The sequence below is a fragment of the Martes martes genome (assembly GCF_963455335.1).
Source record: "Martes martes genome assembly, chromosome: X".
Classification (NCBI taxonomy): domain Eukaryota; kingdom Metazoa; phylum Chordata; class Mammalia; order Carnivora; family Mustelidae; genus Martes; species Martes martes.
In genome coordinates, this window is record NC_137897.1 from 18919064 (window position 1) to 19063242 (window position 144179).

The following is a 144179-nucleotide window of genomic DNA, read 5'->3' on the forward strand; positions in this document are numbered from 1 at the left end:
TGTTAGCCCCGCCACACACAAGCTCCCTGTAAGGCTTGAAGAAAGGAAGGAAGGGGTGGAAAAATCCTATCACATTCTTCCCTTCACAGGTCTTTTTCAAAAGTAAAGGCTTCTTTCAGTGTTTCCAGGACTTCATTGGTAGTCCTTTCACTAATGGACTCTGTGGCTCACTCCTACCCAGCTGGCCCCAGGAGTCTTGGCGTTCCTGTCTGCTTTCTGCATTAAGAGTTGAACTCCGCTCCCAGAGCAACTGTAAGAAGAGTTGCGGGAACATCTTGTGTTCTCACAGCTTCGTGGCCCGCGTATTTGTTTCTTCTCTTGTTGCCTGTATGTGCTTCTCCGAACCCAGGTGCGTCTCTCTGGCTGTTTACTCGGGTTGTGGAAACAAATGGTCAAATTACTACGTAGAGGTGGTAAAATAAATAGACATCGACCCTTTTTCAGCTAAATTCAATCAGTTCTCCCATTTCCATTGTGTTTCCCTCTCATTTACTCAATTTTTAGTATTAGGGGACTGCAGCAACTATTTGGACTAGTTCCTGGCACATAGTAGAGGCTTAATAAATAGTAGTTGAATCAAGAAATGAAAACTGACATTTACCTTGGGCGGGGGGGCTGTGTTTCCACGTTCTTCAAGTATTTTTCCAAAGTAGAAACATTTCAAGTCAGGAGCTGTGGAAATACTGAATCTCCTGTTAACAGGGCTGAGAAATGACTTCAAGATGTAGCGAAGGGAAAGGAAAGAAGTAAGGATGGACCCACAGGAACTGTCTGGTTTTTTTGTTTTGTTTTTGGGTCTCTGAGCATCTGATTTTGGTTCTTTAGTACACTGGGTTCTTTCCATCCAATCAAGTGAGATGATTTTACAGCCTCGCTTAGAGGTTCCAAAGAGCCTTCACAGAAAGCCTCCTGTCTGATCCTCGGTGCCGTGAGGCGGGCCATGCGAGTGTGGCCTCCGACCCTCACATGCATTCCAAAGCAGTTCTTCGCTTTGCTGGGGTGAATGGAAGGACCCAAGTGAGTAGTTGGGTCATCTTGTTCCTAGACCTGTGCTCTCAGTGGTGCAGCAGGTAACCAGCGTCATTACTTTTGAGGAATTTCTTGGGTATATTAACCCTCAAGGGTAAGATATAAGCCAAAATGTGTCTATAGTGCAAGAGAATTGCATTCAGGAGAGGTTTTCTTTTGTGTGTTTTCATTTTGGCATAGTTAGAGGAGATAATCAAATGGATTTGGCAGCTTTTACCTAGAAAGACAGGCAACTTAGAGGGTATAGCTGTAGGTAATTACTAGAGTTATTTAGACTTAATTCTATGTTTCATTTAACTCCATGTTCACTACCAGCCCTTTCCTACAAAGACTCCACATTCAGTCCCTGCTTTTATCCTTCAGTGGCCCGGATTACAGCTCCGGTTGGATTTTCTTCCATATTTACAAACACGCTACTCTTGCCATTCCTTATGAACAGTATCTGGGCTGCTTCTCAAGATTCTTGTCTCACATCCTTTTCCCCTCGATCCCATGGATGCCTTGCTTTATTGTCTTCTAGCGTCTTGTGGTCCTGAGAAGCCTCAGTCCGGACAGATTGTTCTTCACCGTTTGTAGATGACCTGCTTATTTGTACTGCGTACTTGGGGTCTCTTGTTTATCCTCAAAGTTCATGACTTTGTTCGAGTCTGTGTCAGGACTGACAGTTGTCTGTTGGCTTTTTCTGGCCCACGATGAGCGGTGCGCATTGACGTTCGGGCCTCACTGCGGGTCCGGTCAGTTTGTTCTCTTCTTCAGAACTTTGTCCCTGTCTTGGTTCTGTGTCAACTGGCCTTCACATTCTCTTCCCCTTGGTTTCTTTCATCCCCTTGTCTTTCTTGTTGCTGTGAATTTTTTTCCATCGGGTCTGACCCTCCTGTGTCACTAACTCAGTGCTCGGAAGTGTGGGTGGTAGGCCTAGCTGTTCATAGTGTGAGTTAAACTTCTGTTACAGTTTTATTTTTGATCTCTTTCTTTTCTTAGCTCTGCCAGCTTTTTTCTTTAATTATGTTGTCCTCTCTGACTCTTTGTTTCATTTCTTGGAAGGCTGAACTGTGTTGTCTACAATTTTGCCGGTTTCTGAAATCGTTGTTTCTAGAGCCTGCTTAGTTTGTCTTAGGCTTCCTTCCTTCCTTTCCTCTTGATGGTTTTGCTCTTCTGTTGTTGTGCAAGTATCATGATGGGTTTTTCTGCTTATTATTTGTCTTTGCATGGAACCAGTCCTAGCTGCCCAAGAAGAGTGCGGGGAAACTCCTCGACTCCTCTTTAAGTGAGAAGCGTTTGAATGGTCGCCTTAGGACTTAAGCGGTATTGCTGGGTTGTAAGGGTGAAGGCTGTTGTGTTTCAGTTGGGTAGCTGGGTATAGGGGCATGAGGAGTGAAACAAAGCCTCCTTGGGATATTTTGTCTTCCGAGTGCCTTCCGTGGGTGCTGCCGAGTCCTCTGCCCTGGGGCGGCCGGGTCTCACTGCTGGGGGGAAAGGGAATCCCGCTTGAGTTTCCCCACTTCCACTAGGTGTCGCCCTAGCAGGAGTCTGGAGGCTTTGTATCTGGATTTGTGTGGTTGCCCCCACCCCACCCCCCAGGTTCTCTTTATCTCCTGCACGCACAGATGCAGCAGCCAATGTCTCACCCTCCCCTCCCAGGTGTGGTTGTGGAAATGAGCCTGCACAGCGTGCACAGGGCTTCTCTGGACTGCCGCCGGTCCTTGTTTCTCCAGGTTAACAAATGATTGGTCCAGTCCTTTGGCAACCTCTCCTGAACTGCCCAGCAACTGTGGTCAAATGCGAGAATGCTCCTCTGATTAGTCTCCCACTTCGTTGTATCTGTCAGACACTCCCCCTGGAGTCCTTGGTATGGGGTGGTGGTTTTTATTAGTTTCATAATGGACCGCTTCTTTTTCAGTTTTTGGATGTGTGTGTTGAAGGGCAGGAGCACTTATATAAACATGCATTTATTCTGCCATCTTTCCCTGGGGTCCAGGTGCATAAACATTGACTTTGAAGATAATGTCCTTCATGGTCATAATCTGTATGAAAGTAAACAGAAGAAACCAGTGTCGCTAGCAGGAAAGAACCATTAATAACTTAATCGATACAGGTTTTTTGTTTGTTGTTCTGTGTGGAAAGATAACTTTTAACTCAGGTTCCTGTTCCATTGATTAGCGGTATCAGTACCTTCTGCTTTGAAAAGAGGACGTCGTAATGAACTTAAGAAGTTATCAGCCCCTGACAATTATTAATTAGTTAATTAAATATGATAGAGTATTTCAAACTAGCGCCTAATCAGAGTTATCAACAGAAGTAGAAGCTATTTTCAATTAACAGGTTGCTAGTCCAGCTGTCTTACGGAGGGCATTGACCCCGGTGAGAGCTTGGTTGTGACGCAGGTTTTCTTACCCGTCTTTTCATTTCAGCCCATTTGAAAATTTGGTTCATTGAGAAAGAGAGGAATGCAGTCCTCATCAGGATTATTTCTGTTATTCACGAATATACTGTGAGATGGTGCATAGGTCTGGGGCCTACTCTAGAGGCACACGAATTAATATTTCCAAAGTGCATTTACAGGTGGACGTTGGGGTGGGAGTTTAGTGGGGCCGTTTGTAGGATTGAAGTGTCCTTTCCTCAGCAGCCAGCATATTCCACCAGGCGGACTTTCCTCACCTTCAGAGGCCAGCGTAACAATCAAGGAGCACGAGTGACAACCTTGCTCTAGGTACCACACTCCACCACCCAGCGCCTTCCTTCCCCAGAAGTCAGGGTGCAAAATGGAGAACTGCATGCGCGTCCACATGTCAGGGATGAATGAAATGAAAGCGGTAGACGGAGGAGTCATGGAATAGGAAGCTGTGTTCATTCCTCCATTTAAATAACGAGTGTCTGTGGTGCACTAGCAACTGTGTGGAATGCTGGGCATGGGGCAGGGATCAAGCAAACAGAAATCCCTGCCTCGCGACCCGTTCTTATAGGGGAAACTGACAAGACACAAAACGACGAATGTTTCCGGTGCAGTGGAGAGAGAAGTCAAGTGAAGCAGATCAGTACAATGGAGAAAATAAAGCCAGGAAGGGGATACATGGGGTGAGCTGGGGGGCCCCAGGCCCTATAAATGTTGTTTTCGTTGTGGATAGATGTGTTTCTTAGATGAGGAAGTGTTGGTGATTCCGGAGTTCTTTCCATTTTTGTATTTACCCCTGGGCATCGGGAGAGTCCGTCTCGTGTGCTTGGCTCTGTGCGCGGCTCTGCAGGGGATCCTGCCTGGGTGGGGGGCGCATGTGCCTTAGGTACGCGGAGCCCCAGAGCCTGTTGCCTCTCCTCATGGGGGGGGGACCCTGGTCAGGTGAGAGGAGCCCACTCTTACTGTCCACTTTCATGTAATGGTGGGCGCTGCTGCTGCCTCATATCTAAAGCGCAGGGATAGCAGGTTCCAGGGGTCTTTTTAGGACCTAAGAAATCATTATTTAGATACACTTACAACAGGGGGATGAGGCTGCTGGAGTTAAAACAGAAACTTGTCAAGAGGAGAGACCCTCTTTAGCACTTGGACACTGGTTTTAGAGGAGGAGGAAGGGATTGCCCAAGAAGGCTTCCCTCTCAAGCCCTCAGGTTGGCATTAGCCGTGGTCACCCCCAAAAATGCAGAGAAGAAAAATGACAGCAGTATCGTGGTCATGGACACCTTAGAAACCTATTCCACTTTCTCGTCGGTCTCTAAAACAGGGACCCGAATTGCCCGATGCCGACGATGGGGTCTGTGTGGCGTCTGTGTGGCATCCGTGTGGCCGGGACAAGGGCTGCTCTTTGTGTCATGACACAGTGGCCCTCTGCGGTTTGAAAGGGAGCAGCAGAGCCGCACCGGGCACTCTCAGTTGTTGGCATCCACTGTGGCCCGTGGCCCCACTGTGGAGGGAGAGTAGAGCCGAGGGACCGGGACAGGAGCAGGAACTGAGGTGCATTTCATTGTTCCTCTGGGCAGCCAATTTGTCACCCTCTAAACTGTCTTATTTACATGTAAATAAAAGCAGCTTAGGGCCTCACTGCCAAAAGCACCCAACAAATGTCTGCTATGGTTTCTGGCCTGCATGGCAGCATGGGTGTCCTCGCAGCTCTTTAAGCCAGAAGCCCATGCCACGCGGGGACTCCCTGGCTCTCCTGTCACCTCTATGGGGCAGTCGCCTCCCGCCTCCAGGCTGCAAGTGACACCCGCCCTTGCTGGAGCCTGTGTAGCTCTCCAGAGCACTGGAGCTTCGTGCCTGGAGTCCCGTGGCCCAGTTTAGACTCTTGGGCATGGTTTTTGTGGGGTGTTGGGACATGTTAGAGAATGGAAGAGTAGATTGGCAGTGTTACTGGGTCCAGGAAGCTCACAGTGAGGAGTGTGAACTTAACCTGCAAAATATTTCTCTGTTCTATAAATCTTTCAGTGACATTTGGATTAATCAAGCATAATTAAATGTAGTTAGATTTTTGTCAGATTGTAGTTCAAAATAATACTCATCTATGGAGAGGGTAATATATTCTGTAGAAATTTTATTAAGCACTTTAGTTAAGCAAACACTAAGGAGAACAAAATCAGTCTCAGGAAGGTTAATTACTACAAAAACAGTATAGTAGATTATGTAAATCATTTTGATTTTGAATACCGTGGCTTGAGCTTTAATTTACATAGAGAGGTATTTTGGATTTGTTTTTCATACTTTCCAAAAGTACAGAATTGCAATTGCATTCTTTAAAAGTTCTAATCACTTTAGGTTTCCATTATGTTTGCCTAACTTTTTCATGTTAGAGTTTCCAAATGGGAAGAATTGGAACCACATTCTTTAAAATGCAGTTAATGATTTCAGTATTCCACGAAGTTTGTTTCAGCCGCAAGAACTGTGTTTTTATTTCTGTACCTTTAAAGAAGTGATCTTTTGAAGGGAAGTCTGAGGGGACAGAATGGTTGTGAAAGCCCCCTGCTGTGCCTGGCCTTTCAATAAATGAAAAGAAATTTTTTTAGAAAGGTAAAACATAAAGAGCTTAGACTATTAAGATAAATCTTTTTATTTTAATAATTTCTTTAAAGGGAAGAAGTAGAGAAACCAAAATGATTTTAAATGTTATATTTTTTTGTACTCTGAGAATTACATTTTCACTACGCTTGCATGTCTCAGGGAATAGCCTTTCATAAGAATCCCCGTGCAGATCTCTGAAACTGTATCACAATGTATTCTGATTTGATAGTTCTTGTCTAAATTTCTAGAAATAGAATTTCAAAAGTATTGTCATCTCAGGAACACAAGATTACCCTAGAAACTTGAACCTCACCCTTATCACCACTCAGATTCTATGTGCTTTAGGCCTTTTCAGAGTAAATGACACCTAAATGTCCTTTGGTTCGTGGCTATACGGAGGTGTCCATTCTACTTTTCTGAGGTATTCATAGAAAACCCCTGCAATTTGATTTTGCTTGCTAAGTTTGCTTCTTGACTTTCCAGTTTTCTACTGGATTCTGTTTTCTATTGGAATCAAATCCTTTGGAGATAATAAAGTATTATTTAAAAGGACATTCCATTAACTATTTCTAACTTTTGCCAGCCTACAAGTGGCCTGCCAATGTGAATTCTGTGCATACCTTTTCCGAATGGGCCAAAATCGCACAAATGTCATGGAGCATGTATACTGCAAGCAGTGTGTTGCCCCACGGTTAGCAAAGTATTAAGGAACATCCAGCTCCTGCTTGGGGCTGTTTCCCCAGCTCTCCAGTTCCTCTTTGCCTTCCAGTCTGGTCAAAAATAGCAAGCTAAGAATGGAATGCCTGTTACTGACAGAACTACTTAATGTTTTAAGATACTCTTACCTTGAGATTCTTTTGGAGAGAAAGGAAAAAGAATCCTAACATTCAATTCTGACTCTCTTTTGGCTCTTCATATATGCCAGACGTTAAAAAGACAATTATGAACGTTCGCCTGATTGGAAGTCAAAGGCATTCACCATTTAGCCGCGCTAACGTAGTGTCACCAGAAGCGTTTGTGAAAACAAGTAGGATGAGTAGAAGATTTCATCCTATTGTTTATAATAACATCCTGGTACCCCCTTTCTTCTAAATTCCATTTTATTACTGTCCTTTGAACTGTTAAAACCACGGGAAACCTCAGTCAGTATTTTAAAGGGCACTAATATTTATATGAAGAACTGGTGTGTGCCTTTATCTCAAAAATTGTTGAGGTTACTCTCCGATGTGTTTCATTAGAAGAAATGCTTGAGAATAATTACAGCTAAAGCCTGTAACCGTGGGGATCTGAAAACGCTGGAGACGGCCTGCTGCTGAAGAGGGATCGGGCTGAATGGGGGTCCTCACCGCCTTGCTCGCCAAGCGCTGTCAGGACCCAGAGTTGGCCCGGCTGGCGTAGCCACGACACAATGGAAAATAGAAGGGGCTGGGCCAAGATCGCGTATCTGCTCCCTCTCGCCTCGCCGCCTCTAGAATTGTTCTTGGGGAGAGCACGGCCTCAAGTCCCTTGGTATCTTGCCTTTCACTTTTCAAAGTTCCTCCTAGTGCTACCATGTGACTGTGACCCAGTAATTGTGCATATGCCTCAGATGATTCCTAAACCAAACCTAAATGTGACCTAAATGTGTCTTGACTCTGAGTAGACAGCCAGGGCAAGGTCGACCTAGAAAATAGAAAGTAGTGAGTATTTTAAAAATTGAAGTGGACTTCAGGGTTGGGGGCGTCGCTTTCTAGTGTCCCCTCGGCTTCCGTGATGCTCCTCGTTAGAGCGATCAGTCTCTTACGCTGCCGTGCGCTAGAGGCGAAAGCCACCCTCGGACCCAGACCCGGCCTTGTGCTTCAGCCCGTCCCCGGCAGCATAACCTGCGCTTAACAGAGCGGAGCCCCCGGCTTGAGCGTTCTGGCCAACCAGCATCGGCGTCTCTGCCGGGTTCCCTGGAGGTCAAGTCATTTGAGGTGGTAACGGCTGCTTCATCTGTCGCTCTAAGTTCACGCCCGCACAGAAGTACACAGGTGCTTGTAACCTAAATATTTTCCAGATTTAGCACCCAAGTTGCAACTACTTAAGATACGCTTGAACCAAATAAAAGAAGTTATTGCAGGGTCCAGTATAGCATCATGAACATACCTAACGCTGCATTTAAATGTAAAGTTACTCGCTTGGCCGGTTTTTCATCATAACTCTTTGATGCACAAAAGTGGTGTCTACGCTGGGAATCATAGCTGATGTGACAAGAGAAGAATATTAAATGAAATAAAAGTTCATTACAGTTTTTGTACTTGTAAGTCCAAACCTGACCTGGTTCACTTTGTGCATCTGTCCCCCTTTGTCACAGTGGTAAATGTACGCGTGTGTCCAGTGTTCACGAGCTGCCTTGTGATTCATAGAGTAAAATCCAGCCCCCTCGTGTTCTGTGCTATCCTGTGGCCTGGCTAGTACACCCTGCCGTGAGTGAGGGATGCCTTTGGTTTGAGGTCATTTGCAGGCTCACATTCTGTGGAGAAACGTGTTCTGTTGTTGCGGTTGTTGGAAAAACACAGCCAGAGAAGCGTATGGCTCGGCTAATGTTCCCCGTGAATTGCAGAGCCATGCGTGGTGTGTGTCATAGCCACACTAGTCCTGGAGCACGTGGACAATTCTGTACCAACATCATCGAACAATAAAATGGTAGTTGTGATTCACTGTGTGTCCGCGTGGTCCTTTCCTGCGCTCTGGTCTGTAGTCTCACCCCTCACATCTCTGAGCCTCGTCTTCTACTCACTTTTTGAAATTCATTAAGTGAGCAGCACCAGGCACCATTCTAAGTTGCTGGGCATGGACAAGGATATTACTTAAGATCTTACGATCCATTGGAGTTATAGGTTATTTGGATTCTCGGTAGAGGGGAACATCCGGTTGACAAAACAAAGGCGCTGTTTAACAGTAAATAGTTTTAATGATATTTTTCAAAATATGATCCATGGATCAGAGGAAGGGGACCATATATTGTCCACACCGGGACAGTTTTGACCTGAAAAGAGGATTGTTACTAATTATACTGCGAAGCGTGTAAACAGGTGTAAACCAGGGCTGTGCTGGGCAAATTGGGCCTCACTGGCCATGGACCGCCTACACCAGAATGACCAGTGCTGGTTAAATGCAGATTCCTGGGCTCTCCCTCCACTCCATTCAGATCCTCTGGGCTGGGGGCTTCAGAATCTATATTTTAACAAATGCCATGGGAGAATTCTTCAAGAAATGTAAGTTGGGAACGGTTGCCATATGGAATACGCAGAAGATAAACAACTTGAAATTTGCAACTAAAGGGCTGCTGGTTCCATGGTGTCTTTTGAGGAACTGGGGGAGCACTGACACCAGGACCCAGGGCCTCCATAAAGACACGTGGCTGCACTTCTGGACTTGCTGAAGAACTAAGAGGTGTGGTGTTCGTGTTATTTACCAGTGCGTCATTCTCTTAAGCAACATTCAATGGTGAATGGTCTTTTTAAAACTTGAGAGCAACATACCTGCTATCTTGTGTATTTATCGCTAAAAAACAGACCTAGAAAATTCGATGCAAGAAACTTGGGTTTGAATGGTTCCTGGGGCATGCTGATTTCAGGACATCAGCACATCGGCCCTGACTCTGCTGTGACTTGGTTTCCGTGTCTATAAAATTAGGGAGTTGGACTCTATGGTTCCAAAGTTCCTTCAGGTCTGCTGTTTTATGGCACTCTTTAAAACAAAATAGGAAGCAGGTACTGATCACCGGCTCTCATGTTGTGATCTATTTTGCCCAAAGCATACAACAGAAGTGGCTCTTGAAAGTAACCGTAGCTTTTGTATTTTTCAAGAAACTCTCTGAATTTTACCAAAAGTCAGCCACCGTACTAACACATCCTTCACAACTAGGAAATAGCGTTCTTGTCATAGCCACTCTGGCCCTGTTTTGAAATCATATGGCACGTATGGATTAGACTTACCAAGAGACTCTCCAACTGAAATGTCTGTGGTTCTGGGAAGCCACTGCAGTGCACTGCCCCCAGTGGACGTTTTGACTTCCTTCTCACTCTCTTCGAGGTTTTCCAGTGATGTAATGGATGTTTGCAAATGATTATCTGCTATTTTCAGATGTTCCCTTCGTGCTAACACATCAATGGACTCTTGATAACATGAATAAATCATAAGGCATCATGTAGGAGGGGTTGCCTCTGGGAAGGGTTCCTGTAGACCACTGTCCACCACGAGAATGCTGCGATGATGGGACTGTTCTTTGTCTGTGCTGTCCTGTACGGTTGCCACTAGCCACCTGAGCACTAAAAATGTGGTTGGTTCCACTGAGAAACTGAATTTTCAAGTTAAATTGTGTTCTTATAAATTTTTATTTTTTTTAAGATTTTATTTATTCAGAGAGAGCATGTGTGTGAGTGGGGGGAGGAGCAGAGGAAGAGGGAGAGAGAGAAAAACTAACCGACTCTGCGTTGAGCCCAGAGCCCGAGGTAGGGCTGGATCTCAGGATCCTGAGATCAGAACCTGAGCTGAAATCAAGTGTTAGACGCTCAACCGACTGAGCCACCCAGGCACCCTGTATTAACCTAAATTTAAAAAGCCACATGTAGCTAGTGGCTACTGTGTTGGACAGTGCAGCTATAAATAGCCATTACATGCTGTTGAATTTTGGGGTTAACATTGGGCACCCATTTTCACCAGTCATTGGGCTGGGTGCTTAACAGTACCTTTGGCATTTCTAAATGTTGGTCTTAAAATGAGTCCTTTGTCCATTGCCCGTTTCTGACACTTTATCACCTTAGAAGTCTCTCTTCGGATAAGCAAATGATACTTAGACCTTTTCCTGTCATTTCTGTATGGTGGATCAGTTCCCGTCTTTGTCGTACAAGCCATTGATCATCAACCTCTCAATCCAGTTACTCTCCGAGACTCGCTTTGTTCCCCGAGTTGAAGTTTTAAGTACAGCCCAGAGGATTTCGACTTGGTCTTACTGGAATCTGTAAGTTCTGGACCCCACTTCAGAGCCATTCCATCAGATGGTCTCTGGGAAATACTGGGAGTCCCTAGGAGATTCCACCATGTGACCGGGTTGAAAACTGCCGATGAGATCCGAACTACAGGCCCACCTTTGAGATCAGTAGAATGCTGGCAGCAGCAAGTCCTGTCTTCCTCACACAGAGTGGGGCCCAGGGTCCTTGCAGCTTTACTGATGTCCTGTTTCACAGGTAGCTGAAAAATACTTAGAAGAGATCAGCCTTGTTGATTTGAATTTGGGGCAGCTGAGCAGCCTTGCTGTTTGTGTGGTTTTTGTTTTTTTTTTTACTGTACAAGAAACTCTAAGCTAATGGTACTCTTACTGTCCTCTGATATTCTTGTCCAAACAGAATTTGTCAGTCCATAAACAAAATAAACATGTTAATGATTTTTAATAACAGTGATGGATGCAGAAGCTTCCACAGTTCCTTAGTAACCGCTTCATATAATAGTGTAATTATTTCTAAAGTTAGAGATGATTATTGTCACCTTGCACAGTAATTGGAACAGAACTTCCTATATGAAAGCTGCTCTTTTCCTAGGGCTTCAACTGGTAACAAAATAGCAAGTTTATGAGGGCAGATATTGCCCCATTATCCAGGTGAGAGAGGCCCGTCAATCACACAGCAATCGAGGAATTTAGGGTGAGACCTCGGAGGGTCGTGTCATTCATCAAACAGCTCTGCCCACATAGAGTTCTGGCCCAGGCTGCACACATGCTGTGAAGGCCTTGAAGGAAAGTGTGTGCCGATGCCTTGGGACTTCGGCAGCTCGCCTAGAGCCTTACTGTTGATGGGTCTAGCTAAGGGACGGACATCATCAGCCTCCTTCATTCAGCATCCTCCAAGACTGGTTTCTAAGAAGCTGAAAATCTACTTAAAATCTCCTTATTTTCCCCCACTCTGAGTAAGAGTTGGTAGTCCTTGCTCTCGGCGAAAGTTTGAGCACCCGCACCCAAAGAAATGAGTAAAATAATGCGAAATCATTGTAGAACTCTATTTGGCAGAATCTGAAACTTGGACTGTTTATCAAGAGCTCGGGAAAGTCAGAAGTAGGGCCAGTCAGGAGAGGCCAGGGTTGAGAGTCAAGCTACTGAGCTGAAACTGCGGTGGGGGACAGGATTGTGTCCTCTTTAATCCCTGCATTCCCAGGACCGTGTACTGAATGCTCCAGACAGGAATGTAGGGTAGGCTTTAAGTCAAAAGGCTACAAGAGGAAAACAAGTTACTCTAGAAAGGAGCACGGGGTACTGTGATACTGGATGGCTGGAAGTGAGCTCTAGATTCAAGGGGCTGAGGTCAACGTCCAAGGACCAGAATGACCAAAAACCAGGCAGAGCATAGGCAGGAAACAGATTCTGCCTGATAGTCAAAAACTGTATTCCTGGGCTTGTTTCAGCAGGACTGTATCTGATGATCGAAGGCTTTGGTTAGCTGCCCTTTTGCTTCTTGTCTTCTTGAGATAGCCAAGTATAAATTGGAGGATAGGTACAGAGAACAGAGCAGGGGGACTCTTATTAAACTTCCTTCTCTACCAGCCATGGTTCTGTGTTTGTGAGTTGAGGATCCAACACTTCTCTCCTCATGGACCAATTGGCATGTGCATTTGAGTCAGACATCTTCCATTATACTTACTCTGTGCTCTTATAGACGTCAAGACTTGGGAGAAACATTTTAAGCAAGTTCATCATGAGTAGACACAGGAATGTTAAAAAGAGAAATATGAATATCTGCATGAGGGTTACAGTTTCTCAACTCAGGAACTGGGAGAATGTTCAAGGGTTTCTGATGATTATCTTCAGTCACCTTGTGGTAGACAGCATAATGGCTCCCCAAAGCTGTCCATGTCGTAATCCCCAGAATTTGGGAATATGTTATACTACATGGCAAGAAGAATTAAAGTTGTTGATGAACTTAAGGTAGAGAGATTTTCTTGCGTTATCCACATTGGACAAATATAAACACAAGAGCCCTTCTAAGTAGAAGAGAAAGGCGGAAGTCATGTTGAAGTCATGTTATGTGAGAAAGACGGCACTGGCCATTTTTGGCTTTGAAGGTGGAAGGGGGCCATGAGCCGAGGAAAACAGGCAGCTTCTAGAAGCTGGAAAATGTAAGAAACATTCTCCCCTAGAGCATCCAGCCCTGCCGACACCTTAATTTTAGCCTGGTAAGACCCACTTTGGACTTCTGACCTCCAGAGCTGAAAAAAAGTAAACCCGTGTTGTTTTAAGCCACCGAGTTGGTGACAGAAGTAGGAAACTAATATACGCCTCTCCAGCTTTTTTCTACTCATGTTAATTCCTGGGTACCAGTTATGGGGAAAAAAAAAAAAAAGAATCACTGACTCAGGTGTGTTCATGTTGATTTGTGGACAGACTAGTGAATGGCATCTTATCAATGTCTGTCCAGTGGAATGTGAAGACCAGGCGAGAAAGACGGGTTCCCTCCTCTAGCTATGTAATCAGTCATGTCCTGCCACGTGCATGACAGAAGATGACAGGTTTTCTTCGAACTTGGAAATTTTCAAGTGACAAGTTCATTTGCGAGTATAATTAGCTGAAAAGGTCCCTGTGGAAAGGGTAAAGTATCCCAACTCTTTCAGGTATAGATTCATTAATTCTTTTAAAATGGAAGGTTACATATCAAATATTTTAGTTATGTCTAATCCCTCCATCAGAGCTCCACTTTTGTGAATACAGTACAGTAACCTGGCACATTAGTTCCTTTCCCTGCCCCCTAAGAGAGACAGTGAAGGTAAGGAGAGCAAAAATTGCTTGTAGGAGACAAGCCGACCCTGCACTAAAGCGCTCTCCTCAAGTTTCCCACATTTGGTCAGCAGCTGCTGGGATTCAGCTAATAAGGTATTTTTTTAAATATAAGTTATGGCAGTGCAGCTGGGCCTAAACAAGATCAATTAGCGCTGACACGTATTTATGCTCTTAATGGTTTTTTCAGATTTTACTGGTGGTGTATTGGTTTTTACTTGAGGATTTCTTAAAGGATTCCATCACTGGGTATGTATTTCGGGGCTGATGAACTGTCATGCTTTATCCGAATGGCACCCGAGTTCTTCAATATGAATTTTATTATGCTTTAGAACGGATTTTTTCCTTGAGAACCTTTCTGAGGTATCACGAAGTGAAGAAGAAACCTGTGGCTGTTACTGTAATTACGACCCGTCAAGAACGTGTCTGATCTGGGTGGCAAAGCCGAGTAATATGGTCTATGAATAATAGGTATTCTGTTTTTAAATGGATTCCCTGGCTGGATACAGGCCTGGCTGTTTCTTCTAGAGTCCCAGCTGATGTTAGAATTGTTGCCGCGTCACGGCTCGAGCTCACCAGCTGGAGTTCATAGAACTTCCCCAGTCCGGCCGGCGGAGGGCCGCTCCCAGTTCCTGGCACCGTAACCTCGGCCCTCATTGCTGGCATTTGGGATCCCGATTTAGTGCCTCTACCCCCATCTCTCTGCTTCCCTCTAATCAAAGGCGCTTTCTTTTTTATTTAATTTTTTATTTGACAGAGAGAGAAATCACAGGTAGGCAGAGAGGCAGGCAGATAGGAAGGGAGAAGCAGGCTCCCTGCTGAGCAGAGAGCCCGATGTGGGGCTCGATCCCAGGACCCCGGGATCACGACCTAAGCCGAAGGCAGAGGCCCAACCCACTGAGCCACCCAGGCGCCCCTCAAAGGCGCTTTCGCCCAAAGCCCGGCATGTGCTGGAAACGGCCCCGCCCCGCCGCTCGGGGACAGGTGCGAAGCTGCCCGCAGGTGGACCCATCAGGGAGGGGGCGGAGCCCGCGCGCCCGTGGAGGCTGAGGCGGGGACGCGGATGCCGGCAGTCGCGGAGGTCCCAGGCGCCTGGCGGGCCGCGTCCCCAGTTTTCCGCCGCGTGAGAGGTAAGCCCGTTCTCACGGTCGCGTAGCGGCCGCCGTCCAGGGGGAGAAGCGTAGGGACTGCGCAGGCTGCGTCCGAGGTTCAGAGGCCTTACCAGGCAAAGACCTCGGCGGCCATTTCCATGAACCCCCTCATTTGACAAAAGCCGAGCCTGAGGCCACGGAAGTGAAGTGGTTTGGCCGGGGTCAGGGAGCCGGTCAGCCGTGGAACCTCCAGCTCCAGGTCCCGCCTGGGCTCCCCAGTGTGACCTCCCTTCCCGGCCGGTCTGTTCCCAGCGAGCTACAGTACGGGAACGGGAACACCGTAGCACGCTTTTAAAGAAGCACGCCAAGCCCAAGTGCAATGATGCGTCCCTTTATTTATAAACAAGGTGGGAATGCTGTGTTCTGTTGGGGAGCGGGAGCGGGCGGGGGAGGGACGAGGGGCTGGGGGTGGAGGGCTGATTCCAGTAGTTCGCGTAATTCAGCACCAGAGCAAATGCTTGGGCATAAGGTCGTACTTGAACCCAGACGAGTCTTCGTCTTCTTGTATGTACAGCAGAGTCTTAAGTATGTATGCTCTTCTTATGGCTTTGTCCCAGGACACATCGCAGTGACAAAACAAAAAAGTCTGCAAATGCCACATGAGCTGATTCTTTAAAAAGGGGACGAAAAAAGTCTGGTGGCCTAGACTAGTGCTGAATGGATGCCTGAGGAGCAGGAACGTCGCTGCTCCAAAACCGGCTCATCTGATTCAGCTGTGTCACGCCATCCCGTCTCTCTCTGGGGTATGCTTGGGTGCTAAAATAAGTCCTGAAGATGGAGAGAAAACAAATGCACAGTCTTCCTGTCCCCCCTCAAGGGATGGACTCACAGTGACTACAGCCCGAGGCCTGGAGCAAGACTGCACGCCCACAGAGCAGGTCAGAAGGCAGTCTTGGGTCTCAGGGTCGCTCCTCTTGACGTTGGTTTCCTTTACTTTTCTGAGGTCCTGGCACACAGGAGCTGGCTTGCCAGAAACAGGGCATTCAGTGTGACTAGGTTATTAGAGTTTCCCCTGTGTGTTGTAGCTGGTGAAAGGGTGAACGTTTGATTTCAGGGCCCTGGGAAGAGGATGTGGCAGCAAATGGAGAAGTGGTGGGACGGGGGAGCTCGGGGACTTGGCACCCCACCCCGCATGGATAGTCCTTGGGTGTCTGTGAAAGGAAGCCTCCCTTCTTCACCTGTTAAGGGGTGAGTGACACTTTGAAAGGGAGCAGAAAGTCCCTGCTCCTCCACTCCCCCACTTCCAGCCGGATTTTGCCCACCCTTCTTCTAACCTGCTCCCTCCTTCTACAACACTCTGTACAGTTTTGCAGTCCTCAGTCTAAAGCTTCCTTCCCTTTCTAGGGCAGAAGGGACATTTCCTTGCTTTCTGTCATTTCTGCTTGCCTCTTCAAGCCTGCACATGATTTGTACATCTCTCACTCCAGCCCTGACTCACTTGCGGCCGTGACCGTTGACCCAAAAGAAGGGCACCCACATCTTCTCCTGGGAAGAATGGCCAGGAGTGTTACAGGTTGGGTTGTAGAATTCCCGCCCCCATTCCTTCCCAGTCTCATGGCCTTAGGACAGCGGGGAGGGATTACTAGAGGACAGCATGGGGACATGAGGTGAGATTTAGAACGGTTGGTGGGTGGTTTCAGCCCATCTCTGGAATAAGCCAGGTGTTGGTGATGTCCCATCATTGGCACTGTGACGGCACTGAGTCTGAGTCACATAAGGGGCACCTGTCAGCATGGTGTGGAAGGCCTGCAAACACAGAGTCGGGCTGGTGGAGCCCCCATGATTTGCTTCAGAGCACAATTAAAGTAAGAGTGGGTCTGTCTGCCCTGGGTGATGGAATAAGCCCATAAAAGGCCTTCCCAAAATAGTTGCCCCTACACAGTGAGATCCAGAAATGGGTTGAGAGCACAGATTTTCTATAATGGCCTTCCCTCTCTCCAGGTCCCTCTTTGCTCCCTTTTTCTGCCCTTGTTCTCCCCACCTCGCCCTGCCTGGCTGTGCTCATCCTTGCACTATCCCAAGTGTCAACCAGCTGGAATGAGCAGAGAGGCACAGTGGAAAACTGGGGCCTCGCTCCTTCTGCAGAGCAGTGCTCTAGGTCCTGGCTACAGAGAGCTTCCTTCTCACATGCCACGTTCCCGCCAGCTCTTTGTCCCACGTGAGTGTTCAACAGAACCCTGGGGAGCGAGCCAGGACAAGGGGGTTCCAAGCCAGCTCAGCCGCATGGTTTTGCTTCCCAGCAAACACCACTTATCTCCAGGTGGGCAGGGAGGTAGTTCAACCCCGACAAAAGGGGGAAAGACATGCCACCTTCCTTCATTGGTTGCCCCATGTGTCACCCAGAAAGGCTCGTTCCCAAGGCCTCTGAAAAGGGAAGTTTCTGTCACAGGAGATACTGAGCTCTGCCCACAAGTTGCTGGTTTGGGCCTCTGCTCAGTTAGGCCCCAGCTCTCCCTTTGGCTTTGCTGGCACAGACAGGCAATGCTTCGTCTACCTAGGGGCGCGATTCTACACCCTGACTCTGCCTGCTCCTTTCCTCCCTGTCATTAGTGGACAGTAACTTCAAACGACTCAGCAGTGCTTAGACTCTTCGTCCCATTTGGCAAACCTAGGGCTGGGGATAACCGTATAACCATGTAGTCCGTTTCAATGCTGAGATCACACCGAGGTTCCCGTAGTGCTCTGGGAAGCTCTTCAGAGCCTCCCTCCAGCCACAAACACAATGAGAGGCCATGAGAACAACATACTCGTTTCCTGGTTGGGACAAGACATTTCTACAGGAATCCAGGATGATTTTTGACAAAGTGCCCAAGTCACAGGGGAACCAGGTAGTCCTTTAGACCAAGGATTTCAGCGGGGGATTAGGGTGAGAGCAGGAGCATATATTGTAGAAGGCTACCACCATACATTCATATTGCATATGGTATACACCCTGGATAGCATATGTGGAGCATACGGAGAACAGATACGTGCAGGTAGCACCCCCTATTGGTATACTATGTGGTTTGGTACATCAAACTGTTACTTGAGGCCTATGAAATTGTTAACTGGTCAGAAATGGGAAAAGCCATTCCAGAGTTAGCATCCGTTAAGGAGAAGCTCCAGGAGACATTTACCATCTGCTAAACTTGGAGCCAAAGCAAAGCAGCTCCTCTTCATTCATACACACACACACACACACACACACACACACACACACACACATAGTGTTTTTCTTTCTTGCATTTTCCACAGATTCAGGTCATTTCTGGAAACCATGAAGTCAAACCAAAGATGAAAAGTACAACCAGGACCATATTAGGCCTTCTGTGGCGTTCTCCTCAACAGAACTGTCCTTTGAATAAGAAGTTAAGGTTCATGCTAGATGACCTTTTAGATATCTGACCTAAAGCATGTCTTTGTCTATGCACCACATTCCTAGAACTGCGAAGAATCGATGTGTTGCAACATCAGGTCTCAGTAGCTAATCTGAGAAGATTGGAATTGGTCTTTCACTTGACTATTTCAGAAGCACTTTGCCACCTCTATCGGAAACAACTTTATTCTGACAGAGCTTGGGTGGTAGGAGGCAACGTGCAGGGCCCTTATGAGCTGGAAGTAGCAGATTGAGGGAACAGCCGCTTCCATGGGTGGTGGACTTGGTAGGGGTGGGTGTAAGGACCAAAGCAGAAGACACCCGACTCAGTGCAAGTCTCCTGGGGGTGCTCTGCATCTTTCTTTAGCAAGGTTAAAGTAGCGATTCTAGATGCTGCTAAGAAGGTTTGTAAAGGTTGTCGGGCTTGAAACCTCCATGCAGAGCCCAAGTCTTGTGCTGAGTGGAGACTGAGGGAGAGCTGGTCCCCAGGCCTTCGCTGAGCTGAGCTGCAGCTCCTGCAACCGTCACCCTTCCAGCCCCACCCAGGCACACCCGGTGACCCCACCCTCGCTCCAGCCTGTGCGGTGTGGCCCTTGCTGTCTGCCGGCAGCCTTTACTTCTCATCCTCATCCCCCTCACTCATGCTGCTGATGGAGGCTGAGGCTGCTTTGGGTGAGGAGGGGGGTGAGGTTTTGTTCGGGAGCCATGAGAAGGTGGGCGACGGGGAGCGGGAGGGGGACCGGCTCCTGGTGGGGCTGCTCACAGGGCTCTGCTTCGGGGACAAGGCCTGCAGCATCCGGCTACTCCTCTCCTGGAACATCTGCTTCTAGAGAGAAATTTGAGAGAAGGTATCTGTTAAGTTAGTCACCTGAGGTAGCAGGGAAACAAAAAGGAAAAGCAGGAAGGAGAGCCACCACCCCACAACATTGGTCCCCACAGACTGGTCCTACAGTTGATGTCATCCAGGACTATATATGGGGAACAGCTAAGCGAAATTCGGGGGCAGTGAGATGTGGCCATGGAGATGACCATCTCTGCTGGTTCTTAGGACTCTTGCCTTCTTTTTTTTTTTTTTTTTTTAGGACTCTTGCCTTCTTGCTTGCCTTTCCTACAACTACAAAATTTGAGTGTCTATTCTCTCTCAGGCAAACAGTCATGTGCAAGGTACAGAAGGGCAGTGGGAGATAAAACAGAAATCCCTGTCCTCCTCGACATGAGAACGAATCACACAATAAACAAAATGAACAAAATATGTGGATGTCAGAAGGAAGTACAGTCTGTGAGCAAAAATAAACACAAAACGATAGCAAATGGGGGTGTGAGGTGGCTGGGCACCTTGGCAGCAGTTGTAACGTGGGTGCTCAGGGAAGGCCTCTAGAAGACCTGAAAGATGAGGGAGGGGTCCATGTGGATGGAAATTGGGGGCAAATGCATTCCAGACAGAGCACCTCAAAAAGAGAGCAGGCAGTGCATGTCCAAGGAGGAAAAAGAAGGCCATCCATGGTGGCAGGAGTGGAGTCACGGGGAGGGGGGAGGGTATGGGGGGAGGGGTTAAGAGGAAGACACCAGAGGGTTGACAGAAAACTGTGTCACATAGGGTCTTGGTGGCCATGTGAGAACTTCAGGCTTTACTGTGAGAAGAGAAACCTTGGGAGAGTTCCTTTACCTCAGAAGTTCTGGATCCCAGACTGAGGAATTCTGGCTTTGGTTTTAAAAGGACCCACCCCGGCCGCAGGGAAGCCAGAGCAGGAGCTCGGGTAATGGTGAAGAGCCCACTGTAGTGAGAATCCAAGAAATTAGAATCATGGTGGCCTGGACCACACCCATTGTCACGAGGGTGAGATGAGGTGAGAAATGGCTGGAGGCCTGGTTTTAGTAAGGTATGATGGTCTTAAAGTGAAAGTCAGCCTTTTAAGTCTCAGTTCCGTGAGTTTTGACAAATGCCTGCAGCTGTGTGACTGCCACCATGGTCAGAGTATTAGGAGAGTTCCATCATCCACCCAGTCTCCACGAGATCCTTTGTCACTCCCTCCCCTAGCCTCTGGGAACAGATCTTTTTCTGTCCCTCCAGTTTTGCCTTTTCCAGAATGTCCTCTAAATGGAATCGTGCAATGTCATAGTCCGGCTACATGTGGAAGGTGGAGCCCACAGGAACAGCTAACAGATGGGATGTGGGGTGTGGGAGGAAGAGGAGACAAGTGACTCCAGTTTCTGGCCTATGAAACAGGAAAGACAGCAGTGTCATGTGCTGGTGTAGGAGATTCTGGGGGTAAAAGGGATTACAGTTGTCAGACACGCTTTCCCACTGGAGATCTCCAGTGACTACTGCCCTGTGTTTTCAGAACTGAGCTCTTCCCTGGCACCGTCCTTCAGCTTTATGGGGACGTCCATCCTGGCCTAGCAGTGGTGCCCACTGATCTGCCCTTCTGCTCTCTGCGGCAGCTCAGCCCCCACCTGTGCCCATGTCCCGTTCTACTCACCTCCAAGCACCCTGCCCGTGCTGCCTGGGCTCTGTGCCCTCAGTTCTCTCCCTTACTTGTGACAGAACCTCTGCCCCCAGCACCTCAGTCCAATGTTGTGATCCTAAACTGGCCCTGGGGGCCACTTCTCCATTTGTTGGCCATTTTAGACTTTTCGTGTCATTTGAGTTACTCACTTTACCAAGCACTACAGAGCCCCCTGCAGACCAGGTGCTACACAGGAAATGCTCATACTCCAGCTGGGGCTTCAGCGATGCATCAGGAAGAGGGGGTGAGGAGGGAAGGAGCATGTGCAGCTGGTGGAGGGGTGACTTTCCAAGCAGAGAGCGCTAAGGAGAGAGTACTGCGTACAATTCTTGGCATGACCGTAAGCTGAGTGCCTATGGGGCTGCCCATAGGCTGGGGTGGTGCACCAGGAGGAGCTGGAATTTTTCTTCCCCAAGAGCCCCTGGAAGATTTTAATTAAGGGAAGGCTATGATCAGATTTGTGTTTTAGAACTACCTTTGGGTGGGAGCATAAAAGCAAAGAGAAACCATAAAGGAGAAGTTTGGTGTTCAACTATACGAAAGTGTAAAACTTATGTATCCCCCCGCCAAAAAACCCACCATGAGATAAGGTAAAAGGCAAAGGAAACACAAGGGGTAAATTCTTGCAATATTTAACCATAAATAATGGATCTTAGTATATAAATGGAGCCTACAAATTAAGAAGAATGTAAAAATGTTCTATAGAAAAATGAGCATATGACTTGTTAAGACAAAGCACAAAAGACTGACAAAGGACCTGTAAAAATGTTCAGCATCACTAGTAAACAAATGCAAAATGACTGAAGTGAGACACCTTTTTGATATATCAGATTGTTACAGGCTGTGTTTGTTTGTTTGTTTGATCTTCCCAGCATGTTAAAAAAAAAAGATTTCCAGTTTTATTGAGATGTAATTGACACACAGCAGAGTTTAAGGTGTAGAGTGTGACGATTTTACTTAGACATTAACCACAGTAAGTTAACATCTGTCATAAATAAAAGAAATTTATATTTTCCCTTGTGATGAGAACTCTTGCGATCTATTCTCTTAACTTTCATATATACCACACAGCAATGTTAACAATAGTCTTCATGCTGTGCATTATATCCCTGGTACTTATTTATATTATAAATGGAAGTTTGTACTTTTTGACCACCTGCATCTGATTTTCCCTCTTTCACTCCTTTCTCTGCCTTGGTAACCACAAATCTGATTGCTTTTTCCCTGAGTTGTTGACCCCCTGGCCCCAACGACCTGTGAGATCATGTATTTGTTTTTCTCTTATTTGTTTCACTTAGCATAATGTCCTCAAGGTCCAACTATGTTATCACAAAGGACAGGATTTCCTCCTTTTTAATGGTTGACTAATATTCCATTGTTGACACATTCATTCATCCTCTGATAGACACTTAGGTTGCTTCCATGTCTTCACCATTGCAAATAATGCTGCTGTGAATGTGGAGATGCAGATAACATTTTGACCTAGTGTTTTTGTTTCCTTTGGACGTATTCCCTGAAGTGAAATTACTGGATCATATATATGATGGTTTCAGTTTCAAATTTTTTGAGGAACCTCCATACTGTTTTCCACCTTGGCCACACCAATTTAAAATTCCACCACCAACACACAAGTGTTCCTTTTAATCCATGTCCTCATAATTGGCGTGAAGTGAAAAGTCCTTGTGGTTTTTTTTTTAATTTTTTATTTTTTTATAAACATATAATGTATTATTAGCCCCAGGGGTACAGGTCTGTGAATCGCCAGGTTTACACATTCACAGCACTCACCATAGCACCTACCCTCCCCAATGTCCATAACCCCACCCCCCTCTCCCGACCCCCCTCCCCCCAGCAACCCTCAGTCTGTTTTGTGATATTAAGAGTCTCTTATGCTTTGTTTCCCTCCTGATCCTATCTTGTTTCATTTATTCTTTACCTACCCCCCTAACCCCCCACATTGCATCTCCACTTCCTCATATCAGGGAGATCATATGATAGTTGTCTTTCTCCGATTGACTTATTTCACTAAGCATAATACCCTCTAGTTCCATCCACGTTGTTGCAAATGGCAGGATTTCATTTCTTTTGATGGCTGCATTGTATTCCATTGTGTATGTGTGTATGTATATATATATATATATATATATATACCACATCTTCTTTATCCATTCATCTGTTGATGGACATCTAGGTTCTTTCCATAGTTTGGCTATTGTGGACATTGCTGCTATAAACATTCGGGTGCACGTGCCCCTTTAGATCACTACGTTTGTATCTTTAGGGTAAATACCCAGTAGTGCAATTGCTGGGTCATAGGGTAGCTCTATTTTCAACTTTTTGAGGAACCTCCACGCTGTTTTCCAGAGTGGTTGCACCAGCTTGCATTCCCACCAACAGTGTAGGAGGGTTCCCCTTTCTCCACATCCTTGCCAGCATCTGACATTTCCTGACTTGTTAATTTTAGCCATTCTGACTGGTGTGAGGTGGTATCTCATTGTGGTTTTGATTTGTATTTCCCTGATGCCAAGTGATGTGGAGCATTTTTTCATGTGTCTGTTGGCCATCTGGAAGTCTTCTTTGCAGAAAAGTCTGTTCATGTCCTCTGCCGATCTCTTGATTGGATTATTTGTTCTTTGGGTGTTGAGTTTGCTAAGCTCTTTATAGATTTTGGATACTAGCCCTTTATCTGATATGTCGTTTGCAAATATCTTCTCCCATTCTGTCAGTTGTCTTTTGGTTTTGTTAACGGTTTCCTTTGCTGTGCAAAAGCTTTTGATCTTGATGAAGTCCCAGTAGTTCATTTTTGCCCTTGCTTCCCTTGCCTTTGGTGATGTTCTTAGGAAGAAGTTGCTGCAGCTGAGGTCGAAGAGGTCGAAGAGGTTGAAGAGGTTGCTGCCTGTGTTCTTTTCTCACATTGAGGTCCTTCATCCATTTTGAGTCTATTTTCATGTGTGGTGTAAGGAAATGGTCCAATTTCATTTTTCTGCATGTGGCTGTCCAATTTTCCCAACACCATTTGTTGAAGAGGCTGTCTTTTTTCCATTGGACATTCTTTCCTGCTTTGTCGAAGATTAGTTGACCATAGAGTTGAGAGTCCTTGTGGTTTTGATTTGCATTTCCCTCCTGATTAGTGATGTTGAGCATCTTCTCATATACCTGTTGGTCCTTTGTATATCTTTCATGGAAAAATGTCTGTTCAGGTAATCACCCATTTTTAAATTGGATTATTTTGAGGTTTTTGCTGCTGAGTTGTGGGAGTTCTTTATATATTTTGAATATTCACTTAACTTATACATGGTTAGCGCATATATTTCCCATTCTGTAGACTGTCTTTTGCTGATGGTTCCTTTGGCTGTGCAGACATTTTTAGTTTAATGTAGTCCCACTTGTTTTTGATTTTGTGACTTGTGCTTTCGGTGTCCTACCCAAAAAAATCTCTGCCATGACCCACGTAAAGGAGCTTTTTTCTTATGTTTTCTTCTGGGATTTTTATGGTTTATGGTCTTACATGGACATCTTTAATCCTTTTCAAGGTAACTTTGGTGAATGGTGTAATTTAGGGATCTAGTTTTATTCTTTCATGTGTAAATATACAGTTTCTCCCAGCACCATGAGTTGAAGAGACAGTCCTTACTCCACTGAGTATTCCTGGCTCCCGTGCGTGGGTTTATTTCTGAGCTCTCAGTTCTGTCCCATTGGTCTATATGTCTTTTTTTATGCCAGTACTATACTGTTTGGATTACTATACCTTTCTAATATCGCTTGAAATAAGAAGTGTGATGCCTCCCGCTTTGTTCTTTCTCAGGATTGCTTTGGGTATTTGGGGTCTTTTAAGGTTCCATATAAATTTTAGGATTTTTTATTTCCATTTATTTCTGTCTAAAATTTTTTCATCACTATTATATACTTTTCAGTGTACAGATTTCTCACCTCCTTGGTTAAATTTATTCATAAGTATTTTATTGCTTTCAATCCTATTATACATGGGATCAGTTTATTTCTCCTTCAGATAATTCATTGTTAGTATATAAAGATGCTACTTATTTGGTATGTTAATTTTGTATCCTGCAACTTCACTGAATTTGTAGATTAGATATAACAGGTCTTTGGTGGGAGTCTGTCAGATTTCCTGTATATAAAATCATGCTATCTGCAAATAGACGATCTCACTTCTTCATTCCAATTCTGATGTGCTTTCATATTTTCTTGTCTGATTGCTCTGGCTAGGATTTCAGTAATATCTTAAATGGGAGGAGTGAGAATGGGCACCCTTGTCTTATTCCCGATTTTAAAGGAAAGGCTTTCAACCTTTTGTCATTAAGTACCATGTTAGCTGTGGGTTTGTCATCTACAGCTTTTATTATGTTGAGGTATATTTGTTCTATACCTAATTTGTTAAAAGGTTTTATCATGAATGTTTATTGCATTTTGCCCAGTGACTTTTCTGTGTCCACTGAGATGATCATAAGTTTTTTTTTCTTCTATCAATGTGATGTATTATAGTGATAGATTTATATCTGTTTAACCATGCTTGTATCTCAAAAATAAATACCATTTGATATGGTGAAAGGTCTTTTTATTTTTATTTTATTTTATTTTATTTTTTTAGTGGCTTAAAACAGCCAACTTATTTTTTTTTAAGATTTTATTTATTTATTTGATAGATCACAAGTAGGCATAGAGGCAGGCAGAGAGAGAAGGGAGGAAGCAGGCTCCCTGCTGAGCAGAGAGCCTGATGCGGGGCTCGATCCCAGGATGCCAGGATCCTGACCTGAGCCGAAGGCAGCGGCCTTAACCCACTGAGCCACCCAGGCGCCCCTGAAAGGTCTTTTTAATGTGCTGCTGAATTCTGTTTACTAGCATTTTAAAAAAAGATTTATTTATTCTAGAGACGGGGGAGGGGCAGAGGAAGAAGGGAAGCAGACTCTGCTGAGCACGGAGCCTTGTGTGGGGCTTGATCCCACAACCCTGAGATCATGACCCCAGCCAAAACCAAGAGTTGGACACTCAGTGGACTGAGCCACCCAGACACCCCCTGTTTACTAGTATTTTACTGATAATTTTTGCCTCTATATTCATTAGAGATAGTGGCCTGTAGTTTTCTTTTAGTGTTCTTTTCTGGCTTTGGTAATGCTGGCCTTATAAAATACATTTGGGAGTGTTTTATTAACTGTTTTATTACTATTTTAATAGAACCATTATTCTTTGTTCTGTGTCCTTCTTTCTTTTTTTGTGTTTCAGTGTCTTCTGATATCTGTATGGTTTGACTTCTTTATCATATACTTTTGCGTAATTACTACAGGTTTTATCCTTGTGGTTACAAGGTTTACATAAAATATTTTAAAATTATAATGCCTTATTTTAAACTGGTAACAACTTCAACAGAACTTCTAAACTTCTAAACTTTATGCTTTCATCTCCCCCTCCCCACTCACATTTTAGGTTATTGATGTTATAGTTAACATATTTTTAAAAAAGATTTTTTTAATTTATTTGACAGAGAGATCATAAGTAGGCAGGTGGGGGGGGGGGGAGCAGGTTCCCTGCTGAGCAGAGAAGGGATCGATCCCAGGACCCTGAGATCATGACCTGAGCCTAAGGTAGAGGCTCAACCCATTGAGCCACCCAGGTGCCCCCAGTTAACATACTTTTTATATTGCATAACCAGTAACAGATTATTGTTGTTGTAGTTATTTTTACAATATTTTCTAACATTTTTAAAAGATTTTATTTTGCAGAGCACAAGCAGGGGGAACTGCAGAGGGAGAAGGAGAAGTAGTCTCCCCACAGAACAGGGAATCCGACATGGGGCTTGATCCCAGGACCCTGGGATCATGACCTAAGCTGAAGGCAGACACTCAACTGACAGCCACCCCAGTGCCCCAATGTTTTCTAACTTCTAAAATAGAGTTGTAAGTGAATTACCCACCACCATTACCACATTACAGATTCTAATTTTGACTATATATTTAACATTACCAGTAAGTTTCACTGGTACCTTATGTTTTATGATGTTCATTAGTGTCCTTTTACTCAAAGACCTCCCTTTAGCATTTCTTAAAAGGCAGGTCTGGTGGTGGTGAACTTAGCTTTGTTTTGGTGGGAAGTCTTCTACATTTCTGAAAGACAGCTTTTCCAGGTACAGAGTTCTTGGTTGACATTTTTTTCCTTTAAATATTTTGGACATGCCATCCCATTCTCTCTTGGCACAAACCAGATTTGTTGGGAAGTCCACTGATAGTCTCATGATTTTTCCCTCATATGTAATTTACCTCTCTTGTTGTTTTCCAGATTTTTTCTTTGACTTTTGACAATTTAATTATAATCTGTATCAGTGTAGCTGTTTGGGGGTTCATCTTATTTGAGATCCTTTGTACCTTATGGATTAGGATGTTTTAAGCCCTTACTGCTTTAAATTTACTTTCTGTACCCATTCTCTTCTCTTTTCCTTCTGGAATTTCCTTAATGCAAATATTGTTTGTCTTTATTGTGTCTTTACATCCTGTATGTTTTGTTCACTTTTTTTAATTCTTTTTTTTTTTGTTCCTCTAACTGGATTATTTCAAATGTCCTCTTGTCTAGGTCACTGTTTTTCCTGCATAGCTGAGTCTTTTAAGATATTTCTAAGTAATCTCTATACCCAACATGGGGCTCAGACTCACAACCCCATGATCAAGAGTTGCACCCTCTACTGACAAGCCAGCCAGGAGCCTTGAGTCTCATTTTGAAGCTCTGTAGAATTTTTTAGTTCAATTATTGTATTTTTCAGCTCTATAATTTTTTTGATGGTTTCTATATATCTTTATTGAACTTCTTGTTTTGTTTATATATCATTTTCCTAATTTTTAGTTTTCTATGTGTTATTGCAGTTGTCTAAACTTTAAAAGGATTATTCTGAAATCTGTTCTATTAAAGAAATAGATAGCCATTTCTTTAACGTCAGTTATTAAAGCTTTGGTAGTTTCCTTTTTTGGTGTCATGTTTACTAGATTGTTTTCATGATCCTTGATTCTTTACATTGGTCTCTGTACATTTGAGTAAGCAGTCTCCTCTTCCAGAATTTATGGGTTTGCTTTGGCAGAGATAGCTCTTTGCCGGTCCTCTCAGTGTGGGTTTCTGGATGTTTCAGTTGGTAATGCCCTTGGGCAGGTGGAGTTTTGCTATCAGGGTCAATTTCTGGGTAAGGCCCCTCATTGAACTCTGAGGTCGGGGTTAGGATTGCCACTTTCTAAGAATGGTTGGATAAGACTCCTGGTTTGGTTCCTTAACAAGTGAGACTGTACAAGTTGCCTGGGTTTTCTGTTCAGGCTTACTGGACTGGCAGGACTCTATACTATACTTAGCAGCAGGTAGAGCTATGAATTAGCTTCTCTGCCTCCTTGGGGCAGGACAATGAGCCTACAAGGTTCATTGTTTCAGGACATAAATCAGGCGAAGCTTGTACTGAATTCCCTGGCTAGAATGGGTCAACTTGTTTTGTTCTGCAGATGAAGAGCATCATGGACAGTGATCTCTGTCCAAGGGCCACTATAAGTAGGTCTATTGGTTGGGATACATAGTTTTCTGTGTGTTCTAGTTAGGTTCCCTGGTCAGGCAGGCCAAAAATTGTATTCAGTAGGCAGGGCTATGAATTAGTTTATGTATCCAGGCATAGCAAGAGAAGTAGCTCCAAGGCCAGAAAGGCTTTCATTTTATGGTGTTGACTCAAGCTGACCTATGTCATAAGTTCCCTGCCCAAATGGAGCCACTGGCTTTGCTCTGCAGACTCTCTGTTGGACTCTGTGCTTGACTGTTGCTGGGCTTTGCAGCTTTCCCGGTCTTACAGGCAAGCTTTCTGTCTGGGTGGTGCTGGGAGCTTCACTCAGCAGTGGATGGGGCTGTGACTCAGCTCCCTTGCCTGGGTGGGACAGGAGGGCCAGCTCCAAATAGGCTCCCAGTTTTTCCAGATCAGGCCTTCTGGTCGGGTTGGGGGTGGTGGTGGTCAGAAGCTGCGCTCAGTAGTGGGTAGGCTATCAGTTAGTTCCGGTGTCTGGGTAGAGTCAGTGAACCCTCACAACCTAGCCGTGGCTTTGAGGCAGTCAGCTCTTCCTGCCATACGCTTGGCTCAAGTGCTGCTGGACTATGCTGCTTCCCACGTGTTCTTGCCAGCCTCTCCGGTTGGGCAGCAGGGGACGGAGGGCTACGACTCAGCTCCCCTTCCTGTGCAGAGGAAGAGCAGGCTCCAGGGTCAGAAGAATCTCTTTGTCTGAGGGCCAGAATCGGCTACACTTGTGCCCTGCTGAGTTCCCTGGGTCAATTGTGCTACTGTCTTTGCTCTGCAGATAGACAAAACCACTAGCCTGGACTACCATCGCTTAGCTCGCTGCAGGTAGGAACTCAGTCTGCCAGTATCCGCACTGGTTGTTGGAAGCCCCTCCCCTTCAGATTCTCAGTGGCCAATGCCCACAGATTGCCTTGCAATTCGTATAGAATAAGACCAGAATGGGGGCTCTCAAGAAGTGATCTGGAGGAACTGGATGTCCACACTGGACTCTTTTCCCACTATAAACACTGGAGGCTCAGCAGAGACCGCTTTGTGTAACGCTGGGCTGGCTTGGGTTAGAGGCAATGTGGGCAGCACACAGCCCCACCCCCATGTTCTAGGATTCTCTCAGCGGTGTCTTGTCTACGAATAGTTGTTCGTTCTTCTTGTGAGATGGAGCGAAGTCAGCAATGACTTATGTCACCATCTTTATAAGCTTAACCTCCCAAGACTTTTTTTTTTTTTTATTTGTAATGGCCAGTGCTGGTGGGGGCTCAGGAAAAAGACCACACTCCTGTTACTGCTGGTGTCTTTCTGAGGAGTAACTGGGCAATAGGTGTAAAAACTTTTGTTTCCTGAGGAGATAACCTGAGCTGCAATTAAATACTTATTGGGTACGTGGATGGTAATTGCAGGGTCATCACAGACAAAACTGCAAACCCCTGAAATAGGGGAGAAAAATCTTACACAACTCTGAGGTGAAAGGTGGCTGATGAAAATCCAGTCCTTAAAGAATACTTAATAGTGTGAGAATGTTCATGAGCTACTGCACAGTAAAAATGATTTGGGAGCCATATGTTCTGCTTGATCCCATTTTCTAAAAGGAAACACACACATGCAGATGGAGAAAAGATGGGGCCAGATCCCAGTGGTTAGTCCACGCAGCTGGACTGCAGGTGATTTTTAGTCTCTTCTCGTTTTTTCTTTTCTTTCTTTCTTTCCTTAAAAGATTTATTTATTGGGGTGCCTGGGTGGCTCAGTGGGTTGGGGCTCTGCCTTCAGCTCAGGTCATGATCTCGGCATCCTGGGATCGAGCCCTGCATCGGGCTCTCTGCTCAGCGGGGAGCCTGCTTCCTCCTCTCTCTCTCTGCCTGCCTCTCTGCCTACTTATGATCTCTGTCAGATAAATAAATAAAATCTTTTTTAAAAAAGATTTATTTATTTGTCAGAGAATGGGAGAGCACACGCACAAGCAGGGGGGAATGGCAGGCAGAGGGAGAAGCAGACTCCCCGCAGAGCAAGGAGCCTAATATGGGGCTCAGTCCCAGGACCCCGGGATCATGACCTGAGCCAAAGGCAGATGCTTAACCGACGGAGCCACCCAGGCATCCTGTTTTCCTTACTTCCAAACAATTCTGTAATGAACACACGTTACTTTTACCACCATAAGGAAGACCAATGACTGAGGCAAGGAGAGGAGGCCACCGGGCCCTGGATTAATAACACAAAATGGTAGAGCCTCAGGCACTTCATCAGTCCCTCCCCCCACCTTTATAAGCTCTAGCCCAGTACTTTTTAGGATCTCAAGTTTTCTCTAGCAAATATAATTAAGATGACTTGCTGATCACTAAGAACATTTGTAGATTTAAAACTCCATAATTCAAAGAACCTACCAATTATTCACCTTCCATTAAAGGCATTGATAATTCTGCCAAAAGACATCCAACCCCCTCAAAATCAAACGGAAAAAAAAGTGCAGTAGTACAACATCATTACCTTAGAGGAAGCCCATTTATGAGACAAAATCAAATGCCAAAAGGATAGGGTAGCCTATTATTAATAGCAACATTAAAAGAATCCTTGAACTTCTAGACGTCATTTGAAAATAAGTATTTTTATTACTATAATCTTTAAGTATATTTATAGTGGCAGCCACTAGCTCTCTTGCTGTTAATGGATTGTCAGCATTTCCATTAGAAGCTCACTTTGCAAGTAATCTATAGCTTGTCTCCCATGGTTGGCTCAAGCTCATAACTGAGAATATTATGCCTAAGATAATGCGATAATTTGAATCCTTAATGATAAACAAGGGTGTCGCACTTCATATAGTGTGATATCCATGCAAAACAACTCTAGGTCTCAGTTTGGAAGCTCTGTGATCTGTTTCCGCTGCATTATGAAGAATGATTCTTCTGCAAAGGAGTTAAATTGGATCAGGTCAGCAGACAGTTTGTAATGAGCTTCCTGGTAAGAAAAGCACTTTAGGAATACAAAAATAAGACCATGGCATGGCATTTTCATATAGAAAAGGTATTTAAATTATACCTGTAACTATTAAGATACTTCAATTTATAAAGTTTTCTCCCAAGAAAATAATCCCATTTACTCTTGTCCCAGTAAAACTAATTTTCTGTTTCTCTTCCTACAAACTTCTCCTTTTTAAGAAGTTCTTCACATCTACTGAGACAGTAAATGTCCTGACAAATGCCTTCCAAGGCTTCAGGATTTCAGAGAGATTCCAACTTAACTGCCACAAAAAGAAATGAAAAATATCTTAGTTATATCTGGTTTGGACTTCTGGTAAGCACTGTGGAATTCAAAGAGAACATGTGGTTCAGCCAAATCAATAAACAACAAAAACTAACCCTTAACAAACAATGCCCGACCTATGCCTAGGTGCTGTTAAAGGGCTTTAGAGTGTGACAATTTCATCCATCTAACAACCCTACAAGCTAGCTGAGGCAGAGGAACTTAGCCAAGACACCTAGCTAGGAGGTGAACCCTGTTCCTGACCATCTCTCTGTAATTAGCTGCTTTAATAGTAAGAAGCTTTTCTGTTGACCCATTTACTTGTGCATTTGTTGGAAGACAAATTTTTGGAACCAACTGTTAAAAAGCTGCAAGTAGGAAATTCAGATCCACAAACTGAATTTTATGTTTTATAAAATCAAAACAATCTTAAACATCAGCATGCTATTAGAATGATTATATATATTACATATATAATATATAAATATTCTCTTTACACACACACATATGCATGGTGTAATAAGCACTGGGGAGAATGTGGAGAAGTCTTGAGCCTTGTGTACTGCACTGGAATGTAAAATGGTGTAGTCAGTGTGGAAAACAGTATGCAAGTCTCTAAAAACATTTAAAATATTATGCTAAGTGAAATAAGTCAATCAGAGAAAGACAATTATCATATGACCTCTCTGATATGAAAAATTCGAGAGGCAGGGCGGGGTTTATGGGGGTTGGGAAGGGGGAATGAAACAAGATGGGACCGGGAGGGAGACAAACCATGAGACTCTTAATCTCAGGAAACAAACTGAGGATTGCTGGGGGTGGGGGGGAGATATGGGATGGCTGGGTGATGGACACTGGGGAGGCTATGTACTATGGTAAGTGCTGTGAAATGTGTAAGACTGATGATTCACAGACGTGTACCCCTGGGGCAAATAATACATTATATGTTAATAAAAATAAAAAAGAATTACCATATTGTTTAGAAATTCTACTTCTGGGTATATAACCAAAAGAAATGAAAGCAGGAAATTAAGCATATTTGTATAGTGATGTTCATAGCAGCATTACTCATAACAGCCAAAAGATGGGAACAATCCAAATGTTCATTAATGCATGAATCAATAAAATGTGGTATATATAAATAATATCCCATTATATATACACACATATGTGTGTATACATGTATATATGTATATGTTTATGTATACACACAATCTGATGTAGATTTTTTTCAACTTGGATGGAGTAGAGTATTTCCAAGATGGATGTTTAAAAAAAAACCATTTTGTGTATCATAAAATATTATGGAGGGTTTTCTTGGCATGAAGAATCTGAAAGTTAACCACTCATTCCTTCAACAAACATTTACTGACAGCACACTATTTATGGTTCAGGCATAAATCTAAGCCCTGAGGATATAGCAGTAAATAAGGGGGGGAGGGAGTATCTATGCTTATAGTTATTTTTTTATTGAGGTATAACAGACATATAACATTAGTTTCAGGGGTACAACAGCATTATTCACTATTTGTACATATTGTGAGATGATCACCACAATTTGTCTACTTAGCATCCATCACCATATAGAGTTACATTTTTTTTCTTGTGATGAGAACGTTTAAGAGCTACTCCCTTAGCAACTTTCCAGTACTCAATAGAGGATTATTAATCATAGTCACCATGCTGTACATTATATCCCCATGCTGTATTGTGTAATTGTAAGTTTGTACCTTTTTTGGGGGGGGGGGTGGGAAGCAAAGAAAGGTTTGTTGAGTAATAATACAAAGCTCCCAAACAGAGAGGGGACCCCAGATGGTTACCCAAGTTTGTAGCTTTTGACCCTCTTCACCCATTTTGCCTGCACCCAACCCCTGCCTCTGACAACCACCAATCTGTTCTCTGTACTGACGAGCGCAGATTTTTTTTTTTTTGCTTGTTTTAGATTCCACAAATAAATGAGATCACACAGTATTTGTCTTTCTGTAACTAATTAGCATAATGCCCTCATGGTCCAAAAATTTGTTGCAAATGGCAAGCTTTCCTTCTTTTCTGAATAATATTCCATGGTGTATAGGTACATTTATACATTGATGGATAGTTAGGTTGCCTCCATGGTTTGGATATTGTAAATAATGCTGCAATAAATATGGAGGTATATAGATCTTTTCAAACTATCGTTTTCATATCCTTCAGATAAATATCCAGAAGAATTGCTGGACCATATGGTAGTTCTATTTTTAACTTTCAGAGGAGCCTCCATAGTGGCTGTACCAATTTACATTCCCACCAGCAATGTACAAGTGTTCCCCTTTCTCCATATCCTGATCAACACTTGCTAATTTGTTGCTTTGACGATAGCCATTCTAACAGGTGTGAGGTGCTAGCTGCTTATGGTCTTAATTAGCATTTCCCTAGTAATTAGTGATGTTGAACAGATTTTCAGGTCCTGCTAGCCATCTATATGTCGTCTTTGGAAATATGTTTATTCAGATCCTGTGCCCATTTTTAAATCAGATTGGTATTTTTTGTACTATTGAGTTGTATGACATCTTTTTTTTTGTATGACATCTTATTTTGATTTATTAACCCTTTATCACATATGATTTGCAAATATTTGCTCCCATTCAGTAGCATATCTTTTCATTTTGTTAATGGTTTCCTATGTGTAGAAGCTTTGTAGTTTGATGTGGTCCCACTTATTTTTGCATTTGATGCCTTTCTTTAGGTGTCAAACTAAAAAAACCAACCTGTAAGACAGATGTCAAGGAACTTATAGGAGCTCCTTGGAGTTTTGTTTTCTCCTAGGAGTTTTATGGTTTTGAGTCTTATATTCAAGTAAGATAGTGGTCCACTTTCATTCCTTCTGCATGTGGCTACCCAGTTTTCCCAGCACCATTTATTAAACAGACTGTACTTTTCCCCATTGTAATAGTATACTCTCGGCTCCTTTGTAGTAATTGAATTAACCATGTATGTGTGGGTTTATTTCTGGACTCTTTACTCTGTTCCATTGATTTTTTTCTGTAATAACAATGCCATACTCTTTTGGTTACTATAGCTTCGTAATACAGTTGAAGTCAGGGAGAATGATGCCTTCAGCCTTGTTCTTCTTTCTCAAGATCGTTTTGGTCATTTGGGTTCTTTTGTGGTTCAAAAGAAGTTTTAGGATTATTGGTTCTCTTTCTGTAAAAAAAAAAATGCCTTGGAATTTTGATAAGGATTGTACTGAATCTATAGATTGCTTTGGGAAGTATGGATATTTTAACAATATTCTTCTGATCCATGAGCAAGAAGTATCTCCATTTATTTGTCTTCAGTTTCTTAAATATAGTTGACATACAATATTTATACTTAATATCTTTAGTTGACATGACAACCCAGTGATTCACCAGTTACATGCATTAGGAAATGCTCACCATCATAAGTGTAGTCACCATCTGTCACCATGCAAAGTTATTCCAATATTATTGACTATATATACTGTACTTTTTATCCCTGTCACCTAATTCATAACTGGAAGTTTGTACCTCTTTATCTCCTTCACATAATTCATCCACTCCACTCCCAGGAACCACCAGTTTCTTCTCTGTATTTACAAGTTTTTTTTTTTAATTTTGATTTTTAGATTCCATATAAAAGGGAAATCATATGGTATTTGTCTTTTTTTATTTGTCTGACTTATTTCACTTAATGTAATACCCTCTAGGTCCATCCATGTTGATGCAAAAGGCAAGATTCCGTTCTTTATGGCTGAGTAATATTCCAATGTGTATGTGTACTTTACACACACCACATAGTTATCCATTCGTGTATCAATGGGCACTTAGGTTGGATCCATTTCTTGACTATAAATAATACTGCGATAAACATAGGAGTACATAACATATTACATGAATGTATTTGTTTTCTTTGGTTAAATACTCAGATGTGCAGTTATTGGGTTGTATACTAGTACTGCTGTTTTTAATTTTTTGAGGAACCTCCACACTGTTTTCCATAGTGGCTCTACCATTTACATTCCCAGCAATAATGCACGAGTGTTTCCTTTTCTCCACATCCTAGTCAACATTTGTTATTTTTTGTGGTTTTGATAACTGCCATTCTGGCTGTGAGGTGATGATAGGTCATTGTAGCTCTGATTTGCAGTTTCTTGATGATGAGTGAGGTTGAATGTTTTTTCACGTGTCTGTTGGCCACGTGTATTTTTCTTTGGAAAAATGTCTGTTCAGGTCCTCTGCTCATTTTTTTTTTTATTAGATTGGGTTGTTTTGGTAGTAAGTTGTATACATTTTTTACATATCCTTTCCAAATATCTAATTCAGTAAGTTGCCCTTTTGTTTTGTTGATGGTCTCCTTTTCCATGCAAAAGCTTTTAATTTTGATATTGTCTCATGATGTTATGACTGATGTCAAAGAAATGACAGCTTATGTTCTCTTCAAGGATTTGTATGGTTTCAAGTCTCACACTGAAGTCTTTCATCCATTTTGAGTTCATTTTTATATATGGTGTATTACAAGGTTTCATTCTTTTGCATGTAGCTGTCCAGTTTGTCCAGGACATTTGATACTAGATTATATTTTCTCTTCCTTCAAGTTCTTACTGTGTTCATCCATTCTTCTCCCAAGTTCAGTGAGTATCTTTATTAAGTAAATCAGTTATATTTGTCTCATTAAGGACTTTCTCTAAAGTTTTCTTTTCTTTTCCAGTTTTGAGCATATTCCTCGATTTTCCTTGATACTGTGTTGCTTTCTGTGTATTAGATACAACAGCCACCTCCTCCCGTGCAGAAGGAATAACCTCATGGCAGAGATGAAACTTACCATTCAACCCTCTCACAGCTCTTGGGTTGTCTCTCAAACCTTTGTGATTGTCCAAGTGGTGTATGCTATTTTTAGTGGATCCCAGTACTGGAGGGTGTAGCAAGGCCTATCAGTGTCCCCAAAGGGAGGACCTCAGTGAGCGCCTAGATTCAGCTGATTGGAAGCCAGACCCTCAGGTGACAGCATTTAAAATATGCAAATATAGGCATATTTCAGAGATACTGTGGGTTTGGTTCCAGATCACCACACTAAAGTGAACAATTAAGCTAGCCAAGATAATTTTTTGGTTTCCTCGTGTATATAAAAAATTATGTTTATACTATACTGTAGTTTATTAAATTTAAAATTACATGCCATCTAAAAAAACAATATAGAAATCTTAATTTAAAAATACTTTGTTGTAAAAACAGGCTCTCCATTTTCTGACCTTTCAGGGAGTCATCTTCTTGGTGGAGGGTCTTGCCTCAGTGTGGATGGCTGCTAGCGGATCAGGGCGGTGGTGGAGCGCTGGGGTGGCTGTGGCGATTTAGGACAACAACGATGCCCCATCTCTTGACTGTCCTTTCAGCGACCATTTTTCTATAGCACGCAGTGCTGTCTGACAGCATTTTATCCACAGTAGAACTTCTTCCCAATTTGGAACCAATCCTCTCAAACCCCGCTACTGTTGTCTTGACTAAGTTTATGTAATATTCTCAATGGTTTGTCATCACTGCAACAGTCTTCACAGCATTTTCACCAGGAGTAGATTCCATCTCAAGAAACTGCTTTGCTCATCCATAAAAGATGAGGAGCTGCTGCTTAAAGTTTTGTTGGGAGATTGTAGCAGTTCATTCCCGTCTCTGGGCTCTATTTCTAATTCTCCTCTTCTTCCTTCCACCACATCTGCAGTCCCTTCCTCCCCTTCCACTCTTCAAGATCATCTGTGATGGTTAGAATCCACTTTTTCCTGTGGATTTTCCTTTTCTCCTGTGACCGCTGATATTTTTACTTCTTCTAATGAATCATAAATGTCCCTAATGGCAACTGAGATGGTAAATCCTTTCCAGAAGGTTTTCATTTGACTTTTCCTGGCTCCAGCAGGAGAAGCACTAGCTCTGGCAGCTAAAGCCTTACAAAAAGTGTTTCTTAAATCATAAGGCTCGAAAGTCAAAGTGATTTCTTGATCCATGGGCTGAAGAAGGGATGTTGTGTGAGAAGGCATGAAAGGAACGTTAATCTCATTACATATCTCCACCAGAGCCCTTGGGTGACCAGGTACAGTGTCAATGTGCAGTAGTATTTTAAGTGATCTTTTTTTTGGGTGGGCTTACAGTATTCAGTAAACTATGTAGTAAACAGATGGGCTGTCATCCATGCTTTGTTCCCTTTATAGAGCACAGGCAGAGTCGATGTAGCATAATTCTTAAGGGTTCTAGGAGTTTTGAAATGGAAAATGAGCAGTGGTTTTAACTTAAACTCCCCAGCTAGGTTAGCCCCTGACCAGAGACTTGGCCTCTATTTTAAAGCGTTGGAGTCAGAATTTCAACTCCCCTCTCTAGCTATGAAAGTTATAGGTAACATCTTCTAATAACTGGCTGTTTCGCCTACACTGAGTATCTGCTGAGTGCAGCCGCCCTCACACATTTCCGTAGCTAGAGCTTCAAGAGAACTGGCTGCAGCTTCTACCTCAGCACTTGGTGCCTCGCCTTAGACTTTTATGATCGTCTCTTTCCCTAAGCCTCATGAACCAAACTGTGACGGCCTCAGATTTTCTCTTGTGCAGCTCCTCACTGCTCTTAGCCCTCACAGAAGTGAAGACAGTTAGGCCTTGCTCTGGATTAAGCTTTGGCTTAAGGGGATGTGGTGACTGGTCTGATCTCCTATTCAGATGGCTAAACTTTCTCCGTGTCCACAAGAAAGCTGTTCTGCTTCCTTTATTGTTTCTGTGTTCAAGTTTCTGTGTTCACTTGAGTAGCACTTTCAATTTCCTTCAAGAATTTTTTGTATTCACAACTTGGAAAACTGGTACAAGAGGCCAAGATTTCAACACACCTTCCTCACTAAACTTAAGCATTTCTAGCCTTAGATTTAAAGTGAGAGACCTCTGACTCTTCCTTTCACTAGAAAACTTAGAGGCCACTGTAAGGTTATCAGCTGGCCTCATTTTAGTATTGTTGTTGTCTCAGAGAATAAGTAGCCCAAGGAAGGGGAGAGAGATGAGGAAAAAATTGGTCACTGGAGCAGTCAGAACACAGACATTTAAGTTCACCATATTATCTGGGCATGATTCATGGTGTCCCAACACAATTACAATGGTAACATCAAAGACCACTGGTCACTGTAACAAATATAAGAATAATGAACACGTTTGAAATATTGCATGAATTACCAACAAGTGACACCCAAAATAAGCAAATGCTGTTGGAAAATGGGTGCCAGTAAAGGAATTCAGTGCATGGTTACCACAATCCTTCACTTTGTAGAAAACACTATATCTGCAAATAATACAAAGTAAAGCACCATAGTATGAGGCACCCCTCTGTATACCCTCCTGCAGGACTGCGAGCTAAGTCCTGTTGAGCACCAGAATTTGGTCATCTAGAGATGCTTCTTCATGGCAGTTATTAAAACTCAGGACACTTGACCAGTGTACAAGTTCCTTTCTAGGAGATGCAACACAGGGTGAATACAAAGTTGATGTCCAACGGCCCCGGTCCTTAGCGTGCACCTCATTAGGTCCCTAGAACTGTGCCAAACCAAACGCCTTGCTTAGGCCCCAGCCCCTGGGTAAATGAAGAACCTCTTTGATAGAAAGACTGGGGGTTTATTTCAGCCTACTGTATGGGCAGTGCCCTGGGATTGGCTAGCCACCAGAGGTAGGAGATCAAGGAGCATCCCTGGGGTGGCAGCCCCCAAAGACCAGGACCCAGACACATGTACAATCTCCTCTCCAGGAGCTACTGGTGCTCTGGTGGGTAGAAGAAAGAGTGTGAAGTTAGCACCTGCCCTCCAAGGTCTCTGGAGAGGATTATGGTCAGCCCTTAGCTGGATGTTTAATTAGAAGTGTGCCACTCTGGCCACAGCTATGAAGATAAGCTAAAAGGTTTATTTAACAGAAGCAGGGGTCTCTAACCTCTTGCTATGGCCCTGGGGGTGGTAGATGGTTGCTCAGTTGGTTAGTCTTCTGGGACTCTGGAGTGCAAGTTGCACTGGCCACCAGATCCAGGAGTTCTCGAGGTGTCCCCTCGGTGGCTACAAGATGGGGGTACCAAAGGAGGGTACAAGGTCCTTTCTGGGACATGCCTATAAGCTGGAGTGAGGTAAAGGGAAACTCAAAGATAGCATCTACCAGCCTCTGTCCCTAGAGACTAACCCAAGCAGGCTCCTAAGCTGTGTGTTAATTTAGATGTCTGCCTCTCAGGCCAATGATTTAACATAAGCAAATAAAGTTCTTTCACAAAAGGAAATTATTCAGCTTTCAAGAGGAAGGAAATTCTGATACATGCTCAACATTGGTTCAACCTTGAAGACATTATGTTAAATGAAATTAGCCAGATACAAGGACAAACACTGTATGACCCCACTAGACTAGTGAAGCTCATAGAGACATTAAGAGGGGGGATTCCCAGGGATTGGGTGGGGTGAAGACAGATTATATCATAAGTACAGAGTTGCAATACGGGAGGATGCGAAAGTTCTGGAAATGGATAGTGGTGGTGGTTGCACAGCTATGAATGTTTAACGCCACTGAATGGTATACTTAAAATGGTTAAAATGCTAATTTTGTTAGGTACATTTTATCACAGTTTGAAAAAATCAGGAGTGCACCTCACATCATGTAAATTTGTTCTTTCTGAAAAACTAACACATCATCAAGGTTTTTAAAAAATATCTCTTATGTTAGATGCAAATGCCTGTTTGGTTCATATACGGATCCACCCAACTGATTGCATTGGGGCCGAGGGTGTTTGTGGTCCGGGATGAACTAAAAACTTGGAACTGACCTAGGGTTATTCTCTCTTGGTACTCCAGGAAAAGGTCTATGTTCATGTTGTAAAACAGAATAGATGCATTTTCACTTCAATGAGGAAATGAGTCCATGGTTCAAAGTCAATTAAGGACTATGGTGGCAGATCATTCAAAATGATACTAAATGTTTTTTAAAATGTAGCCTATGTAGCTAAGGCACAATGTTTAAATGGAATGTGTCTGACACTTTCAAAAAAAATTAATCAAGTTTCACTAGGAAGGCCCTACCCCAAAAGCTGATTGAGCATCCGCTGATCCTGGCTCCATGAACCTGAATCCCTTGGAAAAGAACAGCATTGCCTCCAACATGGCAACAGAGCTTCAGAATTCAGCTCCTTTGAAGCCCCTCCCTTTGAGGATCGTCTGGAGGGTATGTCTCTGAAAGACAGAGGTAACACCAAGTCTCTGTGGGGAAGGGGTCCCTTGGCCACTGTCTTCTGTGTGTGAGTCAAGACTAGTTACAAGAATCAAGCATCAAGCAAAAAAAAAAATGGATCAAGTAGTTAAAGAGCTGTAGGTGGGAAGATTGAAAAACAACCTTTTGAGCTCTGATAATCCCCCCATCAGACTGAATAAATGGGAATACATCCTCTGTTATAGCAACGATGGCCCCCCAAGGTCCCACATCCTTGTGTGGTATCCTCCCACAGTATACCCCAATTGTCTGTGTGACCACTGCAATATGGCATAAAGTGATTGTCACTTCAGAGATTAGTCTTAAAAGACTAGGTTTTCTCTTGAATACTCTATCACTCATTCAAGGGGAAGCCAGCTTTTCTGTCATGAAGACACTCGAACAGCCTGTACAAAGGTCCACATGGGGAGAAACTGAGGTACCTTGTTCTGGGTCACAAGATGAGGAAGAGGATCCTCCAGCCCCAGCTGGCCTCTCGACTGCAACGTCATGGCAGACCCTGAATGACAACCACCCAGCTCAGCTGCTTCCTGACTTGCAGAAACTATGTGAAATAATATTTGTTGTTTTTAAGTCACTAATTTGGGGGCAATTTGTTACTCACCACGAGATAATCTCACCAGGGACACCATGATTTCTGCTTGCTTAAGAGGAAGGCTGACACTACCTCTCCTGAATCTAGCCTAGCTGGCCTGAAGTGGCATTGTGGCAAGGGGCTTTGTCACAGAGCCTTAGAGCACTTTTGGCACATGTGTTTCTCCAGATGCCATACCCTAACCCAAGGCGGGAGGGGGAGGGAAAGTGACTGCCTCCGGGGGACAGTCCTATGGGGGATGATACAGTGCTGGTCAGGAGAGAGAGGCTTGGCCCCAGGCTCCATCCCAGTACCTCCAAACACCTGGGAGACCATAGAAAAGCATCATAGTTTTCCCAGGCCTTTGTTACTTTATCTAGAACAAAGCTACAATACTCCTTTTATTGTGTGGTTAAAATGGGTAGAGTAGATATTAAAAGGCCTTGGAAAAGGTTTAACCTGCTATACAACTTCTAAACTGTAACAACATGGTCCTTACCACCTCTGCTGGAATGGAAGGATGTGGATTTTTGATCACAGTTCTTCATATCAAGCATCAGGTCCCTCAGGGAGAAGCTAAGACTCTCCTGTACGGAGCAAACACAAATACCGCCACATCCGGGTGGGCAGCAGAAAAGTCAGGTTGAAGGAGGTGGCAGGGAGTAACAATGGGTAGTGGTGTGCACATGGCTAACTAGAGGTCATGCCTTTCCGGAAGGAAATGAAGGCCCAGCAAACCCCTTCCGCCAACTGAATTTGATTAAACCCCATGTTGTACCAACTCCTGTACCAAGCACCAAAACAATAAAAGGCTAAGGGTATATATCTCTAGCAACCTGTATATATGATAGTGATCTCTGTATAGATCTAAATACAGAGGATTAAACCTCATCATTGCAGACGCTAGAAGGTTCTGGGAATAGGTCTCTGTCAAGCACCCATGCATCTATGCAATCCAGACACATTTATGGAATACCTACTATAAAAAGCTACGTACAGAGCTGCATACCAGTTCTGTCATACCAAGTTCTGTACTTTAAATCCTTCTATTTTGTACTTCTCCAAGTTGGGGTTATTTGTAACAGTACTGTATTTGCAGGTAATGCAGATCCTCTATTTTAAGAAATGAGTTCTAGTCCCAAATCCACAAATAAAGAATTATTATAATAATAGCATATTCATGAAAAGCAAATTACTTATCTTGGCGTTTAACATCCTTGTAACTATTCCTGTACTTTTAATGTCAACAGAAAAAAAGCAATGTCTAAGTCTGGCTGATATGGTAAATTAATGTTAATAACAGTTTTGACACTAATAGCAAGTTTTAAAAAGAAAAACCTCCAGACTCGAAGCTGGGTTTCATTTCTTAAAAATCACTGCAGCTAGCTGTCACCAGACTCCTCTAGAACAATTTCAGCTACTATTTCACCTTCACTGGGAGCCCGAAACAACTAAAATCTATAACGTTACTATGAAATTCTATTCCTTCCCTGCCTATGCTCGCTCCAAGTGGAGAAAACATCCATCCTCTTTAGTTACAATACCAGAGACATATTTCTCTGCAGAGACACATTTCTGAATCCCTATAAGGAAGTGAATACCCACATGGTTCCATTTTTAAAAAACCACTAGCTGTTTGTCCATCCCCTGAACATAGGTTGTGAAAATGTGAACTATTAAAATACACCTTAAACTAATGGGAAATTCTACACTTTGTTATAGATGTCATGGAATCCCAGAGACTAGGTTCTGCACCTTGTCTGCATGTTCTTCCTAGCACCATGCATATATAAGCACATGACTAAATGGCCCATGAATTAAACTGATTTGAGCCAAGAACTTGAACAGGCCCATGGAGAGTGAAAAGGAGCCCAGCACTTGGCTCCTCCAGTATCGCTAGCTCTTTCTAGAAGTCATTGAAAGCTCGAGCAGCCCCTTGCAAACCCTCTACACCTCTCAGACTCAGGCAATAGGACCTGATTGGCCTATATCACCCACCTCTATAATCATTTAGAGGCCACTAGACTTGAAGCAAAGCATCTCTTCCAACTTCTCAAACATTGTTCTTTTTCTATTACTAATTGAGTGTTTTACTTTTAGAAAATCCTATAATGAACCAGCTCAAATGAGCAGAGGCAGCAGTGACAACCCATCAATAAAATAATTAAGCCAAAGTGGATTTTGTTAGAGACTTCTCATGTCATAATAGGAAGTCTAGGCTACTTAAAAACAAGGAAATCAAATGGAATCATTTCGTTTGGTTTTAAAAAGGAAGGCTAGCTTTAGAAGATCTTTCATAGACCCTCAATGCTGCTGACAATACTGGTTCTTTACTCTTTAAGTACATGCACAATAGAAATACCAGTGGAGTACAAGGTGGTTTCCAGAATTTTCTCTTTCCATAGCTTCCACTCAGAATTGTTTGTAGAATTTAGATGAGACCCTCTGTACTTTCTCGAAGATTTAGATGATGGTCTCAGTCCCCTAAGACTTGCATACTTTATCCCAACACATATATGCCATGGAAAACAGGAAATTCAGGGCATGACAGGCATAGATGCAGGGCAGAATCATGCCTCTTCTCTCCCTTTTACATGCAATGGAAGAAGAAGTTTCCTGACAAAAAAAGCTGACCAACACAGCTGGGTTTCTTTTGCCCCCTTCTTCCTTCGTGGATCCAAGAGCCCATTAGCTTTATCTCACAACACAAATGCCATGACACCACTGACCCACTTGCATCTCATCCCCAAGATTTGCCTCATGTCCAGCTGAAAGACTACAGTGAGCTACAGAACCAACCTCTGTAGTAACAGACCTTCAACAATTACCAAATGGCTTCAAGGTCTGGACAAGAAATAGAAACAGAGACCAGAAATGGCTTTGGGTGCCATATTGAGGGATAAAGCCAAAACTAAATAAATGACACACACTTGAAGCTACTCAAGCAGATGCCCATATTGGACGGAGATAAGGGACACCCTTGAGTATCTTCATCCATGAAGATGAAGATAAACCAAAAATGCCCATCACCACAGGGCCAAGTGAAGTCATTACATACCCATGCACCGTCAGGCCCAAACAGCTCTAGGAAGTTGCCAATGAATTCCCTTGACTTCTCTTCCCACTTCTGAATTAGATCATGACTCTTTTCTTCCACTCTGTTGACAAATTCCTTTGATCTTTCCTCTACATTCTTGACCTTTTCCTTCATCTTGTCTACTTGGTTCTGGAAGCGGTACTTCTTCTCCTGGTCAAGAATGAAAAGAGGAAAAAGATTTATCCCAGAGGGCATGAGAGAGACCAGTCATTCACACTAATGGTCATTTTATTTCAACTTGTGTTTGTTCTTAACCTGAAGAGTCAGGATGTTGCTATTTCCAAGGGCTAGATTGACGGGAAGGCACATCTCTTGTAAGAAAAGTCATTTGTCATTAGTCTACTTGGATATGTAAAGTGAAATACAAGTGATTTTAATATTCTTTTTCTTGTAAACATCAGAGTTGAAGTCACTTATATAAGAACAAAAAATACATATTTGCTATTTATTACAGGTAGCTATTAGGCAACCCCCACCCACCAATTCTCCTGGGATTTAGACAAAAGTATGAGTTGTCCATAGAATGGTCACTCAGAGGCTGCCCGCGTTCTGTTTTACTGGGACATTGTTAAAACCAGTACTGGTTGAAATCGGCCACTGGCTAAGCCGTAAAAGTCACGTGTGACACTATAATTTTCATTGTAATGATATTTTCCTTTAAGCTAATTGAACTGCATCTATTTCCTTGGTGATGAAGACAGCTTTCATCCTGATAGCTTCTCTGGACTGAGATTTTTGTCCTTCTTATAGCCGCTATGCAGCAATGCTGTTCTGGTGTGCCCAGAAGGCCCTGTATGTTGGGCAAGTCACACAGGCCACCTCTAAACCTGTTTCTTCCTCAAATGGGGATAATTATCATCCCTACCCCATCAAGTTCCTGTAACTATTAGGTCAGATCACACACGTGAAGGGCTTGGCACAAAGCCTGGCATTTAAAAGTAAAAACACAGTGTGCGTTGGCTGTTTGATTACGATGAAGCAGCATAAGTAAGCCTCTCCTCGTGTCACCTGAGGAGCGTGCGAGCAAAGCATGAGATAACATGAGATGAACGGCCTTCCCCTCCAGAAGTCATGATCTAGTCTCTCCTCACAGGAAGGTTTTTCTCTTCACTACATGGGACTCAAGTTCCTATCTCAGAATTTTTTGACACCTGAAATATTGCAAAACTGGGTCAGGATTCCCTGATTCAGCCCTTCCAAACTTGACTGCGGCCTCAGTGGGGCGTGAGCTGCCTGTAATGTGCGGCGCTGGGGGGGGGGGGGTCAGCGCAGGCTGGAGGTGCGGGAAGCATCCATGCGGCGGGAAGCGCTGCCGCCGCCCCCTCTGCTCTGCTGGAGGGACCTCGGCCAGGTCCCCTCTGAGCACAGCATTACTCATATCTAAGTTGAGGGACCTGGACTAGGCGACGGCCGCTGGCAGGTTCCTGCCTCCTCTGAGGTTCTGTGCTTCATCGACGCGCCCATCTGACATTCGATTCTCTGAGCTGCAGCCAGCCTCGTCGCAGAAAGGCCGCGAGCCGTCCATGCTCACTACATGGTTCCTTGAGCTAAGCGGCTTAGCTAAAGGCCGTTAGAAGAGAACGAGCAATAACTTTTGGAAACGGTTTCACATGCTTGAATGGCTGGCTGGATTCAATTTAAAAGAACAGACAGGGGCGCCTGGGTGGCTCAGAAGGTTAAAGCCTCTGCCTTCGGCTCAGGTCATGATCCCAGGGACCTGGGATCGAGCCCCACATCGGGCTCTCTGCTCAGCGGGGAGCCTGCTTCCTCCTCTCTCTCTGCCTGCCTCTCTGCCTACTTGTGATCTCTCTCTGTTGAATAAATAAATAAAATCTTTAAAAAAAAATAAAAATAAAAGAACAGACAGTTTAATTTATTGAAATAACCAGGGCTTTATTTTCTATAGGATACCAAATAATCACTTTGATGGGATTCTTTTCAGCCACTTGTTCTGGTGCTGGTTGAACCCAACATGTTCTGTTTTGTTGCCTGACTTGTGTGAAGCCACTGAGCCTAGACTCCCAAGCTCCCTGCCTCTTGAGGACAAAGAACCACTGGTGGACAGTTAACCACTCCCCACCTAGAAGGCACCAACGATCGAGGTGTGTAAGCTGCCGGATAGTGAGGGTTATATGTGATCATAACCATCCAGTTTGGCAGAAAAATCACTCTTAAAAAAAAATCTCTTGGGGGGGGGAGTGTTGAAATCCCATATGGATGAAGGGTTTCTGTTTTAATAAACTTTGTCCCCTCTTCAGATTCCAGGCAAATACAGTTGTCCAGACGCACTAACATCACCTCTAGCAACTGGACTGCCCTCTTAGCTTTGTAACAGCCTGTTTTGCTTGTTTTAAAGATTGTTTTAACAGTTGCTCTATTATTAAACTAACAGCAGCTCTGTGGGAACAATACAGCACAAATACAAAAGGAAGCCAAGGACTTTAGGCTTTATTTAAGCAGCTGTAATTTCTCTGGACAATAAAAAAAAATAGCTGTTAAGGTTTCTAATGAGCATCTGTAAGGCCTTAATAAAATGAAAATTTAAAACTCATTTTCTCTGAGTTTAGCTTTTCATTGCCTCTGCCTTCCTTCCTTCCCTTTGAGCAGAAGACAATGCTTGCCTTTCACGAGGGCAGATCTCCCAGGCCCCCTTCAGTTAAGTCTGAGAACTCTCAAAGCGGGAGGTTGGAGGAGGAGAAGGGAGACAGCCCCTTTATAAAACGTGGAGCTTGGGCGCCTGGGAGGCTCAGTGGGTTAAAGCCTCTGCTTTTGGCTCAGGTCATGATCTCAGGGTCCTGGGAATGAGTCCCACATCGGGCTCTCTGCTCAGTGGGGAGCCTGCTTCCCTCTCTCTCTCCCTCTGTCTGCCTCTCTGCCTACTTGTGATCTCTGTCAAATAAATAAAATCTTAAAAAAAAAAAAACGTGGAGCTCACTACTGTGGGCTTTGATTGACTTAAGTTAGCCCTTTGGACACTGTTTTCTCCCTCTGTAAAATGGGGAGAATACACGGGTGCCTGGGTGGCTCAGTGGGTTAAGCCTCTGCCTTTGACTCAGGTCATGATCTTAGGGTCCTGGGATCGAGCCCCGCATCAGGCTCTCTGCTCAGTGGGGAGCCTTCTTCCCCGCCCCCTCCGCCTGCCTCTCTGCCTACTTGTGATCTCTCTCTGTCAAAAAAACAAATAAAATCTTTAAAAAAATTTTTTAAATGGGGAGAATACATCCCTGCACCGTTATGCGGACTGAATATAATATAATATAATGCGGACAATAAATATACAAGATCAAGAGCACTGTGGTGCTGGAATTTAAAACAGAAATGCTGCGAGGGATACAACAAGCACTCAGCAAATGGCAGCAGTGCCGGTGTGCGTGGTGTCTGTCGGAGGACATGGGGGCGGGGGGCGGCACGCTTACATTTATGAAGCTGACATTGAGCTCCTTGGCTGTGTACCCTCTTTGCAGGTTGCGTCGGGCATAAACATCGTAGTCACGGACGATTCTGGTGATGATGTCTGACGTTGAGATGCCTTCCGTTCTCTGAGTTGGAACAAACATTCCTGTTCAAAGAATAAAGAGGAAAACAAGAGTGGGATGCTCTCTGTTGCCCCCTTTTCCGTAAACACTCGTTTCCAGGACAGAGCGGTGGCTCCTGGGTGCGTGAGTGAGGCTTTTGCACGTGGCGCCAGCTGGCTGGTCCGGGCTCAGCTCCGTGCACTTCCGGCCGGCCCGGCACCCTGGCCCTGGGCCCTGGGCACTCCTGGCATTCATTCGTGCCACGTCCTGCTTCTCTGCCCCAGGTCCCCCCTCCCTGCCTACACCAGCTGCAGCCTTCCTCCTCCTCCGGCAGGGCCCAGCTTCGAGGTGTCGTCTCTGCCAAGTCTTTCCTGATAGCACCAAGCAGAAGCCACAACCTCCAGGATACAAACATGTCTTCCATTAACAAACACACTTTAAATACCTGTCTCCTTGTCAAAAGGGAACATTTTCAAAGTAGAGATCACGTCTCGATGGCCGACCCCCTGCACGGTGCCCTTTTCTGGCACATGGAAGGTGCTCGATAAATGCAAATTAAATAAGTGACTAGAGAGTCACAAGCATGACAGGCAAGTCCCCTGCTTCCCTAAGGAAGTCTGCAACGCATTCGGCTGAGGAAAAGACCCAAAGGCACTATTTTGTCATCTCTGATTTGAAGACATGTCCTTAGGATGCTGGATGATTTTATCTCTCTCACAATAGTCTACTCTGGATGGTGGCTTCACCACTCAGGACCCTGTCGTCTAGAACACTTGGGACTGAGTAAAAATAAGCTCAAAGGATGCCAAGTTCTAATAGACCCTCCTTACCGTCTTCAAGGCTGAATTTGGGTGCACCGATACAGGGCTATATAGAGGTCGCTAGTGTTACCGAGGCAAGAATGTGGTTGTTGCTTACACTTCTGTCGTCAGCTGAAATGACATGTTGGCAGTTGAGGTATTTCTACCCAGTCTGATTATGGCCACTCAGAGACATCAGGGATGGGATGGCATGATGGACGGGTTCTAGGGACAAGGGCGCTGGGTTCTCAGGAGACTTGGGCAAGACTCATGCCTCAGAAGTCAAGTTTCTTAACCTCAGTGTCCAAAACTGAGAAATGAGGTGACCAGACAAGATGACCTTGGGCTCATCTGTGCCACCTCCCTCTCCCTCACTCCCCATGTCCAGTCACTCTCCTTCCACTCACTAGTCTGCTCCCTAAGAGGCTCCCCAACTCACCCACTTTTCTCCATCCTCTGTCTAAAGCCATCTAACACCATCTGGCTCAAGGATTATAGCAAGAGCCTCAAAACCAGTCTCCGGTGATACTGATTTTTGTTCCCTCAACCCTGTCTACACATAGCAAGAGCCACAGAGCAGTCTTTCAAAATAGAAGTCAGAGGGCTGCCCAACATCTTTCACTGGCTTTCTACGGTCCTCAGTATTCAGACCCAAATCTGTACCTTGGCTCTGCAGTGGCTTGCTTGACCCCTTCCCTGCACGCTCTCATGAGTCTCATCGAAGACCCACTCCCCAAGCTCACTGCCTAAGCCAAGGCCCCCGGGCTCCACCACCGTAAGCGGCCCCATTGTCCTTGGATTCTCCAGAGGTGGGCAGCAAGCTAAGCCTGCCTGAGCCCCCCACCCTGGACTTGAGCGTCCTGACAGGGCGGGCCCCCTCCCCTCACTCTGCCACCAACATCCTCTCTACCTGGCTAACTCCCAGTCATCCACTGGGCTTCACCTTCAGCGTCACTTCCTCAAAGAAATCGCTCAACCCCTGGGCTGGCTCTTCTGGCTTTTATTCCCTCTCATGCTCCACGGCTCTCTTCCTTCAAATATTCCAAGGTCTTTATAGAAGAGCTTCTTCAGCAACTGCCTTCCCCACTTGACAATAAGCTACATGAGGGAAGGGACTGCTCCTGTCTTATTCTCCTCGAGATTCTCAGCATCGGGCCGCAAGCAGGCGCTGGGAGAAAATATGCTGCCCGACTGACTAGAGGACTACTGACCTCTAAGGGCCTTTCCAAAGCCAGTTCTGTTTCTCTCGTCCCCCGTGACCTTGTCAGCCTTCTGGCCCCTGCTAGGGCGGCCCACGGAATTCACGGCCGGTGTCAGCTGCACACGCGTGGTAGACGCAGCAGGCAGCTACTCCTGCTATGGGAGACAAAGCACCCACTTTCTAATACTCTGGGGCTCAGAGCACGGAGTTGGGGTTTACAGCTAGGTCAAAAACTTCGCCTCCCACCTTTTGAGAATACACTCGAACACAGAAAACCAAAGGGAAGGCAGAGGGTGTGACCACCCCAACATCTGTAGCTGAACAGCCCCCAACCGACTCAGCTGTGCAGGGAGGGGGCCCTGGGGGCTGGGGGTCCCAAGCTGAGCGGTCCCAAACTTGGGGACTGAGACAACATCCTCACCTCGGTGGGAGCAGCAGGGACCTTCCCAGTGAGCACTGTGTCCCATCTTTCAGCAGGCAGATCCTTTTCCCACCCCCTGCCGCCTGGTGAACCATTTGGAAGATCCTCCGGCCACTAGCAGATTTCAGCAAGTCACTTAGGCCCCGGTGACATGAGCTCCCCCTTTCTGTGAGCCACAGAGTGAGGGCTCCCTGGCTGAGTAACGGAAGTTGGGGGCGTGGACAGGCTTGCTTTGGTGGGGAGGGAGGTCTGTGAAAGAAGCCAAGCCCTCTGCTGACATAATGAGGCACCCGGCTTCCTCCAAATCCTAATTAGTGCTCTGCTAAAAATATTCAGTAATGAGCATGATCAGAGAACCTTTTTTATCATGCTTTTCCGAATTGCAGTGTTTGGTTATGGAGCTATTTTAAGCAGCAGCCAAGCACATGATAATGAAGGAACCTTTCGAAGGTAGTAGGGCCACAGTAGCAGGAGGACGAGGACCACAGACCTGACAGTCTGCCTCATTTGCACACCATCCTTCCATCCAGCGTTGCCGGAGGGTTTTGACGTTTAGCTCTGACAAGCAAAGCAGAGCGCTGCAAAGTTTAATCTGTACCCTCGATAGCTCTGGCTTCATTTAAAGTGACTGGTGACTTTCAAAGTAGATCTGAATTAGAGTGCAAGAGCCCGGTGTGGACGCTGAGGCCATTTCTGAGCATCTTCCTCTCACGATGAATGCCATGACCTTCTCTGCCTTGGCTCTCCCCCGGCGAGCCAGCAGCAGAGCAGACCAAGGGGCCTGTGGGAGGAAGGGTCACAGGTGGTCTCTGCCTGTGCACCGGGGGCAGGTAGGACACCATCTGACTGTTCAATCTGAAGACAGGAAGTGGGGTCGATAGAGGATGGGCGCCATCCCCGTCCCCTGGGATTACCTGCCCCCGACAAAAAGAAGGTGGTGGTAGTGACACCAGCGCACGTCCATGGCTGGGGCCCAAGAGGCCCTGAGGCTTCTGTCACGATTGCTGACTCTCGGAATGCCTACCCGCTAGGACACACACCCTCGCAGGCAGCCCCGCACTTTCCAAAGCCCACGCACCACGCCGAGGGGCCACGGGCAGACGCTGCGGCGTCCACCCCGGCTGAGCTCCCTGTGAACCACCAGCACCCACTGCCAGCCAGACAAGGGCACCGTCTGGGACCCCCGGGCCACCTGGGGCTTCGGATGACCACAGTCCCAGGCAACAGCTGAGTATAGCCATGGGAGAGACCCCAAGCAAGAACCACCCCACCAAGCCTTACAAAAGCACAAGCCAAAGGAAGTGGCTCTTTTACACCACCGACTGTGGGAGTAATTTGTTATGCAACAATAGGGTGCTGGATCGCTTTTGAGTGAGGAGAATGTTGGACCTGTTCCTATATCCTAAAATCAGGAAAGCAACTTTTTCTTAGCTCACTAGGGGCTACTCACCTAGAAATAAAACCACCACCGAGTGCATGTTTTTACTCTACAAGGCAGCTGGGAACTGTCCCCCCAGGAAACGCGGATTCCATTCACCCCGGGTGAACCGTACCTGGTCTAGATTCTTGCTACTCTGAGTGACGTCTATGGACTTGCAGGACCTACCAACCCAGCAGCTCCTTAGAAATGGGGATCTGAGGTCCCACCAGACCTAATGAACCCGAATCTGCATTTAAAGAGATCCTGCAGTATGTCTCCTGAGGCGAGGGAAACAAAAGCAAAAATAAACTGTTGGGACTAAATCAAAATAAAAAGCTTCTGCACAATGACGGAAACAAACCAACAATACAAAAAGACGGACAACCTACCAAATGGGAGCAGATAGGTGCACATGACATAGCCCATAAGGGGTTAGTATCCAAAATACATAAAGAACTTATACAACTCAACACCAAAAAATCCAATTACAAGTGGGCAGAAGACATGAAGATGACATACAGATGACCAACGGACACATGAAAAGGTGTTCAACATCACTCGTCGTCAGGGAAATGCAAACCCAAACTACACTGAGTTACCAGCTCACCCCTGTCAGAATAGCTACAATCGAAGACAGAAGAAACAGCACGTGTTGGTGAGGATGTGGTGGAAAAGGAGCCCTCGTATACTGTTAGTAGGAATGCACACTGGTAGAGCCACGGTAGAAAAGACTATGGAGGTTCCTCGAAAACTTAGAAATATAGAATTACCATAGGGTCTGGTAATAGTACTACTGGGTGTTTACCCAAAGAATACAAAAACTGTAATTCAGAAAGATACACGCGCCCCTATGTTTACTGCAGCATGATTTACAACAGCCAAGATAGAGAAGAAGCCCAAGAGCCCGCCGACAGATGAATGGGTAAAGATGTGGCACATATGTACCATGGAATATTACTCAGCTATACAAATGAATGAGCTCTTGCCATTTGCAACAACATGGATGGACCTAGAGGGTATTATGCCAGGTGAAATAAGTCAGAGAAAGACAAATACCATATGACTTCATTCATATGTGGAACTTAAGAAACCAAATACATGAACAAAGAAAAAAAGACAAACCAAGAAGTAGACTTAACTATAGAGAACAGTCAGTTACCAGAGGGGAGGTGGGGAGGGATGGGGGAAATAAGCAAAGGGGATTAAGAGTGCACTTATGACGATGAGCACTGAGTAATGTACAGAATTGCTGACTACTATACTGTACACCTGCAACTAATACAGCACTGCATGTTAAGTGTACGGTGGGGAGGGGGAGGGGGGGAGGGGTGGGGAGGGGAGAGGAGGGAAAGAGAAGAAAAGCAAGATCCTGTAGGGATCTATAGTCACATTCACATTCGACAAGCGCTGGTCTATACCAGGTCCTTCATGGTGATGGTAAGGAAGGACCAGCCGGCTCACAGCCCAGATCTTTTTTTTTTTTTTTTTTAAGATTTTATTTATTTATTTGACAGACAGAGATCACAAGTAGGCAGAGAGTCAGGCAGAGAGAGAGGAAAGGAAGCAGGCTCCCTGCTGGGCAGAGAGCCCGATGTGGGGCTCGATCCCAGGACCCTGGGATCATGACCTGAGCCAAAGGCAGAGACTTTAACCCACTGAGCCACCCAGGCGCCCCTCACAGCCCAGATCTTACAGAGACTTAGAAAGGTAACCATCGCTCCATGCCATAAGCCATCTCCACGTAACTGATTCCTCAGCCAGTTTCTCCCCTCCTTCTCCCCTCCTACCCCTGCCATGTTCCTCAGCAGCCCTCCAGGTCTAAAGGCTACGGTGGTTTGGAGCAATTTAGAGCAGGTGGTCAGCTTCTCCCTTTAATAAAGGGGTGAAGGACTCAGGGGCCATGATACCAATGCAAAGCAAACAGATTAGATGCAAAGGTTGATATAATTACCCCTAGACTGCCCCGTCATCTAAGTAATTTGGAAAAACTCTGTAAGACAGTGTGCGTGCCCAAATTATCTGGGTAAACAGCTCTACTCCATGCAGAGTGGGCAGGGTGCCTGCAGACAGAAGGCCTCCATCCTAAGCCGAGCCCCCATCAGACTGCATTAAAAGCACCCTCGTGCTTAGCCAGCACTGAATGAGCACCACACACGTGCCAGGGGCTCTGCCGGGGATGGGAAGATGGAGGAGACATGGCAGAGACCACACCATCTCATTCTAGCTAGACACACACACACACACACACACACACACACGCATGCACGCCTGCCCACGCACTATCAGGATGCCATCGGAAGGGAGCTGAAAAAAAGATCCATTTGCAAAGAGTATCTCAGCAGGGATGGGGGAGGGTGGTGCTGCGGAATTACGCCCCCAGGAGGGAGGCATGTCAAGGGCTGGCTCCTCAGCTGGGCACAGAATAGGCGTGGAAGCCCAGAGGCAGGGCATGCCGAGCCCACAGAAGAGCCAGAGCCAAGGCGCTAAGTGGGGGTGCTTCTGGGCACGAGGATGGACTCCACTGGCCTGGAGTTTAGGACCTGAGCAAGGCGGTGCAGAGCCCAGGCTAGCAAGATGGAGAGGCTGGGCAGGGCCAAGGGACAAAGACCCAATCACAAAACCTAGGAGCGGTGAGAGAGACTAAAGGGAAAGAGAAGGTCCCAGAAGTAGAGGACAAGAGAGCACCTTGGAGAGGAGCGTGGTAAGCAGGGTTGTTACATCCAGAGGAGGACAGCAAAGAAGCCACTAGACCGGGTGGTCCGAAGGGCATCAGGGAACAGAGGGAGGATGGGACAGAAGTCAGAGCACAGGCAGCTGAGGAATGACGGGGGGTACACCTGCGAGGTGCCGGCGAGGCATGACGCAACAAGGGTGGGACTGGAGAAGGGAGAGGGAGGGCAGAAGAGGGATTTTGTCATTTTGTTTTTGTAGACTCTCAAACAATAGTAAACTGAGAAGAAACTGCTGGAGAGTGAGAACCCTGCACACCCAAGAGGGGAGGCCTAAAGCAGACAGGCTTCAAGGAAGGGAGGAGTGGATTCAGGTAGAGAAGTCAGCCTGGGACAGAAAAGCTACCCCTCTTCCGCAGGATGTAGGAGAGGAGGCAAGGGTGCAAGCAGTTACAGGCACATCAGGTCAGGAAAGTAAATGTTATCAAGGAACATCAAGAATCCCGCTGAGGCTGGAAACCACAGATCTGTTACGATGCCCAACAGTGATTTCCCTCAAGTCCTCAGCAGCAAAGGAATAGGGACAGAGAACTTGGCAAAGCAATGAACCCCAGGGAGTCTCCAATGGAAGGAAACCTGCCTCTCTCCAGCCCCCCAATAACTCCCTGGGATAGACTAGTCTCTGACCTTCAAAGAAATGTTTGGTGACAGCTGGGACAGTTTCCAAAGCTCAGGCACCACGCCTGCCCTCCACGACAGCGCTTAACAGTTTGGTGAAGGAAGTATTTTACCTGATTTCCCAAACATTTACCCATTCTTTTTTTGCTTCTGCGTGTGGTACCTGAGGACATTACTATCATGTGACAGAATGACAGGTGAGAGGACTGACTTTGGAGACAAGGAGTCTAGATTGTTAATGACCCAGTTATCTGTCTTCTGGAAGGAACTTTCTTGGAAATATAAAATAATTTCATTCTGAATTCTAAATGTGAATGAGGGAAATGATTGCCCTTTAAATAATAAGGTCCTATGATTTTTGTCTGATGAGCCCTAGAATTGAGCCACACACTAGAAGTTGGTATACTCATGGTTCAGCAAAGAGTACTTTGGTGCTCGAGTTAATTCTTCTATAAATACCTAAATGATGTCTGTCCTATGACTGGGTCTCAGCGCATGTCAACAGAAGCTTATAAAGGCTACTTGGCAGGCGTCTGAAATTCCAGTGCCTTCCATGTATATGCTACAAGACTAGGGCAGAGGTGTCTTATTAAACCTGACAGTTATAATGCAGTGGACAGGTGAGCACAGGGGAACTCACCTGCTTCCTTTATATGCTTGTAAACATCATCAGAACCAGCAGAAGAGTAGGGTATGTCATCATGGGCCACAAAGTCAATCTGTTGGAGAGAGACAAGAGTGATGTCATCACTGGGATGGATGTGCAAATACCTTTTTTTTTTTTTTAACTTTTTAAAAAAAGATTTTATTTATTTGTCAGAGAGAGAGAGAGAGAGAGAGAGCGAGCGAGCAAACAGGTAGAGGAAGAAGCAGGCTCCCCAATGAGCTAGGAGCCTGCTGTGGGACTCGATCTTAGGACCCTGGGATTATGATCTGAACAGAAGGCAGATGCTTAACTGACTAAGCCATCCAGGCCTCCCAGTGCACAAATGCCTTTTGAAATAAAGCAGTCATAATAAAGCAGTTTACAATGTGCCTTTGATTCCTTGACTGAAAGGTACTGCCTGCCAACTGTCTCCATTTCCAGGAGATAAAGGGAACTAGATTGGTTGGTCTCCTTCTCTGGTCTCTCTCTTTCCTCTGACAGGAGGCTTTCTAGGGCTTCTGCCCGTCTGTCTTTTTAAACTTCCTCCTCAGAGAATTTATTCATGCTTCAGATTTTAATCACCCTTGCTATGACAAGGAACCCAAACCTCCATTTCCTGTCCCACTGATGGCAACAGGCCATTTTTTATATGGTAAAAATGAATTCACACCTTTTTTATTTGATCTCCCTAACCACCTTGTTAGGTGGGTGGGACCTATACTGCTGTTTCCATTGGGACAGAAGGCTGCCAAAACTAGAAAACTTGTCAGATTTGCCCCAAATCACCCGTTTCTATTTTGCCACCCCTTGGAGTCACTTTAAAAACAACCTATTTGAAATTTAACAGCCTGAAAACAGGTGCCTCGCAGCACCTCCAGTTTCCCAATGTACCTAGGCCCCAAACACCTTGAAACTGGGATTCTTTCCCTACTTCCTTCAGTCTCCAGGCACAAAAGTCCCTAGGACCCCTGTGGTGTATGCATGTGTGTGTATATGCGTGTGTGTACGTGCGCACGCACATAAATACATGTGAACGTCCCCGCACGCACACGCACCCAGCAGGTCCTCTCCGTGGCTGATACACGAAATCCAGGGCCCTGGCACCTGGACTACTGCTTCCAGCTTGTGCCTGCCCTTCCTCACTGCTGTCTCCTTTCCAAGCCACCTCTCTGTCACGTGGGAGGCAGGTCCTTAACCGGGTTTCTTTGTGTCCTCCTCCTCCCTCCTAATCTCCCCTAGTTCCCTGTTTCCTACTCCATCAAATCAAAACTTGCTGCCTGGCTTTTGAAGCCCTTTGTAATGACGCTTGGCTCCACCTTGAGAGGTAGTTTACAGCAGCAGTCCCATCCACCTGCCCCACCGCTTACTAGCTAGAGAAATCATACATTGGCCGTAAGGATTAAATCAGCATTTCTGAACCTCGACACCTGTGACATTTTGTGGTGGATCATTCTTTGGGGGGGTGGGGAGTGCCCTGGCTTTTACCCGTTAGATGCCAGTAGCACCCCTAGCTGCACCCAGTTGCTGCGACAACCAAAAATGTTCCCAGACACTGCCAAATGTCCCTTGAGGACAAACTCAAGCCCCCGCTGAGAATCACCATATTAAACGATGTCCTGATGGAAAGGTGCTAAAAGCGATAACCAGTGCACAGTAAGCACTCAATCACTGTTATTATTCAATCCATTCTCAGGACTCAAACTTAATTCCTCTTCCTCTCTGATATATAACAATGACGATGACAAAGTCTCACGGTAGCCGTGAGATTTAATGTGATTCACGTAGGAGCAAAGCCCTCAGCACAGTGCCTGGCACATGGTGAATCAGAAACGGCGGCCGCCACGACCATCATCTGTATGCCCATCGTGCCCGGCCCAAGCCAAACATACAATAGATGCTCAGTAAAAACGTGTTAGTGATTGCTGGAAGCAAATCATATTGTAGTTTCTCCTTTTGCTTTTTATTCTTGCTGGGAAATTATCTCCTCTGCTATTACCCATGCACGTTTATCAGTGTTCTCTCTCCTCTCCTGCATCGGGAATTTAAAAATAGAAAAGAAAACTCTTAGAACAGCTTCATCTTGTGGTGTTTTTTTTTTTTTTTGTATGGCTTATAAAAGGAAAGAATAGCTCCTAATGTGGGGCTGGTAGGGAGACACAAAGCACATAATTTCATGCAGATCAAAAGAATTTCTCGTGTTTTCAACTAATAAAAATCTTTTATCAGTAGGAGTCTCAGGGTCACAAAATCATAGATATAAAATTCTTTCCTTCAAAGCTGACCTGTGTCCTTCTGGATATAATGCGTGTTCCTTTTTTCCTTGCAAAAGATGCCTGCGAATATACAAGCATCAATAATGATGACAGTGGTGGTAATGACAATGACGTTTTGGAGCTCTGGCTATGGGCCAGCTAGTGTTCAGTGTTTTACTTACATGATCTCATTAGATTCTCAAAATGAGCCCATGAGAGAAGTACTGCCATCACCCGACTTTACAGTTTAAATAAGTGAGTTCAATATCTTGCTCAAGGTCCCACAGTTAGGAAGGGAGAGAAGCCGCGCTTGGACGTGGGTGGTCTAGTTCTAGCACCCACAGCGAGGAAGTGAGAGGATATCAGTCCCCAGGCCCGGGCAGAAGACAAGTGCTGTATCAAGTGACACCACATGACAGTTCCTGAAGTTACCTCTTTTAGAGAGTAGAAGCCTCTGGGCTTTCCGCATGTAGGCTGCAGAACCAGACTCTAGTTCTGCTACTTAGAGACCATGGAAGAGTAAGTACCTTGTGTTTTTCCAGAAACTCTGGAGTGAGTGTCCACGGAGCATCTCTAATGACTTCATCCACATAGCGACAGTGTCTGAGAGCTTCGTATCTCTCTGCTTCGTTCATCACAGTGAATCCTTTGAATTTGTGGGTGAGGTCATCACTGCAAACTGAAACAGACACATGCATGAAAGGCTGCTACCTGGCCCAGGCCCTGCTTGTCGCCATCCTGGGCCTTCAGGGCTCATTCAGCAAAACAAAAGGAGCTCAGCCTTACTTGGTACACACATAACCAGACTTGTTTTTCCACAGGAACCAAGGATCAGGAAAACAAAGCAAGCTGAAATCCATCAGCAATTAAGAATTCCATTTTAATGTTAATTTCGACTTCATTCTCTGTTGCAACTTTTATTAAAATTCTCCACGCTACCTAATGTGACTTCTGTATCTTTTATTTTCCTCTTCCACCATTCGATAAAAAATACTATTTGGAAAAAAAATGGCCAAATAACCAGAAAGAGAGGAAAGAGAGAAAAAGAAAGGAAGCAGGAAGCCTGAGTTTCAGAAGGTTTGAACAATCAGTTCCAGTTCCCTTGCTAGATCATTGTACTTAGTAACCCAAGTGTGATTGCTTTGCAGGCATGTGTGCATGGGCACACACACTTCTGTTCCCCGGATTGAGGTCCAGTCACTACACATCAGACCACACAATCAAGAGGAGGAAGTCATAAAACAGAAGATCTGATCTAGTAGAATTCATCCTTGTAACATTTCTTATCCTTTCTAGATCTCAGGTTCCTGAATCTCCCAATGGGGGTTAATATCATCCACTCTTAACCTTAGAAAGGATTTTTTGAGGGTTTACATAAAAGCGCTTTGAAATAAACAGAACAGGAAATATTATTCATTATTCTGTTCTGAATATATTTGTTCTTGGGAAAGGCAGCTTCCCTACGTGTCAGTGAGAAATGTCACTGTGGTTCCAGTCCCGGTTAACCAATAACCTGGAGAAGGTCCCGCTGCAGCCAGACCACCCTGACCGCTCCGTAAGACGTTTTATGTCCACACGGCGAATTTACAAAATTTAAGCGTTCAGTATATGTTTTAAAAGCAAAAATACAATTATTTTCTTGGAACCGAAGGATGACCCACATCCAGAACCCAATCTAGCCACAGAGTAAGTGCAGCCGACGGCCACAGCCAGCATCGGTGGCAAACCTCCCAGGGCAGCCCTCACTTGATCCACCTCCAAACCATCGACAGACCCACTGCACCCCCTTCCGAGTGCACCTGCCAGCCACGTGGGGCTCCCCACTCCCCTGTTCACCAGCCCACCCAACCTCTCCCCGCCTGGATTACTGCCCTTGTCTCCTAACTTGGCTCTTGTCCCAGCCCTGCCCACCCCCAGCAGTCTCCTCCTATTGGCCAGAATCATCCCCCTTAAAACCTGTCTGACTGTCGTTCTGAGGCTCAGAATCTTTCCCGTCTCCCTCAGGGTAAAAGGGAAACAATTCCAGCGGTCCACAGGCCCCCACGAGACCCATGCCTCAGCCCGTCCCTTGCGTCTCCGACGGCATCTCCTTCTTTCATCCCAGCCCCTGGCCTCCAAGCGGTTTCCTGAAGCCAGCAAGAAGGCTCCTGCTCAGGTCAGGACTTGGCACTTTCTGTTCGCCAAACCTGGAACAGCCTTGTTCCGTCCAAATAGCCACAGAGCCCACTTCCTCCCCTCCCTCGAGGGTTCCCAGCCATCCTATCAAAACTGCCATTTGCACCCCCCCCCCCGCCGCCGCCGCCTGCCATCCCTTTCCGGTTTTACCTCTTGCCATGGCACTCGTCACCATGCAACTGTCTTAGTGAATTCTACTGTGATGTCCTTCTACTAAGATACATGCTCCCTGAAGACAGGGACTTTTGTTTCCTTTTCTGATGGCCTGTAGTAGGCTCTTAACAAGCATTTATTGAATGAATGAATGAATGAATGAATGAACAGTGCCTGAAGCATACAGATGCTCCGTTAACGTTTACTACGATTTAAAATAATATTTATCTGTAGGCACATTGCAACTATATATATATTTAATTAAGAGACTAGTATGTCTCTAGATACCCACATGTATGCCTATACATTTCCTATATATATCTCCTGAAATATTGTATAGACCTAGAGAGGATAGAACACAATAAAGAAAACATTGTACCTGTTTATGGTACCCAAACACCATGAACCACGTGGCTGGCTCAGAAAGTTCAATGAGCATCAGAGTGACCTAAGGAGCTTGCTAAATATCAAGATGCCTGGGTCTCACTGCCAAGATTTTGATTCAGTGGGTGCTACGGTGTGAATGTGTCCCTCCGAATTCATTTGCTAAAATCTTAACCGCCAAGGGTTAAGATTATGGTATTTTAGAGGTAAGACTTTGAGAGATGCCTTTTATTTTAGGGGTAAGCCTTTGGGAGGTGCTTAGGTCCTGAGGTTGGAACCCTTACGAATGGGATTAGTGTCTTATAAAAAGAGCTCCCGAGCCCCTCCCACCCCGTGAGAAAACAGCAAGAAGGGAACAACTGTGGATCAAGAAGAGGACCCTCACCAGGAAGACATTTATGGATCAAGATATTTAGGGATCAAGATATGCAATTTAAAATTGCATTTATTTATTTATTTATTTATTTATTTATTTATTTATGGATAAAGATATACAATTTAAAAATTGACCCAAGACTTTTTCAATGTTCTGTTAGGACTTTATTAAACACTACCTCAAGATTCACACTCAGCAGAAATGGATTTCAGATCCATCCATTTTCTGTTTTAAATGACACAAAACTAGGCCGACCATATCCTCTCCCCTTTTGAACCTGCACCTGAGCAATCTGGTCTAACTTCTAGATGACCGAAATCATGGCCTCCTGGCAGAGCACAAAGACAACAAACATCCTGTTTATGCCAATCCGGGGTCCTATTTTCATATCCCAGGAGTGACCTCAAGAAGCAGCTGAACATGCTGACCAGTTATTGTCTAAACATTAATTACGCCCAAAGCAGCACTGTTGTTCTTCGGTCTTGGCAAATGCACTCTGACAACCAGATGGAGAGCTCTGAGCAATGGCGTCCCGTGGACGAATCCGAGGAGTTATCCGGGAGCTCGTACTGTAGCGAACCTATCCTGGCAGCTCACTGCGCTCAAAATGAAGTATTACCAGTACTCTGCAGGAGAGAAAATGTAAGCTGAGGGATGAACTTTGGAGCCAGCCAGACTTGGGTTCTAATCCCCACTCTGCCACTTAAAACTGGGAAAGTCACTCCGTCTCTTAAGACTCGGTCATCAGTCTTCAAAGCATGGCAAAATTTTGATAATTAAATGTTATCATCTGAGGAAAGAGTAATACTTAATAACATTTGCCATTTATTAATAATAGTATAAAACCAGCACTGGGCGTATTCACTTGTGTTCTGAGCTCTGTCTTTTCCCTGCTCCCACTCCAAGCAGGTGCCCAGTCCCTTGGTACAACTCCCCCATAGAAGCTGTGAAATTCAAGTTACTGTTACACAGCCTGCCTCCCTGGCTGCTGTTTTCTCCAAGCCAGAACCCATTAGAGGAATTCTGTAAGGAAAGAAACAAAGCAAGAGAAGAGTTCTCCCAGTGAGGAGAAGGGCCATAAGCAGAAGGGCCAGTGGCAGAGCCCCCAGAGGGACGATGACATGGTACCCTGGGCACTGGGGTTCACGTAAGCACAGACCACAGGTGCCTCACCTTGCACAGGCTCAGTGGGGCTGGGCTCGAGACTGGAAACCCCTCCTCTTGTTTCCGTGAACATTTTGGAATCTCGTTTGATTTTGGGGAGGCGAGGACAGCCCAACAAGGACTGAGACTCTATTTCCCGACAGTCAGGCAAATGGAGTCCTAGCAGAATATTTGATTTCAATTAAAGTACAAGAGAGCTTAAAGGAGTAATATTTACGTCCAGTTTACGGAGTAATACGTATGTCTACTATAGTAGGAGTAGTGTTACATTTATCGTTGATATTTTTTATTCCCCTCCTATGAGGTAGAAGTATTTGGTGACTCATAGCCTTAAAAAATAGTTTAGGGAAAAAATTCTGATACAAATTTTAATTTCTTGATTTCTTTTTAAACCATATTAACTTATGTTAGTTTTTTAACCTTTTTTTTAAAGATTTTATTTATTTATTTGACAGACAGAGATCACAAGTAGGCAGAGAGGCAGGCAGAGAGAGAGAGGAGGAAGCAGGCTCCCTGCTGAGCAGAGAGCCTGATGCGGGGCTCGATCTCAGGACCCTGGGACCATGACCTGAGGCAAAGGCCTTAACCCACTGAGCCACCCAGATGCCCCTATTTTTTTTAATATTTTTATTCAAATTTTACTTTATATTAATTTCAGGTGTACAGTGTAGTGATTGACACTTCCTTACCTCACCCAGTGCTCATCACAACACCTGCCCTCCTTAATCCCCATCACCTGTTTCACCCATCCCCCGCCCCCAACCCCTCTCCTCTCTGGTAACTGTCAGATTGTTCTCTAGAGTTAAGAGTCTGTTCTTGGTTTGCCTCTTTTTTTCTCCCTTTGCTCTTTTGTTTCTTAAATTCCACATATGAGCGAAATCATATGGTATTTGTCTTTCTCTGACTGACTTATTTCACTCGGCATAAGACAATCTAGTTCCATCCAGTTGTTGTAAATGGCAAGATTTCATTCTTTTTGACAGCTGCGTTAATATTTCAGTGTGTGTGTGTGTGTATGTGTGTGTGTGTGTGTGTGTGTGTGTGTGTGTGTGTGTAATATACACACCACATCTTTATCCATTCATTAGTTGATGGACACTTGGGTTGTCTCCATAGTTCGGCTATTGCAGATAATGCTACTATAAACATCAGGATGCATGTATCCCTCTGAATTAGTATTTTTGGATTCTTTGAGTAAAAACCTAGTAGTGCAGTTGTTGGGTGTGGGGTAGTTCTATGTTTAACTTTCTGAGGAACCTCCATACTGTTATCCAGAGTGACTGCACCAGTTTACATTCCCACCCACAGCGAAAGAAGTCTTCCCTTTCTCCACATCCTCGCCAACACCTGTTTTTTCTTATTAAATGACATTAGCTTTTAAAGTAAATTGAAAAAAGCCCTTGACAATTGGCAGTTTCAATTCACTAAAATAATGCCAACGAGGTAAGCTTACATAAATGAGTTTTCAAATTATTACTGGCTGTAGTGCTTAAAAATTAGAAATGCAGATATTATAATCATAGTACAAAACCATGACATTTTGTGTCGGTTTTTGCCTCAGGTTGAGGAGCAGGCCGTAGTACTTCCACTTATCACAGTTTCTGGTCTTGGAAGCAATTATTTCTACCAAATGCCAGGTGTTCTGCCAACATTTTCTGCACACTCGCCCTGACCACAGTGATTTCGCAAGCAGAGCCCTTGCTCCAGCCAGGGTAACTCTGATGGCAAACCCACCTGTAGACATACGGGCCCCACCATTAATACAGCGGGTTCTTTCAATTCACCATAAACGTTGTATCTGCTAACTACACACAAAAGGGCCCATCTTTCCACCAACAACACAGAATACCGGTTTGTAAAGGGCTCCCTAACTTTCTTCAGTAGAGAACTGTCTGCCATTGGAAGTGGCTTGTGATACTAAGAAAGATAGTCTAAAGGTAATGGTCTTCGAACTAGGGCACACATACCCCTGGGGCGTACTCCAAGACTTTTTAAGAGCTAACCAAACACAAGAAGCCTTAAAGGACTCAATTTCCAGATCCTCGACTTCCAAAGGTACCCTTTCCTACAGTTAATGGTCCAGGATGAAGCCTGTGTATCCAAAACCACCCTTACTCCACTATCCGAAAGAAAGGCACCATCCAAATCTTACCGTGCAGCATTGCAAGGGGCAGGGAGTTAAGGCTCCAGGCCAGACTGAAGGGAAATCTTGCTTAATGACTATAGCAAACACCATGAATCTCTAAAAGCTTCCTGTCTTACAAAGATTTCTGTTATAGGTAAAGCCAGGTGTTGGAAACTAATTACGGTAGAGTGGGGAATACTGTAAATTGTTGCCTAACAACTGTGACTTTTCATTCCCCCAACTATTGTTGAAGGACACAGGATCTTGAGGGATAAGGCCCAGGAATTCAAAGCAAAAGGAGCAACGCAAAGAAATATTGAATGCTAAAAATGGCTTTTTCATGTAGTTAAGGGTAAGCATTTTTCCAGCTACTCTCAATACTCACATTGAATCCTAGAAATGCCTTTTCTCTCTTAGTTAATTAAGAGTAAGCATTTTTCCCAGCTTTTCCCTTCAAAATCATCTCAGTAAGGCAAAGCTGTGTAGGCTGATACCACTGCATCGTAGAAATGTAACTGGCATATTTTCTCGAATTATCAATTTGCTCAAAATATTTTGGAATAAACACATGGATAAAACATTTACATGCTTTTTTTTTCAGATTTCATATGCATTATTTTAAAAGGAAGTTAAAATCTATTTTATCAGATCACATTATAAAACTCCATTTATAGAAAATCCTTTTTCTATCTCCTCTTCTAAAATGTGTTATTATTTTCTATCTCCTCCTAGCACAAATTACGTACTGCCAAATTATTTTTTTAGTAATATATTCCCTTTTCTATTCTTAAATACACAGGGGAAGTATACCCATGGTACGTAATAAAGATAAGTAAGTAATTTATGATTTTTAATTTGATTTTAATTTTCCCCAAAAGCCAAACACCAGAGTTTAACACACACACACACCCCCCTAATATTTAGAGAAGAAATAACATGGCTTTTTATCATATGCCCCTCCTTATAAATATGGTACTATTTTACCTATATATTACATTGTATTACTATAAATTAAGCATAATGATTGTCTTGTTTACAACTTATTAGAGCTACATAATTTTAATCTTGACTGATTCTATTTCATACAATGCATTCTATTATGTATTTCTCAGTGGTTTTTATAAGGCTTCCTGAAATACATGAACATATTTGGACTGAAAAGACTTTTTCTCCAGGTTTTTTAGCAGGTTTGACAGTAAGGACTACCTTTGCCGATTAGGTTAGGTGGTGTTTTCTGCAGATTAAGTAAGCAAAAACTGCAGCCCCAAGATTTCCAGGGTTTTCTTTTTAAGTTTTAAAAAACAGTAAAACCATTTTATCAAAAATTATTGAATTGACAAATACATAACAAAATTACCAATATTTTCATTTCCCCAACCCTTTATAGGTATATCTGGTTAAGCAAGTTGCTTTGAAGTAAAAGAGTAAGGGTTATAATTAGGAATCACGTGGTAAGCCCTGGTAAAGCCTTTTTCTTATACTTCCCAGAAAGGAAGAAAGCAAATGATTTTCATAGCTTGGAAACAAATCTCGCAGGTGAGGTCATTTCTAACCCACTGCTTGCATCAGATTGGAAAGAGGACCTTAATAAATTATCACTTGATAGACCTTTAAAATTATTTTGTTGGCAATTAATTATTTTTGTGATACATGGCAAATAACTCAGGAGTTCAAAGACTGAATGACATCTCTATAACAAACTTCTTCCATTCCCATCTAAATATTTGTGTAAACAAAATATTTTAGCACTTACATCTATAATAAGGAAGAAGAATAAATCAATGTTAAACCCTGTCTCATTCTGGCAATAATATATTCATCCACAAATCAAAAAATCCCACTCATCTCATTTAAATGTTAGAGAACACGCAAAAGGAAAAATCCCAAAGGAAAAAAACCTCAAGCAAATCCAGAGGATAAAAGCAGCTTACTTATGGAGGAGCACGGATAAAAATACAATAGAGGTCTCCACAGAAACAATGGGAGCAAGAAGAGACTGGAGTGAAATATTTAGTACTGAGAGAAAGAAACCCACCAACCTAGAGTTCTGTACCTTGTAAAATTATCCTTAAAAAGACAGGAAGAAATAAAGACCTCCTCCAACAAACAAAAAATGAGGACATTTCTTTCCAGTAGACCTGCCTTGCAAGAAATGTTTTTAAAGCTTCTTTAGGAGAAGAAAAATGATGGGTCAGAAGTTCAAATCTACATAAAGAAAAGAGAAGGATTCAAGAACGAATAAGATGAGACAAAACATTTTATTTTTCTTACTCTTAATTCATCTAACAGATGAACAGTTTGTTCAAAATAATAACAGCAATAATATAATCAATTGTGAATGAATGACCACAATGATATAGGGGATGAGAGGGAGAATAGGAAATATTGTTTTCACAAGGTATAGTGTGAAAGTGGACTTGGATTAGTTTAGAATGTATATTATAAACTTTAGGGCAACCACTAATAAGGTGAAAAAAGAAGTATAATTGATATGCTAAGAAAGGAGAGAAAATGGAATCATAAAATGTTCAATTAAAACCACAAAAGGCAGAAAAAGTGTGGAAGATACAAGTAGGAACAAAACACAAAGCCAACAAATAGAAAACAGAAAAAAATATGGTATATATTAAACCAACTGTATCAATAATCCCTTGGAACACATCTGGTCTACATTTATCAATTATAAGGCAGAAATTGTGGATCAAAAAACAAGATGTCTACATTTGATGTCCATAACAAACATTTGTTGTAGATAAATGTTGTCTACAAAAAACCCACTTTAAATATGAAAACATACATACATTAAAAAGGATCGAGAACGTGGAAGTAGGCACATTAATTTCAGACAGAGTAGACTCCAGAACAAAGAAAGTTATCAAGAAGAGAGAGACATTACATAATGATAAAAGGGTCAACACTCCATGAAGACATAGCAAATCTTAAAATGGACATGCTGAAAAACAGAGAGTCAAACTATAGGAGGCAGAAATGTTAGAACTGCGAGGAGAAATAGATGAATCCACTATAAGAGTTGGAAGCTTTAACACCCCTCTATCAGAAACAGATAGACTTAGCAGACAGAATATGAACACGGACATAGTTTAACTCAACAGCACCATCAATCAGCTGAATTTGACTGACATCTACTGACTAGTTCATCCAACCACAGCAGAATACACAACTTTCTCAAGCTCACATGAAACATTCACCAAGACAGACAACATTCTGGGCCATAAAACACACCATAACACATTTAAAAGAATAGAAATCATACAATGTGTGTTCTCAGACCACAGTGGAATTAAACTAGGAATCAAAAACAGAAAGATAGCTGGAAAATCCCCAAATACTTGGAGACTGAGCAATGCACTGCTAAATAACACGCAGGTAAAATAAATAAATAAATAAATAAGTAAACAAATAAATAAATCTCAACAGAAATATTTAAATATTTTGAGGTAAATGAAAATGAAAACACAGCTTATCAAAATATGTGGAATGCAGGGAACACAGCTTAGAGGGAGATATGTAGCATTAAATGCATATATTGGGGAAAAAAGAAAGTCTAAAAAGTCTAAATATTTGAAGTCAACAATCTAGGCTTCCACCTTAGGAAACCAGAAAAAGAAGAGCAAATTAAATCCAGAGTAAGCATAAGAAATCAGAACAGAAACGAATGAAATTGAAAACAGGAATCAATAGAGAAAAATCAATGAACCCAAAAGCTGGTTCTGTCAAAAGATCAATAAAATTTATAAACCTCTAGTTAAGCTAAGAAAAAAAGAGACAATACTCAAATTATTAATATGGGATATTCAAGAGGGGGCATTATTGCCAATTTCATGAACATTAAAAGGATAATAAAGGAATATTATGAGCAACTCCATAATTTGGTAGCCTAAACAAAATGGACAAATTCCTTGAAAGACACAAGCTGTCAAAACTTACACTAGAGGGGCGCCTTGGTGGCTCAGTGGGTTAAAGCCTCTGCCTTCAGCTCAGGTCATGATCCCAGGGTCCTGGGATCGAGCCCCTCATCGTGCTCTCTGCTCAGCAGGGAGCCTGCTTCCCTTCCTCTCTCCTGCCTGCCTCTCTGCCTACTTGTGATCTCTGTTTGTTAAATAAATAAATAAAATCTTTTTTAAAAAAAGTCACAGGTCTAAAAAAAAAAACAAAACTTACACTAGAAAACAGACAGTGTGAATAGGCGAAATTGAATAAATATCTAATAACCCTCTAAACGAGAAAACACCAGGCCCAGATGAGTTCACTGGTAAATTCTACCAAACATTTAAGGAATAAACTACATCAATTCTTTACAATCTCCTCCAGAAGACAGAAGCAGAGGGAATACCTCCTAACCCATTCTCTGAGGCCAGCATTACCCTAATACCAAAATCAAAAATAGATATTGTAAGAAAAAAAAACCCTCAGACAAAGTTGTCTCATGAAAATGGATGCAAACCCCCCTTTTTGAAGAGTTTATTTATTTATTTGTCAGAGAGAGAGAGAGAGCGTGCACGTGAGTGCACAAGCTGAGGGAAGAGCAGGCAGAGGGAGAAGCAGGTTCCCTGCTGAGCAAGGAGCCTGATGTGGGACTTGATCCCAGGACCCCAGGATCATGACCTAAACCAAAAGCAGATGCTTAACCGACTGAGCCACCCAGGCGTCCCTGGATGCAAAACTCTAAACCAAAATATTAATACATCAGATCCATCAATATATAAAAAGAATTATATACCGTGATCGAGTGGGATTTATCTCAGGTATGTAAGGCTGGTTCAACATCTGAAAATCAATTAATGTAATCCACATCAACAAGTTAAAGAGGAAAACCGCAAGATCTTATCAATAGATACGGAAAAGACATTTGATAAAATCCAGTACTCCTTCATGATAAATACTCTCAGGAAACAGAATAGAGAGGAACTTCCTCAACTTGATCAACACTATTTACCAAAAAAACCTACAGCTAATATCACACTTAAAGGAGAGAAAGTTGAAGTTTTCCCACTGAGATCAGGAACAAGGCAATGACATCTCCTCTTACCACTGCTTTTCAACATTGTAGTAGAAGTCCCAGCTAGTGCAATAAGCCAAGAGAAGGAAACAAGAAGTACACAGACTGGGAAGGACGAAATAGAACCATTTTTATTCACAGACGACATGACCACCTATGTAGAAAATTTGAAAGAATTTCAAAAGTAAAATCCCCTAGAATTAAATAAGCAACTACAGCAACGTTAACGGAGAAAACAAACCACAGACTGGAGAAAATAATTGAAAAAGAGAGAAGAGATTAAGGACTGTTATCCAAACTATATAAGGAACACTTAAAACCCAACAATAAGAAAATGAACAACCAGATTTAAAAAATTACAAAAGATCTGAACACACACCTCACCAAAGAAGCCATACAGATGGCAAGTACGCACAAGATGTTCAACATCTTATGTCACCAAGGAATAAACAAGACAACAAGGAAATACCACTATATACCTATTAATGACCAAAATGCAAAACACTGACAGCACCAGATGCTGGCGAGAATACAGAGCTACAGGAACTCTGGCGCACTGCTGCAGGAAATGCAAGATGGGACAGCCACTTTGCAACAGTTGGGCAGTTTCTTACACAACATCCTTTTTCTTAAAGAAAGATTTTATTTGTGTATTTTAGAGAAAGAGAGAGAGAGAGTGCACAAGTGCAAGTGGGAGGCAGAGGGAGAGAGCCTCAAGCAGACTCTGCACTGATCACGAAGCCTGACCCGGGATTTGATCCCACAACCCAGAGATCATGACCTGAGCTGAAACCAAGTGTCAGATGCTCAAGCACCCAAGCCACCCAGGCACCCCAAACCTAACACACTCTTAACATACAATGCACCAATCATGCTCCTTGGTTGGTATTTCCCCAAAGGAGTTGAAAACTTATGTCCACATAAAAACTTGCTTGTTGGGGTGCCTAGGTGGCTCAGTGGGTTAAAGCCTCTGCCTTCGGCTCAGGTCATGATCCCAGGGTCCTGGGATCGAGCCCCGCATCGGGCTCTCTGCTCAGCAGGGAGCCTGCTTCCTCCTCTCTCTCTGCCTGCCTCTCTGCCTACTTGTCATCTCTGTCTGTTAAATATATAAATAAAATCCTTTAAAAAATTAAATCTATTAAAAAAACTTGCTTGTTTATAGCAGCTTTATTCATAATTGCCAAAACTTGGTAGCAACCCAGGTGTCCTTCGGTAAGTAAATGGATGAACTGTGGTACATCCAGACAAGAGAGTGTTATTTTATTATTCAGCACTAACAAGTGAACTAGCAAGCCATGAAGAGACGCAGAGGAACCTTAAAATATGTATCACTAAGTGAAAAAAGCCAATCTGAAAAAGGTACATAGTGTAAAATTCCAATTATAGAACATTCTGGGAAAAACTGTAGAGATGATAAGAAAAATGGTTGCCATGGTCTGGGAGGAGGGAGGGATGAATAGGCAGAGCACAGAGAGTTTTTAAGGCAGTGAAACTACTTTCGTACAACACGGCAATAGTGGACACATGTCAGTATACATCTGGCAAAACCCATAGAGGGTGTCACACTAAGAGCAAAGTCTAACATCAGCTGTGGACTCTGGGTGATGATGACGTGTTGGCGTAAGTTCATGGACTGTAACCAGTGTATCACCCTGTTCGGGGATGTCGATGACGAGGGAGGCTATCCACGTTGGGGCATATGGGAATTCTCCATACTCTGCTCAATTTTTCTGTGAACATAAAACTTCCCTAAAAAAATGTTTATGGAGGGGGACGGTCGGTTAAGCATCTGTCTTCAGCTCAGGTCATGATCCCAGGGTCCTGGGATCAAGTCCTGCATTGGGCTCCCTGCTCAGCAGGGAGCCTGCTTCTCCTTCTGCCTGCTGCTCCCCCTGCTTGTGTTCTCTTTCTCTCTGACACATAAATAAAATCTTTTTAAAAAGTTTGAGGTTTGAAAATGTCAATACTTCTAATATTAAAGAAATTACGTCTTTCACAGCTATTTAAACTTAGAAAATTTTAGATGTCAATTTCAAAAAACTGCAAAGAGGTATTTAGTTTTTCAAAATTCTTTTAGGGATTGTGATTGAAGAGTCCTAGCCTAAGACAATGGCTATCAGCGGGGGGCCTCATCATCCCCTAGGAAGCGTTTCAGGAAATTTGTGGGGTATCTTTAGTTGTCACAATGATTGGAGGCAGACACTGGCATTTCGTGGGAAGGACACCAGTGATGCTAAACACCGTGCAGGGTGTGGGGCAGCTTTGTGGGAGATTCCCACAACAACACGCGGGATTTCTGAGTGTCCCTGCACTATTGTTTTAAGTCATTTGAGTCTAGAAACTCACTTTCTTTTTCTTCTAATCACAAAGTATTTCTGGAATAGCTGTGATAGATGCTGCATTTTAGAGGAAGGCAACTACTACACACCTCCAAGGAAGACCGTACATGTCCACACATTTATCCGAATGTGTCTGCTACAGCGATGCCACGCCCGGGAACCAGCTGATACCACGCCCCTGGTATCACCCTGAACAGGATCGCGCACAGCCATGGCTAGTGTTCCCGTTAAGTGTGACCCACATCAAACCACCTCCCAACTTCGGTCACCAAAGCACTGCAGGGGTCTCCCCAGGGCCTCAGAAATGGTTTTCCCCTCGAGAGAACCAGAAATGAACGAAAAAGGTGTTCCCTGCCTGCCTTGGGTGTCCTCTGTGAGGCCTGTCCAGTCCTCACTGTCTTTCATCATCTCTTCCTTCTGGAAAGAACTCCATTCAGTAACCACGTGGTCACCATCCTCAGTAAAATCGAGAGGAAGGTGCCTCTCAAATATCGAAAATGTCGTCTTAGACTCGCAGAGGGTAACAAGATACTTCAGAAACAGAGACATGGTCTCTTAGCAGCACTTTCTTCCTCACGGTAGGGGCTTAAGTGTTGACGGTGCCTAGTTCAGTTAAAGGCACAAAACCGATGACGATAAAACAATATGGTGCTTCCAGAAGCTAGGAAGGTGAGATGGAGGTACTATCCCCCTTACCCAAACTGAAATCGGTAGGCCTTCTGGAGGAGCAAAATTTCCCTTCACAGCTCACCACTCCCAAGCTTATGAAGTAAGCCATCTCCTTCACTGTGAACCAAAATTCCCAGGTATATAAATCTCCATGTCTTTAACACACGGTACCTAAGCTCCATTAACGAGGCTATGGTCAGCCACTACAGTTAGCCTGGCATCATCCTAAGTGGTGTGGGCCACACAAAGGAAACAGGCAATGCCCTTGTTTACCCTTAATCATCCTTAAGGCTCTCAGCTCTCTATGATTTGAACTAAAAATAACATTGCTTCTGTCCTGACCTTCCAGAAAATTTGAGAAACATAACTTTGATCAGGCCTCAATCACAAGAAGAAAGGCATTCATGGAAAACATGAAGTGGTTGCCCTTGGTGGTGTTATTAGTGTGTCTCTCTCTGGGAGTCAGTGGTGTATAATCCCATGATGTCATTTCCCCTATGGCTTTTTAAACATCACGTAACATTTCAGGCAGCCAACAAGTGAGCCGGTATCGGCTGAAATGGAAGTAATAACCATGTGAGATTTTAACAGTGGAACGCTGAAAGGGGTCCTTTTCAGACAGCACATTATAAAGGAATTTTCTAGACAAAGAGAAAATGCAATGCTTACCTCCAACCAACAAGTAGCTGTTGGGAAACAGTGTTTTTGCTTGCATAAGTGCCCTTGCATGGCCGGAATGGAAGAGGTCAAATATCCCATCCGCATAGACTCTGACGGGCCTGTCAACTGAGGAAGAAACAAAGTGTCATCAACACAACTGGAGGCCCGGGGACCCGATTCTTCCGTCATGAGGACACCAGTGTGAGGAGGTTCACCTGGACAAAACACCATGGCCGGGTACCATCGGTCTCTTATTAGTGCGCACAAGTACTTCTACCAAGAGGTTCTTCTGAGGCGAGCAAAGTGGAGCAAAAACAGAGAATTAAGAGCGACCCACAACACATATTTGAAGCCAACAGGAGAGACGCACACAGGGTGGTACGGAGTTCTCTGAACCCAGAGTCAAGTGTGGGTGTCTGAGCCAGCAGATTCCGACGCTGGTGCCGACAAAGGGTTGGCAGAGTCTGCCCAGAGGGACTATCGGGGCAGGAGTAACCGAATCGCTTCATGAAAAGGAAAAACGACTTCATTCTTGACTCCGCGAGTCCTGAAGGAAGACTCCCGAGACCGGCTCCCAGAGGCAGCGTCGCGCAGTCGTCTGCTCGCGCTGCTCCGAGAGACGGGCGTGCGCCTTCCCTCCCAGCTCCCGCTCGCACCGGAGGCCCCAGCCCAGCTGTGGTAGTGTTTACACCACGGAAATCGGCAACTGCTACCCACCACGGCTTATTGCCCTCCGGAGGGCCAGCAGGAAAAGCTGCACAGCACTGCGCAAAGGTCACTTCCTAACTCTTTGGTGTCGTAAGAGATTGGGGAGGGGGGCATGTGCCCCAAAGACAGAAGAGTCAGGTGACATGTGGGGTGGTCCTCCGTGTTGCAGGCCAGTGACCAACACTACCGTCCCTCTGAGGGAGAAAGGTCAAGAGAGAAGAGGCCTCAACAGACATTCTCCCAGGGCCAGATGGTGCTCTGGGAAGTGCCGTTCCGTTACGAAGAGGGATACATTCACCACAGCCCCCTGGGCCACTAGAAACTACAGGATGACACTTTGCTGAGACAGCCCAAAGACCCACCTCCTCAAATAAGATGGAGACATTGGGGGTGGAGGGGTTGGGTGCCAACTTTTACACCATTCTGGACTATCAACGAAGGAACTAGAAAGTGAAAATATGGCAAACTAAAAGCTAAATATGGCAAACTGAACATATCCGCATTTACCTCTTCTTCCTTCCAAATACCACAAGAATTGCAGAGAAAGAATTAAAAGGGAATATCCCTCCCCCCCCCCCAAAAAATAAAAGGTATGATCCCCTAGGGCAGAGGAAACAAGAAAGGCAAGGACAGATGAGACATGTCCACATTTTGGAAAGTTGATTGTCAAATGCTGAGTGTCTGTAGGAAATAAGAATTGGGATGAGGGCAGGTAGGGAAATGGAATGTTGAGTAGTTGGGTTTTTTTTAATAAGCCTAGGAGTCCTACTGCCTTTTTCCAGTATGTGCATGTATTATAGTGATGTTATAAAAATAAATTTAAAAAAGAAATCAATGCAAACTTCTGGTGAATGATTTTTAAGACAGATTTAAAATTGTGATTATTTCCCGATGTAGTACAACCTCATTAATTTCGAATATAAATTAAAAGGAATGGTACATTAATAGATTCAGATGGTACAATGTTTCTAATAAATTAAATTTCTCTAATAAAAAAACTCAAGAGACTTTATGTCAGATAGGGAATTGCAATTATTCCCAATTATACACCATTTAGAACAAACAGAATTGCCTTCACAGGATTATACTGGGTTCTAAATAAGGCATGATAAATAGAAAATGCTTTGAAATAACAAACTGTCTAATGAGGGATCCTTGGTTTCAATGCTCTTATTCAATTTGAATTCAATTGAGGAAAATTTGTTTTAAGATATAAATTCCAGGGGAAAGCAGATGGCAGTTTTGCAAAACTTTTTGTTATTGATTCAGAGGTGATCAAGATAAATGAATTCAAGAAGCAGGGAGGAAAGAACAGTAAAGAAAGTGACATAATTACCGAGAAAAAGACCATTTAGTAAACCTTTGAAGAGTATTTGTGAAGTTGATTTTGCAATAAGCTCACTTTTTAAAATTGTAGTGTGTCAGCAATTTCCAGGCTGGGAAATGGGACCAAAAAAAAAAAAAAAAATCAACACCACCACCACCACCCCCCAAAACCAAAAACCAATCTTAACAAATGAGTGCCTCAAGAGAAAAAAAAAAGATGGAAATGGGCCTGCAGATTAGAGATTTAAAAGACTTATCAACATACTGAATGTATAGATATTTGGATTTGGGTCCAAGCTAACTACTATCTATCTAGTAAATGAGGATGTAAGATTCTTGGAAATTGGAACACTGGATATTTGGTGATATTTAAGAATTACTGTGAATTTTTAAGTGAAAAAATAGTATAATGGTTATATTTTTAAAGATTTTATTTATTTATTTGACAAAGAGAGAGAGACATAACGAGAGAGGGAACACAAGCAGGGGGAGTGGGAGAGGGAGAAGCAGGCTTCCGACTGAGCAGGGAGCCCAATGTGGGGCTCGATCCCAGGACTCTGGGATCATGACTTGAGCGGAAGTCAGATGTTTAATGACTGAGCCACCCAGGTGCCCCAATGCTTATGTTTTTAAAAACTGGTTAAGATAGTTACACAGAAATATTTATGGATGGAATGAAAGGAAGTCTGGGGCTTTGTTTCAAATAATTCAAGAGGGGGCCGTGGATGGGGGCATACATGGGGCAAGACTGGCTTGGGGGGTGGGTGTTAGCTGTAGAGGACAGACACACGAAGGTTCATTATACTGTTCTACTTTTGTGTATGTTTGAAATTCTCTACATTTTTTAAAGAATGTGGGTTTTTTTTTTCTAGTTTGTTTGTTTATTTACCTTAATCTTTTGTTTCAGATTTTTGAGTAAAGTGGAGTAATTCCCCAGAGCATCTATGTTGGGAACCACTGGCCGGTGAGGCTGGGCATTTGGTAGTGATCCCAAGTGGGAACCCAACTACTCCATGGCCATGGTGGAGAGAACTTAACGTGCTTCCCAGGGATCCCTGCTGCCTGGTGTTCACGCCTTGGTGCCATCCCCTCCCTTTGAAATGTGAACGGGACCTGCGACTTGTCTTTAACCAGGTGAATATGGCAAAGAGGATGGATGGCATGATTACATTACACTATATAAGATTCCGAACTGCTACCGGACTCCCTCTTTCTCTCTCGGTGGCTTCGAAGAAGGAAGCCATTGTGTAGTGAGAGGGCCACGCAGCAAGGAACTGCAGCTGACCCTAGGGGCTGAGGGTGACCTCTGGCTGACCACCAGCTAGATCTTTGGTCTTAGAGTTGCAAGGAAACAACCGGAGGGAGCTTGGACACAGGTCTATCACCATCGAGCCTCCAGGTGAGAGATGAGCCCTGGGTGACACCTTAAACACAACCTGGTGGGACCCTCAGCAGAGGACTCAGCTAAGCTAGGCTCCCGGCCCACAGATATTATGACATAATAAATCTGCATCGTTTTAAGCCACTAATTCTGGGGCATAGAAAATGAATACAATGGCATTGTAAATTTTCTGCCCAGAGACAATTATAAATTCTTAGAAGTATTTCAAATAAATTCCCGTTTATCCTGAATGGACAGAGTGAGATCTATCAGAGAAATGGGATGTTCTGGTAAAATGCCTGTCTGTATAGCACATGTCGATTGCAGTTTCAAATAATTTGCATATAATAAACTACACATAACACCAAAATGATATTTAAGAATCATGGATACAGGGGCACCTGGGTGGCACAGTGGGTTGAGCCTCTGCCTTTGGCTTGGGTCGTGATCTCAGGGCCCTGGAATCGAGCCCCGCATCGGGATCTCTGCTCGGCGGGAGCCTGCTTCCCCCTCTCTCTCTCTGCCTCTCTGCCTACTTGTGATCTCTCTCTGTGCCAGATAAATAAATAAATAAAATCTTTAAAAAAAAAGAATCATGGATACAAAGAAGGACCATGGTATAGTACTGTGAGGCAATCTGACTGTTTTTTAACGTCCTGGATCCTACACTCCAAATTTTTATAAGTTATTCAGCACTTACAAACAAAAGAAATACTGAGGGGGCTATGCTTGCCTCACATCTCACACCATATATGAAAATTAACTCGAAATGGATCATAGATCTAAATGTATGAACTAAAGTTGTGAAACTTCTAGAAGAAATCAGGGGAGACTCTTAGTGACTGTGGGTTTGGCAGAAATCTCTTGAATAGGGGGCACCTGGGTGGCTCAGTCTGTTAAGCTTCAGACTTCGGCTCAGGTCATAACCTCAGGATCCTGGGATGGAGCCCATTGTCCTGTCAGGTTCCCTGCTCAGTGGGGAGTCTGCTTCTCCCTCTCTCGCTCCGCCCCTCCCCCCACTCATGTTCACTACCTTGCTCTCTCAAATAAAGGAAATCTTTTAAAAAATTTTCTTGAATAGAACCCCAAAGGGCATATTATAAAGCCAAAAAAATAAATTGGACCTTACTTCAAACTCACATCATCAAAAGACATTTTTACAAAAATACAAAAGCAAGGCAGATAGGGAGAAAATATTTGCAAAGCATATACCTGATATAAGCCTTGTATCTAGGATACAAAAGAACTGTCAAAACTCAATAAGAAACACCTCATTTTAAAAAGGGCAAGAAAATTGAACAGACACTTCACCAAAGAAAATGAATATACGGACGGCAAATAAGCTCATGAAAAGATCTTTAATATCATTAGCGATCAGGGAAACAGAAATTAAAACTGGAATGACAGACTCCTTCATATCTTCGGAGTGGCTAAGAATTTAAAAAATATATTGACCCTACCAATTATTGGCGAGGGTACAGCACAACTGGAATGCTCGAACAATGCCAGTGGGAATGTAAAAGGGTGCAGTCAGTCACTCCGTTAAGCAGCTAGGCGGTCGGTAAAAAGCATACACCTACCACGTGGCCAGACAGGAGGCCATCAGCAGCTGCATCAGACCTGAACTCACATTTCTGTGGGCTCCGTTAGGGCATTTCTTGGTATTCCTTCAGACTCGGGCAACAACGAGAGGGGGACTATTCATTTTTGATTATGGCTGTTAACCTACATGTAAACGGTGCTTTAAAAGTCCGTATGATTTACCAAGCACGTATCTTTCATTTCATCTTTGCATCAACTCCAGTGTATGTGGGAGAGAATGGACTTACTACCCTTGTTTCATAGAGGGGCAAGGGAGGCTCAGCCTAGTTAACCAGCTCACCGAGCAGTGTACAACCAAGCTATGAAGCAATGTGAGCACAAACCTAACTTCACTGTTCTTTCTTCTCACTCATGGAGCCTTCTAGAAGACCGCATTCCAATATGAATTCTTTTTAAAAAGAGAGAGATTAGTACTAAACACCCATTAATTATAGTCACTGGTGGTGTTTTTGTGTACACTTGTGCAAAAACGGTGGCACAAAAACTAACCTTTAAACATCCAGTAGTTACCTATTTTGTCAAGTTTACGATAGCTTTAGATAAACTTGAAAATTTCCTTCTACTTAGAGCCAGCATTTCCTGATAGTGATTGAAGTTAACTTTTTAAATACGTTAAAGTTTAAAAAACTGTATTTAGGGGTGCCCGGATGGCACAGTCAGTTAAGCGTCCAACTCTCGGTTTTGGCTCAGGTCCTGCTCTCAGTGTCGTGAGATCGAGCCTCACATCAGGCTCCATGCTCAGCGCCAAGTTTGCTTCGGATTCTCTCTCCCTCTGCCCCTCCCACTGGTGCTCTCTCTTGTTCGCTCTCTCTTAAATAAGTGAGTAACTCTTCTCAAACAAGGGTATATTTAAAGAAAATTATAGTACAGGTACACACAAACAAGGCAAAATTCATTGAGGTAGTTTTTGAAAAAATGAATTTGGCAAACTCTACACACCGTGGAAATGGAACAATACAAATCCCCCCTTTGAGAAAGAAAATAGGCAATTAGAACTGAATTTCTTTGTAAGGTAGAAGGCAGCTGTGATGAACAGGGGCCTATGAAACAATCACCTGGACCTCTTTATCTGAAGACAGAGGAGGGATTCTCGGTCTCTGGTAGATATGAAACCTTGCAGGTTCCTAGTTCCACAGATGGACTAATGGAGCGAAGATCAAAGGTGCCCAATTCCAATTGTTCTACTGTGTTTCTTCTCTTGTGGCTCACAGAGAATGTCCAGGAGCAAAGAGCAGTGAGCAGAGTTTGTCGTTACCTCTTTTAGAATTTATGTGCCAGCCCCTGTTTGGGCAGACCGACAATTGTACAACATATTGTAGGCAATTGTACTAAATCATAAAATAGGGCCAGTGAGGGAGACAAAGCCTTCAGTTATAACTATAATCTTGAAGTACATTATAACTCCCAAGTGTGGGTCTGTTTGGTCTTTCTGATGGAATGCTTAAGACAGCACCACAAAAAGTTAATTGCTTAGTAGTCTTGAAAATTATCAAATGTTCCAAAAAAGCAATTTTTTTTTTGTTTTCTACTAACAGCACAATGCTCCGACAATTATACTTGGATAATCTCCCAGTCACTCCCTCCCAGCATTACCAATAGTTAGTCACTCTCTAACAGTGGTTCTGGCAGTGAGGGCCCAGGACAGGCAGCATCAGCAGGGAACGCGCTGGGGGCGCCCCAGCCCGGATCTACCCCATCACACCCTTGGCAGGGGATGGCTGCTTGAACAGCACAGAGGATTCGAAGCTGCTAGGAGGACCACCACTATCAAAAAAGTGGTTATGGGAGCGCAGTCTGAGACTGCCATGTGCTTTTTACTAATCAAAGAACTAACATCTTGTCCCATTTTAATATGGATGCTAGACATTAGAAATTTTGTTAGAAATAAAGGAATTTCTAACAAAAATGGGGCCCTCCTGCCTCGGCCAGCCAGGTGCCCATCAACATCACAAACTCTCTTTCTTGGATAACTTTCCAGGGTCATCACCTGAGACAACAGGAGACTTCCAGTGAGAAGAGTTCACCTTGGCTTCATCTGACTCCTGTAGAACCCCATGTCCCACGGACCCCACGACACAGCAGGCTCAAAATGAACCACCATCTCATTCTAACTTGATTCTCGGGGTTTAAACTGCTTAGTGGCTAAACATACCGGGGCCCAATCTCATCCCAGCAGCTTGCCGCTGGCTCAGACCATCACAAGCAGCTGATTTTACTTCCCGAGGGCGAGCTCGTCCTCTTGTCCCAAACTTCCATTCATTTACTCGGTCACTCATGAAACATTTACTGAGCACACAGGCTTTGAAAAGAGTGTCTCTAGGCGCTCGTGAAACAGCAGTGAGCGAGGCAGATGGCCCTTTTGCTACAAAAGATCGCAACCACTGTCTGTCTCGTTCACACACCTGGCACCCTCCAGGTCAAAGCCTGACTGTGATTTCATGGAGCTCCGTGGTCGGCTGGGGCCCATGCAGGGATCTGAGGTAAAAGGGACTTGGGGGCAAATCCTAGCTCTACCCAGTCAGCTAGGACATTTGACAAGTTACTTTTCCATTCTCCAAGTCCTCAAGAAAGGGCACAAGATTACGCATCTGACAGTGTTTGCTGTCAGATGGGTAACAGACCAGACGCAAAGACCAAACGAGATAGCGTGGAGCACAGAGCACCTAGCAGACGCTGGGTAAGTTCTACCTCCCTTGCCCTGGAAAAGCTCGGGCCTGAAGCTCAGTCTGTAACTTTAGGTTAAATTAGTTCTTTCATCACCACCTGGACTTCCATTGCAGCTTTCGGATTTATTGCTTGGGTCAGCATTTCTCAGTGTGTGGTCTGTAAACCACCAAGATCACAATCCCCTGGCTTATTAGTTACGAAACAAATGCCTGGGCTCCACCCCAGATTCAGAGATAAGGGAGAGAGAGCAGGAAATTTTTTTTTTTTTTTACTGTTTTATTTATTTGGAAGCAAGAGAGAGCAGGACTGAGAGGGGCGGGGCGGGGGGGGGGTTGCGCAAAAGGAGAGGGAGAAGCAGACTCCCTGCTGAACAGGGAGCCCGACACAGGGCCCGATCCCAGAACCCTGAGATCATGACCTAAGTCAAAGGCAGACGCCCAACTGACTGAGCCCCCACCCCGGGCACCCCAGAAAATCTGTTTCTCTAACAAGCTTACCAGGTGATTGGTTGCACACTTAAGTGTGGGAACAACGGGTTTAGCCGCTCAGAGCTACCTCCCCAAGCCTCTTCTTGCCTTTCTCAAAGCTTATTAACTTTGCGTGCCCTCACCTCCTCACTTCACGCTCTCGAAGCTCTTTTTCAAAAGGAAGCCGGAGTGTCAGGATCGAGAGGTCAAGCATGAACACAAACGGGTCTGATGTCAAACTCCAGGCTGACCGCTGGTGGAGCTCGAAGAGAGAGAGGCAGATGCTTATACCCCACCCCATCCGGACTGACTCAGAAACTCTGGTGGCGAGGCCCACCCAGCTATTTTAACGAGCCCTCCAGGTGATTCTGATGCTCTCCAGCATGAGGACCACCGCCAGCCGCTGGCTCAATAACCTTGCCAGGTTCGTGGCTTCTCGAAAGCCTCCATTCCCTCACCTGGGAAATAAGGTACTAACCACGGAGAGTTGTAGAGTGAAAAGACTTAGTAAAGACTTAGTAAAGAACTTAGAAAAGAACTTAGTAATAGGGAGCACTTAATAAATACCCATTATTATTATTGTTATTATTAAGCAAATTGTCCTTGGTCCCACGGATTCTCTTAAGCTGGGGATGTTTGCTTTTTGCCATGGTGAGTGGAAACCGAGTGATGCCATCTTCAGTGTCTCAAAGCTCAGCGGCTCAGCCAGCCTGTTTTCACTCCAGCCCCATCCCCTGCAATGCCACTCACTCACTCGCTCGCTCGCTCCTACCAGCTCTCTGCCTTCACTCTTCCCGTTCCACTGGCTCGGAATGCCCTTCCGTTGGCTGCCCACCTAGTCCTGATCTACCTTCTCCCAAAACAAGCAGCTCAGGTCGGCTACAAGGTCTGGCCTGACTCTTCCAGGCCAAATGAATCTGCCCTTCTTAAAACTTTCAGTTATCTGTGTTGCAAGGTTGAACCCCTAAGCGCACACATGCGTATTATTTGGGGGGTTTATTTCATGTCGAGTTGTCTCTTTAATTAGAGGTGCACCTTGGAGATAGTCCAGGTTCATTTCCAGAACACTGCAATAGAGCAAATACCATGACAAAGCTGATCAAGTGAATTCTTGGTTTCCCAGTGCATGTAAAGTCATGTTTAGGGGCACCAGACTGGTTCAATTGGTAGAGCCTGTGCCTCTTGATCTCAGGGGTGGAAGTTCAAGCCCTGAGTTGGGTGTAGAGATTACTTTAAAAAAGTTATGTTTACACTATAGTGTAGTCTATTAAGCATGTAATAGCATTATATCTAAAAAAAAGAAACCTCAGTGTATATACCTTAATTAAAAATCACACCTGACAGTAAAAAATGCTGTCATCAGAGCTTTCAGCGAGTCATAATCGCTTATCCCAGATCACCCTAACAAACAGAACAATGAAAAAGTTTGAACTCTTGCAAGAATGACCAAAATGGGACAGAGACACAATAAGTGAATACTGTTGGAAAAAATAGCACCCACTAACTTGTCCAACACAGGGTTACCACAAACCTTCAATTTGTGTAAACAACAACAACAACAAAACGCAGCATCTGTGAGGCACAACGAAGCAAGCTATGCCTGAGCTCCTGGGATGGTCCTTTACAGGTCTTTTTCGATCTCCTCCCCTGGCCATCTCTGGTATAAAGGAGTTAATGCATCAGCAAATGCCTAGTGTAGAGGCCAGGCTCTTTAATTCAAGGCACCCTTGGAGAAACGTTTCAAAATGCAGACTTTTAAAAATGATAATTGTAACAGCCTAGGCTTGTATCAGCCTTCCCCGTTTAAATGCTGCTTTGGTGTTTTGAACCCAATCTTGTCACCCCCAAAACCTTGTGAAGCAGGCAGGTATTAATGTCCCTGCTGGCACAAGGCACAAGAGGAAAGAGATTCTGATTGTTCTCATGACTTGCACAAAGCCGCCGAACTAGGAGATGGCCGGGCTGGGGTTCCAGCTCCTGCTGACTTGGGTTGGTCTGGTTTACCAGTGTAAGTGTTTATCCTTCTCGCACTGGGCTATAAGTCTCTAAATTCAAGGCTCCCATTGAAAGTGCTCAAGTAATGACGGGCCTACTCTGCTTCATTTATTTTTCTAAGATTTTATTTATTTGAGAGAGAGAGACAGCGAGAGAAAGCATGAGCAGGGGGAGGAACAGAGGGAGAAGCAGACTCCCTGCCGAGCAGGGAGCCGGATGCGAGGCTCGATCCCCCCACCCACGACCCTCGGATCATGACCCCAGCGGAACGCAGACGCTTAACCGACTGAGCCACCCAGGTGGCGCTCTGCTACTTTCAAGGTCAGGACAGGGCCCATTCGGAGAACGAGAAGTACAGCCTCACCTGGTGTTCCTAAGCGGGCCTGAGCAATGGTCAGTTTCTCATGGGGTGCTTGGCACTGGCAGCTGGTTTCGTCGGCAAATGGGGCAGGTGCAGTCAGGGTCTAGAAGGGAAAAAGAAAAAGGGAATATAGTCTGACAAACTTTCCTTCGGCACTAACTTCCCCTGAAGCCGTATTTCTGTTGGCTGCACAGCTACGACGAAGAAGCAGAATATATCCAGAGACTTTCAGAGAAAATATTATACCGTTAGAGATAAAAACAGAGACATGATCACTGAAACTTTTTTTTTTTTTTTTTTTTTTTTTTTTTTTTTTTTTTACTGATGCTCGGCAATCATGACAGTACCACTCTCTCTACCCTATGCCAAGTACCAAAGGAGGTACTCTGGACAGGTGAGCTGTTGGCTCCACATCAGCCTAGCATGGCTCCGTTCCTCTATCCTTCTATAATATAGAAGGCCATCTCTCTACTTCACAGAAAAGGCAACTGAGGCCCAGCAGGATGACGAAATATGCCAAGTCATGCCCTTGGGAAGTCGCAGTGCTTGGCTTTGCACATTTTAACAACCACCCAGGGCAGACTGCAAAGAGTAAGACTTACCCACAGCCCGGGGTACTCGGCTGGAAGAAATGCCGTACTCAAAAGTGTGGCAGACATCGCCCGTATTTCACACACACGCCAGCCTGGCCAATCACAAACTCTGACGTCACTTCGGTACAAAGGCCAAAGCCGTACTCGGTGCCCCGGGAGGGCCTGAGAGCACAGCCTTGCTGGCCGGCGGCAGATAAGCGCTCCTGCGGCCTTAGCTCCAGCAGCCACGGCGGGAGGCCCCGCCCCGGGCAGCCTGGGCTGGGGCTCCGGGGAGTGCTGGGAGAGAGATGTAGTCACTTGGAAGCCTGCCCAGGAAGTGGCTCTGCATCTTTTAGGCAGCCTCTTAAAAGGAAAACCTCTCTCTCTCTCCAGACGTAGACAAAGGGAGCGGTAGTTTTGTAAACAGGGCAGATGATGTGCCGGGCGGTCCATGTGTCCTCTCGGAATGACGGCATTATCAAGGTCATCACTCTCTCGGCTTCGGGACATGTAAAGCTGAAGGTGACCAGTCACGGTACGCAGTACTCATATTGTCGCCTCCGTTGTTTCTCAGAGACAGGCACAGGCGCTCCTTAACAGGCGATCGAGAATGATCCACTCGTCTGCAGAGGGGCTGTGACCCACTTCTGCCTGTCATTTATTCACTTGCTCATTCATTAATCATTCATTCACTCGTTCAGCTGTATGTCAGGCACGGTCTTGGAACTGGAGATAGAAGTAGGGGGAAGGCCAGTTGCAGTCCTGGAAGAGCCGGGTTCCCCTCTGCTCTGCCAAGAAGCCATCCTGGCCCCCACTCCTCCCCCTCCCCATTGTAGCACCTTCCGCCCTGGAAGCTGGAGTCCTGCCCCAGGCTTGTTTGGAGAACTTCCAGTTGCCTGAGACTTCCTTAACCCCCACCTTCCCGTTCAGGGCTCTGAAAGTAAACCAAGACCGGGCACATGGGTTCAGGAAACAGGTCCATTGTTGGTTGTCAGATCCAGTAAAGTGACCTCATGGGCCATGCTGGGCCGGGGAGCATCTGTAATGTAGCCAAGGGGCGCAGTGACAGCAACGAGGCTCTGTGCCCACAAACTGCAGTTTCAAATCCCCTTACCAGTACTTACGGGCTGTGTATTCTAATTTGGCTCTTCTGTCTGAAAGGGACAGACCCTCATTCAAGACAGCTCAAGAGATGAAGGATTATTTTAAGGATCTCCCAGCATAGAAATTGGCGGGGGGGATGGGGTAGGAAAGGCGCAGGGTCTGGCTCCAGAGTGCTCTGCACCCACCAGGCAGCTCTCTGCACCTGATTGCCTCTCTCCCACTCCCATTTGCCCTATAACCGTCCACCAGTCAAGTCCCTGTTTACCTCCACTCCCCTGTAGAGCTCACATGTGACAGCCGGCCTCCCTTTCCAACACTCACTCATCAACTTCTGACCGAGTCTTCCAGCCCCAGCTCCAACCAACTTCCTGCTTCCTCCCATGTTTCCCCCTTCAGATTCCTAAGGGAGAATCAGACCGGCAGAGCTCACTTTTCAAAGCAGGCCACCACCAGAAGACGCTGGCATTGAATCGGACACCCACCTGGGGCCCACGGGCTGTGGCTGCTAAAGGGACAAGGAACGGAGAGGGAGGCCATGGGTGGCCTGTCTTTGATGCTTTAGCAGGTGCTGTCTTCAAGACAAGAAATGTATTTAACTTTGTGTAATTTAAAAAGGATGTTCCATGGGGCGCCTGGGTGGCTCAGTAGGCTGGGCAGCCGGCTCTTGATTTTGGCTCAAGTCATGATCTCATGGGTCATGGGATCAAGGCCCACGGCAGGTTCCCTGCTCAGCGGGGAATCTGCTTGGAGATGCTCTCTCTTTGCCCCTCCCCCAACTCACGTGCATTCTCTCTCAAATAAATAAATAAATCTTTTTAAAAAAATAAGGAGCACCTGGGTGGCTCAGTCTACTGAGTATCCCGCTCTAGATTTCAGCTCAGGTCATGATCTCAGGGTTTTGAAACTGAGCTCCGTATCGACCTCCCCACTTAGTGGGAAGTCTGCTTGAGATTCTTTCTCTCTCTCTCTCTTCCTCCACCCCTCCCCACCAATAAATAAATAAATAAATGGATGTTCCTTAGCTGAAGTTCAGTTTCCTCTGTAAAATGGGTACCTATCTCACAGGGTTATTGTGAAACATAGAAATAATGTATATAAAGTACCTGGTACTGAATCAATTGTGACAATTATTATTACTATTAGTATTTATTATATATAATATTATATATTATAATAATAGATAATGTAGTTTCCCCTAGAAACAAAGCAAACTGACTCATGAATTATCTTTTAGGACACAACCCTAAGTAGGTCAATGAATTGGCAAACTAAGTTAGATTTTAGTAAAGATTCATTAACCTTTAACATACCTGGACAGTGAGTCTTTTTCACATGACCTAAAATAAATTACTATTTGGAGATCTTTTATGTGCTAGTTCCAAAGTTTATTAAAAAGATAAGGTGTTGCCCAGGCAGCAACCTCTTTGACCTCAGCCGCAGCAACTTCTTCCTAGGAACATCACCAAAGGCAACGGAAGCAAAGGCAAAAATGAACTATTGGGATTTCATCAAGATCAAAAACTTTTGCACAGCAAAGGAAACAGTTAACAAAACCAAAAGACAACTGACAGAATGGGAGAAGATATTTGCAAACGACATATCAGATAAAGGGCTAGTGTCCAAAATCTATAAAGAACTTAGCAAACTCAACACCCAAAGAACAAATAATCCAATCAAGAAATGGGCAGAAGACATGAACAGACATTTCTGCAAAGAAGACATCCAGATGGCCAACAGACACATGAAAAAGTGCTCCACATCACTCGGCATCAGGGAAATACAAATCAAAACCACAATGAGATACCACCTCACACCAGTCAGAATGGCTAAAATTATCAAGTCAAGAAATGACAGATGCTGGCGAGGATGCGGAGAGAGGGGAACCCTCCTACACTGTTGGTGGGAATGCAAGCTGGTGCAACCACTCTGGAAAACAGCGTGGAGGTTCCTCAAAAAGTTGAAAATAGAGCTACCCTATGACCCAGCAATTGCACTACTGGGTATTTACCCTAAAGATACAAACGTAGTGATCTGAAGGGGCATGTGCACCCAAATGTTTATAGCAGCAATGTCTACAATTGCCAAACTATGGAAAGAACCTAGATGTCCATCAACAGATGAATGGATAAAGAAGATGTGGTATATATACACAATGGAATACTATGCAGCCATCAAAAGAAATGAAATCTTGCCATTTGCGACGACATGGATGGAACTAGAGGGTATCATGCTTAGTGAAATAAGTCAATCGGAGAAAGACAACTATCATATGATCTCTCTGATATGAGGAAGTGGAGATGCAACATGGGGGGTTGGGGGGTAGGAGAAGAATAAATGAAACAAGATGGGATCGGGAGGGAGACAAACCATAAGTGACTCTTAATCTCACAAAACAAACTGAGGGTTGCTGGGGGTCGGGGGGTCGGGAGAGGGGGGTGGGGTTATGGACATTGGGGAGGGTATGCGCTATGGTGAGTGCTGTGAAGTGTGTAAACCTGGCGATTCACAGACCTGTACCCCTGGGGATAAAAATACATTATATGTTTATATAAAAAAATTAAAAAAGATAAAATAAAAATAAATCGTTCTGATCCAAAAAAAAAGATAAGGTGTTGCCATTTTCCAAGAAAGGTGTGTTCTAGAGGGTGTGAAATCTGGTAATTAAAGCAGAGACAGAGAGAGTTGTAAAGCAATGATAGTTACTCAAAGGTAAAGAAAAAGGTTTATAGGCACTCTATATTTTTTCTTAATTATTGTGGCCTAGAAGTAGGAAAACGAAAGAAGCAAAGAGACAGAAGGTAGACAGAGTTCACAAACGAGCTTGTGTGCACACGTGCGCATGAGTACCTGTGTGTGCGTGTGTGCATGTGATTGTATTTAACAGCAGCTGACATGCAGGAGGGGTATTTCTTGGTATATACAAGGCACTTTGCTTGGAATGGAGAGAATGCAAATATTATCCATGCAATATACAAGCCACAGACTTGTTGTGAACATTGCCAGAACATTCATTGTCTTCCAAAATGAGGCAGATTACTGCCTTGGTTGAGAATCAAGTTCTACATTCATGAAGACGTTGGTTAAGGCCCAGCCACCACCAACCAGCCCTGTGACTTCAGCCACTATTTTTTTTTCAGTCCAATCACCCCAAAATTCCTTCTCTGAGCCAGAACAAATCATTTGACTTACAAGGAATCTGAAGCTACTCCGGGATTCCAAGCTATCTATGAATTCATCTATATACACATACCAGCCTGTAGAGGACCCAGGCCCCATATCTTCTTTACCATTTGCCAGACCTGGGATGGCCCCTGGGATCCTCTGGGTCTAGGCCCTAAATAAGACATAAAACTGAGGCTCAATAATGTAATGGCTAAATCTTTGAGTGCCGAGGTAGTGCCACGTAACTGTCTAAGCCCTTTAAATGTATTAGCTCATCGACTTTTACAACTCAGAGACAGATGCTGTCTCCCCCAGACTCTACAGAGCCTGTCTTCAACATAGACACCAAATGGCAGCGCCTGGGAACAGCAGTGTGATTGCCTTTTGGGTTCCTTTGAACTGAGGAAACTCTTAGGATTCTTAGACAATGGGGAGAGAGGGGCCTCAAAAAGGAGACAATGGACTTCGTGGTAATTAGAGAAGGGGGGGCAAATGATTAACTGAAAACACAAAAGGACAGGACCGTGTGTTTCACCCAGATGTGGTGGACTAGGTCAGATGACTGACACATCATTAGCTACTGGCCAGCCGCAGCTTAGACCCCACATCAGCCAGATCACATTGCTGAATGTTTCCTAGCATCTGCTGTGTGCTCCATATGATGCTCGATGTTTGGAGGGCGCATACATAGGAGAGAAATAAGGAGAGAAGGAACAGAATTAACTCTGGGACTTCCTGAAAGGTGAAGTGTGGCCCTTTTAGAACAGAAGGAGGTAGGAGTTTGAAAAGGCATATTCAATTTTCAGTAATTTCATATCTGGAAAAAAAAAACCCTACCCTTTTTAACATACAAATCATAGAAATTAAGCCTCTGAACTGGGAGAGATCATCAGAGGTTGGACTGTGTCCCCCTAGGTAGCCAGTTCTAAATTCAGGGTTGGGGAGTTGAATGACATTTTCACGTGTAGCAGCACAGCAGAACATTTTAAAGGGTTAAGAAGCCCTGGCCCCGTGCCCTGAACCTCATATGGGCAAGGACTTCGCCAGAGCCCAGACTTGGATCTAGACTGCAAATAAACATTTTTCTACCTGGTTTAGGATTTCAGAACACCCAGTCATTACATGTGAATATGCTGCCTATTTATTGTATAGGTTCTGGTAATGTACACTGTACTGTATCATACCAAAGCCATATTCCTAGCACGCTTTAAAAAAAAAAAAAGATTTATATTTTGAGAGAGAGTGAGGGTGAGCGGGGGTGAGGAGCAGAGGAAGAGAGAATCTCAAGCAGATTCCCCACTGAGCACAGAGCCTGATGCAGGGCACGCTCCCAGGACCCCAAGATCATGACTGGGGCTGAAATCAAGAGTTGCCTACTTAACCAACTGAACCACCCAGCACCCCCCCGCCTCATCATGCTTTTTAAAAGGAAAGACCTTAGATGTTAGGCATTTCATTTGCAGGAAGTGTTCAATTAGACATAGTCAAATATTTACTTAAAAACTATTAGACATTACATGGGGCGCCTGGCTGATTCAGTCGGAAGAGCAAGCAACGCTTCATTTAGGGGTCATGAGTTCAAGCCCCATACTGGGTGTAGAGATTGCTTAAAATAAATAAATATTTTTTGAAAAAAACTATTAGACGTTACATAAAATATACAATGCAAACATCAGTTGAGTGCAAAAAAGGATCAGTGGAATCTGTACTTAAGCAACCTGCCTCGATGCCTGACAACTGGACAGACAGCAAGCTAACCCACCAATCGGAATGTAGCATAGTGCTACTGATGCTGATGGCCAGCTGCAGAATTGCTTGTTTATGCTAAGCTTTTTTTTTTTTTAGATTTCTTTATTTGTCAGAGACAGAGAGAGAAAGAGAGAGAGCGAGCGCATGCACACAAGCGGGGGGAGGGGGAAGCAGGCTCCCGGCGGAGCAAAGAGCTCCTAGCAGGAATGGATCCTAGGACCCTGGGATCATGACCTGAGCCAAAGGCAGATGCTTAACCAACTGAGCCACCCAGGAGCCCCCTATGCTAAGCTCTTCTTAACTGCAATAGGACAATTCACTCGGACAGACCTGAGTTCAAATCTTAGCTTCATTATTTAACATCCATTTGATTAAAAACAACAAAAAAAAAACCTAAAAAACAAACTACTGGTCCTGGGGAGCCTGGGTGGCTCAGTACATCAAGCAGCCAACTCTTGATATCAGCTCAGGTCATGATCTCAGGGTGGTGGGATCGAGCCCCGCCCCCCCCAACTCTACCCTCAGCACGGAGTCTGCTTCTCTCCTTCTCCCTCTCTCTCTGCACCCCCCACCCCGTTCATGCGCTCTTACTCCCCCTCTCTCTCTCAAATAAGTAAATAAATAAATAAATCTTTTTCAAAATTGCTGGTCCTTAACCTCTCTAACCTCTAGTATCTTCACCTATAAAAAGAAGATAATAAAATGATCTGTCTCATGAAGCTGTTGTAAGGAATAAATGAAATGATGCATATCTGAGTAATGTCTTCCTTCTGCTTCTCCAGAATCCACTCTCTTCCCACCCTTCTCTACTCTCCTTCGTATGGCTTCCTGTATGGACTGTACCAGTGGGCTCTGTTGCCTTTAGGCTTCACGTTGGACGGGTTCCATGAGAAATATGCAAAACACCAGAGGGCAGGACAAGAGTGAGCTCAGACTCTCTTTCCCCTTGGCTTCCTCCCTGCTAGGAAGCAGTATGTTATTTCTGCCCTCTCACCAAAATCCACAGTTTCCCTTGAAAGGCCCCCTCTTTATAGAGCACCCTGCAAAGTTCTGGTAACCACAGTTTCCCCTGACCCCTTCACACCCAGGAAGCCTAGGAAATGACAACCCCTAACATTTCCAGGCCTAGCGTACATACCATCCCTTGAGGTTGTAAATAGTCCCTTTCATTAAACTCCTTTTCGTATTTCCCATTTAGAGTGAGCTGTCTGTCTCTCGGCAGGGCCTTCCTTGACTGATAGAGTATATACAATAGGGCGGCTGCCAGGCTCAATAAATGTTAACTAGCAAATGTTGATGAGGCATGGGAGAAGCACAGAGATCAACTGAAAAGGGAATCACCCAAAGTTAATAAAGTCATAACCACCTCAAGAATGTCCTCTAGTAGGAAAGAACTTTACAGCAACATTAGGCATTTTCATCAAGCTTTCCAAGAGACAGGAACAGGACTCCAGAAAGAATCTTTTTCCCGTGGAAGCCTTTGGCCTCAGGACTCACCCGCTTCAGAACTACAAATTCAGAATTGGAAAAAAGACATCACAAAATCGAAGCCTTCCGTCTCATTCTGTTAGGACTGTGTTTATCAGCTGCTGCACATAGCTTTTAAGGCATGATTTTATTTGAGATCAGAATATGTTTATCTTCTGAAGAGAGGGAAGGAAGAGTAGATTTTATGCTTGACCAGAGGCCCAACATATGTAAATCACTAGATTCTTGGGCTGTGTCAGTGATTATGCAGAAGCCTGGATCAGGCAGCTGCCGCAAAGCCTTGACAAATGCCAGTGGGGGGGGGGGGGACAGGACGCCTAGCGCATGGCTCCGCACCAAGAAATATCTATTTTTCATCATCTAGCTAAGCACAGTAGGCACAGAGTATGAGGTAACAGGCACCATTAAAAACAGTAAGATACATACACCCAGACAAGGAATGATTTTTAGGACATGTTCCTAGTGACAAAGCACTATGTATAATATATATATATATATATACAGGTTATATACTATGATATCATTTATGGTTAAAGAGAGAGAAATAGTTAGCTGTGGAGAAATAGTTTAGAACTGTGTTGCCCAATACGGTAGCCATTAGCCATGGACCTATTTGAATTCAAATTATATTTCACGGAATTAAGGAAACATAATTAAAAACTCAGTTTCTCAGTTTCTCCCACATTTTAAATGCCCAATAACCAAATGCGGCTAGTGGCTGCTACTATATTAGCACAGATAGAGAACATTCCTATCATCACAGAAAGTTCTAGTGGACAGCACTGGCCTGGAAGGATACACAACAAATTAACCGGGGTTACGTCCGGGGCAGAAAACCACATTGGAAGAAGAGATGAGAGGATGTTTTCATTGTTTACTCTACTTACATCTGTTATTTTGTTTTATTTTTACATGAGAACACATTCATATAATTTATCTAAGTTTAAAATAAATGTAAAGAAATTTATCCTATCTTGGGAATTCAGAGATGCAGGAAATTTAATCCAGGATTAGGTGTTCCAAATGTCAGAGAACCGTATCTAAAAGGAAAACAGGAGTACTTTAAAAAATAACAACTATCACTTATAAATTAATTGTTAAATGCTATTATTCTCGGGTATATGGAACATTTAAAACTCATCTGAGCTTTTAAATGCAATTTAAATGGTCTTCATAGTATCTGCCCTCTATTCATTTCTCCAACATCCAACAAACATTGCTTGAGGGCTTGCTGGGCGCCAGGCTCTGGATTTAGGTTCTGAGGATACATCAGGGAATAAAACAGGACCCACAAAATCTTGCCTTTATGATCCTTAGAGATAACAAACAACAAAAAAGAATGTGAAATGCATGAAACGTTAAAAGGGGGTAGTGTTTAGAAAAAGTTAAAGCAAGGAAGGGGATAAAGAACGTAGGGGGCTTACCCACAAATCAGATAGCCGAGGGAGTTGATGTGTGTGTGTGTCAATATAGAAAGGATCGACTGGGGGCACCTGGGTGGCTCAGAGAGTTAAAGCCTCTGCCTTGGGCTCGGGTCTGATCCCAGGGTCCTGGGATTGAGCCCCGCATCGTGCTCTCTGCTCAGTAGGGAGCCTGCTTCCCTTCCTCTCTCTCTGCCTGCCTATCTGCCTACCTATGATCTCTGTCTGTCAAATAAATAAATAAAATCTTTAAAAAAAAAAGAAAGGATCGTTTGAACCCTGCAGAGAAAGAACACTCCAGGCAGAGGAAAAATCAAGTGCAAAGGCCCCAAGGTAGTTACATGCCCAGCTTCTTCCAGGAATAACAAGGCCAGTATGCCTGGAGGAAGTGAACAAAGTATAGTAGTAGGAGATAGAGCCAGAGAGGTGAAGTACAAAGAGATGGGAGACATCCAATGGTATGCGGTTTTTAGGATGCTGTAAAGACTGGCCTTCATGGAGAAAATGGAAGCCATCCAGAGTTGTGAACAGGGAGTAGTAATATGGTCGGAGCCTTAACAGGACCACCTCGCTGCTATGCTGAGGTTTAACTCTCAAAGGTCAAAAGCAGAAGCAAGAAAAGCACTAAGTAACTGGCATAATTATCAGGCAAGAGTAGGCAGATGGAGGCTGGGGCCAGGATGAGTGGTGAGAAGTCGTCGGATTCTGGATGGATTTTGAATAAAAAAAATTTGAAATTGATTGAATGTCGAACGTAAAAGAAGGAGAGGAGTCGACATAACTGCAAAGTTACTGGCCTGAAGAATTAGAAAGATGGCATTGCCATTCCCTAACATGGGGAAGACACTGGCAGAGTAGGTTTGGGGATGGGAGGGATAGGCTGGGGAAATCAAGAATTCCGTTCTCGCACATTAGGTTTGATATACCTATAAGATCTCCCAGTGAAGATATCAGGTAGGCAGTTGGATTTACAAGTCTGGAGTTGGAGACAGAGAACTAAACTAGAGAAGCAGGTTAAGAAACCATAGGAATATAAATGATATCTAAAGCCACTAGACTAGATTCATTCATTCAGCTCAGGCCATGAGTTCAGGCTGAGGCAAGGTCCTGGTTGTCTAATGAGGAGACATTGTATATTTCTGACCAACCTCCCCAGACTACTGGCAGCTCTAAGAAAAAGGATACTTGGTCTGTCCTACTCATTGCTGTATCCCTAATTCCTAGGGCAGTACCTGGCAGACAGAAGGTTCTGGGTAAACTTTTGTTGAATGGAAGAAGTTAGAGTCAATGGAGAGAGAATAATTACTGATAAAGAACTGGAGAGGGAATCATTGATAATGATTATTGACAAAGATTAAACCGAATAAGAAATACAATTGTCAGTGTTTCCTATCTTTTTCTTATCATCATAATATATACTACAGAAAACTTGGGAAATAAATTTAAAAAAAGCAAAACTCACTGATAATTCTACTTCCCAAATACAACCATTGGTAACACTTTCTAGATTTCTTTTAGGGCTTTCTGATATATTACGCATACATACAACTTTGGAATCCTAACTACACAGTTTTTTCCACTTGTATGTCGGGATTACCCTATCATGCAGTCTTCAATTTCACTATTTTTAATGGTGTTATCTGGGGGTCCCATACCCCCTGTTTCCCTAGCCCTGAGCCTCCAATTCCCAAACATTGAAAGTTAGGCAAGACAATGAAAAGCAAGGGCATCATATCCCAAAGATAGGATGTTAACATTAAAAAGACAGGAGGGAAACAGGAACACCTGACTCATCTGTTCATTTTTCTATTTTGAAAGGTTGCAAGTGGCACCAGAAAATAGGATATAGGCCAAGGAAGTTGAATCGTGAAGGGAGACGCCCTGGTTGGCCTGGAAGCAAGTGCTGGTTGGAGCAGATCCTGAAAGGAGAGTTTAGCAGGTATCTCCACGTGAGACAGAGTAGACCACGGGTAAATTGAGCGGTAAGATAAATGCAAAGAATAGCCCATTCAATAAAGTCATTTCCTTTTCCAAAGGATCTGGGCAACTGGTCACCCACTACGCTGGGCAGCCTCCTTCGGGCTTGGCCCACCCAGCACTAATGACATCAGGCTCCAGCAGGGGGTCTAAGAGCCCCAAGCTGCTCAAAGGCACCAGCCGTGGCCACTTGGTGACCTCGCCCACCCTCTCAGGAATCCAGGCTTCCGCAAAACCACCTCACTATCATTTTTAACAGACTTTATTTTTTAGAGAAGTTTGACGTACACAGCAAAATGAGCAGAAGGTACAAATTATTTCCCATTTAAGTCTCACTAATTCTGATAGCTATAAGGCATTCCACTGAATAGAAAAAAATAATTTATTTAAATCTCTCTGTGTTGTTGAATATTAAGTTGTTTATGTTTTACTAATATAAATAACATTCTAAACATAGTTCCGAACCTCTGATTATTTCCTTAGGATAGATGCCTAGGAGCTGAATTACTTAGACCAGGGGTATGAACATTTTAAAGATAAATATTTGTAGAACATTTTAGCATGTATTGGTAAATTAGCTTCTACAAAAGCTGTCTCATTTATACTCACATTACAATGTCTGAAAGCACCTAGCTGGCTGCCATCTCACCAGCTTTGAGTATTATCTTTGTCAATTTTATACACTAAAAAATAGCATCACGCTGTTTCAATTTGCATTATTTTGATTACAAAAAAGATGGAACATTTTTCAAATGTTTATTAGCCATTTGTATTTTCTTCTGAGACTAATCTGTCCTTGGCTCATTTTTCTATTGTTGAGGATGAATACTTTGAAGTTAGCTAAAAACAAAAGCATAACACAGTTTAAAAAATTAGCTTAAATATCTTGAAAAAGAAAAGACGTTTTCCTACTTTATCTAAAGTTCCCTCATAAGAGGTCCATTTTTCAAGCCCATGTGTGAACCCCTGCGTCCAGGTCAGACAAGTAATTACTGCCCTTCCAGTGACCAGAGATCAGAAATTGTATCATGCCCCAGGGGTACAGCTTCCTTAAAACACTGACCACCTGTAAGCCGCAAGCCCCCCACACCCATGTGCCACCTTCCGAAATGAACTCTTAATAATATTGTATTTCACTTATTCTAAAATGTACGTTTCCCCCCACATTTTAACATCTTTGAGATTAGGAGAGGGTCTTACAAGAAATATCTTAAAATCAATGTCAGCAATTTTCTGACATTGCAACATCCCTGCAATGAGACTCTATCTCATAATTAATGGCATCTTAGATTCCTGAAATGCAGAGATGCCACTGACAATAGAAAATAGTCACTTTTGGGGCGCCTGGGTGGCTCGGTGGGTTAAAGCCTCTGCCTTCGGCTCAGGTCATGATCCCGGGGTCCTGGGATCGAGCCCCCGTATCAGGCTCTCTGCTCAGCAGGGAGCCTGCTTCTCCCCACCTCTGCCTGCCTCTCTGCCTGCTTGTGATCTCTGTCAGATAAATAAATAAAATCCTTTTAAAAAAAGGGAAAATAATCAGTTTTGCCTAGAGATTTAAAAGTTCCAGCCCCTAAATCAACTTTTCTTAGGCAATTGAGCTTAAGGAATTTAGAATGAGCATCATTAACAACCATATATCTTATTCCTATCCCACCTCCTTCCCAGAGGACTTGAGGTGACTTCAAAAAAAAAAATTTGTAAGTTTAATAGTTGCAAGATCTGGGCTGAGGGAGGAAATAGGGGTTTCGACAAAGGTCAGAAGCAAAATGAGCATACAAGAACACCTAGCCCAGTTCTCTACACTTCGGGTAGGTCACAAAAATGACTTGAAGCTCTCAGCTGTCGAAGCAAAGAGAAAGACAAAATACTGTCCGTAAGCGAAAAACAAAATAGCTACGGAGGAGCAGCACAGCACTTCCTGATGCGTGGAGGGTGTCACAGAGACAAACACAAAACCCAGGATGGTCTTGGGACTGGTCTTGGGACTGGGATTCCTCCCTGCTGGATCCAAGGGCACGATCTAGAACATGGAGACCAGGGCTTTCTAATGTGAGACGGGCAAGACAATCCAGTCCTGTAAGGGACCCAGTCCCTTACAGACTACAGTGGCATGCAATGATAAACGTGAGAAGCCTTTTCAAATTTCTCTCATTCAGCAAACAAAAGCCAAAGGTCTCATACCACTGCAGAAACACCAGCTCTTCCATGCCACAGTGAAAGGGGGAATGTGTGTGGGGGAAAAAAAGTGATGTCAAACTAAAATGCTTTGTCAGTCAAATATATTCAGGAGACATACAGAAAACATTGCTGCAGACTGGAAGAAACAAGCATTAGAACAAATTATGCAGTGTGGGAGGTTTGCTATACAGTAGGATGGAAGTACAGATATTTCTAACATGTCGCAGCCGGAGGTATTTGCTAGATCCTATTTCAATAATAAACCCCCCCCTTTTTTTTCTGAGCCGCTAAAGGAAAGATGTTCCAAAGAAGATTTTCCAAAGAAAGATATTCTGAAGATGATTGATTGTACAAAGCAGATGATTCTTTAATTAAAAACAATATTTTAGGAGCACCTGGGTAGCTCAGTCGCTTAAGCGTCTGTCTTCAACTCAGGTCATGATCCCGGAGCCCTGGGATCGAGCCCCGCATTGGGTTCCCTGCTCAGGGGGAGCCTGTTTCTCCCTTCCCCTCTGTACTTACCCGTGCCTGCTTGTGCTCACTCTCTCACTGTCTCTTGATGTCTCAAATAAATAAATAAAATCTTTTAAAAAAACAATATTTTATAGGAAAACAAAACATGTAAGTTTACCTACCAATGAAGCAACAGCATTGCTGTTAGACCCCCAATTCCTACCAATTTAAGAAATACCTCTCTGTCTTCTTTTCAATACCCTTCCTCCATTTGGTCTCTAAATTCTGTTCCTCAGGATTCCATCGTGGAAGACTGGGAGGTAATGCAGATCCATTTAACCAGATCTCATACAGAGACAGGCAGATACAGGGAGGATTCCTTTAGCTTTAATTAAGGCTCTTCTATTTTTCTGCCCTTAAGAAAACCTCATAGGATAGTTCGGGGTCAGTCATTTCCTAAAATTTGCCCTAAGCAGCATTATCCCGAGACACTCTTGCTGGCTAACCAGTTTTACCCACTTCCTTCTGAGTCTGGAAACGGACTGTGAGGTCTGGCCATTGTTATAAAACACATATAGATTGGACACCATGGTTTTTAATTCACAAATAACCCGACTAGGGCTAGACTTGTCCTAGAAGTAAGTTCCAAGGCTTTCCTACGTTCTCTTTGGGGCTGGGTACTGACCCCTGGAGCACAGTCCAGCTCTGCTAATGGCCAAGAGCTGTAATCGTAGGCAGGAGCTGATACTATTCCTTAGAATGTTATCTGCGAGGTCCCCAGAATTGTCTGGAAATGGGCAATCGGTTGTAGAGTGTACCTTCTCTGTTCCTGTGGTTGGAATATCTTTCAACTTTGTATTGAAGAACAATACACGTACAGAAACTTGCACCTGGGGCACCTGGGTGGCTCAGTGGGTTAAGCCTCTGCCTTTGGCTCAGGTTGTGATCTCAGAGTCCTGGGATCGAGCCCCACATCGGGCTCTCTGCTCAGCAGGGAGCCTGCTCCCCACCCCCCTCCGCCTGCCTCTCTGCCTACTTGTGATCTCTGTCTGTGAAATAAATAAAATAAAATCTTAAAAAAAAAAAAGAAACGTGCACCTATCCTAAGGGTGTAACACTGAACTGTCACAAAATGAACGTAGGTAGCACCCAGATCAAGTAACTGACCAAAGCCAGCATCCGTCCTGAGCTCCTCCTGCTGTCCTGACTTCTAAACTCACAGACTGGTGTGCCTACTTTTAAAATTCTTAATAGATCATGAAAATATGTGGTGTGTATTCTCTTGCATCTGTCTTCTTTCATTCAATATTATGTTTGTGAGATTTATCTGTATTTTTGCAGGTGGTTTTGGATTCTCCTTTCTCATTGCTGTGGAGCATTTCATTGCGTGAAAATACAACAATTCATCCATTCTACTTCCCCTGGGGATTTGGGTCATTTCCAGTTGGAGTTACTATGAATTATGCTGCTGAGATCATCCTAATACTCGTCTTTTGTAGCCAACTTTACTAGAAGACTTGCCAGGTCAAAAATATTTACTTCGAATTTCTCAATTTACTACCAAGAGCCTAGCCATCTAAATTGTTTCCATTCCTGGTCCTGAAGGCAGACCATGTGATACAGGACAGCGAAACACAGCATTTCTCAAAATGTACGTGGGGACCCTGGGTGGCTCAGTGGGTTAAGCCTCTGCCTTCAGCTCAGGTCATGATCTCAGGGTCCTGGGATCGAGCCCCGCATTGGGCTCTTCGCTCGGCAGGGAGCCTGCTTCCTCCTCTCTCTGCCTGCTGCTCTGCCTATTTTGATCTCTTTCTCTCTCTCTCTTTCTGTCAAATAAATAAATAAAATCTTTTTTAAAAAGTGTACGCAAGAACCTCTTGCTTCCGACTCACGTGGAAGCATGAGTAGGTGATTCTCTGCTCACTGATGTTGGGGAGCTGGGTGTGGTGGAAATGGGGGCTTTAGAAGTTAGACAAAACTCATTTTAAGGGTGCCTGGGTGGCTCAGTCGTTAAGTGGCTGCCTTCGGCTCAGGTCATGATCCCAGGATCCTGGGATCGAGCCTTGCCCTGGGCTCCCTCCTCGGCAGGAAGCCTGCTTCTCCCTCTCCCACTCCCCCTGCTTGTGTTCCCTCTCTCGCTATCTCTCCCTCTCTGTCAAATAAATAAATAAAATCTAAAAAAAACAAAAAAACAAACACTCACTTTAAAGCCCAGCTTTCTCCGTTAGTACTTGACCTTTGGGGAATTACTTAATTCTTGGTTTCCTTATTTATCACACAGGGAGCAGTAATTCTTCCTTCACAGTCTGCAGCCCGGTTAGACAAGGGAACATAGAGAGGGCTCCCGTCACCGGTACCTAACAGTGTACACTACTCCCCCACTTGCCCCCAGAGGACAATGAGGGAGACCCCTAGTCTTCAGCCCAGTATAGAACAATTCCCTTGTACCTAAATAACGCGGAGGTCTGAGAGAATTCAGTATCACGTGACTGGGCCTGCGGTCACTATCAGGCACACCAAAGATGAGCCCAGAAGCCTGCATGTACGAGGAACAGGATCTCGACATCATTCACGATGCTTCTATGAACCCATTATTATTATTGTTATTCTTCTTAAATGCCCGCTTAAAGAGACATCAGCACGCCATTACATGGATGTCAGGTTCAACGCGCATGAATTCCTAAGTGGAAAACAAAAACACCAAGTCAGAGACTTGGGCAGGAGAGCAGAGAGGATATGAAAATGAAGCCGGCTGGCTGGGCCGGCCCCATGTGGCCCGGCACATTATTACACAGGCGTACACTAACCGGGCTTGCGGCTTTATTTTCTAATCACTGTGTTTTCAAGTGTGCCTTCAAGATTGTTGAGTGTTCAACTGTCTCTTTATCCCCAAGCAGGGTCAGCTTCCCCAGCCTCCCATACAACCTGTCTCATGCTGGGATAAAGAGGAAGGTAGAAATGTTAAAACAATAATGCTATGGTCTGAGGCCGGCAACGGGTAATCAGATCCTAGCAAGGTAGAGGCTGTTACCTGGGAGATTATTGTAAGAAAATAGGCGTAGCTTGCAATGACTTGGTTTGCCCCTATCTTTCTTGCTTTCTCCTTTTCATCTCGCCCCCAGCCATCAAAGGGAATAAATCTTTTTCCTACTTTTTTTTTTTTTTAACCAAGGGGCACCGAGAAGCTTTGTGTGGGCATGAGCGAAAGATTCAAGAGTTTCATGCCTATGGCCTGAGCCACCTTGGACTTTAGCCAGAAGCAGTAAGCGTAGGTGGCTAGAGAGGAGAAGGCCCCCAGCGCCCAATGCCACACTGCCGTGCCTCAGAGAAAACCCCGGATTTCGCACTTGAGTATTATGAAATCAGTCAGGAGGGTTATTGTTTGCATTGAGAAGAGATTCAACGTAGGTTTCTTTGAACAATGACTGTAATGTTCAGCATGTGATTCAGAACACGTCCAACCTTTCTGAAGAAGCAGCCGAAGAATAAAGTGGGAGACAACAGGTTTGTACAACACTAATAGGAGGTTCCAGAGCTTGTTACTCATATTTAGCCCACGTGTCCTGCCATAGATCATTCAACCTCTTTTTACCCCAAATGGAGAAAACCAAAAGCAGGGGAGGAGTGGGGTGGCCCTGACTTGTGAGAGGAACAGGAGATCGAACAGAGTGCACTGGGCTGGAGCATGTTCCATGGCTAGGGAAGCTACAGTCACCATCTTGGAGCTGGGAAGGATCATCTCTTCAGCCCGTGGTGGGTGACAGAATGGAGGTCCAGAGAGAAGCGACTGGCTTAAGCCCACACGGTAAGTCAACAACAAAACTCAAGTCCGAATGAGACTGTGGGCTCCAGCGAGCAAAGACCAGGTTGCAACATACTTGTCTCGCCAGGTCGCAGCAGTTCCGCTGTGGGCCAGCCCAGGTCCCCCCAGGAGCTCCCAATCTAGATCTGCCTTGATCTTGGGAGTTGGTATGGAGCCCCTGGAGCCATAAGGGAATGGAGCCAGTCCCTCTCACCGGAACAGCATCTCATCAGGAGCCACTCAGCCTTCCCACCCTTCCCTAGCCCCACGCCTAGCCTGGAAGCTTCTGGAGAGGAAAACCCTGGGGTTGGACCCAACTTCTCAGGCGATCCCATACTTACACTTCGGCACCCGCCAGAACCCAGCAACTAACTTCACCGCTTCCTTCACAGAGAAGACTGAAGCTATCAGATGAGAGAGGCTTCCCACATTCAATACACTCTCCCTTTAAAACTTCTTACCCAAAACATGCTTGCCAGCTTCCTCACCATCAAGTGAAAGAAGTGTCTCTTTTCCTGCTTGAAGCCAATTCTTCCACTTACACTGGAATCCACCGTCTTTAGCCCAAAGCCCGTTCCCTTCCTCATTTTCCCCCTATCGCTTTCACTTTCTCCTGTTCCCTCTATGCCATTTATATTCACGTACAAGTTACTACCATCTTACAAGAATGAGCCAACCAAAAGCCTTGGCACACTGGATGGAAGGAAAAATGGAACCAAAGGAGGATATATAGAAGGAAAAAAAGAAGAGAAAAAGGCTAGCCTCTCTCAACCCTAAATCCTGATTTATTCACCTTTGGATCCTACACATTCTATCTGCTTACCCTCTCAGGCAAGCTTCTACCTTCCCACCTTCCAAGGCCTCCTCAACTCATTGCCCTCTGGCCTCTGCTCCCGTCACATCACTGAAACATCCACCACTGACTTCTTCTTTCTAAATCCAAAGGAGACTTTTCCTCATTATCTCATTTAATCTCTCGGTTGCATTTGCTTCTACTGGACATTCCCACCACAGAACTTATCCTGCTGTTGGCCTGTCTTCTTTTCATGATCGTCTACTGGCTCTTTAAATGGTGTTCCTCAGGGTTCCATTCTGAAAAGATTCTGGGATCAAGTAGATTAATTTAACCAGATTTCACGTAGAGACAGGCAGATATAAGGAGCATTCTAATAACTTTAATTACAGCTCTTCTAATTTTCTCCTTTCTAAGAACCTGATAGCATGGCTCAGGGTCAGTTATCTTCTAGAATTACCCTATAGTAGGATTATCCTGAGGCGCTCTTGCTAGCTAACCACTTCCATTACCATTTTCTTAGTCCAAAGATTATGACTCAATTATGTTCCCATCAATTTCACTACTTCAATTCCATTTCCATCTCCTCCATGCGGACATCTCCCAGATCTCCATCTCCAGCTCAGAACTCTCTCCTGAGTTCCAAAAGCAAACACTGACTAGACGCCTCCAAGTGCAAGTCTCCATGTCATCCCCAACAGAACTCTTACAAACTACTGCCCCCTGATACTCATGCCTGAGTGCTGGTGCCCACTTGAGGAAGCCAGAAAACGGAGTCTTCCTTGATACTGGCCAACCCTCAGACTCAGTTATCAAATCCTGGGGTGTTGACCTCCGTAGTGTCTCCCATAGTCATCCTGTTCTCTCCTTCTCCACTTTCCCATCCAGAACTTCAAATTCAATATAATTCTCATTAGCCTCCTTTGGTTAGCCTCCTAACCAAAACACAAAAGCACAAAAGGGAATATCAAAAGTGTTAAATATGAAGTGAAGTGGTTTCTTCACTATGAGTAAATATATGTGTGTATGTGTGTGCCAGGCAACAGAAAATGTATTTGTCGTTGTGGCTTCTCTGAGCTCATCCTCTACAGGCCTGTGCAGGTGTCTGAGCTCCCTCTAAAGTCATCAATGGCTACTGAGCCCTTGAAACTGGCTAGTCAGAATTTAGATGTGTTTTAAGTACAACCTAGACTCCTAATTTCAGACTCGCTATAAAGAATAAAAATACCTCGTCCATTATTTTGATATTGGTGAATGTTGAAATGATAATATTTTGGATATCATAGACTAAAGAAAATGTATTATTAAAATTAATTTCACTTAGGGGCGCCTGGGTGGCTCAGTGGGTTAAAGCCTCTGCCTTCAGCTCAGGTCATGATCCCAGGGTCCTGGGATTGAGCCCCGCATCGGGCTCTCTGCTCGGCGGGGAGCCTGCTTCCTCCTCTCTCTCTGCCTGCCTCTCTGCCTACTTGTGATCTTTGTCTGTCAAATAAGTAAATCTTTAAAAAATTAAATTAAATTAATTTCACCTCTTTAAACTTATTAAACCATGGCTACTAGAAAATTGTCGATTATATTGTATTCTACTGGACAACACTGATCTAGAGGCTGGAGTGTCCCCCATACAAAGGAGACTTAAGATCCCCTCAGAAGCAGACTGATCCCTTCCATGTCCAAAACTGTTTTTGGATCAGCAAGTTGCATATTTTCTTCAAATGCAGGGATTTGTCTCAACTTGGGGGTCACGTGACGAATCTTTCCGGCTGGGAAGTACTTGAATTCAATGGATAAATTATAGTTTAAAAGTTGTGTAAAGTCCAACACATTAAAGTCAAATTTACCAAAAAAAAAAAAAAAGTCAAATTTACAAAAACAAACAAAGAACAACAACAAAAAACCCCTCTTACCAGGGCTTCCAGCATCCTGGCAGGTTTCCACATACCAAACTACTGTCTTCTGTTGTATAGGGATGATTTTCCGGGGCAGGGAGGGTGGATTACTTCTTTCATTCCTCCCACAGCCCCTGCGGTGTTGCTGTACGTGCAAGTCGCTAACCAGCTGGCTACCTGGGTCCTGCTGAGAGGGGACTGAGCTTTCTCTCAGGTACCAAAGTCCCACATCACTGAAAGCTTTAAATCCTCCGCACTGCCTGCATGAAGACACACCTGCCCTTCTCGTTGCTGTACCCGCAATCACCAAAGTGAAACGAAGAACCTCCCCATCTTTTTACTGATTTAGATTTCTCTCCTCCGTAAGGACTTCAGCATCAGGCAAATTGGGGTCGGGGGTGGGGGGGGGGTACTGGAGGGAGGGTGACAGAACAAACTTAAAAGAATGGAAGAAACCAATTCGCTGATTCCACGCTCCATACGCCTGACTGGTATCGATCTGCAAGAAACGGAAGTTGCATTTGGAGCGAGACCAACAGGAAGAGCTCTAATCATAACCTTGGGCAGAATTCCAGTTGACCAGTCAATGCCCAAGGAAACTCACGGGTTTTTTTTCCACCAACACAGTACATTAAGTATTTCCCTTTCAAAATACATGCTGCTCTGAGTGGTTAAATAGATGGTGATACTAGTAAAGGAAGCCACTGACGTCTCTGGAAATCCAGCCACCTTCCTGAGCGGTAGCGGGCACACGTCCTACCTCCCAACTGACATAATGCACCTTCTGCACAACAGCAGTCTCTTGGCTCTGCTCCATTTTGAAGTAAAGCCTGGAATGAACTCCTGCTAACGTGGCATATCGAACGAGCGCTTTTTTTATTTCCAAGGCCTTCTCAGTCGATCGGTGGTACATCCATCTTCACGGAAGTGACCACTGCAAGTTAGAATTACAACTTCCTTCCCACAACACACGGCACTCCTAGAAGAATCTGACCAAGGTCATTAACCAAATCCATAAGCAGATGGTTGCCAGGGTGGCTGGACCATGTTAGAGAGGGTTTACGGGGTATCCGCTGGGCCCAGGGGATTTGTCTAGGCACCATCTGAGAGTTGGGGAGGTATGAGGACGTTGTCCTTGCCCACAGAGAGCCCTCATCCCTCAGGACCTGGGCCTCCAAGGAGGGCTCTCACCTCATACCGCCCATGACCACTCTGCTTCTCTTCTCGGCAGACAAGCTTAGGAGTCACCTTGCATCATGTTTAAGCAAGTAAAGAGCAAAGAAGGGATAACAAGTCAAGGATCAAGAATAAGTACTTTAACAATGGAAAGAAGAGGTTTCAGAAACATCCCAAACCTGAACACCATGGTAAAGTAGTAAGGGCATTAGATTACATCCTAAGATAAAAGCTTTATTAGAAAACTTAGGTAATTTTCTGTTATTTCTTTTCTAATTTCTTTTTTTTTAAGATTTTATTTATTTATTTGACAGGGAGAGAGAGAGAGAGAGAAAGAGAGAGAGAGCACAAGTAGACAGAGCAGCAGGCAGAGGGAGAGGGAGAAGCAGGCTCTCTGCCGAGCAGGGAGCCTGATGTGGGGCCTGATCTCAGGACTCTGGGATCATGACCCAAGTTGAAGGCAGATGCTTGACCCACTGAGCCACCCAGGAGCCCGAATTTATTTTTAAAAAGATTTTATTTATTTATTTATTTATTTGAGAGAGAGAGCAGAGCAAGAGAGAGAGCATGCACAAGCAGGAGGAGAGGGACAAGCAGACTCCCCACTGGGCAGGGAGCCTGATGTGGGGCCCAATCCCAGGACCCGGAGATCATGACCTGAGCCAAAGGCAGACACTTAACCAGCTGAGCCACCCAGGAGCCCTCTTTTCTAATTTCTTTGTCAGTGTTACTTAATTCTATTTACTCCTCTCCTTTCTGACATTTTTTTTCCAAAGAAAAATAAGGCAGGTGGAAAAACTACAAGCAGTCCTTTCAGAAAAATTTCTCCTTGAACACGATTGCAATGCATCCTCAATGTCCTTATCAATTTTCTAGTTACAAGGATCTAAAATATAGATTGCTTCCAAGCCCTGCTTATTTATGCATGCCTGCTTCCCACTTCAATCCCTTAAAGGGCTATGCCAGGCTCCATATTAGAGACCAGAGATACACTGATGAATGGATAGGTTTCCAATCCACATCCCCGAAGCAAACTTTGACTCACAAGGAGGTCAGCACACTCCTTTCTGCCCTGACTGCACCTGCTAACACACCTCTGAGCACATGGTGTCCATATCAACTCGCAGACAAAGTGTCTGTTTATGTGTCAGTCTCTTCTAGAATCCCTAGGTCACAAAATGTTTGAGGACTCAGCGAGTAGTAGGTACTCGATCAACACGCGAGTTAGGATCACAACAGACAACCTTAGCTGAAGATATATAGGCAAATGCACATAGAGACAGAGTCACTGTGCACGCCTTTCCAAGTGCCAAGCTTGAAAGAGCACAGTTCATCACAAAAGGGGCATTTGTGATGAGACTGCTGAGACTTAAATAAAACTTGTACTTAGACAACGACAATCGGCACGTAAGTTCACATTCCATACTTGCAGTGAAGCTTAATGGCCCTTTATATACCCAGAAGTTTCTGTTTTGCTCTCCCCAGGTAAAGTCACAGTCTGGGGAGCCAGTGCGTGCCGCAGCGAATACAATGAGATCCATTTTGGCAACCGCTACTCTTTTTTTTTTTAAAACGTTTTATTGTTGAGTCCTGTTTCCTCTAAACCATATGAATTCCACTTTGATAACAAGTGCGAAATGGAGCCTGTCCGAGGGGATATATCTGTTGTGTCTTTCATGAACTTTAAGTAACTTTGGAACTCATCAGCCACATGGGCTAATGGCTACAGCGCAGTAACCCACACGTGATTCTGAGCAACATGGGTGGGAGCTGGGAGAAACAGAGAATTTATCCAATCTGAAATGTGAAGGTATTAGCAAAGCCAAAGATCAACAGGAACTACTAAAAACCATAAAAAGAAATTCTACTTAAGATTTTCACTTGTCACTCTCTCCGTCAACAAATTTTCTTACTAAGTAGGTAGCATGTACGTTATTCAAGTCAAATCATTAGCAAAGGAAGGTCGTGTTCCGAAGTGTACAACTAAATTTAGAATATACCCCTACAGTGATAAAGTTGGCTGAGAAAAGGTGATTCTAAAAATTGAGTAAGGGTTTATAAATTGGCTACAGCCCATATTTAAGCAGCAAAATTTCAGTAGACCATAATGATGGACAACATGGAAAGTTTTCATCAAAGGTACATGGAAGCCATCGCTTTCACAGTTCGACTTTTGGACACACACACTCCTACTTTAAGTTAGACCTTCATAAAAGATGGGAAGGGAATGTACCCCACTCTAGAGTGTGCTGCAGGGAAACTTGGCAGGTTTCCACTTGGCGGGTGTAGACCTCTGGGTTCATACCTCAGCTCTAACCCTTGGAAGCAACGTGACTCTGGGGGAAGTCGCTTACCCGCTCTGAACCTCAGTTTTCTCATTTCTAGAACAGCAGGGACGTGGAGGTGTAACACTGCCAGGTTTTCAGGGTTCTTTAGAGTCATGTCCAGGATGAGATGTTACAAGTCAGAGTGCAAAGTACTTCAACGGTCTTCCTTCTCTTGATTTCCTCTGCTGACCCTCTCGGGGCAGAAGCAACCAAGGGGCAGAATAGTTAAAAGGCGAAAAAGGAAGGAAAAGAGGTGGGCAGGAGAGACAAATGCACAAGCTGGAACCGATGCTGTCTCTCTCTCCTCTGCCCTTTACCTGTTGGGAGGGTATGTGATGCAAATTTGGACACCAGAGATTATGTGTGCGTGCGTGTGTGTGACACACACACCCCATTCTGTAAGTGGCTTGGGTGCTGGAGAGAAGTTTATGTTAAACTGCCCGAAGAAAATATATTTTATAAAATAAAAAGAGTGAAAAGCCCATAGCACTTTAGTATAAATTTGTTTTCATGTTTTGGGAAGTTGTTCTAAGCCTGCCTTTGAACCTTTGTAACGTTTATGAAGAAACAGCAGTTGCATGGTGGGCCAGCCTTGGAATCTGAGCCCTCATTCAGGGAGTTGAAAGAAAATGCTACATCACTAAATACTTTTAAAAACCTCTTCCCAGGGTCAAACTCCATAGCCAATCAAAACATGGCACCTCTTAACTGGGGGAATTGCTACAAAAAGGATAGCTCTAACTAGCTGCCACTTGGACTTGAGGGTGCAAAGGGAGGTCTCTCCCAAGTTTCCCAAGACTTCGGGCCACAGAGAACCCACCCCCCCATCTGGTGTTTTTGATTCCTTGAGGATATACGCTGAGGTGGTTGAGAACCATCTTCCACGCCTGCTTAAATAATCATACCCAGTGGCTGAGAAACGGATCAAATTTGGGATACCAGTCACTGAGACGGAAGGAAGCTCTGAGTGCCCCGTCTCCACACTTTCGTTATTAAAGGCATACAAGCCCTTTCTAAGTAGTCAATGTAGCTTCCCCTGGGTTCCCACTACCTGAAGACAAACCGTCCCCGCACGGTCTGGAAATGTTCGGATTCATTTAAAAGGCGCCTTATTTCTGAATACATCACTGAGGGACTCTTTTACTTATTCATTTTCAAATTTTCAGACGAACGGGGAAGTTTGGCTTCCTTATCGTTTTCGTTTTTCCAAAATTGGCACTGGGCACCAAAATGAGTTGGGCACCAAATCATTTCTCAGCTAGAATTTAGAACTTAACAACGGACTCGTCTCAAGCTTTGCGAAGAGAATACCATTTTAAAAAACGCACTGTAAGATTTTTACCTTCAGACGAGAATACACCTAAAAGGAAAAAGGCCATCCCCTCCTCCCAAAGCAGAAAAACAGCATAGCCCAAGCAGCCCGTTTCCTACCCAGCCAATACAATAATGCTTTGTAAGCTGAGAGCAGCGCCCCGGTATAGAAGCTAAGTATAAACAGCTGAGAAGGATTAGGCAGTAGCTCCATTCTCATTTACATGAAAATCCTCCAAGCATCGTTTTCCTCGCCGGCTGCAGGCGCATAAGGAACTCTTTTGTGCCATAGCCAAGCATAACATTTGCATCCTTTGTCTTTACTTACCAGTCGAGGCTGTGGGCATGTGTGCTCTATTTCCTCCATGGTTTCTGAGGGAGGCTCATTGGAAAGGGATTTTGGGATACCTGTTTCTGACTCAGCATCAGTGGTAAGTACTGGCATGGCCAGCGAATGCTCCCTCCAGCTCTACACCCTCTGTGAGTCTCCTCCCAGGCAGAGAATGTTTTCTTTGTCACGTATTTTTCTCTTCTTCACCCATCCCCCTTCTTCGTCCCTTCTTTCTGTCTTCCCTGGGGGAAGAGGTTAACCCCCCGAGCCCCCCACCCGTTTCCTTCTCCGAAAAAGCCAAAAGGCAAGGCCTCAGTTTATCACTATAACAACCAGACGGCACTGGAGCGGCGGGTGCGGGATACAGTACCTCATTTGCATGGAGCGCGCTGGTTGGCTACTGTCATCATAGTACCACTCCGCCGGGGAGCGGCCGGGCCCCATTGGCTGGCCGGCCGTGCCCACGGGGCCCGAACTTGCTGCTTTTGTTTCTTCTGTTTAATTCAGTTGCAAAGGTCCCTGTCCACGCAGGGCGAGGAACCCGCGCTGCACTACCCAGATAAGATAAAACCGCTTCCTGAGGAGCCCAGGACTTCTCGACGAAGAACGTAGCAGACCTGCACTAAAGAAGGACCACATCCCTGGCATGAGTGTTTGATGTGCCATAGTCAGAATTTTGCTGAATAGGAGTCACCCTGAAGACAAATCAACATTTGGGCCCCAGCGCCCTGTGCCCTCAATTGTCGGCTAGCCTCGGAAGGCCTCTCAGGGCATTTATTGTGGGCACCTGTGTGTTCATCCCCTTGACTACAGCAAGAGCACTGACAGCCCTCGCCCGCCCCCACCCTGTCCCAGGCCTGGTGCAGCCCCAGAACCTACCCCTGGGGCTGCCCTGGGAGGAATTTTGAAGGAGGTAGATTGTCTTACAACCTGCCTCCCACCTCTGACTGCCCTCGCAGTCGCCTCCTCCCTCAGACACTTCTCTCCCTCTCCCCGCGTCTGCGTTTCCTCAATGAACTCTTGTTCCCGTTGTCTGCCTTTCAATGCACTGTCCCATTAACTGGTCTCTTATTCCTCTGCTCCCCTTTTACCAGTCGTGAGTCCCATTGCCTAAGCACCCTGCTCTCGGCCAAGAGCTCACGGCAGTCACAGAAACATTCCAGATGTGCCTTAATGTCTAAATCATCCACGAATAGTCCCATTTTAAGAGGGGTACTCTGAAGAAACACACTGAAAGAACTTACAAATCTATTCATTCTAGTGAAATATCACACTTCCGGTAACATTAATAAAACTCATGGTAACTGTTAGAATTTATTAAGCACCAGCACAGTGCTAAGTATCTTTACCCAGATTTTGTTTTATCCTCATTGGAACCCAAAGAAGTCAATCCTATTATTATCACCATTTCACAGGTGAGGAAACTGCAATTTAGAGTAATTGTTGGGACCTCAAACTCATAAGCAGAGTTGTGGGGATTAGAAGGATTTGCAGGGGACATGGGGGAGGAGCCAGGATGTAGCAAATGTAGTAGTACAGAAAAATCACCTTGGTAGGAGTCCTCTTAAGACAAGTCCCTGGGCTTCTAGATCTTTCATTTTAATATATAGCAGTTGTTTTCATCCAAGTGTGGTACAGGACCAGCAGAAGCAACATCAGCATCAGCTGGGAGCTTGTTAGAAATGCAAATTATTGGCCCCTCAAGTCCTGATTCCGTAGGTCTCGGGTGGGGCGAGCGATTGTATTTCTAACAAGTTCCCCAGAAGTGATACTAATGCTGCAGGTCCAAGGACCATACTTGGAGAGCCAGTAGTCCAAAGGGTGGAATAAAAATACTGCCCTGCCTCCCTCACGGAATTTGGGAGATCAAATAAATACCATGTGAAAGCACTTTGTAAATTAGAATGGGGTATACTAATATAAGGGGCTTCATTTTCATTACTCCTCAAATAAGCAAAGACAGCTAGCCTTAAAAAAAAGAAAAAAGGATTCTGCAGCATAGATTTACAGTTTGACAGTTACAGATCCCGGCACTTTAAATGAGAACGATGTCACTTGATGACACTGTTATTACCTGTTTAAGGAGAGCTCCAATACTGCAAGAATTCCAGTGACACTGGGTCATCTGAAAAGGGAACATCCGACCCACTTCTTACCTTTTCCTGACTGCCCTGTCTGCCCTCCTGGAAACACAAAACACCTCAAGCTGCAAGTTTAGCTCTAATAAGTCCTTCAGCTTGAAAGAGTCAAACCGTGCAATACTTTTAGGAGACTTTTCCACCACGCTGGGTGATATGGGCATGATATTGTTCATCTAATCTCAGTATTTTCTTTGCCTTACAGCAGCAGTTCTCCAAGTGTGGTCCACAAAGGAGTAGCAACAGCAGCCCTGGGGACTTGTCAGAAATTCTTACTCCCCACCCCAGATCTACTGAATCAGAAAACTCAGGCAGTGGAGACCAGGAATCTGTGTTTCAATAAAATCTCTGGGTTTTGGAGGCACTCTGCCATATGCTAAAATTTGAGAACCACTGTCTAGAGCCACACGGTCCCATTGGAAAGCCCTTAATCCCCTAAACCCCGCTGGGTTCTGGACCACTGAGCTGCCAGCTTGGTTCCTAATTGGTCCTCTAATTTCTTCGCTAGAATGGGAGGCTCACGTGTTCACCTACCCATTTAGCAGAATCCTGGGGTCTTTAGCGGGGTCCTTGCGGGAGTTATTTCAACTTGGAGGCTTTCTAATTCTATTAAGGTGATTAGCTGAGAATGACCAGTTAATTCCACAGTATGGAATTAAGTATCCCATAACCCTCTTGGGGTTATGCCAAGGGGAAGGGGTTGATTATCAAGGAATAACAGAAGGGAAGTTATTGGGGTGATGGTAGTGTTCCCTATCCTGATATGGTAACGGTTACACAAATCTATACACGTGTTAACATTGTTAAAAAACTCCATGCAAGGGGCACCTGGGTGGCTCAGTGGGTTGAGCCTCTGCCTTCGGCTCAGGTCATGATCTCAGGGTCCTGGGATGGTGTCCTACATTGGGCTCTCTGCTCAGCAGGGAGCCTGCTTCCACCTCCCCCCTTTCTGCCTGCTTCTCTGCCTACTTGTGATCTCTGTCTGCCAAATAAATAAATAAAATCTTAAAAAAAAAAAAAACTCCATGCAGGATATTTGTCAGTACATGGTAACAAGCCTTTAGAACATTCATGCCCTTTAACCTAGGAATTTTGCTTGGGAACTTATCCCCAAAGCAATACTCAGAGAAGCACTCGAATAATTGTGTACAAAGATGCTTAATGCAGAATGACTTAAAACAGGCTAAAAAAATTGACAACTCGCAGCAATAGGAGTGATGGTTAAAAACATCCATTTAGTATTATACTGTCATTAGCGGTCATGTTTTTGAAGAAAGTCTAATGCTATGGGAACATGGTAACATTATGTCAGGTGGAAAGAGCATGCCACAGAACACGATACCAAAAAAATGATCTCAATTATGGGCTATGTACATGCTTAGATAAAAGTACTGGAGGGAAATACACCAAGATGTGTGGGATTACGGGCAATTTTCACTTTTGTTTTTATATTTTCCTACCTATAACAAGTATTTAAAAGATTAGCATATATTACCCCTATAGTTAGGAAAACAGTTGTGAAGGGCTGGGTATGGGGTCAGGGTGAGGCAGATAGACGTTAGCATGCTAGCAAATACCAAGAGGCAGGGACCCAGTGAGAGGAAACGAGAAAGCTGAGAGGGACAGACAAAGCTGGCGGAGTCCTATCTTCAGTTAGTAGAAGTAGAGGGAATGTGTTGGAGGCAGGCTATTCAGAAAATCTCCAGGGAGCATTTGGGGACAGCACTCCTGAGTCTTGGACCCTCTGTAAGCAGGGCGTGGCTTCGGTGAGAACTTGTCAGATCAGTGCTGCCCCTCCCAAGCACTCTCATCTTTATTTCTACCATTTATCATGTACCCCTTACATTCTTAGCACTATGCTCCATACTTATCATGGGCTGCTTGTAAGCCCCACAACACCTAATCAGATATGATAAGTGCCCCCCCCCCACCGTTTGCAGACGAGGAAACCAAGCCATAGGGATCTTCCCATCAGCTTGGAGAGACCTACAAATGACATTCTTCCTGCCAGCATTTGTCACTTCAACAACATCAAATCATTGAAAACACCATTCCCAAAGATCTGCAGGGAAGAACTAAACTTATCTCTTCAGAGCAGAAGCTGTCTGAGCTGGATCCCCCCAGGCCTCATCACGGGCCACAACGGCCAGCAACTTTGTCTCTCTGTCCGAGGGCTTTCTCTGGCCCTGGGGGACACCCGGCCCCCTGCCCAACAGCACCAAGGAGGCAGGGCTGAGGGGCAGAAATTCAGCAGCCCACAGTCCTAAGAGCTCTCAGTGACTGACCAGAGTGAAAGTATAAACACCCCAGTGGTCTTTGGCCTTCAAGTGGAAGGACCGAATCCTATGTTCTTCATGGACTCCCAGGGCTCCCTGGTGGGATTAAGTTCCAATTGCCGCCGTGGTAGCTGGCTTGACGGTACACCCTCCATTGCCTGCCTGCCTTTCCTTGTCTCCCTTGCCCACCCTCTTGTGGCCGTTGCCTGGGCTCATTCCCCCAGTGAACTACCTGAACTTGAACCTTTATCTCAGGATCTGCTTCTGGGAGATCTCCAATTAAGACTAGTTCAGTGTCCCATCATACAGTGTTAATTTCTGTTTCTTATGGCAAAATATCTTTTATATCCTCCTATGGATACAAATGTGCCATAACATCCCATGTAAATGTCTGTTAGCCTATTTTTTAAAGTAGGCATTACACTTAAGCTTTTTCCTCTTTAAAAATACCTTTTTCGGGCGCCTGGGTGGCTCAGTGGGTTAAGCCTCTGCCTTCAGCTCAGGTCATGGTCTCAGGGTCCTGGGATCAAGGCCCACATGGGGCTCCCTGCTCAGCAGGGAGTTTGCTTCCCCCTCTCTCTCTGTCTGCCTCTCTGCCTACTTGTGATCTCTCTCTCTCTCTGTCAAATAAATAAATAAAATCTTTAAAAAAAATAAAAAAATAAAAAAACAAATAAAAATACCATTTTCTTCCATTTTATTTTTCAATATTTAATCAAGTCATTGTGCTAGAAATTTTATATCCATTGTAGAGAAAATATTAGCTCCACCCATATTGGTAATTTAAATTTTAGTTACAGTTTGTATGGCCCTACATAGACGACACTGCTCTTAATATTTATCAAGAATGCCGTTTGTAGGGGCACCTGGGTGGCTCAGTGGGTTAAGCCTCTGCCTTCAGCTCAGATGATGGTCTCAGGGTCCTGGCATTGAGCCCCACGTCTGGCTCTCTGCTTGGCGGGGAGCCTGCTTCCTCCTCTCTCTCTGCCTGCCTCTCTGCCTACTTGTAATCTCTCTCTCTCTGTGTCAAATAAATAAATAAAATCTTGTAAAACCTCCTTCTTTCCAAATCCTTCCTCCTTACGGTCGATCCTGTCTCCACTACTTCTTCCATCTTTCCTTCCTCTTTCTCGCTCATTTTTTCTCACTGCTTCAGATATACCAAATAAGGAATTAATTACAAAGTAAGAAAGGAGATTGAAAAAGCCAGGTAAAGTTGACAGAATTTAGCGTTTCCTGGAAACAATTATTACGTTCTATGGAATTTTGTCACTTTTATGTCTCTAGTTTGAGATACTTCCCCAGTTTTCCACATGTGGCTTATAGTTTGGGCCTGAAACCTGACATAATCCAGAAGGAAAATTCCACCACACTAAGCAATAAAACCCATGCATAAATCTTCACCTACTTCGGGAAAATTATGGTAATAAAAATGTTTTTCAGTGTAAAGCATTTTACCTCTCACTTGGTACGTTTACACGTTGAATTGAATCATAATAACACTCCAAGATGGACAGGTTTTAATATTTTCAAATGAGCAAGCAGAATCAGAGATGTTAAGTGTCTCGAGTAAGATCGCACAGTAAGGGGCCAAACTATTACTTGAATCCAGGTCTCTCGAGTTCAACCCTGTTTTCCACCAAACTACACTGCCTTGCTTTCCGATCTAGTTATATTTGCTTCGTTAACAAGGCTGCTGGGCTATCTCATGCATATTTCGTCATCCCAAACAGCCCCTTCACCGTTTTTTTCTATTGAATTCATGTGACGTGAAGCACTCTTCACTTATATTCATTCAGTTCATTTCCTATCTCCAAAACCATGGAACTGGACTCACTGTAGGTGCTTGCATTCACTTAGGAGAGAAAATAAACATGGAGGCATTGCCTGATTCACCCGTGGGCCAGGACCCAGGCTGATACTGTTCCGTGACCTATATGAGCCATCTGGGAAAAGAATAATAGACATAAAAAGTACTCATGGCTTCAAAACATTTTTTTTAAAGATTTTACGTATTGAGAGAGAGCATGAGCAAGAGAGGGAGAGCGAGCATGAACAGGGTGAGGGGCAGAGGGAGAAGCAGGCTCTCTGCCAGCAGGGAGCCCGATGTGGGACTCAATCCCAGGACCCAGGGATCATGAACTGAGCCAAAGGCAGACGCTTAACCCACTGAGCCACCCACGGACTCCATTTCTTAGCGTTCAAAGACACCATGCCACACAATGGTTGTGCCTATGTTTGAGAAGGTCCTAGAAGAGGTAAGTTGTTTTTACCTATGTGAGATGTATTTATCTAAATGCTGATGATAAAATCAGCTACAAGTATAGTACATTTGGTTTTGCTCTAGCAAAATAGATATGATAGCAGCTTTTTGCATAAATTAAAGTTGTCCTTAGCTGGAATAAATCATTCTTATTGACATTAGCAGCTGTGTAGTCAGTAAAGAATTATTGTTGCTATTACTTAGTGGTATTTATAAACACTTTTATTTTCTAAGTGCTTTACAATCACTTATTGTCTAATTAATATCTAATCATCTGTTTACAAGTAATAATCACACATGTAGCGCAGTTTAATCAAAACTCCAAATGCAGCCACCATCACACTCAAGAATATTGTGTAAATTTTGGTCTCTCTTTGGTGGGGTTTGGGTCCAGACATATGACTGAAACACATACAGCAGGGGGAAAAAAATGAATAAAGATTCCTCACTTGGATTTGAGCATAATTTGGATTCACAACTTTTGCATGCCAAACATATTATCTGAATGTCACTGGCTACGGGAAAATACAGCTAATTTTCCCCACTTAATGGCTCAATTACACATAAAAATTTTTTAATTTAAGCCACAAAATTGGCTGATAGTTTATAATAAACGTTCGAGGGCAGACACTGACTTAACATTGGAAGTGTTAGTCACAATCACTGTTTCAGTGATTATCATGGAAAAGATCAAATTTAACAAAGGTGGCTCGGGGACCATCAAGGTTAATCTAACACAGATTCAAGTCTAGACCAAGCTACGGTCAGTACAAACACCTGCCAGGCATAATTACCTACTGCAATCCCCTGTCAGTCTCCCCAAGTGTTATCCTATAAGTAATTATGGGAACTGTGGAAGAATTTTTTTAAGCAGGTGAAGGATATGCATACTAATGCAGTTTTCCCATAAATTTTCCTACAAGTAGAATTGCTGAGTCAGGGTACTTGAATGTTCAAGGCTTTTTTGTACATGTTTTTTGATACTATTACCAAATTGTCTTCCAGAATAGTTGACCAGATTTACACTGCTTCTGATACGCCTAAAGAACCGTCTTTCTTTCTTGGCTATTGATATGTTGAAACCAGTTTCCTTCCTTCTTGCTTTGCCATTAGGCAGTTTCCCAATACAGCAGCAAATACTGCAGGGTCCTGAGAACTGACCCCGGGCCTTGCAACTGTGACACAAATGTGCTTGACTGGCATGTGAGTCAGCAAAGCCATCTGAGGCCAGGATGGAGAAACCCACTCACAAGCAAACCATCATTATAATCCTCAGACTTTTTAACTAACTGATTTTGAATGGCATGGACTCAAGAGTGAGATCTTCATCTTGTAAAATCTGTCCCCAAAATCTTTGAATGCCCAAAGAGAGATTTAGTTGAGGTGGTGGGGGGGGTGCACCTGACTGGCTCCGTCGATAGAGTGTGAGCGGCCTGATCTTGGGTTGTGAGTTTGAGCCCCACACTGGGTGTAGAGATTATTTAAAATCTTCAAAAAAGAGAGAGAGAGAGAGACTTGGTTTCATCTTCTGTATTAGTTTCTTATTGCTCCTTATAACAATTTACCACAAATGTTGTGGCTTGAAACAACACAAATATATTATCTTCATCTGGGGGGTCAGAAGTCTGAGATGGGGCTCAGTGGACTAAAATCCATGTATCAGCAAGACTGCATTCCTTCCGGAGGCTCCAGGGGAAAGTCCATTCCCTTGCCTCCTCCAACTTCTAGAGCTGCCCGCATCCCTTGGCTCCCTGCCCTCTTCCTTCCGTCTCCCGAGCCAGCAACTGCATCAGCGGCCACCTTGGCCACAGTCACATCTCTCCCTTCCCTGCCTGCTCCTTTCACTTGAAAGGACCCTTGTGATTACACTGGGCATTTGGATGATCCGGGATAATCTCTTGTATCTCGACATCTTTAACTTCATCACATCTGCAAAATCCCTTTTGCCGAGTCAAATAAGACGTTACAGGTTCCTGGGTTCTGGGAATTAGGATGTAGACATCTCGGGGCAGGGGCGGGGCATTAGTCTGCCTACCGCATGTTCCTTAGCATGAGGAACTCGTGAGTATCATGAGTATCTCATCTCCGGATATTGGAACAATACATTGCCTATAATTTTAAAACAGTCATTTGTAAAACCCTGCTTTGTGTCAGGCACAGGCACTCTGCCAGGTTTGCAGGTAAGAATCCGTGCACAGAGAGGTTAAGTAATTTTCCCAAGGTCACAGAGCTTGGCAGGGCTGAGTTTCAAACTCAGGCCTATTGGACTTCAAAGCCCCTGTTCATCGTATGCCGCGTCTGTCGCTCAACATTTCCCACGCTCTGCTCACTTTGCTCTCTTTGGACAGCCTTCATGTTGAAAGCTTTTCAGTTAGTTTGACATTTAATGATACAACCTCATAGATAAAACCTTTTATCAAGCCCCTATAAATCTCATATTTGACTCATTCCGCAGGTGCCAGGAAACACTCATTCAAGATGATGTCGCTACATGTTCTAATAAATCTTTCCCGGAGTAGCATCAGGTGGGTTCTTCCTCCAGCATACAAACAGGAGCAGACTCACCAGGTCATCTTCTCTGGGGGTGAAATGTTAATATCCGAATAATATCAGGTGGTGCTGGCCAGAAATGATCTTTCCAACAGCCTACAAGTATATCTACTCTCTTATTCTTGAAAAAAGAGAGCCTGACACTTGAGGGGTTTCATTTCACATCTTAATCAAGTTTCTCATCCTCTCTGCTTCACCTCGCAAAATTCTTGGCCTTGGCTGCACGTGACAATCACCTGGGGAGCTTTCGAAACCACAGAAGCCTCGTCCCCCCACCCCCAAGAGATTCTGCCCTTATTGGCCTGCACTGCAGCATCAGGACATTAAAAAATACAGAACGAGGGGAGCCTGGGTGGCTCAGATGGTTAAGCATCTGTCCTTGGCTCAGGTCATGATCTCCAGGTCTTGGGATCGGGTCCCACGTCGGGCTCCCAGCTCAGTGGGGAGTCTGCTTCTCCCTCTTCCTCTGCCTCTCCCCCTGCTTGTGCTCTCTCTCTCCATCTGTCTCTGTATCTCTCTCAAATGAATAAATAAAATCTTTAAAAAAATACAGAATGCAAAAAAAAGTTGAGAACCACAGAGATGAAGTGAAGCAGAGATGAGAAACTTTATTAAAACATAGGTTTGGGTGGCTCAGTCACTTAAGCGTCTCTTGATTTGGACTCAGGTCATGATCTTGGGGTTGTGAGACTGAGCCCCGTGTTAGGCTCTGTGCTCAGTGGGGTGTCTGCTTCCATCCCTCTTCCTCTTCTTCTGCCTTTCTCCCAACTCGTGCCCCCTCTCTCTAAAAATAAATAAATAAACCTTAAAAAAAAAGGCAGAGGTTTTGACCCTCAACTATAAGGCTCTCTTTTTTTCCAAGAATATCTATTTTGTTTACATCGAAAGAAATAAAGCCTATTCCTTTGTGTATCCCAAGAAGGTAGCTATGTAAAAACCTTCAATGTGTCCAGAAGCAATCATTTTAAAGATTTATTTATTTTGAGAGAGTGTGTGTGTGTGCACGAGCAGGGGGAGGGGCAGAGGGAGAGGAAAAGAACCTCTAGCAAACTCCCCACTGAGCGCGGAGCCCAATGCTGGGCAGGATCCCACCACCCTGAGATCATGACCTGAGCTGAAAGCAAGAGTCGGACACTTGGGGCACCTGGGTGGCTCAGTGGGTTAAGCCTCTGCCTTCGGCTCAGGTCATGATCTCAGGGTCCAGGGATCAAGCCCCACATCAGGCTCTCTGCTCAGCAGGGAGCCTGCCCCCCACCTCCCGCCACACACACTGCCTGCCTCTCTGCCTACTTGTGATCTTTCTCTGTCAAATAAATAAATAAATTTTAAAAAGTCGGACACTCAACGGACTGAGCTACCCAAGTGCCCCCAAAGCAATCATTTTAAACCTACTCTATTTAAGTGCCAGGGGAGGGGCTCTGTGGAATGACTCAGTAGTGGTGCTCAACAGGGACTACATACAGTCAGTGTGCTGCCACGGAAGTCCATTCTTGCTCCAAGAATAAATACTCTTCCGTAAGTAAGTAAGCAAGCATGAGGTAAGAACACTTCCAAAGAAAAATAATCCTTTATTTCTGCAAAGTAGCCCAGATAACCTCACCACAGCACTCAACCCTAGGAATTCAAAAGCAACAAAAGCGTCAGCAGTAAACCATGGCAGGCTCTGGCACATATTAATACTACCAGTGCTCAAAACATTTTTGGAACAGTTCTTCTGAAATTTTCATCGTGGCCATTTTATTTTTACTTTTTAAAAAAGATTTTATTTGACAGACAGAGATCAGAAGTAGGCAGAGAGGCAGGCGTTGGGGGGGGGGAAGCAGGCTCCCTGCTGAGCAGAGAGCCCAATGCGGGACTCAATCCCAGGACCCTGGGACCATGACCTGAGCCGAAGGCAGAGACTTAACCCACTGAGCCACCCAGACACCCCTCATTGTGGCCATTTTATAAGGCCATTAAGGAAAATTTTGTTTTGGGGGTCGTAGGGCATGCAACTCTTGATCTCAGCATTGTGAGTTTGAGCCCCACATTGGGTGTAGAGATTACTTAAAAATAAAATCTTAAAAATAAGAAAATCAGTTTTTATATCATCAAATCAGTAATTGGGGGGATCCAAGGAGGTATTAACCAGATTTCTAGATTTACCATTCATCTATCAAACCACTAGTTGGCTTTAGGTGGTTTCAAAAATATTGGAAATAACCCTCAAGGATGATTGTGTCCTCTGTTGCCATCCAGTAAGAAGAGAAGGGTGGCCTACTCTGGCAAGAAATTCCTGAAGAGCTAGAGATCTTCAGGGAGGAAGGTGACCCCAAGGCTCTAAGTTCAGTTTTTTAGAGCAAGAATCACCCGAAGAATTTGTTAAACTAGTTCCCAAGGCCACGTTCCCGGAGATTCTAATTCAGCAGGTCAGCAAGGGCCCATCAACTTGGTTTTCTCTCCAGCTGGTACAGGTGCTGCCTGAGGCCCACACTTTGAGTAACACTATCAGAGAGCAAAACTGAAGACAAAAATAATGATGTGAATACATAAGTTTTATTATCCCTTTTTCAGAAAGGACAGAAATTGTCAAAAGGACTCAGGACCCAACTTGGAGAGACTCTTGTCAGAGCAGATGAGAACTGCAGTGGATTGAAATCCATCAGGTGTGTTTAAATCCACCTGTCCAGGCACGCCAGTGGGTGTGTGGTCAGTCAGTTAAGCCACTGAATCTTGGTTTTGGCTCAGGTCACGATCTCAGGGTTGTGAAATTGAGCCCCGGGTCGGGCTCTGAGCTCAGCAAAAAACCTGCTTGTTCTTCCCCCTCCACCCGCTGTGAAAATAAATAAATAAATCTTAAAAAAAAATCTACCCGGTCATGATACCATTAAACAAAATCCCAAACAAACTGAAAACCTCATTTGTCTGCATTGGTGGATGCAAGAGATCACATGCATTATTTGGAAAACTGGAAGTCAGAGGGAAACAATCAGGCGTTTATCTTGGCTCTTCTATTCAAACGTACTTTTGAGTGACCAAGTAGTAACAAGAAGTGTATCATCTTTGAATGAGTAATAAAAGTATGACGGTAATAAAGAACATGATGGATTGGACTCTCCCAATTTGATAAGCGCTAACGAATGATTGGATCTAGGCACTGAGCATCAACCACGGCTTACACGACAAAAAGACAAACAACCACGAATATTATATGTGCCTAAAATAAAGAAGGCCATACACCACCCATCCAATAGTTTGTCAAGCAAACAGAACCTGGCTTCAATGACACCTCTTGATCTGAGACCAATTGATGGGAAATTCAGAAGGGATAAAGGAGGACCTTAACACCACAGGGATGCAATCAGCAAGATCCAGATTGTAGGAAGCTCTATAGGACAAACTCAGTTTCTGCAACCAAAAAATTGCAAGAAATCTATGGATTGGATGAAATCTAAAAGACACAGGAATCACAGCATTGTGATGTATATCCCAAATTATTAGGATCCTAGTTCAAAACACTGTAAAAAATTACGATATGCATGAAACAATAAGAAATTTGGACAATTTGGGGGTGCCTGGGTGGCTCCATTGCTTAAGCATCCGACTCTTCGTTTCAACTCAGGTCATGATGTCAGAGTAGAGAAATCGAGCCTTGCGTGGGGCTCAAGCATCTGTTTGAGATTCTCTGCCTCTCCTTCTGCCCCTCCCCCCACGTGCGTGCGCACTCTCTAAAATAAGAAAATAAATAAAACCTTTAAAAAAATTTTGAACAGTTTCTGGATGCCATAAAAGAATTATTATTAAATGTTTCAGGTATAATGATATCTTGTTTATGTTTCTTGAAACTTCGTTTTAGAAATATACAGTGAAGGGGTGCCTGAGTGGCTCAGTCGGTTAAGCGTCTACCTTAGGCTCAGGTCATGGTCCCAGGGTCCTGGGATGGAGCCCCGCGCCGGGCTCCCTGATCATGGGAGAGCCTGCTTCTCCCTCTGCCTGCTGCTCCCCCTGCTTGTTCTCTCTCATTCTCTCACTCTCTTTCTCTAATAAATAAGTAAAATCATTAAAAAATGTAAAAACTAAGAAATACAGAGTGACGTATTTGCAGATGAAGTATATTGTGTGCGTGAGGGGAGTGGTTAGGGCTCTACATGAGTGATTCTCAGCTGGGTGGAACTTGGTCTTCCATGGTACGTTCGTTCCGCGATGTCTGGAGTCATTTTTGGTCGTCCCATCTTGGGGGGTGACACTGCCGACATCTACAGCTGCACTCCCTACAGTGCACAGAAACAGCCCTCCACTGTGGGGGACTGGCTCTGCCCTCACGCCCTGACAACCTTGAATGTGTCCACTTGAATGTGTCCGAGGTCATCTGAATGTGTCCACATAGCTCACATTGGCAAAGACTTGAACTACAGCTGTCTTGTGACCTTCCTAGACTGTGAGAGGCAGAAGCCTGTTAGGAGTGGCTTGGAGGCCACTTCCCGCTTGCCTCCCTATATCCACGATGAGACTCTCATGAGGCAGTTTCTTTTTCTTTTCTTTTCTTTTTTTTTTTTTAAGATTTGTTCATTTATTTTATTTTATTTATTTTTTTAAAGTTTTTTTTTTTTATTTGACAGACAGAGATCACAAGTAGGCAGAGAGGCAGGCAGGGAGAGAGGGGGAAGCAGGCTCCCTGCCAGCAGAGAGCCTGATGCGGGGCTCGATCCCAGGACCCTGGGATCATGAACTGAGCTGAAGGCAGAGGCTTTAATCCACTGAGCCACCCAGGCGCCCCTGTTCATTTATTTTAGAAAGAGAGAGCATGCAGTGGGGAGCGGCAGAGGGAGAGAGAAATATTCAGCAGGATCCACGCCCAGCATGGGGCTCGATCCCACAACCCTGAGATCATGACCTGAGCAGAAATCAAGAGTTGGATTCTTAACTGACTGAGCCACCCAGGTGCCCCTCATAAGGTAGTTTCCAATCACCTCCTGGGTTCTGTTGAGGTCTGGGCCTTCTTGCCCTTCCCCCCTCTGTATAGCGCTGCAGAAAAGGAAACCAGTTAGTGTCCATCGACACAGCAACGGGAGTCTGGAGGTCATCGGCCTCTTTCTATTCAGTGCTATTCTTGGCGTGTGGGACAAGGACTATAGGCTGGCACCAGTGGCTACATGTCTCTCACTAGGTAAGTAATAAATTCTCTGAATCCAGAAACAACTCAATATACTTTTAGTTAAACCAGCCAGAGCTCGGTTTTGGTCCTGCCTTGTCTTGTGTGTGTACTGGACACACATAATACACAGAACAATTATCCAGCCCCAAATGGCAATAACACCAAGGCTGAAAAGCTCTACAGGCAACAATATTGGTCCCGAGGTGATCGTTGTTGCAGCTACATGACGGGTACATGAACAGCACAAAATGGGAAGACACCGATTCGTCTAATTTTGCATGTTTGAAACTATCCCTAATAAAAGCTGTATTTTCAATTTTAAAAAAAAATTTTATTTATTTATTTGACAGACAGAGATCACAAGTAGGCAGAGAGGCAGGCAGGGGCAGGGGGGGAAGCAGGCCCCCCGCCGAGCAGAGAGCCCGATGCAGGGCTCAATCCCAGGACCCCGAGACCATGACCCAAGCCGAAGGCAGAGGCTCAATCCACTGAGCCACCCAGGCATCCCTGTATTTTCAATTTTTAACATTTTTTAAAGTAGGCTCCATACCCAATGTGGGGCTTGAACTCACTACCCCAAGATCAAGAGTCACGTGCTCTATCAACTGAGCCAGCCAGGCACCCCAAAAGCTGTGTATTTTTCAAAAGATAAAAAAAGAAGAGAGAGGGAAGGAAACCATAGAAGACTCTTAATGATAGAGAACAAACTGAGGGGTGATGGAGAGAGGCAGGTGGGGGATGAGCTAAATGGGTGATGGGGATTAAGGAGGGCACTTGGGGTGAGCCTTGGGTGTTATAGTAAGTGATGAATCACTAAATTCTACTCCAGGAAACAATATTGCATTGTATGTTAACTAACTAGAATTCAAATAAAAATTTAATATAAATAGGGGCACCTGGGTGACTCAGTGGGCTAAGCCTCTGCCTTCAGCTCGGGTCATGATCTCAGGGCCCTGGGATCGAGCCCCACATCAGACTCTCTGCTCAGCAGGTAGCTTGCTTCCCCCTCTCTCTGCCTGCCTCTCTGCCTACTTGTAATCTGTCTGCCAAATAAATAAATAAAATATTTTAAAAATTAAAATAAACAAATAGACGAACTAAAGAAATTGGTCACCTTGCTTTATTAGATGTCTAACACTTCGAGTGCATTTAATGAGGCAACATGCAAATAGGCACAAATTTGCCATCAGATATCTAGCTCCACCACTAAATTACAAACTGTGTGTTCTTAAGCAAATTACTTAACCTCTTTAAACCTCAGTTTCCTCACCAATAAAATAAGGCTAATTATGCCCCTGAGGGTTTCATAGGGATTAAATATAAGTGTTTGGCTGAGCGTTTTACCTAAATACCTTTATTAGACCTCCTTCCTTTGTTCTTTTTGTTTGCTACTCTTCAATACAGAAATGCAAAGAGCCCTTCTCCTCACCTGGACAAGTTTCTTTTCAAACAACTCCCTGGAAAACATAAATGGCCCTTGTATAAAATGCTTGTTCCTAAGGGCTTAAAACAACAAACTCTAGAGGGACCCTGGAGGGATGGGGAGTATGAAGGAATATATATGGTTAATTCATTTTTTTTTAAAGATTTTATGTGTTTCAGAGAGAGAGAGAGAGAGAGCATGTGCGCGGGCGAGTGGGGGAAGGGGCAGAGGAGGGGGGGGAAAGAGAATCTGGAGCAGACTCCGCACCGAGTGCAGAGCATGACGCTGGGCTTGATCTCATGACCCTGAGATGACCTGACCCTCATGACCTGAGCCGAAGTCAAGAGTCAGATGCTTAACCAACTGAGCCACCCAGGCACCCCAATTCATTAGTTCTTAATCCCAGGGTCATCTTGCCCCACAGAGGACATTTAATAATGTCTGCAAACATTTTTGTTGTCAAGACTTGGGTGGGGCAGTTCTACTAGCATATACTGGTTAGAGACCAGGGATGCCGCTGAACATTCCACTTAACGCACATGACAAAGAATTATCTGGCCCCAAATGTCATTAGTACCAAGGTTGAGAAACCCTGGGTTAAAGTGACCAAAACTCCTTGGTGAAGCTTTTCCTGGATAATTAACTTTACCTTTCTTTGTTCTTCTTATCCAACACATACAGGCTATTAAAGGCATGCTCAGGAGAAATCATTCAAAATGTGATTACTCTAGCTCTGTGGCCCTAATTTGTTATTCATTTCTTTATGAGAAAAAAAATCTGAGCAGTGTTCTGATTTTATTGCCTTTGAGTTTCAAATAGCAAACTTGAAGCATGCACTGATTACCTTCTTAATTAATAGGCTGTGAAGGCAGGGCATCACTTTATTAACTAGTAGGAAGGATGTACCACCTCTCGACAGCTTAGTAGTCTTTATTCCCAACTGTGATGCCAATGGGGGAGGATTGGGATGAAGGGGATTCAGACGTTTCTCCCCAAACAGATATATTTTTCTTGTTAAAATAGTTCATCTTAGTTTCAATGACACCTGCCTACCATGTCATTATTAAATAGAAAATATTATGGGTAATTTGCCCCCCATGCTGCATCCCCCTTTTATTTTTTTTTATTTTTTATTTTTTCCGCATCCCCCTTTAAAAGTCTAGACACTTGCGGTGCCTGGCTGGCTCAGTTTGTAGAGCATGTGACTCTTGATCTCGGGTTGAGAGTTCGAGCCCCACATCAGGTGTGGAAATTATTTAGTAATAATGATGATAATAATAATAATAATAATGTCAAGATACTTGACATTAAGACCACAAGGCCACAGGTAAATGGGGGTAATTGTGTTCAACTGGCAAACAATAGCAAGGCCATTTCTGCGAGATGTGTTGTGTATTTCATGGAGAAATAGGGCAAAAATGTTCGTGAAGACAAAAAGTGGGGGAAAAATCTATACAGATGGTAGAATGGCCTAATCAATGAGGTAGGCAATGAGGTAGATGCTTTTATTTTGTCTCTCCCTCAACCCACTTCACCCCGTCTGTGAAAACCCATCCCACTGCACAGTCCAGGGTTGGGACACCCGATTAAGAAGCCAAGCGCTGGTCATTGTTCAGGGGTTTCTCAGATCCTCCAACTCCTTTAAGGAATTAGAACTAAGAGATGGAGTCTGAGTAGGTCAGGGGATTAGAGTAAATATCTCTGCAAATAACTCTTTCTGAGGTCTTCTCAGGCTGCTCCAGTCCCTTTCCTTGCTGAGACCGGCTTTTCAGCATTCTGTGGATTCTATTAGATAGACCTTTGCATTTCCCCAACTGAGAAAGCTAGCTTAGGGCACCTGGGTGGCTCAGTTGGCTAAGTGTCTGCCTTCGGCTCAGGTCATGATCTCAGGGTCCTGGGATCTGAGTCCCAAATCTGGCTCCCTGTTCAGCGGGGAGTCTGCTTCTCCCTCTCCCTCTCCCTCTCCCTCTCCCCTGCCCCTCTGCTCATGTGCTCGCTCTCGTTCTCTCAACTACATAAAATCTTTATGTATTTATTTATTTTTAAATTTTATTTATTTATTTGACAGACAGAGATCACAAGCGGGCAGAGAGGCAGGCAGAGAGAGAGGGGGAAGCAGGTACCTTGTTGAGCAGAGAGCCGGATGCGGGGCTTGATCCCAGGACCCTGGGATCATGACCTGAGCCAAAGGCAGAGGCTTTAACCCACTGAGCCACCCAGGTGCCCCTAAAATCTTTTTTTAAATAAAGAAAGGAAAAGCTAGCTTAGTGGGTACTGTTCCTTGGAATCCAGCAATCTCTGTCTGAGACAGATGGGCACACATCTCGACTAGGAGATGAAACTTACAGGAGAAATGAAGCTAAGGGCTAATAGTGAAAGGCCACGTTAACAGCCATTTATGCTTCATGCCTAGGACCATCAAGGGATGACACTCCTTCCAGAGACCACCTCACAGTAAATTCCCCTCTCATAAAAACTCTAGTTCTAGATGTACCACACTTTTGATACTTTCATATACAAACTTACAACTCTTTTTGTGTTATGGTATCAAATCATTATCTCATAATGTTATGTAATTCTCCTTTGTAAACTTGATTTTCATTCTCATATTGTTAGTTAACCCATCAACCAGACTTGGGAAGATCAGTTCACGCCTCCAGGGTGCCTCCACTTTCTTACATCATCATGAAGTTGTGTTTCTGTGTGAGTGTTTCTCAGCTGCACAGGCGGCTCTTTTAGAGCAGTCGTTCTTTTCTTGGGGAGATTTTGTGCCCGCCCCCAAGAGTGATTTTGCAGTGTCTGGACATAGCTTTTTTAGTATTTTATTTTTAAATAATCTCCGTACTGAAGGTGGGGCTCGGACTTACAACCCTGAGATCAAGACTCACATGATCTATGGACTGAGCCAGCCAGGCACCATGGACAGAGCTTTGATTGTTAGAACTTGGGGATGCTACTGATATTTGGTGGGTAGAGACCAGGGAAGTTGCTCAGTAAAGGCCTCCTTCCCCCCAACCCCCCATCCCCACAGCAAAGAATTATCCAGCTCAAAATGTCAATAATGCCAAGGTTGAAAAACCTTACTTTAAGCCAAAGACGGGTCTTTGCAATGAATAAAACAATTCAAAATGGGGAAAGGATTTCAATAGAGGTTTCTCCAAAGAAGATACACAAATGGCCAATAAACGGGTGAAAAAATGCTAAACCTCACTAGTCATTATGGAAATACAAATCCAAAGCCCAATGAGATACCATGTCACCCCCACTATGATGGCTATGCTTTTGAAAATGGAAAATAGGGGCGCCTGGGTGGCTTAGTGGGTTAAAGCCTCTGCCTTCAGCTCAGGTCATGATCTCAGGGTCCTGGGATCGAGCCCCACATCGGGCTCTCTGCTCAGCGGCGAGCCTCCTTCCTCCTCTCTCTCTGCCTGCCTCTCTGCCTAGTTGTGATCTCTGTCTGTCAAATAAATAAATAAAATCTTTAAAAAAAAAGAAAAAAAGAAAATGGAAAATAACGAGTGGTGGTGGGAATGCAGAGAAACTGGAACCTTCATACATGGCTGGTGGGAATGTTACACAGTACAGTCTCTTTGGAAAACAGTTTGGCAGTTCCTCAAAAAGTTAAAAATAGAGGGGTTCCTGGGTGACTCGGTCAGTTAAGCATCCACCTTGAGATTATGACTCAGGTTGTGATCTCATGGGTCGTGGGTTTGAGCTCTGTGCTCAGTGGGGAGTCCTGCTTCAGATCGTCTTTCCCTCTGCCCCTCCTCTCTCTCTCTCAAATAAAAAAAGTTTTTAAATCTTTTTTTAAGAAAGTTAAAAATAGAGTTACCATTTCACCCAGCTATTCCACCTAGGTGTTTACCTAAGAAATTTGAAAACATATGTTCATAGGGCGCCTGGGTGGTACATTCAGTTAAGTATCTGACTCTTGATTTTGACCCAGGTCTCGATGTCAGCATTGTGAGTTCGAGCCCCACATAGGGCTCCACACTCAGCGGGGAGCCTGCCTGAGATTCTCTCCCTCCGCCCCTCCTCACTGTGCTCACGTACCTGTGCTCTCTCTCAAATAAGTAAACAAATCTTCTTTAAAAAAGGAAACACATGTTCACAAAAATCTTGTACACAAATGTCATAAGCATTATTCACACTAACCAAGAAGTGGAAACAACCCAAATGACCACTGACTGATCAATGGAGAAACAAACAGTGGTCTATCCATACAATGGAATGTTATTGGCCATAAAAACGAATCAAATACAGATACACACTATAACATACATAAACCTTGAAAAGATAAACTAAGTGAAAGAAGCCAGAAACAAGAGACCACATATTGCATGATTCCACATCTGTGAAATGTCTGGAATAGGCAAATCCACATAAGAGAAAGTAGATTAGCAGTTGCCTGGTGCTGGGGATATTGAGGGGTCTGGGGAGGGACTGCTAATGAGTACAATTTTGGGGGGGATGATGAAAATCTTAAAATTAAACTGTGGAAGGTTGTATAACCCTGTGAATATACTAAAGCAACAATGAATTATACCCTTTATGACGTGGATTATATCTTTAAAAGAATAGCTCTTGGGGCACCTGGGTGGCTCAGTGGGTTAAGCATCTGCCTTTGGCTCAGGTCACCATCCCAGGGTCCTGCAATTCAGCCTCGCATCGGGCTCCTTGCTCACCGGGAAGCCTGTTTCTCCCTCTCTCTCTGCCTGCTGCTCTCCCTGCTTGTGCTCTCTCTCTCTCTCTCTCTCTCTGTCAAATAGATAAAACCTTTAAAATAAAAAAATATATAAAGGAATGGCCCTTTGAAACTCCTGAGTGCCTATTACAAAGGAGGTGCTCATTAAATAATGTAGTGACCCTTGAAGCGTGGAAGACAAACACAAAAAAGATGTCCTTCCTGCTCTGGTTACTATTATTTTTAACCTTTTCTGTCTGGAGAGGAACAGGAGTGATTCCCTTAAATAACCTCCAAGTTAAGCAACCTACAGAGCCCTCCATTTTCCCTAAGGGTCCTCAGAGCACTCTGAATGCTCTGTCTACTGGTAAGTTACTCTTGAGAAAGCCTGGGTATTTTAGCTCTGAAGAGTTGAGTTTTACATTTTCCAAGAATTAAGTGAACTTTCCCCCAAACCTATTTATGCCATTGTGACTGCAATGATACAATTTAATTAAATGTTATATAAACTGATAAAAAATGATGCAAAAAAGTTATTTTTAAGAAACTAAATTGTTTTGGAAAGATAAACAGTCATGTGGCTTTTAAAAATTGCTGTTGAATTAGGTGAGGGGAAGACAACTGTAAAAGATAGGGAACAAAATCCCCCCAAATCTAGGATTCTATACTCAATGTTTTGAAAATATCTTGAGTTTCCACTTCACTTAGAATAAACCAAAAATAGAAATCATAGCTGTTGCATATGTGTACACCTTATGAATAAAAGACAGCACTGACCTTTAATCAGTGGTCCAATTAAAGGATTGGCCAATTAATAATATATCTTAAGTTTAAGCAAAATATTTAATGCATGCATTAACCATTTTTTCAAACAACTCTTTATTAGAAACATTTTATTTTTCAGTTAACTAACCTACTAGTCCCCACTGTAAATGGTAAGAAGACTTCTACTGTGCTTCCTGGTGATTATAACTCTCCTACCTTGTATAATGGAAAAAACCCTACAAAGCTCTTTTATTCATTCTCCATTTTTGTATTGAACTCCTTACAATTCCTTATGAAATTCCTTACAAAAGTCCTTCAACTGCCACCTTAAGGGAAGGTTTAGTAGCCGCATGGAAAAGAATTCATGGGACAGATTTGTAGACAAGTCTTTCCCATCTCTCTTGGAGGCTGATCCAGCTCTGCACATCTCTGGGGAAGCTGAGGAAGAACTGTAGAGAGGGAGTCTGTCCCCTCTGGTATCTCTGAGCAATCCCACCTGGCTTTCATAGATCACAAACCTACAGCAACCCTAGGATTCTGGCAGGATTTGGGGTAGAGAGTCCTGTAAACAGTGATCGCTACATCTCTGTTGCAGGCATTAATGATAAAGCCACGCAGTTTAGAGGCTGGAGTCAAGTTGAAATTGGTCTCCCCAACAATGATGCATGCCTCAGAGGCTCGGTTGAAATTTGTTCATTCTCTGGGACAACCTAGAGTTGCCCTTCGATGAGCAAACTCAGGATTCTCTCTGGGCAAGGATACAGAATGAACACTGATTTAACTTCCTTTCACTCATTCAACATTTACTAAGCATCTACAGTACATCAGGAGCCGTGCGTCCAAGACAGATGTCCGCACTCTCCAAGAATATGTAGAACAGGAGTATATAGGTAGAGCAAGCACTTAATGATTGATTTTTTAAAAGATTTTTATTTATTTATTTGACAGAGAGACACAGTGAGAGAGCAGGGGGAGTGGGAGAGGGAGGAGCAGGCTCCCCGCTGAGTAGGGAGCCCGATGGGGGGGCTAAATCCCAGGACCCTGGGATCATGACCTGAGCTGAAGGCAGACACTTAAACAACTGAGCCACCCAGGAACCCAATGATTGATTTTTTTAAAAAGATTTTATTTATTCATTCGACAGACAAAGATCACAAGTAGGCAGAGAGGCAGGCAGGGGTGGGGGGGAGCAGGTTTCCTGCTGAGCAGAGAGCCCAATGTGGGGTTCTATCCCAGGACCCTGGGATCATGACCTGAGCCGAAGGCAGAGGCTTTAACCCACTGAGCCACCCAGGTGCCCCTGCTTGATTTTTTTTTAAATAAATATGATGGTACTGTTAAAATCTAATCATATCATCTTTGCTTTAAAAAAATGAACATTTAAATTCTTCTGTACTTTTAAGACTTAATGGAAATGAAGAGGAGAGATGTGAAACAGCTATTATTTTCTTTTCATCCTGAGCCATACTTTCCATTGTTTTTCCTTTCTCTTCTCTTTCTATGTGTGTATCTGTGTGTACGTGTGTGTGCATATGTGAGAGAGAAAATTTCTAGTTCATGAAAAGTCAAAGAAAACTTTGCAGTGCTCTTATAGAGGCACCTGGCTAGTTCAGTTGGAAGAGCATGCGACTTTTGATGTCGGGGTTATGAGTTCAAGCCCCACGTTGGGCATAGAGAGTACTTAAAAAAAAGAAAAGTATCAAAATTGAAAAAAATTGAAATGCTCTAATACCTGGGTGAGATTGAAATAAAGGGTATGTTTTCACATTATAAGTCCTCATTGCGAGAATGGGGCAAGATTAATTGGATGCCCGTTCTCATATATCCTTTGCTCCATGGCATGTCAGAGCTAGTTCCAACTCTCTGAGAATAAAGGACAAAAATAAGAGATACCAGTAAGATTCCTTTTCTTCCCATAGATTCCAGTACTGGGAAGACTGGAAGAACCCCAGGTTTCAGCAGACACAGGTTTCACCTCTCACTACGCAACTTTTTGTGTGCAAAATTGAGCCATTTTGGTGAGCTGTAAGATTTCCAGGATGCCCAATAGTCAAAGCTTGCTTAGAGGACCACAGTGAGTGGGCATCTATAGTTTAGGGAGAGATTAGGGTCCTCCAGAACCCCAGATTCAGTTGGAACAAGCATGGAGCGTGTGCACTACTCGTCAATTTCCAGGGTGAGAACTATCAGCAGAGCAGCCCATGGCAGTGATCTGTTGACTGGTGTAAACAGGACCAGGGACCCGTTTCCAAAGGAGGCAAAGACTGTGTTGTGTTACTGCAAGTTGTGCAAATAACATGCCTGTTGCTATAAAGTGAAGGAATTACAGATGGAGGAGAGGAAAGAAGTTCTAATTTTGTTTTGGAACAAAAAGTAAAAACGTAGTATCTACTTTGGCCTAGTGCCTTTAAAAGATGCTCAGATATCTAAGCTTCAAAAATCTGGAATGTTCCAAATTGTTTAATTCCCTCCAAAGAAAGACTAAATGTTCAATCTACATTCATATTGTTTCAATTATTTTTTTCTTTCTTTGCTTATGGCTTACACACTAGAGATCTTCCTCACTGAAGACAGGGCAGTGACAAATCATACTTTGAAGCTAACCACTAAACTGAGGAAACGAGTTGTGTTCTTTACTAAAAAGGAACCCATCTCTGGTATGACCATTTTGAGCAAGCTGCAAGAATCCACCTCTGTTAAAGATTTAGAAATTCAGGTGTCATTCTTCTCTAAGTAGCTCAAAATCCTCTTCTTTTATTCTATTACCTAGAACCAGGATAGTACCTGGCAAATGGGGTCAACATAGTATTTAAGAACTGATGGGCCTGTGCGGTGACTGGTGCCCTGGGAAGGCAGCTCTCCCTGCGGGAGGAGTTGGCAGGTTTAGTTCCAGATCCTCAGGCAGGAGTGCACTGAGCTCCCGGTCCACCCCACCCCCCACCCCCCACCCCCGCCTGCAAATGCCTGGAAATCATCTTTCCTTTCAAATAGGAAGCCCTTATCTCGCAATGAAGACTGGTAAAGGGAAAAGAAGAAATGAGAGAATTCTCATTTGGATCCATGAATTCTCTATAGAAAATCGGGATTCCCTCCAACGAGTGACATCTTGAAAGAACTGTCTCTGTCAGCCAATCAACAGGTATTTATAGAACCTCTCCTGTGTTCCAGGCTTTATGGGGGCCCACAGGAGCACTCCTTCCAGGGTATCCTGGGATAGAGTGGAAGAAGCAAGGGTTTTAGAATTAGATCTTGAGCTCATAAAATTTTTATTGTGATAGTATTTTATGCTACTCATTTCCTTAATGACCCAACGGAAGAGAGGAAGGTAAATCAGTAGTATAAAATGATTTTACATAGAATTTAGAAATAGAAGGTTTCCCATAAAGAACTAGGCTAACCATATTATTTCGTACCAGGGCACCTTAGGGGATCCTGTTTTAATGAATAAATAAAAACGATGTGTAATTATCATATCAATTGCTTGCATCTAAGTGAGTGCTTCTGGAGTTATTTGATGGTGCTTAAAAATCTTTGGTCTCTGAAGTGCATTTAATGTCTCCTTGACTCTTATCTATATTATTAATTTGCAGATCAAAGTTAACTTGGTGCTTTGCAAATGAGGAGACTTCCAATGAATGAAATTTTACTGTAAAATATTAAATCCTTATTACTTAGAACTGCAATGTATTTTGAGGACATGTGTCAATATATTGAAAAGAGATGCTACAACTTAAAATAGTATTATCCAATAAAACTTTCTGCAATGATGTAATATTCTAGCTGTCCAAAGGAGGTAGCTGCTAATTCCATGTGACTATTAAGCACTTCAAAGGTGGCTAGTACCACTGAAGAACTAAAATTTAAATCTTATTTAATTTTAACTAATTAAAATTTAAATGGCCATAAGCAATTAGTGGCTACCTTATTTGACAGTGCAGACTTAAAGAAAAAGTGAAAATGGAATCCAAGACCCTGAATTCCAGCTGTACTGTACCCTTACTAACTTGGGCATTTTACTTAACTTTTTTTTTAAAGATTTTATTTATTTATTTGACAGACAGAGATCACAAGTAGGCAGAGAGGCAGGCAGAGAGAGAGGGAGAAGCAGGCTCCCTGGTGAGCAGAGAGCCTGATGCGGGACTCGATCCCAGGACCCCGGGACCATGACCCGAGCCGAAGGCAGAGGCTTCAATCCACTGAGCCACCCAGGCGCCCCTTTACTTAACTTTTGTGAGCTTCAATTTTCTCACTTGAAAATGAAAATATAAATCATAGCTACCTTAGAGGATTTGGAGTAAGAGGAATTGAGATGTGTTCAGGCATTCTCTGATTTCCAAATAAGTGCCAATCAAGTACCAAAGTTAAATATGTGGAAAATGAATAACCAGTTCTCTCATTTAAAGAGAGTTTGCATTCCTAGGGAGCTCATAAATATTATTAAATTCATAACTATCCTCTCTGTTCAGATAAAATATTTGATGACAATGTTTATAACTATTGGCTGGTAAGCAGTACCATTAGCTTGGGAGTATCAGTGTATGGTGCACAAAAGCAGTGGGAGGGGCGCCTGGGGGGCTCGTTGGTTGAGCGGCTGCCTTCAGCCCGGGTGATGATCCCAGGGACCTGGGATGGAGCCCTGCGTCTGGCTCCCTGCTCCGCGGGGAGCCTGCTTCTTCCTCTCCTCCCAGCCCCTGCTCTCTCTTGCTATCTCTGTCTCTCTCTCCCAAATAAACAAATAAAATATTAAAATCTTAAAATCTTGGGGCGCCTGGGTGGCTCAGTGGGTTAAAGCCTCTGCCTTCAGCTCGGGTCATGATCCCAGGGTCCTGGGATCGAGCCCCGCATCGGGCTCTCTGCTCAGCAGGGAGCCTGCTTCCCTTCCTCCCTCTCTGCTTGCCTCTCTGCCTACTTGTGATCTCTGTCTGTCAAATAAATAAATAAAAAATCTTTAAAAAAAAAATCTTAAAATCTTAAAATCTTTAAAAAAAAAAAAAAGCGGTGGGGGCGCCTGGGTGGCTCAGTGGGTTAAGCCTCTGCCTTCGGCTCAGGTCATGATCTCAGGGTCCTGGGATCGAGCCCCGCATCGGGCTCTCTGCTGTGCGGGGACCCTGTTTCTCCCTCTCTCTCTGCCTGCCTCTCTGCCTACTTGTGATCTCTCTGTCAAATAAATAAATAAAATCTTTAAAAAAAAAGCAGAAAGTTAAGTTTATAGAAGTTTAGGTCAGTTCGTGTACCAAAAGTACACTGAGAAACAAAATGGGTGATTAAAATGTCAGCGCAATCACTTCTTTCTTATTGTTCCGATGAACATCTTGATTCCCCAAGGAGATTAAATAAACCCAGTCCATTTCACAGGTACAAATTAGCAGAAGAGGCAAGTAGTTAGGAGCTTAAGCACTTTTGTTGGATTTAATCACATGAAATAAGGTACATAAAGTACTCACCACAGGGCTTGCCACCTACTAAGGGCTAAAAATTGCAGCCATTATTTTTTTTAAGGATTTCATTTGTAAGTAATCTCTGCACCCAATGTGGAACTCGAACTCACAACTCTTGAGATCAAGAGTCACATGTTCTACTGACTGAGGCAGCCACGTGTCCCCAAACTGCAGCCATTGTTATAGTAAGTGATGCTCTTGGGAGACCCATGAGATGAGAAGACTTTGGCTATTTTTCAATTCACAATTTGGGAGAACAGAGTGATTACTTGCACAGACTTAATTCTACATGACGGAGCCTAGAAAGATCATCTCCACTCTCCATATTCATAGCAGTCAAGAACTGAATCCAGTTGTTTTGATACTATTTCAAATCTATTTTTGTAATGAGGCATGAAAGAATGAATAAATGAATGACTAAAATACCTCCTGATTCCCCCGTTTACTCAACAAAATGAGCCGGTAAAACTCATGAGTCCTCAGCACATACATTTTTCCAAACCAGAGACAATACTGGGATGAATGGGGAAGGGACCAGTTGGGGGAAATGGTCTACCAGTCACGCTGTTCCAGCGCCCGGTGGCTGTGGGCCCAGACTACATTGTGAGGCATGTGGTGCTATCCACAGGCACTCGAAGGGGCATGGGGAGGTTTTGAAAGAGTGCTGAAACTCGAAAGAGCGGGGCTGATGTCCTAAGACCCAAGAAACCACTCTCAGGGGTGTGGTGGGAAATCAGCTTTATGGTGAGGCAGAAACACAGCATTGCCAGGAAGCTTCCCCTGGCCCTAATCTCTTCTTCACTTCATCTGAAATCTTCTTATTATTTCATCCCACGGCCTAAACTTTTTCTATCTAGAACTCATTTAGTTTAACAAGGCTCCACTAAAATGCACATTCCCCTGGGCACCCTCCCGCCTCCCAAATAAAAGACCATATGAGGTGGTCTCACATTCGTGATAATTGCATTCCAAGAAATTCAGAAATAGGTGTCAGGATTTTGTGACTTTTCTAATAGGAAAATTTCTCATTTTATAGGGTAATGAACGCTTGGTTAAAACACTTCTCCAATGCCCTCAGGCTCCCACAGCATCATTCTTTGCCTTGAACCACCTACATTTTCTCAGACTGATTTGACTCTTTTTTTTTTTTTTTTTTTTTTTTAAAGAAAGAGAATCTGTTCCTGTCATCTAATTCTATCCAGGGAGCTTGCATACTCAGTCAGGGGATAAAGAAAGATGAGTCACAATTTTTCTTTTTTATCACCTTAAGATGGAGAGGATACTATTTCCATTTCGAGTGTGACTCTATTAATTAGCACAGAACCATTAAACTCACAGATACATAGGACTTCCCTTTTTGGACCGACTTTGATATTCAAAGAGGCAAAAATCATTAAGAAAGCCTGTATGTTACTGTTACCTTGCGCCAGAATGTGGGAGTGCCACTGTCCCCGGCGTCCCCTTCCATGGTGCTTTCCTGGTGGCCCACCATGTCTGATCCTGCTCTCCTTTCTCTTTTTCTAGAGTCCTCTCTTCATTTTGGAGTTCTTTGGAGTCACACGGTGAAATTGTCCTTCTCTGGATTCACCGGTGAACTTGACCAAAGGTTTAGCTTGAAGACGCGCTCGGAGGAGCTAGTCACGTCCCAGTGATTGAATAAGCAGAGATCCAAGGTGCTGGGTGTTCTTGCTTTATTTATCACAGGCCTCCCCTTGTCCCCTCCGGGCTGTTCACTGACAACTGCTGTGCTCTGGACTGGCGCTCCGATGGCCTGTGGCGCGGGGGACAGGCAGGTTGTGGAGGAAGCTGCCCTCGTGAAAAAGGCCATTGTTTAATCTACCCGGTCCCTCCCTGGAGCTATGGCAACAAATTCCGTTGGTGAATTAACTATGTCATTGTGTGCCGGCTCAACTGATTATGCTCCTGGAATGACAAACATTTTCTCGCTTTTTTTCAAGATAAAAACTAGTCAAGACCTTGAAGTGTTAATATACGACTCAGCACTTTCTTCAAAGAGGAGAACACAGATGGAGAAAAATTGGGTCCTAATAAATATTTTCTCTGCCAAGGAACTATTCTAAATGCCACTGATAAATGGACTGGTGCATTTTAACCATGTAGAATCTTCCCGGTTTGCATTAAGGTTATTTCCCCCTCGAATAAGTGTATTAAAAGGGCTTTTGAAATATGCATGTGCTGGGGCCTTTCCCAGAAAAGGATTGTTTCTAACTCTGGCGGCAGCAGAATGCTGCTGTTAATGCATCCTACCTCATTTCAGAACGAAGATGGCTATCCATCTAAATTCAACTTCGCCACGGAAAGATTTTCCCTGTTTCATGCTAGTGGGAGAAGTCGGAGTCACTTGCTCACGTGTTCCAGTCTCCAGCATGAGAAAACCTGCTCTGATCGGTTAAAGACTTTCAACCTGAGGATCCATCCATCCCACACTTTCTCTGTCTGGGGGGCTGGCCTGGCTGCTGGAGGAGCTCTGTCAGGGAATTCGCTGCTCCTCTGCCTGGCATGTGGTGTGTGGTGTGTAGTGTGCTCACTTGGCGAGCCGGAATCACGCTTCCAAGGATGCCCTTCCCTTACGGCTCTGGGTAGACTTGGCCAAGAGAGGGACTTGCGCAAGGTGGGGAAGGTGAGTGTGAACTCACGGCTGTTACTTTCCCCAGGTTGTCATGGCTGGGCTTGGTGACAGAAGATCCCAGCTGTACCTCACTCCCCTGGGCTCTGGGTCCAGATCTTCTTCGCAACTGCGGACCTTGTTAAACAATGGCAGCCCGGAGCCCCCATCAGGCGTTTCCTCAGCACCACCGAGGTAGGAACAGCTTGTGGTGGCTTCTGGGAGGGTAGCTTCTGCACTTTGGCAGCTGGATGTGCTGGGCTTCTGACATCCAGGTGGGTAACTTCTCCCATCATCCAGCTCCCCTGCCCACCTCCGCTCTTCCAACCCTCCCACAAGGCGCCAGGTCTGTTTCCTGGGAGAAATCCCCTTCTCTACCGCTCACAGTGGCTCTGCTTCTCCAGCTAAGCTACGGCTGATACACTAATTTTTCCAAACAATATGAGCACTCTAGGAGAGAATCTTCAGCACGAGGGGATTTTGGAGGGCAACAGGGAGAAAATGCCATGGGACTTGCATCTAGAAGTAACTGAGGAACCCAAGGAAATAGATGTCATATTTGTGTCAGTTTTTCCCCCAGGTCCCTGTAGCCTTCGACCTGCAAAAATTCTTTTCAGATCCAACCATGTTTTCAAATACCTTTTCCTTCTTCATTCCTATGGTTTCCTCTCTTCCTCATTCTTCTCCCCCGCCAGAGACCATCCCCTACCCCAAAGAGGCTGAAATTGCCTACCGGAGGTAAACCACATGCCAGGGGTGGCTTGCGCTTAGTCAACTGCAGGAGAAAAAGAAAAGTCCAAGCCCTGGGCACATTATTTCTCCCAGAATGATCCACTGGAGCCACTGAAATTCTGGCAAAACTGACACAGCACACATGGATGGACTCAAAGAGACGATTTCTCTGAAACTCAAGTCAAACCTGGCTCAGCTGTCGAGAAAATATTCACCTCTACCCGCACTGGTTCGCTCTTGTCAGTAATGGAAAAAACCACTCTTGTGTCATCAAGGCCCAATGGTTCACATGAGAGCTTTGTTTCGAAATTGCCTCTTGTTGTCATCTCTTAGAATAACAGTGCATTTGATATTTTTGAGCTTCTCATCACACATCCAAAAGAAGAATCACTGCCAATCTCTTCTCAGTTAATTCCTACTTAGAGGAGGTGATTATTCGTCATGAGCATTCGCAAGTTCAGAGGCTAGGTTATGGTTAATTTTGGCTCTAGAGCAAACAGAATGGAGACAGGGCCGCCAACACAACACCACAGTGTATTTTTACCACAGATCTGCTCGGGTCATTCAATTAAGCCACTTACTAGGATCATGAAGATGTCTATTATTGGAACACTTATTGGTGGCTTTCTGGGGTCTTGTCTGCTTTTGAGAGTCCCATAAGATAAATAAATGGTCTCAGGGGATCCCTATGAGCAATCCCCTGTGGTCTATACAAGGGGCTCTCCAGAGCCCTGAGAGTTGTGTCAGTGGGTAGAACCTAGTTGCCCAGGCCCACAGAGGTGGACAAGGATGGACAGCAGATCCCAGCTACTGGACGAGGTACCTTGTGTGAATTAGAAAAGGGTGCTCCTCTGGGGCCAGCAGCCCAATTTGGTGAAAAGAGGGAGGGCTGGATTTTAGCCCCTAATTCTCCGAATCTGTGGGAAATCTTTGCAGCCTCTGAGCCTTGGGGAAAAGGGCATTTTTGGGGAAGCAAACTGTGTCAGTCCCATTATGAGAGATACACTCTTGAATTTGGGAAACAAGTATTCTCAGAGCTCACAAAGTGAGGTATTCTCTGTTGGAAGATGTGGTTGGTCAACTAGGCCTCAGCTCCAGAGCTGATGAAACTGCCCTTCTTTCACACAAATTCCCCAGGAGCATTCTGTTGGCCTTTCTGATACCTTCCTAGCCAGCAGAGTGTGCCCAGGATTATGGCTTTATGTGGCTCAATTTGAGAGGGCCCTGTATTAGCTCTCTTCTGAGGAGTCTGTGTGGCCATGGACACGTGCATGCCTGGAGGCCCTCACACTCCCAACCCCTAGAAAATTTTTGAGTTCTCCACCCAAATGTCCCACCCTGTTTTCAGAACTCATGTGGCCTCTTCTTCAGTGCCATCCTCCCTGGGGTAACCTCCCCAGAGAATTGCATATCCCTGGACATGAGGGGCGGTGGAGCTTTCAGCAGGAAAATGTGAACAGAATCTGGATATCTGGGCCACCCTGTGGTGCAGCACAGAGGAGAGTCTTTGGCTCTGCTCCCCTCCCCTCTGCCATATATACATGTATATATAGTCTGTTAGCATGATTTCAAACTTTTAAATATTTAGACAAATGATACACGGACCTCCATTCAGATTCTTGCCCTGACCCCACAAATGACAGCAGCAGGCCTGGCTAGAGGTATTTGAAATCACTGTAGAAATTAATGGATTAATTAGCATTTTCTGGTTATTTTAATTATAGTTAATTACAGGTAGCTTGTCATCAAAAGTCTAATCATCTCTGAATGTATGAACAATATGATTTTCTGAATCTAAGTGACTCAAGGCTAGATTCTAGACTGAGATGAAATAATTTGCTCCAACTCTAGCACAGTCCTTGGAATACGGTAGTTGCCTTGAAAATGACTGTTAATGAGTAAATGAATCCCTGAAATGTTTTATTAACTGCCTCTCGTCTTTTGCCCTGCCTATGCCAAATAATTGGCTTACAAACTCTTTGACGGATGAGTTCATCCAAGGCTGTTATGGATGTCTTAGTCAACTGGGCTTAGAAATTCTTTGACTGATGAGTTCACCCAAGGGTGGTTTGGGGTGTTAGTCCAGAGATGAATCCAGGGAACAGATGAGGAGATGGGAAAGTGACTTCCTGTGACTCCCTGCCTTTTTGCTTTTCCTGAGCCCCTGGAATTATCTAGCAACCGTTCTGAAGAAGGAATACAAAGTTTAGACTTTGCACTTTCAAGTGATAGACTAAAGGCATACTCCACCCCCATGATGTGAAGACATGTCCAAGTTCAAGTGTAGAATTTAGGTATTTTGCATATTCCACTGAATTTACTGAACATGGACTTCATATCAAGCCCTCAACCAGGTGAAAATTTGAAGGCCATTACAGCAGTACCAGCCTTCGAGGCCTTACACATCAATATATAAGGTACCGTTACATTGAGTATTTGCCCGACTTCAATAATCTATTTTACCACCCCCAACTCATCATTCTCCATTTCCCCTTACCCTGCTTTGTTTGACTTCATTCGGGACAGATGACGTGTACTGGTTTGCTATGGGTCTCTCCCAGGAGAGTGAAAGGGCAGGGTCTTTGCTTCACTGCCGATGTCCCCAGTGACTAGAAGAGTGCCTTGCACACACAAGGGCTCGGTAAACATTTTGTTGATGAACATATTAATTTGACATCAAAATTGCACTTTTTTTTTTCTCGTTCAATTTGGCTTTGAGTGGGTGGGAAAGTAGCCCGAAGACAAGCAATCTGGTTTGACGGTGGGAGGTGCTCCTGAAGGGACTAGAGGCAAATAATGCTAAGATGGAGTTCAGACCTGGAGAACAGCTGGTGTCCAGGGAAAACAAATGTACTGAGTAACTGCAGGAAGCAAGGACCTTGGGAATTTGTTAGCTTTCTTTTCAGGCACGCAGTCGTCGTAGTTTGCAGTAACTTGCTGAAACAACCAAGCTCCAGGCAAAGAAGCATGTTTGTTGATCCACTGGACCATTAATGGAACTTCTGTAAGGAGTTAGAGCTATAAGCCAAGTAACTCCGAGATGGTTTTCTTCCACTCACCTCATAACAGCTATTTTCATGGATTGCTGGGGTTTTGCAGACATTTTTCTCTCTGACAGGAAAACTGACTTTCTGCCTGGTGCGAGCCTGACTTGAAGAAAAACTGAACATGATATATTTTGTAACTGCTTCTATATCTTTCCCATGGCTTTTTTGCTGTTCACCAGTAAAAATGATACAAAATTTCTGTGCTTGACCAAAGGAACCCAGTACATTGTTTCTTTTTTCTTTTTCCCTCCTCCAGTCTCCCACCCACCAAGACAAAGACAAAAGAGACAAAGAGACAAAAGAGCATCTTCATCTTCAACTGTAGATCTTTTTTTTTTCTTAAAAATTTTTTTTCTTAAAAATTTATTTATTTGAGAGAGTTGGGGGGGATGGGGGGGTAGGGGTGGGAGAAAGGACAGAGGAAGAGAAAGAGAATCCTCAAAGAGACTCCCTTTTGAACACGGAGCCCAATGTGGGGCTCCATCCCAGGATCACGGTCCCCAGGGTCCCCTTATAATAAGTCTTATAATCAGCTGGGTTGCCTGGGTGGCTCAGTGGGTTAAAGCCCCTACCTTTGGCTCAGGTCACGATCCCAGGGTCCTGGGATCAAACCCCGCATTGGGCTCTCTGCTCAGCAGGAAGCCCACCCCTGCCTGCCTCTCTGCCTACTTGTGATCTCTGTCTGTCAAATAAATAAATAAAATATTTTTTAAATGTCTTAAAATCAGGGAGTCTGAGTTCTCCAACACTGTTCTTCCTTTTCTTTTTTTTTTAAATTTATTTATTTGTTAGAGAGAGAGCGAGTGAGCACAGGCAGACAGAGTGGTAGGCAGAGGCAGAGGGAGAAGCAGGCTCCCCGCCGAGCAAGGAGCCCGATGTGGGACTTGATCCCAGGATGCTGGGATCATGACCTGAGCCGAAGGCAGCCGCTTAACCAACTGAGCCACCCAGGCGTCCCTGTTCTTCCTTTTCAAAGTTATTCGGGCTAATTTATGTCTTTCTAAATGTCCATATAATTTTTAGAATCATGGAGTCAATTTCTACCACAAAGCTTGCTGGGATTTTGACTCAGATTGTACTGAATATATAGATTAATTTGAAGAAAATGGATATATACATATTTTTAAATCATTGCACCATCTCTTGTTCCCTTTTTTTTTTTTTTAAGATTTTATTAACTTGTGTGAGAGAGAGAGCAAGAATGGGGGTGGGGAGAGGAAGAAGTAGGCTTCCCACTGAGCAGGGAGTTGGACATAAGGCTCCATCCCAGGACCCCAGGATCATGACCCGAGCCAAAGGCAGGCACCCAATCAACTGAGCCACCCAGGTGCCCTGAGAAAATAGATATTTTAACAACTTTGAGTCTTCCAATCCATGAACATGGCACAGCTCTCCCTTTTTGTATGTTTTCTTTAATTTTTCTCAGCAGTCTTTTCTAAGAAGTTTTCAGGACACATAGCTTCTGCCCTCCAGTCCAAAGTTTCTTGTTTCAAAATTTATTTCAAGTTATTTGAGTACATTTTCTTGAATCAAAAGTTTGGAAATACTAAAGAATAAATAAATAAATAAATAAATAAAAGAGTTTGGAAATGTTCTATGTTGTTCTCCTTCTCCATAGATTTTCACGGGACATCTGAGTGTATTTCTCTTATAATCACCAATTTTAGAGTTGATACACCAATTGATACTTTGAGG

At 44.2% G+C, this 144179-nt stretch overlaps 1 protein-coding gene across 2 annotated transcripts; it reads right to left on the reverse strand.

Annotated features, from left to right (window-relative positions):
- Positions 1–18447: 18447 nt before the first annotated feature.
- On the reverse strand, positions 18448–109749 carry PCYT1B (phosphate cytidylyltransferase 1B, choline). Of its 2 annotated transcripts, none has more exons than XM_080794870.1 (8): positions 109406–109749; positions 83679–83778; positions 73178–73294; positions 58631–58782; positions 55846–55924; positions 47918–48060; positions 44463–44651; positions 18448–19131 (listed from the first exon to the last, which is right to left on the reverse strand). In XM_080794870.1, exons 1-8 carry the CDS (start codon positions 109520–109522, stop codon positions 18919–18921), a joined length of 1110 nt encoding a protein of 369 aa, XP_080650996.1. In that variant the 5' UTR covers positions 109523–109749; the 3' UTR covers positions 18448–18918. The 2 variants fall into 2 exon arrangements, with proteins under 2 accessions (XP_080650996.1, XP_080650995.1); XM_080794869.1 differs by lacking the exon at positions 109406–109749 and adding an exon at positions 84278–84508.
- Positions 109750–144179: the final 34430 nt, after the last annotated feature.

Excerpts from the sequence above, each read along its gene's own strand:
- PCYT1B (XM_080794870.1), bottom strand. The coding sequence starts at position 109,522 with ATGCCAGTACTTACCACTGATGCTGAGTCAGAAACAGGTATCCCAAAA. Across the intron at positions 58,783-73,177 it reads CAGCTACTTGTTGGTTGGAG|TTTGCAGTGATGACCTCACC; the intron begins GTAAGCATTGCA and ends TGTCTGTTTCAG. Across the intron at positions 48,061-55,845 it reads CAAGCATATAAAGGAAGCAG|GAATGTTTGTTCCAACTCAG; the intron begins GTGAGTTCCCCT and ends TTCTTTGAACAG.